Consider the following 121896-nt stretch of genomic DNA (forward strand, 5'->3'; position numbering starts at 1 on the left):
AATAAATAGAATAGGTATAAACAGATGTTTTGCAAGTCGTAAATAAGCGACAAGCGGCATTATAAGTCATTTGGATATTAGTGTGCCTATTATCTTGCAATCCCGCTGTCTTCACACCCACCGCTCAAAAAAAAAAAAAAAAAAAAGAGACCAAATGTTTAGTTTGTTTTAGTGCGTTGCGTCGATTGTTGTGTTCCGTTGCACCGCAAAAAGACAAATTTTGTTTCGTTATTTATGTCATGTTTGTCGAAATACTTTTTATAGTAATTTTTTTTTTTTTTTTGTTTACAAATCGTGAAAATGACGGGTAAACGCAAAAGAGATGCGCTTTCAGTTTAAACAAAAATTTGAAATTATTCAAAAGTTTGAAAACGGTGCATCTCTAATGAACCATTATAATGTTGGTGACCAAAACCATACGCAACATCTTAAAAAATATATAGGAAAAAAGAGAAGCTTCTTACAATTTATTTATGGTATTTTTTTTTTTTTTATATGACAAGATTTCAGTGAAGGGGCAACACATTTCACCATAATAACGTAAAAACACACAGAATTCCAGCTATCGGTATTATCGCAAATACAATAAGTTCGAGTTTACTACCCATTTATAATTAGACGCACGAACAGAAAAGTCCAATAACACGGAAAGTGCAAATTGTTTTTATTGTTTTATGGTAGTGACCTCCAGAAATGTGCTTTAGCAAAATGTGAGCTCTCGCGGGGTGATAATGGTGAGTTTTCGCCTAAATCCTGTGAAGTTCTTTACAGAAAATTTCATTTTGACTATTATCAGACTAAGAGAAAAGTGACAGCGGTACTAGTAAATCTACCAACAAAAGGAAAGCGATCGATTTGGATCAGAAAATTAAACTAATAAGGATGTATGAAAATGGTCAATCATTAACAAGTATCGGGCGGAATTCAGATTTGTCAATAATAATATAGTAAAAAAGTAAAGTGCAGCCATAATCAACCCACTGCAGGATGGAAGCCTCCTCAACAATTCATGTTGAGGGAATATAGTAGCAATATGTTACTAGTCATTCCCGAGTTACATAAATCTCGACGAAGTAAGAAGTCCTGGAACGTATCTCTTACGTATGTCGGGGCCCTTCTGTATTTTTGGATTAACCGGGATTTGTTTTTTGCCATCTATCCATGAAAATCGAGAATCTACTGTGGGTGTGTGTGTGTATATATACAAAGGGTACTAGGAAAGTTTTGCAATACAGCTTTGTTTATTTAATTTTTTCAAAGTAATTTCCTCTACATTCAATACACCTCTCCATCCTCCGAAACCAATCTTTAAACCAGTTCTGCCAAGTTTCACCAGGGAGTAAAGCACACTCGTTGTCCCAAGCCCGTAGAAGGTCCTCATAACTGGAAAACCGCCTCCCTTTTAGCTTCATTTTCACATGCGGAAACAGTTCAAAGTCACAGGGAGCAAGGTCTGAACTGTAGGGAGGGTGCTCGAGAAGTTTCAGTCCTGTCATGGTCAAATATTCGGTGCAGGCTTTGGCGCGGTGAGCTGGAGCATTATCGTGATGGAGGTACCAGGTGTCCATTCTTGACTTTGGCCGCAGGTTCTTCATAGATCCAATGACTTTAGGCAGGCATTGTTCAGTATACCACTTAGCTGTGACTGTCTTCTGCATGTCCAAAACGACACGTTCCACAATTCCACTCGATTTGAAAAATACAGCTATCATTTTCTTCTTTACAGATCGGGATTTTCTGACAATTACGGGTGTGTCGTCATCATCAAAGACCCAAACTTTGTTTTGAGCCTTGGTCGGCAGATCGTAATAGTACAGCCAAGTCTCGTCACCTGTCACAATGTTGTTCACATACCGAGATTGTCCCTTATCAAACTTTTTTAACATCTCCCAGCACCAAGTCACACATCGTGTCATCTGCTCTTCAGTCAGTTGATGCGGTACCCAGAGAGAACAAAGTTTCTTCACGTGCAAATGATCTTGCAGAATCGAACGAATTGCTGGTGCATTTAGGCCCAAAGTATCCTCTATCTGTTGGTAGGTCACTCGCCTGTTTTCGTCAAGCATTTTCCTCACAGCAGTAACGTTTTCCTCTGTAACTGACGTTCGTGGCCTTCCCAGCCTCTCAGAATCCTCCAGAGTGAAATTTCCCCTTTGGAATTCTCTATACCACCTGAATATCATTGTACGATGTGGACAATCATCTTCTAGTGCAAGAGTCATTTCTTCTAAGCACTGGTCTATGGTTAAACCACGCACGAAATTATACCGCAAAACTGTCCTTATCTCATTTTGTGACCACGATGCCATCGCAAGCACTTTACACTCTCACTACTAATGAATAACTGAGCCCATCGACTTGGCGCGGCGGCTACTATGCATGTATGAACATGTCTCAACATGCAGCAACAAGCAGCTTCCTGTGATTCATTGTTGCGTCATATTGCAAAACTTTCCTAGTACCCTTTGTATATATATATATATTTTTTTTTTTTAATGAAAACTTAAATACAAAAGGTATTAGAAACTATGGTAATTAGTACCATTGAAGGCTGAGAAAACCAAAAGCAGTCATTGACTTGCACCTACAATCACTTTACTTTCCAAGAAGTTTTTAAAGGATGGAAATACCAGAAGACCAAGTTATAAATAGAAGCAAATTGATTTTTTGATAACTGAGAAGAAAATGGAAGAGAAATTGTTGTAGCTTAAAGCAAATAAGGCACTTGGGCTGATGGGGTCTATTCAATTATATTAATTAAAAGAAGTTGAAAATGGGGTAAGCAAACCTAGTAGACCTTCCCTGAATCTGAGGATGCACTCATAATTATGAGTGCATCGTCAGATTCAGGGAAGGTCTCTACGAATTCAAGAGATGCAATCATCCCAATTTACAAAGGGGGATCAATGGGTGAAGTGAGTAATTACACTTGACTTCTGTCAAAGGGAAAATAATGGAGTTACTCATTAAATTCAGTAATGGAGGATCATCTAGACAGCAATGCAGTTATATACAGCAGTCACAGAATGGTTTGTTAAGTAGTCTTGTCTGGCAAATCAGATTGGATGCTATAATGCAGTAATAACGGAGATGGATGCAAAAAGTAATTTTGACATCATATATTTTAGAAAAGCTTTTTGATACTGTTCGACGTGAAAGACTGCTATGCAAAATGGAGCAGTGTGCAGTTAGGGGCAAGTTACTGCTATGGATAATGGATGGTTCAATGGGAGAAGGCAGAGTAGTTATCAATGGGTACTGCTCTTCCACTAAATCTTGGACTAATGTTATTAGTGAAGTTTACTGGGGTTCAGTCCTGGACTCATTCTTTTTTCGATATTTATTAATAATATTGATGAAGGTACAATAAGCTTAATATCTAAGTTTCCAGGTACATGAAACTCAATAAAGTTAATGTAGAAAGATTGGCAGAGTTTTAAGTGACAATAATCAGAATATGCTACTACAAGATCTGGAAATATTAGGCAAATAGGGAGAATTGGCAATTGAAGTTTAAAACTGACAAATGCAAGATACTGTATACAAGTGCAGTAAAGATTAATGTATAAACTGTGTGGTACCACACTGAAGGTAGTAGAGAACAAAAAAGACATGGAGTAATTGTGCAGTCAGACATGAAGTTCCCTGAGCAGTGCAGGTAAAGCCATTACAATGGATAGCTCACAGGATTTTGTCAATGACACACTGGAATTATGCAAACAAGGTAATTATTCTGCTGTATAATGAAGGGTGCATCTTGAGAATTGAATACAGGTCTGGGAGCCTCATGATATGAATGATATAGATCTATAGGACTGGGTGCACAGAAGAGCAATGAGATTAATGAGGGTAACAAAAGGGTAATCTTACTAAGAAAGGTTTCAGTTCTACAAACTGCAGCTTCTAGAAACTGTACCTATGAGGAGATCTGTTTGAGGTATTTAATGCTCTGAATCAATTGAATAAGCTAAACATTGATGGTCTCCTTAGCTCAGACAACACCCATACAAGAAATTTTAAACTGAAGAGAGATAGTTGCACGAAATTTACTTTCAGTCAGAGGGTGGTCAACTGTTGGAGCAAATTTCCATCTGGTTTGTTCTCATTTGTGGGAGTGGGAATTTTGAATAGCTTAGAGGCCAAAATTATTAGATGAAATAGACAGGTAATTTTTTTTTTGCTGATACTGTATAAGTTTGCTTCCTTGCATCATTTGCCAATACTAATAGTTTTGGCCTCTAGGCTATTCATATACTGTGTGTATATATATATATATATATATATATATATATATATATATAGGCTTGCTTGCCAATTCCAAAATCTCCCACCCTGTAAAGTTAGGAACAGCCACTAAAGCTTTCCTGTTTGGTTGTCTTTTTAGAATAACATTTATTAATGTTCAATGCTTAAAAACATTTTATCTAAGGTTAATATATAAGAAATTAATTTTTTAATGTTAAATTAATTACAGTATATAGTTTTAATTTTTATATACAAAAATGTACAGTTCCATGTATCATTTAGTAATTTCATTTATTTTGCTTCATACAGAATTTTCTATAAAAAGGAAGGCAATCATAATTTTCCATTTCTAACCATTTGAAGTTCTTTCCTTTAAGTTTGAAAGTAGAAATTCACACAGAATGATTCATAAGACAGTTTACATTGTGGCATCCTCCTCTTCCATTCTTTATGCACTTCTTTGCATTTTCCCCATTTAAAACTAACAATTTAATTTTGGATTCAATTATATCTTAAGCCTGACAGGAATCAAATGAAGTTGATTCCTATCATCAGGTTGTGACTCCTTCAGAATGTCATATCTATCTAAACGTCCCTGGATTGCCCTCTTAATTATTGCCTCTAAGATTTTTCCTACCACTGAAGTCAGGTCCAATCTGTACAGAAATCAAGTTATCAATTTCAGTCTTAGAACTGCTTTTATGTATTGCTTATACATTGGAACTTCTAAAATCCTAAGTAATCTCCCCTGAGTCCAAAGATAATTAACCTCAATTGTACAATTCAACTCCTCATACTCTCCAACAAAACTACAGGTATATGCCATCAACTCCAGGGGCTTTACTTGCCTTTATGCTCAAGAGTTTTTCTAATAAACAATCATCTGCAATTATGATATCACTAATTTCATATGGCTCAGCCACTCACACAGCCAATCCTCACCATGAAGAGTCTTTCATCAATAAGATGGATTCAAAGTGCCTATTCAATTCATCTGCAACATCAGCTGGGTTATCTAAGACTTCCCCCCACCCAGTGCCTGATCTGATCAGCTTTCTTCTTTGTTGTATTCACATACGTGAAAAATTCTTTGTCCCCATTCTTTGCTCTCTTAGCCAGAGCTTTCTCATACACTGCCTTGGCCTCCCTGACCCTATTTGTGGTACTATTACAGATCAACTTGTACCTGTTTGTGGGCTTCAGTACTTTTCACCACTCTGTAACTGTCCTATGCTATCTTTTTTTGTTCTATTTGACCAGCCAACTTCGTCACCCATTTTGACATCCTCCTCCTGCAATATTTTCTTAAAGGTATGTATGCATTCATGGCTTCTGTGATCTTTGCTTTAAAAGTATTCCATAATTCAAATATATTTGCCATCCCTCAGCAATCAACTCAATTCACAGATGCCATATATCACATTAAACTGTCGGCCCCCCCTCTTCTGAAGTTAAACCCATGCCTTTACCTTTAAAATATAATGGAATGAAACAAAGCTTATGCACTGCAGCTGAATTACTCTTTGGCTGAATTCAAATTTCTGCACATATATTCTGCAGCCATCCATTTCCAACTTAAATTTATACATCCCTGCATGTGCCATCTCAGAAAGAGTAAAGATGCCATCATCATTTAGTTTACTTAACCCTTTAAAAGCCTTATAAACTTCAATTAGGTCACGCCACAGAAGCCTAGTTTCCAGAAGCTGTAATTTACAGAACCCCAGTCTTTCTTGGGAAGCATATCATTATTGTGCTCCCAACTAATCTGTTGCTCATTTTTCCACCCTTTCTAACAGATTTGCAGTTCTATTATTATTATTATTATTAGCCATATGGTGCAAGGAAGCCTGAGGCTTAAGCAGCACGAGCCAAAAAAAAATTCCCGAGTTACCCTGAGAGAGAAAGAGAGAGAGAGAGAGAAGTAGAAAGGAATCATCAAGAAAGAGAAGAATGATGATATCCAGCTCAGGACTCTGAGCGTGCCAAACCCATACTCACCAGATGTGAGCCCTTGGGGTTGTATGTCCTTCCTAAAATGAGATTTCAAAACCTTAACTTATACAATGGTAATAATAATCTCTTTGTACCCACTAACAAAGTTTCTATATATCATTGATGGAAGCCCACAAGTTGTTCTTGCAACTTGTTTGCCCTGTAGAGAGCAGACTGACAATTATCCAGAGATTAGATCTTTTTCATATTCCATTACCTTATGGTTGGTACCAAACATAAGGTAATGGAGTCAGACATTTATCCAGACATAAGGTAATGGAGTTTAACATTTATCAATGTTAAACCTCAATTGCCAATTTAAAGCCCATTTTACTTTATCTAAATCCTTTTGAAGTAGCATACCCTGATTAACCACTGTGCCAACCTTTGAATTATTAGAAAACTTAGATATCAACATCATTAATAAATATTAAAAACAGTAATGGGTTGCCACAAATAACCAATGTGGAACTCCACTGATTACATTAGTCCATGAAGAGCAGTGGCCATTTATAACGGCCACAACCATTTTGTCTCCTACCACTAGAACCATCCCTTTATCCACAGTAACTTCCCCCTAATGCCACAGGACTCCAATTTATAAAATCATATGTGGTACAGTTCCAAAGGTGTTATTGAAATCTAAAGAGATGATGAAAAATTCTTTGCATTACTCAGTGACAACCTCATAGTAGCTAATCACATTTGTGAGGCATGATCTCCTTTCTAACAAACCCATGCTGTGACTGCCTTATGACTCCAATCCTTTAATATGGTTTTGCATTACTCCTTTAACTAAATTTTTAGCAATAGCTTATATGTCTACAGTACGCACCTCCAAAACAAAATCTGTATGGGTTAAGTGGAGTGAATAGAATTAAGAATTGTGATTAAGAAATTGTAGTTAAAATAAGGTTAAGTTAAGAGTAGCCCTAAGGAAAGAAGTGCACCACTCTTTTCTCAGGTTGTCATACATGAATAAACAGTGATGCAAGTTAAAATGCAAACCAAACCAAGAGCCTTGATGAGAAACTTTCGAAAACATCAATTGGTTATATCGTGAAGAGAAGAAGTGTGAACTCTTATAGTAAATTCAACTCCCAGGATGCATTGCTGAATCACATAAAATTACTCCTTTAACTAATGCTTCAAACTATCCATTATTATAAAATCATTTGTCCATCTCTGAACCGCTTATACCATTCTGAAACAATATCATATGTTTCTTTTGGAAATTTTATTTTTTTTAAAGTAAACTCCCAATCAGTATTTGAGAAACTAACTTCATCTCTGAAAATCTTTCAGCGTTTTTTTTTTTTTTTTTTTTTGTTAGTTGGTGCATCGGCTTCTGTGGCCATAATGCACCCCCTAAAGTTTTTGCATTTTACTCTGATCCAAGCCCGAGGCAGGATTTGAACCCGCAACTTTTGGGTTGCCAGGCAGGCAGGCACTTTACCCACCTGGCTAGCCCGGTCGGCCTTTCACAGTGTACTGATGTGGTATTTACTTAAAGATGTAATCACCATCAAGAGTAGAGGGAAGGGTTTTTGCTTTTGTCAAAGACACTCCAGTGATCTCAGAGGCATATGATGCTGAATAAGCTTGCTTTCTTGCATCATATGCCTCTACTAATGCTAATGCTAATTTTATAGTGTGACCAACTAATGTTGTTGCCAAAAACAAATCATAAATGGGGCTTTTCATTCCAACTAAAAAATATTGTTCAAGACTTAGACTTAAATGTGGCATAGAAAAAGAAAAATTCAGTAGATGCAAATAAATTATCAGGTGATATAGAAGCCTATGGTAGATAAAAACCAGTCCACAATCAAGTCACAAAGGAGGTTAGGCAAGCCAAGGTAGATTACAAGAAGTCTTGACAAAGAATGTCATGAAAAGCAGCAAAGACTTTTTTACAAGGAAGGGACTAAATCACATTGGTCCACATGATGTTGATGGTTTAACTGTTGATGATCCAGTTCAGGTTTGCTGACAGGCTGAACAGTCATTTTGCATCTACATTCTACATAAAAACATTAAGAATGTCTTTAAGGAAGGCAATGCCAGAAGTTCATCAAACTTTAACAGAAAACTATATGATTTTGTGATAACTGAGTGAAAAGTAGAAGAGAAATTATTAAAGTTAAGCATTAAAAAGGCACCTGGGGTGGATGGGATCTATACAATTATATTAAGGAAAGCAGAAAAGGAAGCAAGCAAACCCTTAGCCATGATTATGAGAGCATCTTTGGATTTAGGGGAGGTCCCTGTGGACTGGAGACGTGCAAACATATCCCAGTTCTCAAAGGAGGGGGGGGGGCCTCAAAGAGTAGAAAACTTACATCTTGTCCAAATGGTAGTCGAGCATTCTGGTCTCTTGCCAAACCTACTGGCCACACCTTTCGCCCATCTCTATTGCTACCTCTATCAAAACTGGATGGTTCCATTGCCATCTCAGCTAAAGATAAAGCTGACCTGCTAACATCCTACTTTTCTTCTAACTTGTGTATTGATGATCTTAGTAAACCACCTCCTACCATTTTCAGTATACTGTACTCCATTCGATGCCTCCTGTGGTCTTCCATCAAAAGGATGTCAGCATTTTGAATGGCCTTAATACCAAGAAAGCAAGAGTGCTGATGGTATTTCTCCACTTATTCTCAAAACCTGTGTTTTGAGAACAAGTGTTTTCTCCTCTGCTTGGAAATCTGCTCATTTCCAACCAATTCCTAAAAAGGGTAATATTATCATCCCACTGTAACTTCTATTCTTTTAAGTAATAGAAAAATAAATTAACCACCAACTCTTTAAACTATCTAGAAAACTTCCATCTGATCAATGATCGCCAGTATGGATTCCTTCAATGTTGATCCACTGGTGATATTCTGGCTTATGTTACCCATCTATAGACAGATTCAATGGAAAAGTTTGGTGAAACTCAAGCAGTTGCCCTTGACATTTCAATGGCTTTTGATCGTGTTTGGCATAAAGGCCTTCTAAATAAGCTTCGATCTTATGGTTGACCAAATGATTTTTGTAATTGGGCCTCCAATTTTCTCTCTGACTGCTCACTGTGGGTGATGGTCCCTGTCCCTGCTAGCAAAATTCCTATTTATCATTGACAAGACTCCATGACCTGCCCTGGCAATCTGTCTGCACTGTTCAGCAAACTTCATATTTGACTGCACAATTATCCCCAGGTCTTTTTCACCTCCCACTTCCCTGAGTGTAGTACCACACAGTTGGTAGGTTTCTCTTCGGTTATTGCTACCCATATGCGATACTTTGCATTTGTCAAGGAAAGGGGTAAATTTCCCCTTTGAAATGTTAAACTTCAGTTGCCACTTCTCAGCCCATTTTCACAACTTATCTAGATCCAGTTGGAGTAGCATACTGTCTTGAACAACCCTGCCAACCTTACTTCCTTTAATATAACTGGATAGATGCCATCCTTATGTTTAACTTCAACAATTTCTACTCCACTTTGCTCTCAGTTATTACAAAATCACTTAGCTCTCTGTTAGCATTTGATAAATTTCTGGCACTCCCCTCATTAAATAACAACTCATGTATGAATGTAGATGCAAAATACTCGTTCAGTTTATCAGCTACCTGAGAATGATCATTAATAGTCAACCAATCTTTGTTAAGTGGTCCAATCTGATTCATCCCTTTCCTTCTAGAGTTTACATAGGTAAATAACTCTTTGTTGTTTTTCTTTGCATCCTTTACCAAAGATTTCTTGTAATCTGCCTTTGCCTGTCTAACCTCCTTTGTGAATTGATTACAGACCAGTTTATATTTGCCATAGACTTCTGTGTCACCTGATACTTTATATGCATCCCATACAGTTTTCTTCTCTGCCAAGAGCTTCATTAATTTATCTGACATCCTTTTAGGCCTAAACTATATTTCTTAGTTGGAATGAAAAGCCTAGTAGCCTCCAAAATTAAGTCCCTGAAGGCTTCCCATTTAGAGTTCAAAGTTGGTAACATCATCAGTTCATCCCACTGTATAGAATTTAAAAACCTTCTGAGACCTCTGTAGTCACCTTTACGAAAGCAAAAGCCCTTCCCTTTAGCCTTGATGGTAGTTACATCTTTAAGTAATTCTCACAGCAGTACATTGCAATCACTGTCACTCAGTGGTTCCTTTAATTGCAAATTCTTAATGCATGAATAATCACTGCTGATAATTAGATCAAGAGTATTACTCCCTCTGGTTGCCTCTCGAACATGTTGCTAAAGAAAACATGTCATCCAATAAATCCACAAAAGTCTTGCTAGTGTGTGAGTGACTAATCCACAAGTTCCAGTCAATATCTGTAAAGTTAAAATCCCCCATTATAAGACATTCTGATTTACTGGCCCACTATTTCTCTGCACAATTGCTCATTATAATCATCAGGCCTATAACAACACCTACTCTCATTTTTCCTTTCCCAGTGCTTATTTCACACCAAACAGACTCAACACTGCCTTGTCCACCAACATCAATTGGATGCACTTCCTTAGATTTTATGTGTTTCTTAACTAACAGCATAACCCCTTCTCCCTTCCTGTCCTGGCTGTCCTTCCTGTACACATTGTACTCCCCAAATTCCAATTCTGCACTGCTTATAACTGTGTGACACCACGTCTGTGATAATCCAATAATATCTGCCTTTGATGCCTTGACTAGCACTTCAAGTTCATCAAATTTATTAACTATATTCAAGCATTGGTGTACATGCACCTGTTCGTACTCTTAGTTACTCTAACCCAGCCCATGTATTTACTTGTTCCACTATGACTCCCAGCAGCCCTGTAAATCTCCAATACCTTGCTTTCCAGGCTGCTGCTCATTCTTATAGAAGTAGTGCAAGAATCACTTTTGCCTCTGCCTGTGGCCACTATTAACCTTTTAGTCTGTGTATCTCCCCCCCCCCAAGCTAGCAGTTTTCCAACCCACCTAACACTGCCTCAATAGCATCAGCAAATATTCTTGCACCCTTTCTATTTAAGTGTACCCCACTTAACTATTGATGTTCATGCTCAGGTAGCTGATAAACTGAATGACTATTTTGCATCTACATTCACACATGAGAAGCTATTCAATGAGGGGAGTGCCAGAACTTTATCAAACTCTAACAGGGAGCTAAGTGATTTTGTAATAACTGAGAGCAAAGTGGAGGAAAAATAGTTGAAGTTAAACGTAAAAAAAGTAACCCCAGGGGCTCATACCTGGTGGGTATGGGCTTGGCACATCCAGGGTACTGAGCTGGATATCATCATTCTTCTCTTCCTTGGTGATTCCCTTTTATCTCTCTCTCTCTCTCTCTCTCTCTCTCTCTCTCTCTCCTCTCTCTCTCTCTCAGGGTAGTTCAGAAATTTTTTTTTGGCTGGTGCAGCATCAGGCTTCCTTGCAAGATAAGGCTAATAATAATAATAAAAGCACCTGGGATGGACTGGATCTATCCAGTTATATTAAAGGAGGCAGCAAAGGAAGTTAAGCAAACCCTTAGCCATAATTATGAGAGCTTCCTTGGACTCAGGGGAGGTCCCCATGGACTGGAGGTGTGCAAATTTATCACCAATTCAACGGGAGTTTAAAAGGCATCACAACTAACTATAGACCTGTTAGTTTAACTTGTATTCCAGGAAAAATAATGGAATCACTGGTTAAAGAAGCAATGCAGAATCGTCTATTCAAAACTGCAGTAATAATTAAGACACAGCATGGGTTTGTTAAAGGGAGGTCTTGTCTGACCAATATGATTGGATACTATGATGTGGTCACAAAGGAACTGAATGTCAAAAAAATTTTGTTATGATATACAGTCGATTCCGGTTATTTGGGACACATTGGGACTAGTGCATCTTGGCCCGATTAAGCGGCTGCTCCAATTTTCAGAAGTGTCATGTAAATAGTTAAAAATATAATGGACCCCAGCTTTACAATTGGTTCACTGTACAATCAAATCCCGTTATGATGGACTCACCACAGTAAAGTACCGTTCACTATACGATGCACAGTAAGCGCTGGTCATTGTGATCACGTTTGTGAATTGAATTTTAATTCTATTAAACAGTGATTCTAATTAGCAAAACTAGGAGGAATATTATCCACAGGCTATAAAAGTAAAGAAATATTATGCACAAATTAACCTTTATTACATTACCAATTAAAAAATTAAATGGTACATGAAAATTGGAAGAATATACATGATAATCAGAATAATTAATACGTACTGTAATATGTACATACTAACTAGTTGACATTTCTGTTCACTGACATTTGTGGGTGGGGGTTTAAATTTAAAACATTAAAAAGATAATCAATCAATAACAAAGAACACGGCACACAAATTGCAAGTAATATGCACGTCAAGTGAGAATGGAGTAACAAGTTACAAAGCTTTAAAAATAGGAATGAAGAGCAGATTCTGAAAATTTATTTTTTTATATGATTGAAGATTTCATGGAAGTGTAAACACACTTCACCATAATAACCCATAGAATTCCAGCTGTCGGTATTATTGCAAATTCAATAAGATTGAGTTTACTATCCGTTTATGATAACAGAAAAGCCCAATAAACAGGTGACTGCTAATTAGTTTTATGGTTGTGACCTCCAGAAATCCGACCGAACCACGTGGTACAGTCGGAGACAATCGTAGGGTAATCTCTGGTGCTGCAGTCTCCTGCCCCGATTAAACGGCATATTGTCCCAATTAAGCGAAGTAAACCCTGGCTATTTTCTCGATTGGGTTCTGTTTTTTAAGATTTGTCTCAAATAAACGGCTTCCCTGATTAACCAGTGGCACAAATAACCGGAATCCACCGTACTTGAATTTCAGGAAGGCTTTTGATACTGTTGCACGTGGAAAACTGCTGTACAAATTGGAGGTATGGCATTAAGGGTAAGTTGCTACAATGGATAAAGGGATGGTTGAGTGGGAGACGACAGAGAATGTTAATCAATGGACACTTTGTGAACAAATGTTATTAGTGGAGTTCCCCAGGGTTTGGTGTTGGGCCCATTGTATCTCATGTGTAATGTCCAAGTTTGCAGATGATACAAAGGTTGGCAGGGTTGTTAACGACAGGAAAGACAGTATGCTACTCCAACTGGATCTAGATAAGTTGGGCAAATGGACTGAGAAGTGGCAACCAAAGTTTAACATTGACAAATGCAAAGTACTGCATATGGGTAGCAATAACCAAAGACAAACCTACCAACTTTGTGGTACTACACTCAGGGAAGTGGAAAATGAAAGAGTCCTGGGGTAATTGTGCAGTTAAATATCAAGTTCACTGAGCAGTGCAGATGGGCTGCCAGGGCAGGTCATGGAGTCTTGTCAATGATATATAGGAATTTTGCTAGCAGAGACAGGGATGTGATTATCCCATTATACAAGGCAATGGTCAGGCCACACCTAGAGTACTGTGTACAGGTCTGGAGGCCTCATTTTAGGAAAGATGTAGGGTTGCTAGAACAAGTACAAAGAAGGGCAACAAGATTGGTGAAGGGAACAATGGGGTGCTCTTACCAAGAAAGGCTTAAGTTCTGCAAATTGCAGCACCTGGAGAGTAGGCATCTGCAAGGTGATCTGATTGAGGCATATAAGGGTTGAGTGAGTTGAGCAAGCTGAATGCTGATGGGATTCTTCCTCTTGCTCAGATTAAGAATCTAAGGGGGCACAGATTCAAATTGAGAAAAGACAGTTGTAGAATAGATTTGCAGAAATCTGCCTTTAGCCAGCAGATAGTTGATTGGTGGAACAGACTTCCATCTTTTGTTGTGGAAGTTGATAGCCTAAATAAATTTAAGGCTGAGCTGGACAGGCATCTGGAACAAATGGAGGGGTGAAATGGGAGGGGGTTTTTTTTTGGCTGATGCTGCATAAGCTTGCTTTCTTGCATTGTATGCCTCTCTCATTCTTCTAGACTCCATTCAAAAGAGGAGAGTTACGTTAATTAATGACCTATCTCTAACAATATCTCTCGCTCTCTGTCTCATAGACCAGTTTTTGTTGCATGCCTTTGCTACAGATACATCCATGGGCACTGTTCTTCTGAGTTGGCCAGTCAGCATCCTTTTATTGTCCAACTTCAAACTCACAGAATCAACTTTTCTTTCCACCTCATTTATTCCCTCAACTTTAGATTTCTGGTGTTCCAGAAAACTAATATTGATTTTGCCTTCATAAGTATTTCCTGAAAATTACAATCTAGAGAAATTCAAGTCAAATGTCAACAAGTATCTTCTCAGCCTTCAACCCATGCTCTAAGTACTGTAGGTTCTATTATCTTTTGTGCTTGGAATTTTCATATAGTAATTATGTGCTTTTGTGCTTGGAATTTTCATGAGTAATTAGCATTAGCAGAGGCATACGATTCAAGAAAGCAAGCTTACACAGTATCAGCCAAAAAAAAACCCCTACCATTTCACTGATCTATTCACTCCAAATGCTTGTCCAGCTCAGCCTTAAATTTATTTAAGCTATCAACTTCCACAACAAAAAGACGAAAGTCTGTTCCAGCAATTACCCACTGACTAAAAGCAAATTTTCACACATCTATTCTACAACTGTCTTTCCTCAGTTGGAATCTATGTCCCCCTCAGGTTCTTAATCTCAACAAGAAGAATCCCATCATCACTGAGCTTGCTCAACCCAATCAAGGCCTTGATCGGGTTGAGCTCTGCAATTTCCAGAAACTTTACATCCTTCTAAAAATGATTCCTCCAGACCTGATTACTCACCTGATAACTTAATTTCTGTTATAGGGAAAATGATAGTCACTGATTAAAGTAATGAAGGACCACCTGTGTTAAGGGAAATCTTGGCTGACCAATTTGATTGGATATTATGATACAGTCAAAGTAACTGGATTCAAAAAAATAATTTTGATATATTACTTGAATTTTGGGAAAGCTTTTGATACTGTTGCACATAAAAGACATATGTACAAATTGGAACAGTTTGGTATTAAAGAAGGATCAATGTACACTGTTCTTTGTGGACTAATGTCATTAGTGGAGTCCCGCAGGGTTTGTTGTTTTCGGTATTAATGATACTGATGAGGTATATCAGGCTTAATGTCTAAGTTTACAAATGATATGAAGGTTGGCAGGGTGATTAGTGAAAGTAATGAAGATATATTGCTGCAAAAATATAGAAAAATTAGGCAGATAGGCTGAGAAATGAAGTTTAACATTAATAAATTTATTGCATATGGGTAGCAGTAATCCCAGAGTAATGTAGCAACTCACGAGACTAAATCCAGAAAAGAACATATGGAATGATTAAAAAGTAGCAAGGCACAAGAAGTCCCTGTCGGAGACTTAGTAATATGGAATCTCCTCTTTTTGAACTTCTGTAGCTTAAAATCTCTCTCTATCTGCCAAATTCATCTTTTGCCTCTATCATTCTCCTAATTCCACTAATCACTTGGAACTCTTTGACTTCCTCTCTTTGAAATTTGACTTTCTCCAATCCAACTTTCCTAACAGTCAGGTAATTTTCCTTGGTGATTTTAATGTTCACAACTCCAGCTTGCATTTCTTTTCTAGTCACACAGACCCAGCTGGTGGAGATGCTGAGGCTTTTGCAATTACTGATGACCTCACACAGACTGTTCGTTTATCTACCAGAATACCAGACAGCCCTAACCTTGCAGCCAACACGCTTAATCTTTAACTCACAAACAACCCTTCTAAGTTGTTGTTGTTTTGGTTTTTAGGAGCATTAACAACTAAGGCCATATTGCTCCGGGGATATGCGGTGGTCATTCCCTGACCTTTCCGCATCCTCCGTATTTGGTGGTCACGGGCTCGAACCCCGGTCTAATCAAGAAGCGTGTGCACTGCTGCTCCTGCCCACCTGGCTACGGAGGCGCCACCCTTCTAAGTACACACACTCGAAATGAGTGGTCCTCTAGGCACCTCAGATCTCAGGTCTCTTCTCCAATGGAGCCTTTCTCTTGTGGCATTCTCAACCTCATGTTGTTTGGCATTACAAGAATGCAAAATGGGATGATCTGCTAGATTTATTTTCTTCTTTTCCTTGGTCAGACTACTGTTTCAAATCTTCTGATGTCAATGTTTGCTCAGATCGGGTCAATGAAATTATTCTTATAGGGATGGAATCCTTTATTCCACACTCCACATTAAAATCTCGTCCTTTATCTAAACCTTGGTTTTCCAATAAAAGTGCTAAGGCTGTTCAAAAGAAGAATATTTCATATCATAATTAGCTTGTTTCCAAATCTGCAAGTTCATTTTCTGCCTACACCAAAGCTCACAACAATTGTAAAGCAATTACTAATCAGTCCAAACTAGATTTCAAACAAGCTAAGAGCAGAAACCTTGCTTCCTTTCCAAATGGTAGTCAAGTATTCTGGTTTTTTGCCAAAGATATTTTGCTTCCAACTCTTATATAGATCATCTTGGTAAACCACCTCCCACCATTCCTAGCACACTCCATTCAATGCCTCCTGTGGTCTTCCATCAAAAGGGTGTCAGAAAGACTTTGATCAATCTTGATGCTAATGGTATATCTCCACTTGTTCTCAAAACCTGTGCTCCTGAACTTACTCCTCTTCTGTGTTGCCTTTTTTTCACTTTTTTATTATTAGTTATATGGTGCAAGGAAGTCTGAAGCTTATGCTGCACCAGCCAAAAAAAAAAAAAAAATTCTGAATTACCGAGAGAGAGGGAGAGTGATGATATCCAGCTCAGGACCCTGGGTGTGCCAAGCCCATACTCACCAGATGCGAGCCCCTGGGGTTAAATATTCTAAAGGTGTTTTTCCTTCTGCTTGCTCATATCCAGCCAGTTCCTAAAAGGGGTGACGAATCCCTCACAACCAATTATCATCCTGTTGCAATTACTTCTATTCTCTCTAAAGTAATAGAAAAATCAATTAACACCAAATCTTAAACTATCTAGAAAACTTCCATGTGATCAACGATCACCAGTATGGATTCCATCCATGTCGATCCACTGGTGATATTCTGGTTTATGTTAACTATTTATGGACAAATTCAATGGAAAAGTTTGGTGAAACTGAAGCAGTTGTTCTTGCATTTCAAAGGCTTTTGATCATGTTTGGCATCAGGTGTCTTCTAAATAAGCTTAGATCTTATGGTTTACCCACTGTATTTTGTAAATGTAATCTTTCTGACCACTCACTGTGGGTGATAGTAGATGGCTCTGTCTTCAAACATCTCTACTAATGCTAATGTTCCCCAAGGTTCAGTTCTTTCTCCCACTCTTTTCCCTTTTGTATATTAATGACCTTCTTCCATTGACTGGAAATCCTATTCATAATTTTGCTGATGATAGCACATTGCATTCCACTTTCCAGTTTGAGAAACCTTGCACTGCTCAATCAGCTTCAACTTCTCGAATATCTGCTACCATTACTTGAATGCCGATTTCCAGATAATTCTCCAGTGGGGCAAAGACAACTTACTTGATTTCAATCCTTCTAAAACTCAGTCTTCTCTTATATCTCGCAAAAAGGATTCTTCTGCTCCTATGCTTATCTTCGATGATGCTCCGATTTCTATGCAAGATCATATATCTCTAATGGGGAAATACTCTGACTTCTAATCTCTCTTGGCATAAGGACATTACAAATATTGCTTTCTTTGCAACCAAAAAACTGGATTTTCTCTTTCGCTCTCAGTGTTACTTTTCTTGCAAACAGCTGTTCACTCCGTACAATTTGCAAATCTGCTGTATTATGGAATATTGTTCCCACATCTGGGGCAGTGCCCCCAAAATCTCTCTGTCTTATAGATTCCATTCAAAAGAGGGCAGTTAGGTTAATTAATGACTCATCTCAGAAACAGAACATAGATGTTCTGTTTCTGCTGCATGCTTTTTCTATATATATATATATATATATATATATATATATAGAAAAAGGGCACTCTGCTTCTGAATTGGCTTTATAATTCCCTCTTTCTCTCTTCCAAAGAAGTCTGAAAAAAAACATTCCACAACCAGTCAAAATCCTTTTACTGTCCAACTTCAAACTCACAGAACCAACGCTTCCTCTTTCTCATTTATTCATTCAATTTCAGTTCTCTGGAATAGCCTTCTTTCATGCGTATTTCTGAAAATTACAATCTACACGTTGAAGTCTAATGTCAACAATTATCTTCTTTAATCTTCTCAACTTTCAACCCATGCATGGTACTAAGTAATACAGGTTCTAATGCCTCTCGTGCTTGTGGTTTGCATATAAAAAAAAAAAAAAAAAAAAAAAAAAACATACAGAAGTATAAACTATTCTCCAATCCATTGATAATTTAGATTACTCCACACCATCAGACATCTCTCATATTGTGGAGTTATACTTCACAACTGGGTTATCATCATTGCAACACCAGGGTACCTGCCCACCCACTGATGAGGAGCCAATAAGCTCCAAAACGGTGCTGTATGGATGATGGTATCCTCTGAGAATAAGTAACAATTGTCTTCTTCTATGGTGAAGTGTTACTTATTTGAGGTAGTGCAATATCATGGCAACTAATTGTGAAGGTATTCACAATATGAGATATACTTAATGATGCCAATTTATAACTACTTAAGTAGTTGGCTACGTACCGAAATAATGAAATTGCACTAACTTTTACATTAGAGCTTTATTAGTTTGATTATCCCACAAAATGTGATAACCAAATTTAAGTTTGAGCTAATTTTAACAAAAAAAGTGTTTACCTCTTATTCCAATAATATTAGAATTACACAGTTAATTTGGCTATCAACTGTTTTTTTTTTTGCTGAAAAATATTTTTAAGCTGCTTATCATAGCAAACAATTTAATAAAATATGGTTCTAAAAATATTACAGATTTTTAAAAATAATAATTTAAAGAAAATTCAAATATCTTACCTCCTTTGTCTTTCTTGAGAAAGGTTACCGTAGCAAAAAGGCATGTTGTGAGGGTTTAAGTTGGAAAAGTTTGGAGGAGGAGATGCAAAAGGATATGAAGGAGCTATAACTAGGCTTTGTGGGTGTGGAATAGGGCTAAACTGGTCTTGATAAGGATTTCCAAGTGAAACTGAAGGTGGAATTTGTATACCTCCGATTTGATTTACCCCTTGGTTAAGAGTAACAGAAGAAAATGGTGTAGAAAATACCTGTGGCTGTGGAGACACATTAATTACTAGTGGTTTTTCAGGATTGGCTGGATCAAAAAGATGTTTATGCACAATTGGCAACTCTTCATAACTTAACTTCCTTTCCTTTACCAGTGGGTGATCTGGTGAGACACAAACCAGCTTCTGATGTTCAGAAATTACAGATTCCGTAGGGATCTTTAAGATGCCAGCACTCTTTGTTTCTAGTTTCTCAGGCTGCTTTTCTAAAACCTGACTCTCTGTTTTCAATTTTTGAAATCGAGGAGGCAAATTTTGCTCAAATTCGATCTTGTCTCTATTGATTTTCTTATCACTTTTCTTTGAAAATTTTTTATCATGATTTCGGCTTTCACTTTTTACAGTGTCACCATTTTTTTTGTTTCTTGCTTTGATCTGGACCCCCTCAAAACATATAATTTTACTAGCCTTATTACCATGCATACTACTACTACTCCTGCTGCTATTATTGCTAGTACTACTGCTACTTCTTCCCGGATCTTGATTATTAATAAATGTATCTACATGATTTTCTGAATCGCCCATTTCAACAGCTTCACTCCAGTCTAAAATTTTTGAAATATTCTTGCTTTTATGTTCCGTCTGACTATCTTTTGAATCAGATATATGTGTCCCAGTGCTGTTTTTAAAGTTCAGAGCTTCTTTTTTAGTTTTCTGATTACCTGAAGGTCTTTTCATTTGTAAATAACTTTTGTCATTTTCTAAACTCTTATATATATATATATTTTTGGCAAAGTTATTTAATTTTTTATTGGCAATATCATTTTTATTATCCACAACATCCCCAAATTCTGGAGTGAAATGTGGATCATCTTGACTAAGTGTCTCTGAAGGGAATATACTTGTTTCTATCACAATAAATTTTCCATCCCAATCTTCAGAATCAGGCGTATATAATTCTGGTGATTTAGAAATCTCAGCAGGACAGTGACTTGTAGACTTGCTGGTTTTCCCTTTATGCAGCTCATTTTTCTGACATGGTTTCCCCCTTTTTTTAGAGTCCCGAAAGTCTATATTTTCACTTGTTTCATCACACCTAATATTTCCTATATCTCTATATGAGTTTTTCTCACTTCCTTGAAGTAGCCCATTATATAAAAGATAATTATCCCTTTCAGCAAAGCTATTAATCACAGAAGTATCAGTGTGTGTTTTATTTCCACTTAAGTTTTCTCCTTCCCATTTCTCTTTATTTTGACTTACGGTATCCTTCTGTGAAAAGTTATTAGCTGGACTTGCATAGCATTTAGTTCTATTGATACGGGACATCTTTTTATCATTTAAAGAAACATTACTACTGAGGGTTCTATTCCTTCTGTGTGTTGATTTTGAATACCTTTTGGATGCAGATAATGAACTTTTTTCTATCTCAACAATACAATCCAATTCTGCACTTTCACTTCTAACAGATTTCTCAATTACTTTTCTTACAGGACTTGAATCCTTAACTTTAAAACTGTCTACAGGAAGAGTATCTAGGACGGCTCTCTTCTTAGGAATGTAAACTTGAAGATCAGGCCTTCGATTTTTACTGTTATTTCTTTTACAGTTAGGGGCATTCTGCATGGAAGTTCCTGATTCACTACTGCTACTACTATGATTCAAAATGTTAATGGTTTTGACTTTTTCAGTTACCTGAAAAATTATGCTTTCTATTTCTTCACAAGCACTTTGATCAGAATTAACTATTCTTGAATCATCTCTATGAGGACTGTGATTCTGATTGTTCCTCTGAAGAAGACCCATACCAGGTCTGTATATCTGCACCTCAGGTCTCTTTCCCTCTCTCTTTGGTTTTCTCTTCTCTTCAGACTTTTGCCTCATTTCTGAATTTGATCTAACACCAAATATCTCTAAAAGAACAATAAAAATAGAAAATAAATGTAAGACTGGCTACATAGTCACAGATTTAAATTTATTCAATTCATATTAAAACTGTTGTCTCAGTTTCTACTAATAAAAAATTCAGAATAATACTAACTACAAACTATTGAGAATAGAACCATAAAATAAACATCAATACAAAAAACAAATTTAAGCGTTAATCATTATAAATTAAATGAAAGTTAATTCTATTTAGCCAAAATTACACATGATCTTATGCTTCATTACTAAGTCCTCACTATCACTTCATTACTAAGTCCTCACTTTAAGTCATTAGTTTAGACATGAACACCAACTAACTTTAGTCCCCTTAAGAACTGACAACTGGTCTATAACAATTATTGTACCTGGAAGATGTTCTGGTTCTATTTCATCTGTCCATCCATCCTTATTAAGAAAATATTCCCAGTTTTCCCAAAAACTGAATTGCCCATTAAAATTATCTCATTTGGAACCAAAACAGCAGTGCTTGATGATCCATCCCTGGGGTAAAAATTAAGTTACAGTAATACCCCAAAGTTACGCGATAGGTGGGTCCGACGAAAATCGCGTAAGTCGAATTCGCGTAAGTCGAGGTACAACTTTGCATATAAATACATATAAATTTTGCTTAATTGGGACCAAGGACTAACAAAAACACTAGTTTAGAAGAAAAATATTAATAAAATTGCAGTTCTTTATACATATTAATACAAAATATGTATTAAAAAAACAAATGACTTACGTAAAAAAGTTATTTCGATGTCGATGGCTTCATAAAATCTAACAAATTCGTCTGACGACACAGCGCGTTCTTTTTTTCACGCAGAATTTCTTCGTAGCAAGCTAATAATTTTTTTATTCCTTGCTTTGTAGCTATAACGCGTTCTTCGTTGGAGTCTGTTTTCTAAAATTTTTAAGCCCTTTACAATTGAGCCCTTTTCAATTTTCAACCTGTCAAGTTTGCAATTGTCATGTGCTTTTCGCCGTTGCTTCATTTAGGCCTGTAGCACGTGCAATATCACATGGTCTTTCATTTCGCTCAAAGCGTTTCACAATTTCATATTTTTTCTCTATCGACAGAGGTGGACTGGCCATAAGCCTTACCGGGGAAACCCCGGTGGGCCAGTGTGATTTTGGCCATAAACCATAGTATGACGCCACTATAAATTTTCCCGGGTAAGAATTTTTGACCCAGTCCGCCTCTGTTTATCGATAATTGCTTTTCTTTTTCTCTCTGAATCTGCAGTGTCTTCACCAGGACGCTTCCTTTTCACACCTTTTAATTAAGTATTTTACTCATTTTTTGGGAATAAAGCACAATTACAAAACGAGGAGGCACGCTTGATACGCATAAACAAAGCTGCGCGCATGTAGCAACTGAATAAACAACACCATAAAGGCTATATGTTAATACACTATTAACACCTCACATTTCTAGGGGTTACTACCATAAAACAATAAAAATCCAGTTGCGTTTCTGCTAGTGAAATCTGTTATAAACTGGTAGTAAACTCGATCTAATTGCATTTGCGATTATACCGATAACTGGAATTGTGTTGCTTTTTACGTTATTATGGTGAAATGTGTTTCCCCTTCACTGATATAAAAAACATAAAAGCAGCAAAGTTGAATTTTGTTCATCTTTCGCTCTCATTCTCCGCCGTCGCACCGTATATCGATAACATATGAAAAACGACCTTGAAGATAGTGGGCGGCAGCGTTGCCAAACGAAAAAAATCAAGAACCGCGTAACTCCGAGTTCGCGTAAGTCGGGGTAGCGTAAGTCGGGGTATTACTGTATTCTATATTCTTTTAAAGTTTTTAGAATGCAGTGAAGTGTCTCTTTCCAGTTTATAATTTGATGCATCACGCAAACTGTAATAATCAAACAGTGAATAGCTGACCATTTTTTTGATGGTTTAATTCCGTATCAGATGATTAATTAAGACATCCCAGAGCATACTTCATCCAGTATGCTTATATTTAATTCTGAAAAAGGATTTATGCCTCCTGAAGAATGTGCTTATGATTGAAAATCTTTCTTAAAAGCTACCTGTATCATTTATAACTTGCCCAATTTTTCCCTACTTAACATAAAATCTACTGGTAGCTCATTGCTAAGACTTGAAATTGATGTCAGCTGCTAGTGTAACAGATCTGCTCCATAGTGAGACCCACTATGGATAGCTAGCATGTTCATGGAATGTTAAACAGCCAACACAATGAGAGATGGGAAAGAGATTATAGAAATGAAATCTTTGAACAGACTAAATTTTACATAAAAAAAGAAAGTTAATAGCATACTATTTGAATTTAATTTACCAGACATATTTGCTAACACTATCTTAGTAGTTTTTGAAAAGTTGTAAAGAATGAATTTTTGCATGATTTAAAAGATTTCACCAATATTCATAAGAATTGCTGATATAAGTTTAAATTAACAATTTGTTATCTAGAAGTTCTATGCTAGTGTCATATGTCAGTCACACCAGAGGTCTATTTGATTATTGGTCCTTAAGGCTTGTCCCATTCATTCTCTCAGACATGACAAGCTAAGGCTTGCTATCTGAGAGTCAAAGTACTGATGAAAATGATATTCAGGCAACACTCATGAGTCAAGTGATTTGGTGAAGATTTGGATTTTGGTGAAGTCCAGTCAGTCTGTAACAACCAAATCCTCTGTTTGCATCTTCACTATGACAGGACTATTAGTAATCCTATACCCCCTGTGTGCAAGTTCTGAAACTGCACCTAGTACACTGGAGGTGATCAATCAGGCATGAACTAACATAAGCAGGGGTCTAGGTGTGGTGTCCACACCATACAGTGAAATGCCACCCCTCTGAGTTGCAAGGCAATACTAGGTAGTCCATGACTCTCATCAAGAAGTGCAATCCACCACTTAGCTTCCATCCTGAAGTACAACCAATGGCTTTTTGAGATTATAATGGGCATCATGGCAAGATCCAATATTCCTTACATTTCAAGGGTAGAGCTCTAAAAAGGTGGCTGCTAGGTAGTCCACCAGACCAAACCTACTAGTAACTCTCTAGGAGGCATCAGCACCAGCTAGTGTGTAAATTCACTGCCTCTACCCTGCCAGATAGCAACAGGTGTGAATTGATATAAGCAGGGGTCATGTGGTACCTGCACCACACAGAGGAATGCTGCCTCTATATGACTAGGCAATACTAGGTGGCAGATGACTCATCAGCTGGTGCAATAACACCACTTTGATTATTGGCAGCTTGAAGCGGTGAAGCCCACATTTAGTCTCAAGAACAAAGCTCCAGTAACCTGCAACTCATCCATCATGCAGTATGATTGATGCCGTTAGAGGTTATAATGGGGATCATGGTGAGATCCAATCTTCCTTATACAGCTATAAAAGCATATTTGCAGCATGGCCACTAGATAGTCCACTGGACCAAATCTATTGGTAACTCTCTAGAAGGCATCCAGATCAGCTATTGGTAACTGTCTAGGAGGCATCCAGATCAGCTATTGGTAACTGTCTAGGGGGCATCCACTATCTGGCAAAGTAAAGGCAGAAAGTCTCTACTCTGCCATGAATGGAGAGTTGTTTGTTGTTGTTGTTTTGGTTTTTAGAAGAATTAGCAACTAAGGCCATATTGCTCCGGGGATATGCAGTGGTCATTCCCTGACCTTTCCATATCCTCCGTATTTGGTGGTCACGGGCTCGAACCCCGGTCTAATCAAGAAGCGTGTGCTGCGCACTGCTGCTCCTGCCCACCTGGCTATGGAGGTGCCGTGAATGGAGAGAGTCCAAGTAGTGTGTTCAGGGGCAATGTTGAGGCCACTTTATGTCAAAGAGCAGGTGTGTATATTCATTCTGTGTGTATACCATATCCAAGATTTCATTATTTCATACATGTTCCCCTCCCAAATTTTTACTTTATTTAATGAACGCATCAGCATTAGTAGTAGAACAACCTTATCTGCAAAAAGATCTAAACCTCCAAATATTTTCATGAAAATTTGTGAAAGTATACACTTGCTGAGTATATTTTCACAAATATACATGGTCTCAGTTACAATCTCCCTTACATTTCGAGGGTACAGCTTTAAAATGGTGTTTGCAGACTGGCCGCTAGCTAGTATACTGGACCGAACCTATTGGTAACTCTTTAGTAGGCTTCCAGATCAGCTAGCGTGTAATCTTGCTGCCAGTACTCTGCCAGATAGTGACTGGAGGGAGTCAGAGTAGTGTGTATGCAGGGGGGTATTATCAAGGCCCTGGGTATATTCTTACCATGTGTATGCCATATCCAATAATTTCATTACTTCACAGAGAATCCCCCCCCAACTTTTTCTTACTACTGAATACACCATGAACCGTCAAACTAATAGAGCTTACTTATCTGCAAAAAGATTTAACCCTCCCAAATATTTCCTCATTCATTTCACAAATATACGTGGTCTCAGTTCTAATCTCATCAATATCCATTTCCACTTACAGGCTGCCAAACCTGATGCACTTTTTCTGACAATCTCAGTTATTGGTTGATTCAACCACTGCTCATCTCAGTTGTCCAAATTATTCACTGTATGATTCCTTTCACTTCAAAGGTGATACATTAGCATTTAGCATTAGCATTAGTAGAGGCATTTGATGCAAGAAAACAAGCTTATGCAGCATCAGCCAAAAAAAAAAAAAAAACCCACTTCCACTTCACCCCTCTGTTCGTTCAAAATACCTGTCCAGCTGAGCCTTAAACTTATTTAGGCTATCAACCTCCACCACAAGGGATGGCAGTCTGTTCCACCAACCAACCACCCGCTGGCTAAAGGCAAATTTCCGCACGTCTATCCTACATCTGTCTTTCCTCAATTTGAATTTATGCCCTCTCAGGTGATTTTTCTGAGCTAGAGGAAGAATCCCATCAGCATTGAGCATGCTTAAACCATTCAAGGCTTTATACACCTCTATCAGATCACCTCGCTGGTGCCTAGTCTCAAGACACTGTAATTTGCAAAACTTAAGCCTTTCCTCGTAAGAGCACCCCTTTGTTCCATTCACTAATCTTGTTGCTCTTCTCTGTACTCGTTCCAGCAGCTCTACATCCTTCTTGAAATGAGGCCTCCAGACCTGTATACAGTACTCTAGGTGTGGCCTGACCATTGCCTTATACAATGGAATAATCACCTCCTTATCCCTGCTGGAAAAATTCCTGTATATCATTGACAATACTCCATGAGCTACTCTTGCAGCCCGTCTGCACTGCTCAGAGAACTTCATATCTGCCTGCACAATCACCCCCAAGTCCCTTTCATTCTCTACCACTGTCAGTGTAGTACCACAGAGTTGATACGTTGCCCTGGGGTTGCTGTTTCCCATGTGTAGTACTTTACATTTGTCAATGTTAAACTTCATTTGCCACCTCTCAGCCCATCTGCTCAACCTTTCCAGATCCTGTTGCAGCAGTGTAGTGTCAGTAGTGTCCTTGACAACCCTGCCAACCTTTGTATCATCTGCAAACTTGGACATTAAGCTTGATATACCATCATCAATATCATTTATAAATACAGAAAACAATAATGGACCCAACACTGAGCCCTGAGGGACTCCACTAATGACATTAGTCCACGATGAGCAGTGTCCATTGATTACCACTCTCTGTCTTCTCCCACTCAACCACCCCTTTATCCATAGCAGCAATTTGCCTCCAATGTCACACTGCTCCAATTTGTGTAGCAGTCTTCCATGTGCAGCAGTATCAAAAGCCTTTCTAAGATCCAAGTATATAATATCAAAGTTATTCCCTGCATCCAGTTCTTTTGTGACTGCATCATAGTATCCAATCAAGTTGGTCAGGCAAGACTTCCCCTTAACAAAACCATGCTGTGTCTGAGCTATAACTGAAGTCTTGTCTAAATGATCCTGCAGTGCTTCTTTAACCAGTGCCTCCATTAATTTTCCTGGAACAGAAGTTAAGCTCACAGGTCTATAGTTACTTGTGTCAGCCTTTGATCCTCCTTTGTGAATTGGGGTCACATTTGCACATTTCCAGTCTATGGGTACCTCCCCTGAGTCCAAGGAAGCTCTCATAATTATGGCTAAGGGTTTGCTTACTTCCTTTGCTGCCTCCTTTAATATAACTGGATAGATCCCATCCACCCCGGGTGCCTTTCTTGTGTTTATCTTCAACAGTTTCTCCTCCACTTTACTCCCAGTTATTTCAAGATTCTGTAGCTTACTGCTAGAGTTGAATACACCTCTGGCATTCCCCTTGCTGAATAACTCCTCATGTGTGAATGTCGATGCAAAATATTCATTTAGTTTGTTAGCTACCTGAGCAGGATCATCAACAGTTGACCCATCAATATCAAGTGGACCAATCTGATTCATCCCCTTCCTTCTAGAGTTTACATAAGTAAAGAACTCTTTGCTGTTTTTCTTTGCATCCCTTGCAAAGGATTTCTCGTAATCTGCCTTCGCCTTCCTAACCTCCTTTGTAACTTGGTTGCATATCAACTTGTATCTATCATAGGCTTCTGTGTCATGTGTTAATTTGTAAGTATCCCATGCATTTTTCTTCTCTGCCATATGCCTCATTAGTTCATCTGACATCCATTTTGGCCTAAACCTTGAACAATATTTCTTAGTTGGTATGTAAAGCCTAGTAGCTTCCAAGATATGTTCTTTGAATGCTTCCCATTTTGAATTTGCTGTTGGTAACATCATCAGTTGGTCCCACTGTATAGAATTTAAATACTGTCTCAGTCCATCGTAGTCGCCTTTACGGAAGCAATAACCCTTCCCTTTACCCCTAATGGTAGTTACCTCTTTCAGTAAATCCCACTTCAGCACACTGTGATCACTGCCACCTAGTGGTTCATTTATCTGCAGATTCTTAATGCATGAAGAATCACTGCTGATAATCAAATCAAGAGTATTACTCCCTCTAGTTGCCTCCTGAACATGCTGATGTAGAAAACAATCATCCAATAAATCCACAAAAGCCCTGCTAGTGTGTGAGTAACCAGCCCCCAAATTCCAGTCAATATCTGGGAAATTAAAATCTCCCATTATAAGACTCTCTGATTTACTGGCCCACTCTATTTCCCTGTACAGTTCCTTATTATACTCATCAGAGTCATTAGGCCTATAGCACACTCCTACTCTCAATTTTGATCTCCCAATGCTTATGTCACACCAAACTGACTCAACACTGCACTGTCCAGCGATGTCGACTGGCTTCACTTCCTTGGTTTTTATGTGTTTCTTAACTAATAGCATAACCCCTCCCCCCTTCCTATCCTGTCTATCCTTTCTGTAGACGTTGTACTCCCCAAATTGCAGTTCTGCATCCCTTATATCTGTGTGACACCACGTCTCTGATATCCCAACAATATCTGCCTTTGATGTTTTGAGCAATACCTCAAATTCATCAAATTTATTTACTAAACTCCTAGCATTGGTGTACACGCAAGTATACCTGCACCTGTTTCTATTCTTAGCTACCCTAACACAACCCATGTGTTTATTTGTACCGCAATGGCTCCCAGCAGTCTCTGAAATACCATGCATCTTGTTTTTCAGGCTTCTGCTCATTCTAATAGAAGCAGTGCAAGAATCTCTTTCACCTCTGCCAGTGGCTACTGTCAATCTATTGGTCTTTGTCTCCCCCCAAGCTAGCAGTTTTCCGACCCACCTAACACTGCCTCGATAGCATCAGCAAATATTCTTGCACCCTTTCTATTTAAGTGTATCCCATCCCTGTAGAAGCAATCTCTCCTGTTAACAAGTACAGTCCAGGCTGAAAAAAATTCTACCCCTTGAGCCTTGCACAATCTTTCCAGGGCCGAATTGATCGACAAGGCTCTCATCATATACTCCCTCCTATCGTGTCTGGGCAGAATTGCAGACACTTTCAAATTCAACCCTAATTCTCGGCTTTTGTTCAACAGTGACCTGTACTTGTTAAGTAATTCTGCCGGTCTCCTACTCTTAATATTATTAGTGCCAACGTGTACAACTATATCACCTTTTGTGCCCTTAAAAGATGATATTCGCTCTACAACGTCATCAACCTTTGCCCCTGGCAGACATACCCTGGTCCTGTTCCACCTATCTTTTTTACAAAGCATGTTCCCCGTTTCCCTGACAATAGAGTCACCAACAACTACTAGTTCCTTCGGGACCAGCGCATTCTGCCTTGGGGGTTGTCTCTGTGTCACGCGATGCCCAAGTGCAAGCTCTGGCGTTGATGTGGGCAGCTGAGAGCTTGATGGGCCCCTCAATTTAGTTACTTCGAGGGCATCCACCCTGTCCTTCAAGCTCTCATATAGGCCCACAAGAACGCTGAGTTGTTGCCTGATATCGATACACTTCTTGCATCGCGCACACACAAAGACATCCCCCTTGGCAGTATCATGTCCCGTACCCGATTGCTCTGCAAACATCAAGCAAACAGTGCATTTTATAAGGCTGTGAGTCAGAGGACAACTGCCCCCCCCTCAGTTCTGCTCTGAGCCACAGCGCTTCCATTAGCTTGAGCCTTTTGCTTTGCTGCTCTGCTCTGAGTCATGATTCTATTAATTTATTAATTAATTATAATTAATTATGTTATGTTATTAATTATGTTAAATATAATTAATTATATTACGTTTGTAATCTAAGTCGTTATATGTATTTATTTAAACGTACTGCTAACGAAGTTCAACTAACGCTATCTAGTGCGGCATACAACTATCGTATCACAATGGCGGGAAAATTACGAACGCTAGCGGAGTTGAAACACGTGGAAACCTTTACCGATACTTTTATGCAATTACAAGGCCGAGTAAAGAATAAATACACCAAGTTAATCAGAAAATCACAAAATAATGTTATACTACTAAATTTAAATCAAAAGTTTTAGAAAAACAATAATTTCAAATCAATAAATAAGAAAAATCCACTTAGCGGCTTGGAACACGACCGTCTCTGATACTTGTGCATATATCCGTTCTAATATTCCCTGTCATAGACTTAATTTTGAATCCCCTCTCTTCAATCTTCTCTGGCTTAAAATCTGTCTACCACATTCTGTCAAATTTGTCTGTTGCCTCTATCATTCTCCCAACTCCACTAATCACTTGGAACTGTGATTTCCTCTCTTTGAAACGTGACTTTCTCCAGGCCAAATTTCCTAACAGTGAGATAATTTTCCTTGGTGAACTTAATGTTTGCAGTTCCAACTGGTTTCTGTTTTCTAGTCATCACACAGAGCCAGATGGTCGAGATGCTGATGAGGCTTTTGGAATTACTAATGACCTCACACAGATTGTTCATTTACCCACCACAATACCAGACAATCATAACCACACAGCCTACATGCTTGATCTTTTTCTCAAAAACAACCCTTCTAAGTACACGGTCGAGAGGTGGGTCCTCTATATACCTCAGAACACAACTTGGTGATGGTCTCTTCTCCAATGGAGCCTTTTCCTGGCAATTCCCAACCTTGTGTTGTTTGGCATTACAAAGATGCAAAATGGGATGATCTGCGAGATTTCGTTTCCTTAGGTGGATTACTGTTTCAAAACTTCTGATGTTAACATCTGCTCAGATCATGTCAGTGAAATTATTCTTGCAGGGATGGAATCCTTTATTCCACACTACACATTAAAATCTTGTCCCTTATCTAAACCATGGTTTTCCAATAAATGTGCTAAGGTTGTTCAAGAGAAGAATGCTGCATATTGTAATTGGCTTATTGCAGAATCTTCAGTTTCATTTTCTGCCTACACCAAAACTCACAACAAATGAAAAGCAATTAATCAGTCCAAACTACATTTTGAACAGGCTAAGAGTTGAAAACTTGTTTCTTGTCCAAATGGTAGTCGAGCATTCTGGTCTCTCACAAAAGTTATTCACCGCAACTTTGCAGTAAATAACTCACATAAGTGATTCAACGACACGTGCATTGTTCTCGTGCGTAACGGAACCAGAATATTGATAATACTGCTAGTAATTTTATTATATAATATTGATAATACTGCTAGTAATTTTATAGTTAATTTAAGCAGTAAATAATTGACTAAAGAACTGGAAGAGGTTTTGAATCTAGGAACTAAGTTCGCAATGATTCCGTCGAAACCGCCCATCGCAGAAGTAGCGATGGGCATTGAGAGAGCGATCAATAGGTTACCTGAGGAAGTGGCTAATGAAATCCGGACAAGGACAGCAGCTATTTTAAGTCAAGCAAAGGAAGTTCCCTCCAATCTTAACATTAGACAAAAATTAGCACTTAAAGGTCTCAGGCAGGAGGATAATATTGTGGTTCTACATATTGTGGTTTTGAATTTTCATAATGGCTTCTCCCCATTTATATACTTTACCTCGGAGGTGGAAGAAGGAGGGATCTTACCATTCTTGGATGTGTTGGTCTACAGAGAAGGCCCGTGTTTAAAGACTAGGGTTTACAGAAAACCTGTGTAAAGGTCAGTATTCACACTATAATTTAGTTCAGGCCAGCCATCACAAGAACAGTGTGATTAGAGCACTAATAGACAGGGCTAAATCACATTGTAGCACCTCCGAGGATAAAAAGAAAGAGTTTGAGCACATCACGGCAGATCTCCTGAGGTGTGGCTACCCCCAGAGGATCATAAATAAGTATATCAATGGAGAACAGAGGAGAGGTGAGGCATTTATGCCGATAGCCACCGGATACATTCCCTATTATCTGGGTCTAACCGAACGAATAGCCCGTGTATTACGGGATCATCAGACACGCTGTGTGCAGCTGCCAGGACGTAAGTTGCACACAGTGTTGTCACAAGTGAAAGATGCCATTCCAAAAGAAAGTGTAAGTGGGGTTGTTTATAGCATTAAGTGCCCGGATTGTGGGGAATTTTATGTGGGGGAAACAAAATGGCGTTTAAAGGATAGTCTGGGAGAGCACACAAAGGTGATAAGGAATGCAGATTATGCAAAATCAGCCGTGGCGGAGCATTATTGGGAGAAGCAACATCAAATCTCCCTGGACGAAGCTACTATCATCGACCGGGCACATAGGTTTTGGGACCGCAAGTGGCTCGAGAGCTTGCGGATTAGTTCCATTGGGAGCAACATTAATAGAGATAGGGGTATGCGGATTCATCCCCTCTTTGAGACAGTGATTCTTGGAGGGATGAACGATTTCACCTGACACGCTCCCGAGCCACTTCCGGTTCTGTTATGCATGAGAACAATGCACGTGTCATTGAATCACATGACATGTGCCGTGAACCTGCAGGTATTTAAGATTGCACTGCAAAAATAAAGCGTACTGTTGAGAAAGAAGGCAGAGCCTTCGAAAGCTTCAGATTTTAGCGCTTTTAATTCTGTATATTTTATTGTATTTTATGGTATTCTTTTTCTTTTTATATGCTTTTTGTAAATAGTAATTTATTGTAAATTAGTAATACCAGTTATTAAACTATTAATTTTGTTTTTTTGTTGTATTATTTCAACGCAAGGTTGGTGTAAACTACTAAAAATTTATATTATGAATATGCCCAACCCCAGAGGCCTATTTCAACAAAAGAGGGCAGTTAGGTTAATTAATGACTCATCTCTAATAGTCTCTCCAGTCCCTGTCTCATAGATATTCTGTTTCTGCTGCATGCATTTCTGTAGACACTTCCATGGGCAGTGTTCTGAATTGGCTTCTACTATTCCTGCTCTCTCTTTCAAAGCAGTCCAAACACGTGTCGCCACCAGTCAATATCCTTTTACTGTTTAACTTCAAATTCACAGAACTAACATTTCTTCTTTCTCATTTATTCATTCAACTTCCATTTTCTGGAACAATCCTCCTTCCTTTATACGTATTTCCCGAAAATTACAATCTACAGAAGTTCAAGTCTAATGTCAACAAATATCTTCTTTCATCTTCTCAACCTCCAACCCACACATAGTACTAAGTACTGTAGGTTCCAATACCTTTTGTGTTTAGGGGTTTCATAAAAAAAAAAAAATCTCAATGATGTTCATTTCCACCAATTTTTTCTGACAGAATCCCAATTATTGGTTGCCTTGAACATCTCAGTAGTCCTAATTATTTGTTGTATGATACCCTTTGCTTCAAAGATGATACTTGTGCATATGTCTGCTCTGATATTCCCAGTTAAGACTTGGTATGGGATCTGCTCTTTTTGAATTTCTTTGCTTAAAATGGTCTCTTTATCTCTTTTTCCTATTTTTCTGGAAATTGTCTTTGATTTCCTTTTTTCTGAAATATTCTTCTCCAGTCCAACTTTCTGTTGTAATTTTCCTAGGTGATTTTAGCATTTAGTTGTACAGACCCAGCTGGAAGAGAAGCCAAGGTTTGCATAAATGACCTCATTCAGCTTTTCCATTTACCTACCAGAATACCAGATAATCCTAATCACATAGCCAACCCACTTGATCTTTTTCTCACAAATAACCCCTCAAAGTAACAATCAAGATGATGGTCCTCAATGCACCTCAGATCACAATTTGGTGATGGTCTCTTCCCCACTGGAGAAGAGACCATCACAACGTGGGAATAGCAACTACCTAGAGGGGTAAAAAAAAATAGATGCTTTTGCTTGGTTATCATCTGTTAAATGCAAAAAAAAAAAAAAACTCATAATTCATACTATATTGAAATTAAAACAGAATATACTATACAACCAGTGAAAAAACTGGTTATACAGTGCATTCCAGCAGTATAACCGGGCAAAGGTACATGGGAGGATTTGATTTCATTTACAAATTAAAAAAAAAAAAAAAAAATTTAAATGGTATCTGTCAGATGCCATATAGCAACAGAAGACTTAAATATATATCCCCCCCACCCCTGATTATAACATTTCTGCTAAAATACAAATGAATTATGTAGTGTTAGCATTAGCTGATGATGTAATATTAGAATTAGCATAGGCACAAGATGCTAGAAAACAAGCTTATACAGGTGACCCCCGCTTAACGCTTATAATTCGTTCCGGAAAAACAGAGAGCTAAGTGAATCCATGCTAAGCGAGCGCCACATTCCCATAAGGTAACATATGTATTTGTGAGTTGCGGTCGGTGCCATAGGATATTTCCTAATCGTTAATAAACAGTAGTGAAAAGATGCCCAAATGTTGGTCAAAATATTCTGCATTACATACATATATAATTATGTGGCTACTTACTTTATCAAAATTAAACTTAAAATTCCAATTAAAATCACGAATTTAATTTATCTAAATTGATTTTAATTGATGAATTTAATTATGAAAAATGTGTCAATTTTGGGTTGTACTTGGGGCCTCTTCCTGGTAAACTAAAAGGGGTTTTAATTTTAAATCCCCCTGCAGCATTACCACCCAATAATAAAGTCAACCGATCCTTCACCGCTTTGAAACCTGGCATGTTTTTTTCTTCTTTAAATATGAAACTTCTTTTAGGCATTCGTTTCCAAAAAAGTCCTGCTTCATCTTTGTTAAAAACTTGTTGAGAAGTATAACACATAATACCCCTCTTCAATAATTTTAAAAAGTTCTTTTTTGAAAGTTTCGGCTCTTTGATCTGCACTTGCGGCTTCTTCCTGGATTTTAAATCTATTCAACCATCCCTTACCAGTTTTAAATGGTTCCACATTTTTTTTTAGGTGAGTTTTCTTCAGATCATCATATAGGCTAATCTCTCTCTCTCTCTCTCTCTCTCTCTCTCTCTCTCTGTCTCTCTCTTTTTTTTTTTATAATATTTAACTTAACTGAATTCTGCACTGGATATTATCTTCAATAAAATTACTTAGTCTCTCCATTTCAATCCTAAAAGCCGGCCTAGCCCTAGTTTCTTGCAGTGGAACAGCTGTCTTTCCGCTGCTAAAATTAATTCTTTGTTTTTTACAATTGTTCTTACAGTTAAACCCGTAAGAACAATTGTAAAAAATTGTTCAATCCACTGGAATCGATGCGCTTCAAAACGTCTAATTTAATTTTCAAATTGTCTTTTTCTCACATTTGTAGTCTTCGCACTGCGTCCAGACTTTGTTGCTTTTTCATTCTTATCCGCCATTCTCTTTGAAAATGTAACTGTGTTGGTTGCATTAATTATGATACAATGTTCGAGTAAACTGTCCGTTACGCATGATGTCTAATACTGTAGTGAGTGATGAGTAGACTTCGGATAAATGCATATAACTAATATTGATCATTTTTTAAAATGTTGATCTCAGAACTACGTAAGTCACTGTACCGCAATTAAATTAGCATGCGAGAAAATTTCACTGATCATGGGAAAATTTCTCAAGTCGGTGTGGGTAACGTTTTAATGCTGTTTTGCTTTTCATTTTAAAGCTATCTACTCCCTCAAATGAAATGATTTTTATAAATATGTTAAATATGCCAAAAATGCAATCCGTAAAAGATCGTTATAGTCAGATACGGGTTATAATATAAGAACAGCATTATGGCGAATTAGCATAAAGCGAACCGCTTTATAAAGAGGGCCTGCTGTATAGCAAAAAAAAAAAACAATCCCATTTCACACATCCACTTCCTGTAAACATTTGTCCAGTTCTTCCTTGAATTTATTTAAGCTACCAACTTCCACAACAAGAGTTGAAAGTCTGTTCCAGCAATCAACTACCCACTGGCTAAAGGCAAATTTCCACACATCTATTTTACAACTGTCTTTCCTCAGTTTGAATCTATGCCCCCTCAGGTTCTTAATCTCAGCAAGAGGAAGAATCCCATCAGCACTGAGCTTGCTCAAACTGTTCAAGGCCTTATACACCACAATCAGATCCCCTCGCATGTGCCTAGTCTCCAGGAACTGAAATTTCCAGAACTTAAGCCTATCTTGGTAAAAGCACCCCTTTGTTCAACTCACCAATCTTGTTGCCTTTCTTTGTACTCGTTCTAGCAACTCTACATCCTTCCTAAAATGAGGCCTCCAGACCTATACGCAGTACTCAAGGCATGGCCTGGCCATTGCCTTATACAAAGGGATCATCATCAGCCAAATTCAATCCACTGCAGGATGAAGGCCTCTCCAGCAACTTTCCAGTTCCTTCTGTTTAGTACAATGGCCATCCATTTACTAACAACAAACTCATGAATTTCATCTCTCCATCTCTGTTGTCTTCCAGGTTTTCTTCTAGCTCCTCTTGGGTGCCAGTCCATTATTTTCTTAGTCCGTCATCATGGATCACAAATTAGTAACACATACAACGTACCTGATATCCTTCCTTCGAGTTCTTTAGTTTTGATAAGAATGTCCTTAACTTGAGTTTGCTACCTAATCCATGTGTTTCTCTTCTTATCTAACAGTCTGATTCCCAATATAATTTGTTCCATTCTTTACTGTGTAGTTCTCAGCTTCTCTTCCGTTCTTTTGGTGAGTGCCCAAGTTTCACTTCCATAAGTCATGGCAGAGAGTATACATTGGTTCATTATTTTACGTTTCAGACAAATTGGGATATTGCTCCTCAGTATGTGACTATATTTCCCGAATGCTATCCATCCAAAACTTATTCTTCCCTAGACTTCCAGCCATTTATCATTATTACAGCTAATGACTTGTTCCAGATAAGTATATGACTCCACCTTTTCAATTACTGCTCCTTCAATCATTATATCCCTTTCTGTGGCATACTTGTTCATCATTACTTTTGTTTTATCCAAAATCGGAGATATTGTGTCTCCTTGTCGAAATCCTTTCTCAATTTTAAATTTACTACTGTCTTTGTCCAGTCTAATAAAGGAGGTAGCATTCTCATATACTTTCTTCAAAATCATAATATATGCGGTATCTATGCCTTGTCTTTTCAGTGCCCGAAACATTGCGTTATGCTGTATGGAGTCAAATGCCTTTTCATAATCCACAAATGCCAGGTATAATGGTGTTTTATATTCATTTGGTTTCTCCATTGGCTGTGACATTACGTGGAGGCAATCCATAGTTGAGAATCCTGTCCTAAAGCCAAGCTTGCTCTTTCAGTTGATTCTCATCAAGTATTCTTTCTAATCTGTTAGTAATGACCCTTGTGAACAACTTGTAGATGTGGGATAACAAGCTAATTGGTCCATAATTTCTAATTTATCTCCTTTCTTATGCAGAAAACTATGATTGCATTATTCCACTCCTTAGGCGTTACACCTTTTCTAATGCATTTTGTGAAGAGTCTTGCCAGTTTTTGTGTCATGTCTCTTCCTCTCAATTTTAACAACTCTACAGTAACTTCATCTTCCCCCGGGGCTTTCTGATTCTTCATTTTCTACAATACATGTTCTACCTAATCAGGACGGATTGTTATTTGTTTGTTATTTGGATTTTAGGAGCATTAGCAACTAAGGCCATATTGCTCCGGGATATGCGGTGGTCATTCCCTGACCTTTCTGCATCCTCCGTATTTGGTGGTGACGGGCTCGAACCCCGGTCTAATCAAGAAGCGTGTACTACGCACTGCTGCTCCTTCCCACCTGGCTACGGAGGCGCTTGTCAGGACGGATATCAGGTTTGTTGTATGTGTTACTAATTTGTAATCTATCTTCCCCACTGCTGGCTTCATTCCCTCTCTCCTTGTATAACTCTTTATAGTAGTAGTCTGCTATTTATATGTACACCATCACTATTCTTCAGTTTCAGTATCATTTGTCTTCTTGTATTACTGTTCATGGCTGCTGATTTAAATCCTTTGTTTTCCCTTAATGCTTGTTCTACTCTTCTTGTGTTAAAATTTTCTTATGTCCTCTCTGAGTCTCTTTCTAATAGCTTTGCATAACTCAGTTTATTCAATTTTCTCCTTGTTCTTCATTTGTTGTCTTCGGTTCATCAAGACAAGTTTTTCTTGACTAATTTTTTCTTCTTTGGATTTCTTTTACCTATAGGTTTCTTGGGCTTTATCACTTTCAGGAAGTTGTAATATTCCTCGTCGATATCTTGGTCCTGAGCAGTCTGCAGAAGCTCAAACCTGTTCTTAAGTTCAATACATACTGCTTTTTCTACTCTTCTGCTATATCAAAGATCTTTGTATTATTTACTTGAGTCAGTTTTTTCCTTTCTTTTCTTACATCTATATCAAGTGTACATCTTACCATTCTGTGATCACTTCCAACATTTACCTTGTTCAGGACAGTAACTTCATTCATGATATATCTTCTGTTAGCGAGGATGAAGTCGATTTCATTAGTTGTTAATCCATTTGGGCTCTTCCATGTCCACTTTCTGTTCACCCTTTTCTTGAAAAAAGTGTTCATTACTGACATTCCTTGAGATTCTGCAAATTTCTTCTTCTTGCTTCAGCCAAACCGATGATATTCCAATTCACATTTTCTAATTCCTTTCTAATTACAAAGGGATAATCACGTCCTTATCCCTGTATATCATTGACAAGATCCCATGACCTGCTCTCTGCAGCCTGCCTACAATGCTCACAAAATTTCATATCTGACTGCACAATTATTCCCAGGTCTTTTTCATTCTCTACCTCCTTGAATGTAGTACCACACAGTTGGTACATTTCTTTGGGGTTACTACTACCAGTATGCACTACTATGCATTTGTCAACGTTGAATTTCAGTTTTTCAGCCCATCTGCCTAACTTTTCTAGATCCTGTTGCAGTAGCATAATAGAGTATGAATACTGCATTGTTCACAATACAGTAATCATTTGTATTCATCATTCATTTGCATTCATCAGTATTCACTCACTGAATGAGAAAATATGTCAATAAAACATATTTAAGTGCCTGATTAAGGTACTTAAAACAAATGTAACTTTACCATAGTTACCCATCGATCCCAAGGATAGTGAGTATGGGCTTGGCACACTCAGGGTCCTGAGCTGGATATCATCATTCTTCTCTTTCTTGGTGATTCCCTTCTAGTTCATTGGCTCTCTCTCTCTCACTGGGTAGTTCAGATTTTTTTTTTTTTTTTTTGCTGGTGCAGCATAAGCCTTAGGCTTCCTTGCACCATATGGCTAATAATAATAATAATAATAAATAATTTTCATTTTGTTGGAAAAAAATCGCGAAAGGTATGTTTACAGCATCCTGTTCATTCATTTTAGAATAGCTTTGAGTGGCCAGTAACAATATATTCAATCGATATTAAAAAATACTTCTCCATAAGCATTTTAAATTATATTTATTAGTAAAATTTAAAGGTCTAAGATAACTTCTCTCATGTGAATATGTTCATCTTCTAAAAAGCACATAGTAACTTTATATTTCACTCAAATCATGTACAGCGTTTAGAATAAAGTGACCAGTAAAATTATTTCTACATAATAAATATAAAGTTAATACATGCTAGCTACACGAAATAATTAGTTACTTCAAAAAAAACATATATGAAATGCATTTCGAAGTATACTTTCTTACCTATTGTTTCTTCTCCTTTCATGAGCTTTTCTGATTAAACGCAGTCATTTAAGTACCTTCTCCTGTACTTATATTATCACATTCTGCATATTTTCTGAGCAAAATATTTAAATTAAATAGTCCACATCATCGCTAGCACATTTTAGCCAAATAGTACTATTATTTGCTTTACTACAAGTTTACGTTTGTTATTCCTTGCAGCGACTCAAGTGACATACCAGATGACTTCCTGTTGAAAATAAATACACGCTAAAGGTGGCGTTGCAAGTATTCTCAGGAGTTGGTCCAGGAAATATAGATGAGAAAAAATATTGGGTTGTAATATACAGTAATTTTATTTTAAATTATTTTTGGTAATTGACACCTGGAGACAAATAACGAAGAGCATCAGCCGAGAAAAGCAGAAATAGAAAATTTAAACAGATGTCGAACAGTAAACAGTAAGTAATGCAAAGTTAATGGTTGATCTCTTATAGAATACGTTGATATATCACTGGGTTATCTTGTACCCAAGTCCATAATATCAATTACGCAAACGAAATGCTTTGATAAATAACTTGCAGCTATTAGTTCCGCTGAATAACAAAGGAAACCAGTGTTTGAGCATTATATTTTGTTTGGTATAAAAGCTGTCAACATAATAAAGGAATATTGATGTGTTTTGTTAACACTAACTAAAATAGAAACACTTTACACCGCATTTGTTTATACAATTAGTTTACTTGGGACTAAATTACAGAAATATACAAAATATTATATATACTGTACTAGTACAACTCAATGAACTAAGTGGGTATCATTCTACGTTTTGGAATTCACTTTTATATTACATCATCAGGTAAGGTTGAGGGGCCAGGTGACCCCCGTTCAGAAAAAAAACTGGATCAGTTTTTCATCATCAGTTTCGGTTATCCGCAATTTTCATATTCACATGAATAACGTCAAAGTAGCTAATGCTTTCTGAATTATTTCTATAAAAATACTGAATATGTGAGGAAAGCATGGCGTTAATATTTAGAATGTAAGGTGCAACTCCATGAACCTTTGCGACTACAAATGATAGACAGGTGTAGCTCTGCCCACCAGTTGTTTATGTAGACTGCTATTTTGCATTACTGAGAATGCCATTTCTCAAATGACTAGAAGCCAGCAGGAATATCATGTACAGGTTGGTAAAGCTGACATATGTTTTTAGTAGACTAATAATTTCAATACCTTTCCCTCCCTTATAACTTTCATATTCAGTTAGTCAAAAGAGGTTAGGTTAGATTATGTCACTAATCTGGGACAGATTCAAGTGAAGAACAGTGTCTGTAATCTTTAGTATACTGTATTGTCTAAGGCCACAGTTTTTTGCTTGAATTTGTTCTTAATTAGTGGCATAACATAACCTTTTTTTGAATAAATGTAAGGCTTATACGGAATCTGTTTAAGAAACTGAAGCTTACACACTTCTGTAACCTTCAGTACTTAGCCTTTCATACATTCAACGAAAAAAGCAGAAAATTACTCACAGGACTAGATCTTCCAATCACAATCAACTGGTGGGCAGAGCTAGACCTGCCCATCATTTGTAGTTGCAAAGATCCATGTGATTGCACCTCATATTCTAAAGATTAACCAAGTTCGGTGTAGTGGCAAAACTACCACACTCCGAATTTTGCAATCTTAGGTTAAGAAAGGGTTGGAGTCTATTCAATGACTGGTTTGCTGTAGTTTTAAATGGCAACAGGGGTTATTCATATATTGTGAGGTGGGGTTGAGGATGGAAGTACATTATGATATTACAATCCATTCCCTTTCCATTATATATTAGAAATGCTTACAAGTTAGCACAATTTCATCATTTCTGTACGTAGCCAAATACTTAAGTAGTTATAAATTGGCATCGTAAGTATATCTCATATTATGAATACCTTCACGATGAGTTGCAATGATATTGCACTACCTCGAATAAGTAACACTTCACCATAGGAGAAGACTATTTTTACTTATTCTCAGTGGATTCCAACATCCATACGACACCGTTTCAGAGCATATTGACTCCTCCTCAGTGGGTATACCCTGCAACTGGGTTGTCATCATTGCAACACCAGGGTACCTACCCACCCACTGATGAGGAGTCAATAAGCTCCGAAATGGTGCCGTCCAGTAAGCTCAGGCAGAAACTAAAATAAATAAAATAAAATAAAAAAATAATAAATAAATAAATATTTTTAAAAAAATTTTAAAATAAAAAAAGGAAAAAATAGTAAAGTTAGAGTGTGGGGAGCAAAGCAGTCTAGAAAGGGAAAGAAAGTAAGAAGTATTGGGGATGTAGAGAAAGGCATCCCAAAGAAGATGGAGAGGACTCCATCAGGCAAGTTGGGTATAGGGATGAGGGAAGCAGAGTGGACCAGGCTAGTTTGCCTGGTCCTGACTGCCTTTTGGCAAGCAGCCTAGTGGCAGAACAAGCCCATACGAGTTCTCCAGGATGCACATCAGGTCTTCTAAGCTTGTATCCTTCCTGGAAGGGTTTAAGAAAATTTCTAATTACATCATTAGGTGGGAAGATTTTGTTGATGGTCTTGAGAAAAGGATCTTCTCCTCTTGAATAGCTCTTGGGGAAAGTGCGTAAAGACATTATATTCTTTGTTGCTATCCAGGAGATGATGTTACTGGCACTTTTGGAAGAAGGTCAGTCTTTTAATCATTTGACTTTGTAGATCTTCATAGAGAGGACAGTCATGCATCAGATGTGACCAGCTCTCCAGAGCCCCACAAAGGCAGTACAGATCCTCAGCGATTCCTAAGGGTGTGAGTTTGGCTTTGATGGAGCCATGTACTGTCAGAAGGAATGTTTTATGCAGGCCAGGGAAAAAACCTTGTTGGAGATTTAGGGTAGACCTTGTCTACATAGGGACCAAATTTCTTTGTTATTTCCCCTTTAGTGGAATTTGTCCATCTTGTCTGCCAGGCCTTCTGCAAGTGGGAAGTGAGTCATCTCTTCTCTGCTTTTGGGTTATTTGCAAGGGCTGTGAAAAAGTTCACGAAGATAACATACTCTTAGATAGATGGTAAAGGATCCCACATCAAACCACCTCCAGGCCCAGCTGGAGGGTGCCAGCCAGCACCTGCAGTGCATGTTTGCCCACCATCACATGGGCTCACCATCACATGGTTTGCTCACCATCACATGGGCCTGCTGTACAGCAGGCCCATGTGATGGTGAGCAGAATTCTTGATTCTGCTCACTATCACGTGGTGAGCCATCTAGATCTCTAGATGGTAGCTTTTTCCTGATGGTTACGATAGCAGCTTGATGGTACCAAATACCCGAGATGTAGGTTATTGCCTGTAGAAGAGTGAGAGCGTGCGACGGTTGAGGCCCCAATCTCTCTTGGCTACCAAGGCGGTGTAGTTTATAATTTTAGATTGCAGGTATTTCAAATGTGATAGGAAGGTGAGACTGGAGTCCAGCACTATGCCATGGTATTTTAGATCTGAGGTGAGCCTGATTGTGGTTCCATCAATCTTGATCAGTGGGGGATCATCTCAGATTGAGTGTTCCTTTTAGGAGAATGGAACTTGTCTTATATGGAGGTTAGCACATTCCTGCTGGAGTAGTAGCACCCTGTTTGCTTGGGTCTTGAGCTGAGCCCTGGAATCCACAGCCATGGCCAGAATCAGATTATCCGCATAGCCCGACTTCTCCAAGATTAATATTAAGGAATTCATCGAGTACAATGCTCTACAGGAGTTGCCCCAGTATAGAGCCTTGGGGACAGCCCCTGTGGACCAGACAGGTGACTCTATGGTATGGGACATTTACAGTGATACTCCTGCTGGTGAGGTAGCATTGGATTGATCTGTAGAGATTGCCAGGTAGATTTTCTTACATTGGTGGCTAAGGACGCTTGGCCACCAAATTGAGTCAAACGCCCCAGCAAAGTCTACGCAAACCACAAGGAAATATTTCCTGGTAGTTTGTAGCAGCTAAGATGAGGTTTTGCAGAGCATCAACCATGGAGCATCCCTATTTGAAGCCATACTGGTTAACTGAACTAAGGTTTGCTGTGTTATAGTGAGCTTTCAGTCTGTTGCAGATGAGGTATTCGAGAAACTTGCTCAGGACGGATAATAGGGCAATGGGTCGGTAGGATCTGGAGATTTTGTAAGGCTTCAAGATTAGGCTCAGGTTTGCTGTCTTCCAATCAGTAGGGAAAACTTCCATTCCAGAGACAGAGTATGAGATCAGGATTGTGCTCCACAGTTTTCTTAACTATTTCTGGTTTGAGCAGATTCAAGCCTGGACATTTTTGTCCCAAAGTCTACAAGCAGTTGCATGTAGTTCTTCAGTGGAGAAGGGAGCTTCTATTTGCTCTGAGTTATAATCATCATTATCTTGGAAAGTTGTAGCTGTTCTTGGGTGTATGGATCTATGGGTTATTACAGAATTGTGGTCAATACATTATCTATGGAGTTTACCCAGGAGGTTGTTGTAGTGCCTTGTGGGATTGTCGTGGCTGTAATGACTTCCTTCCCCTCTGGGGAGTTTGTTAGTTGTGAAGACCAGGTGCTCCCATAACTTCTTTTTGCATCTTCTGATTGCAGATGATATAGGTTTCTTGAGGTTAATTATGAATATGAGGGTACTATTGGACTCAAGAGAGATTCCTTTAGATTGGAGGAGTGCTAATGTATCACCAGTACTTAAAGATGGTTCTTAGAGAGAAAGGTGGTAATTACAGATTGGTTAGTCTGACTTCAATGGTAGGGAAAATCTTGGAGGCAGTGATTAAGAGTGCAATCCAAATTGCATTCTGAGAGACACACAACATGGTTTTGTTAAGGGAAATTGTTTAACTAGCCTGTTTGGCTATTTTGTCGCAGTTACTCATGAGCTGGATGTAGGAGATAATTTCGGCATAGTTTATTTAGATTTTAGCAAGGCATTTGACCTAGTCCCTAATGAGAAGTTACTGTATAAGCTGGAATTTGTGATTATTATTCACAAGATTCTATGTCGGACTGCAGGACAGCTGCAGAGCAAAAGGTGAACCGATTGTGATTAATGGATATTCTTCAGGTTGGTATAACTTCAGAAGTGGGCCCCCAAGGATCTGTTTTTGGCCCACTGTTGTTTCTGATTTTTATAAAAAAACATTGATGAGGGGATAGAAGGTTAACAACTCTCCCAATCCTTACAAGGTAAGGATTGGGAGAGTTGTTAATGATTAGTGTCAAGCAGTTCTCCTTCAGGATGACTTGGACAGACTTTAGGGATGGTCAGAAAAGTTGCAGTTATGTTTTAATCCACAGAATGCAAGGTCTGATACATGGGGAATAGCAACCCTAAATTAACTTATACACTTTTTTGATTGAATTGAAAATAGTAGAGGAAGAAAGGGATCTGGAAGTTGTAATATGAGTGGATATGAAGTTCTCTGAGCAGTGAAAACAGGCAGCTGGTAAAAACCATGACATCCTATAAATGGTTTATTGAACAATAGCCTGTAGAATCTGATAGGGAGGAGTAAAATCCCACTGTATAAGACAAGTGTAAGACCACACTTGGAATACTGTGTCCAACTATAAATATCATCTAAAAAAAGACATTGAGCTTCTTGAAAGGATCCAATGACAAGCAACCTGCATGGTGAGATTTGCAAAGGGTGACCTTACAAGGAAAGACTGATTATGTAGTGTTAGAAAGCTTGGCAACCAGGCACCTTAGAGGAGTAACCTGATTTAGGTCTATAAGGCTCTGCAAGGGAGTTAGTAAAATGAATTAAGGCAAATTTTTCACTGTTATAAAGGATTCCAGAACTAGGGGCCATAAATTCAAATTACAAGGGAAGAATTTTAGACTGGATTATAGGAAGTCTTCTTTTAGCCAGCATGTTATTGAATATCAGAACAAGTAACAGCCATGGGTAGTTGAGGCTAACAGCTTGAAGAAATTCAAAGGTCAACTGGATAGTTACCTACATGAGAAGGAAAGCACAGTCTATTTTCTTGTCTATTTTTTATATATCTTTTATTTTTTTATATTGCTCTTTATATTTTTATTATTTTTGATTTATTTATTATTGTTTTATTCTTTTATTATTGTCGATTATTATTTTCTAGTTTATTTTATTATTTATTTATTTTTTTAGCCTGTGGCTTTCTTGCACTACATGGCTAATACTAATATTGAGAAAACATTATTAACAATAGCTGAAATCTTTCTGCAGCCTGCTGTCATTTTCTGGACAGTTTCAAAGTCTTGAAGCATTTGCTTCATAATTTGGATCTGCAGTCTTAGGAGAGAAGGGAAATATGATGCTTAATGCCATGACAAGTGTGTCAGCATATGGAGCAGACAATACTTCAGTTAACTTTAAGTTTGAAAATTAGTTGGCCAGAGGGAATGAAAATGTTATTACAGCTCACGGCAATAATTACATTCTGCACAACTGTACAAAAATTGCTTTGAAAGTTCTATCTTTTGACATTGAAAATTTAAAAGCATTAGCAAAATTTTACAACTCTGCTAAAAATCAAGCCTTTAATGTTTTTAAATTTTTTGTTGACTTACATAAATGTAACTATCCAGGCACAAAGCATATTTTATCTCAAAATCAGTTTATAAATGTAAGTCAACCCAGATAGTCACTTTTTTCACTTTGTGAACTTCCTTTAATAAAAAAAAAGAAAGAAAGAAAAAGATCTCATCCTCTGGGAAGCAGCAGTTTCCATAGTTTTCGAATGTTTTTGAGAGTCACCATGTTGCCCACTTTAATAACATATATGCTATGATAAAGAGTTTATTGCAGATTTGGCTTTACTTTTGTCACACGATCCATATGCAACCCAATAAAATTAGTTTTCCCAATTTTGAATTGTACTGGTACATTCTTCTCTTTTTTCTGCTGGAGGTGTTGAACTTCTTGAGGATGTCTCGTTAACTTTCTCATCTTCATTTCTCATTATGGATTTATGTATATCCAAAATTAAACAACATATAATTAAATTTTAAATGAACTTATCTCTAATTATTTTACTCAAGGTGTAAAATTTTCATATTAAAAATTATAATTATTTTACATATTTCTTTGGTGGGAACCCCTCTCCAGAAAAAAATGAGTACATATGACTATGATTTTATGAAGCACTTTTTTAATGATATATAAAGTAACGAGATAAAACCATCCCACTATCCAGGTACAAAGCATATTTTATCTCAATCTTTGAGATTAAAGTTATTGACATATATATTAATTTATAAAAATATATATACCCATAGCTAAATTTTATCTCAAAATCAGTTTATTTGCACTTGTTCTGGGTGGTGTTTGTGTGGGGTGGGGTGTAAGATGTACGAAATATTTTAAGGGCAGGGCATGTGAAATTCCGACTGGAAAATAGAACTGAACTAAAAGCGGTATTTCTGAGTGATGCTTCTCTGCAGTGCACAGCTCAAAGCAACTCTCTGTCAAGAAATGACAATTTTTAAAAAAAAGTTTTACATGAACTTCAATCAACTTCGATTAATTAGAACCATTGTGTGGGTTCTCCTTTTCTCATAACAACCTCCCGGCAGGAAAACATATAAATTGTATATTTTTGTAATGTGCAAGAAATGGTACACATGTCTATAGTGTTTTACCACTAGGAACACAGTAAACTTGGGTTAGTACATATAACTACAGAAATACAGAGATTTAAATTACATATCCCTCTATACATTAAAAAAATTTTCCTGCTAGTGATATTTATTCGAGCCAATGGGAGAAACGGGTGGGGCAATTACATCACTACAAATGTGCAGGTAAATAATTGCATAGGTCATTTCCTGATTAGATTTTGATCAGTGCGTTATATTAGTATAATGTTATTATTATACAAATAATAACAAAATTATACAAATGTTTACAAAAAACTAAAATATTTACAAAATACTAAACTATTTACAATCATAATCAGCTTCAGCTGACATTAATATACAAAAAACATTAAATGGAAGGAACACAAATGGATTACTGGGCCGAATCAGGCACTTGCTATTGACAATGTAGAACATGTACGTTGGGTGCATGCCAACATTCATTGCATTGCAAGACAACTGCCTCCATAACATTCACCAACCTTGTGCACGTGCTTGGCTGTCTAATACATGACCACACCCGGCATCATTTGATGTTCCATTGTAGCGTTTTTTGTATATTAATGTACAAATATACAATCTACATCGTCCCAATATAGTTTGTATATTTGTAAATAGTTTAGCATTTTGTAAATATTTTAAATATTTGTATATTTGCAAATAGTTTAGCATTTTGTAAATATTTTAAATATTTGTGTATTTGCAAATAGTTTAGCATTTGTCAGCGATATGTCTAAAGTGACATTCAAAATCACTCTAACGTCAGATCCCAAATTACCGTTCAAGGTTCTGAGTGTTCCAGATAATACTCCTTTTACAGCAGTAATGAAGTTCGCAGCAGAAGAGTTTAAAGTTCCACCTGTAACCAGTGCAATTATTACAGTTGATGGAATTGGTATTAATCCAGCACAAACAGCAAGTGATGTCGTTTTGAAACATGGCTCTGAACTTCGGTTAATTCCCAGGGACAGAGTAGGAAGTTAATGAAAAGTGAAAAATATCTTTTATATATACATATATATTTGGTTGCAGTGTACATGAATGGATATTAAAGTGAATATTTGTAAATATTTTAAATATTTGTATAGTTTGTAAATATTTTAGTCCTGCTCTTTCGGATGCAACAATATTCCTCATACAGTATGGAACCTGAAGCAAAAGGCCTTTTCCTAAGTGACCTATGTAAATGCAGGTAAATAATTACACAGTGATATTTATTTGACCTTGAGAATGATGTGTGGTTGGGTAGCCAGTGGGAGAAGAGGGATACAGTCATGTGGTACAAGTGGGTAGGGCAATTACGTCACTACAAGTGCACGGGTAAATAATTACATAGGTCATTTCCTGATTAGATATCAATCAGTGCATTTCGACAGGTTGTCTTTTATATAGAAAAGATTTGACTTACTCCGTCATACCTTTACATTTTACGTAGAAAAATGTTTAAAATAACTAAATGCACAAGGCATAATACATTAAGAGTTTAATATCTATATAATATCGGTGTGTAGATACACCATAGACAACTCTTAAGAAACTACAAAGTAGTTTTTGTAGGCATCATTTGCTCTTTCTCATATTGTGCTCTGCCTTCACGACGAGTTGCCATGATATTGCACTATCTCGAATAAGTAACGCTTCACTAATAGAGAAGACTATTGTTACTTATTCTCAGTGAGTACCACCACCCAGACATGTTTCAAGGCTATTGGCCTATCATCAGTGGGTGGGCAGGTACCCTGGTATTGCAGACATGACGACCCAGTTGTGAAGATAATCACACAATATGAAAAATGCCAAAAGGTGTATAAGACAATATTTAAAATAACTAAATGTAGAAAAATGTGCATGGGGTTTGGCAAGCAAAGTGAGCAGGGGCAAAGCCCCTAGTCAGTATGAAAATAACTTTTGAGGCTAAAGTTTTCTCATTGATTACAGTATCAGTTAAAAATCAAATTTAAATTAGAGAACATACCTTTGCAGGCTTACACTGTGTATTGTTGCTGTCGACTAGAAATTTAATTGAAAAGTATTAAAAATATTTTTGATGGGACCTCCTGGGCACCCAAACACCTGCTAATTGTAGCTCCTCCCAAAGTGTTTGTAGTGAATGGTGCTGTTCTGGGGGGGGAGGACAGAGCGCAACCCTGGTGAATCAAAAAATACAGTGCTAAAGCCAACAAGTGCTGAGTAAATGACATTGTAGCAGGGGATGACTATATAACAAATTATTCCAAGTCATTCCTGGCATTTTAATAATTCCTCATTGCTGAGTGTGAGAGAATATTTAATCAGGTGAAAAGGAAAAAAATAAGAATAATAAAACTCAATTCAGATTTTCTCTTTCCGGTAAAGCTTTGGAAATTCTCTGGACAACCAAGTCTAAACAGCAGTGCCATTGTTATAAACAAAACTTTAACTCAACATTTCTGAGAACAAAGTCTATAATAGTATCTTTTTTGAAGCAATTATAATCAGTTGATGTCTAATAGACAGTCCAAATATAAATTTGCTCACTGGAAAACCCTAGGTATGCAAATGTTTGAAAGCGTGCTCTACTGGTAAATTTTTAGTGCAGCATAAACTTAAAAAAAAATGTCCTGTGTATTTTTGCAAAAATATTTCCTGTTTTTGTCCTGTTTTTTTTTTTTTTTTGAGAATTTCTCTTTAAAAAAAAAAAAAAAAAAAAGCTGCCTTTTGCCTGTTTCAGAAAAAAAAATTCACTGTTTTTCCCTGCTTACAAGTCCAGCTTTTCAAAAGTCACAAGTTGGCAGTTATATATGCATAGTTGCCAACTAGAGCACTGCCCAGGACAGTTTATAAAATCTTCATCAGACTTTAACATATTTCATAAGAATAAACATTAATATGAGGGGGGGTATCAAAAAGTTTGTACCCTTGCTTAGAAATAATAACCCTAGAAAGGTGAAATTTCACAAGAACTTTAATCCTTTTATATTTACTCTCTATGTATAGTAACATATTTCTTCATCTATGGATCAGTTGTTTAATGCCTTGATCATAGAAGTCTGCACTTTTTGCCTGAAACCACAATTCCACTTCATTGATAACTTCCTGAGACGAATCAAAGTGGTGTCCATGCAATGGTTTCTTAATTTCTTGAAACAAGAAGTCTGAAGGTGCTAGGTCAGGAGAATAGGGTGGGTGCACCCCAAAAAAGTTCTCAACATCCACATTACACAAATCCAACAGTTGGCAAGAAAATTGCATTTGACATTGCTTCTGCAAAGGGGTAAGCAATCTTGGGACCCATCATGAGGTGACCTGAGACATGTGCAGATGGTCATGTAAAATGCTGTGGGCAGACTCATAACTAATTCCCATTGCATTTGTGATGAATTGAACTGTTGCACGTCTGTCACTTAGCACCAATTGCTCAACTTTTGCAACCGTCTCACTGTCTGTGAATGTTGATGGCCTTCTTTCTCTTGGCTTGTCAAAGACACTTTTATGACCTCACTGGAACTCCCATTTACACTTTTTTTACAGTGCCACAGGATGAACAATTCTGCCCATACACAGCTTTCATTTCTTCATCAATTTCCTGAGCTTTCTTGCCCGCCCTGCAAATTCAGGAACTTGATCACTGCTCGATACTCCACTTTGTCAACCATAGTGTCCTTCCTCAGATTCCGGGTTCCACCTTTGGTGTGCAATCACCTATGGCTGCGTTTCCCAAACTTTTTTAGTCACGGAACACTTTTCATCTTACAATATATTTACGGAACACAAGTTTAATGAGTTGTTGTTGTATGTTGGTTATTTTCGTGTTTAGGAGCATTAGCAACTAAGGCCATATTGCTTCGGGGGATATGCGGTGGTCATTCCCTGACCTTTCTGCATCCTCCGTATTTGGTGGGCATGGGCTCGAACCCCGGTCTAATCAAGAAGCATGTGCTACACACTGCTGCTCCTGTCCACCTGGCTACGGAGGCACCCAAGTTTAGTGGGAGCTAAAGAACTGTTTGCTAATATTTTATTACATATGACTCACTGTGCATCTGGGATCATCTTTATTTCCAACACTTGTAAAGCCGAAATTCAAATAACTGTCATTATGCTTTTGTTTTGGTCTTTTATTGGTTCCTAGTTTTCACTTCCGATTTTTGGGAAACAAAAGGCTGCGATTGTTCATCCTCACTTTGAAGTGTGACAATATTGTGTTCGTTTTCATCGACAACAGTTGAACTGCTAGAAGTACTTGCTTCGCATTTTAAAGTTCGTATTTTCAACCACAAATCCATGGTAGTTTATTTTGATAATAATATTTCGAAATACTGATAATTATCAAAAAACTATTTATACAAAGGAGTGAGTTTAGTTATGCTTACTAGTTTTCCACACTACTACAGAAGTAATCTCGTAATAATTGTGAAGACAGTCTGCACCACACCACCAGCAATGTGTAAACATGCAAAAATGAGTCAGTGGAAGGCTACTTTATTTCATCCACCCGAGCGATGCATGATATCAGTTCGCTTCCCCCTCAACCCGTCTATTCCAGGCTAAATCGCATATGAATGACATATTAGATCACTACATTGCTACTTTTTTGTAGATGTCATTACATCTAAGCACACTTCTCCATGCAAAGCCCACCAAAATAAAGTGTTCCACTTTCTATTTTATTAGTCGATGCCAGTACAGCATATTAATAACCAAAAAAAATGTTAAAAATTAGAATAAAAGTGGTGTATGCTACAGATATGCAAAATTTATTTATTTTATTTTATTTTTTAAATTATTAATTAGGATTTTTCACGGAATACAGTTTGGGAAACGCTGACCTATGGGAATGAAATTTCACATGTTAGTTATTGAATATGTAGACAACATATATTAAAAATGGCATCATCCTACAGATGTTTTATCTAGGTCAAGGTACAAACTGTTTGATACCCACTTGTAATTGTTTATCATTTGGGATTCCAACCCTGTGCACCAGTATATGTATAACTTTTCAGGAGCATATCTGCTGTATAACTCATAAAATGGCACATACTATTTATGCATTGTTTTCAAATGATACTGGGCCCCTCTATTGCAGAACTGAAGTCTTTCTTAGTTTGGGTACCCTTTTGTTTTCCCCTTCACTAATCTCATTGCTTTTCTCTGACAGACCCATATCCTCCATAAATCCATATTTACTTTCAATAAAAAAAATTTTAATTTTTAGTTTTCATATTGAAAGTGCTATAACGAATTTACTCAGTAGTTTTTAACCAGGGTGCCATAACAACATTCCAGGGGTGCCACGTAATTTCAGTTTAAGTTACTTAAACTTATATATTTTTTAAATTTATATGTTTATTTCATTATTAAAAAGGTGTGCAGTATCTTTTTAATTTTGTTGTTATTTATTATTCATCTTTATTTAGTACCTCTATATAAAGAATAAAATTATTATATACTGTATATATATAATTTGTATTAAAATGTAATTTTTATAATTATATTATTGTAATAACTATCATATAACATATATATTTTTTAATATTATATATATATACAGTAGACTCTCGATTTTCTGGGATAGATGTTAAAAAACAAATCCCAGATAATCGATTTCCCGGTTAATCCAAAAATACAGAAGTTCCCGACGTACCTAAGAGATACGTTCCAGGACTTCTTACTTCATCGAGTTTACGTAACTCGGGAATGACTAGTAACATATTGCTACTATATTATTATTGACAAATCTGAATTCAGTGCGATACTTATTAATGTTTGACCATTTTAATACATTCTTATTAGTTTTTTTTTTTTTTTTTTTTTTTTTCCAAATCGATCGCTTTCCTTTTGTTGGTAGATTTACTAGTACTGCTGTCACTTATTCTCTTAGTCAGCACCTTGATAACGGTCAAAATGAAATTTTCTGTAAAGAACTTCACAGGGTTAAGGCGAAAACTCACTATTATCATCACATGCAAGTTCACATTTTACTAAAACTGGAGGTCAACAAGAAACAATAAAAACAATTTGCACTTTCCGTTTTATTGGGCATTTCTGTTAGCACAATCTGTTATAAACAGGTAGTAAATTCGATCTTATTGCATTTGCGATAATACCGATAGCTGGAATTCTGTGGGTTTTTACGTTATTATTATGGTGAAGTAGTAGTGGCATGTGATGCAAGGAAGCAAGTGTATGAGCTTATGCAGCATCAGCTAAAAAAAAAAAAATCACACCATTTCCTCCAAATGCCTGTCCAGTTCCTCCTTAAATTTATTTAACCTATCAACTGCCACAATGACAGATGGAAGTTTGTTCCAGCAATTAACCATCCGCTGGCTAAAGGCAAATTTCCGCACATCTATTCTATATCTGTCTTTTCTTAATTTGAATTTATGCTCCCTTAGGTTCGTATTCTGAACAAGTGGAAGGATCTCATCAGAATTCAGCGGGCTCAACCCATTCAAGGCCTTATACACCTCAGTCACATCACTGCACAGGTGCCTAGTCTCCAGCCACTGCAATTTGCAGAACTTCAGCCTCTCTTGGTAAGAGGATCCCTTCATTCCTCTCACCAATCTTGTTGCCCTTCTCTGTACACGTTCAAGCAAATGTACATCCTTCCTAAAATGAGGTCTCCAGACCTGTATACAGTACTCAAAGCGTGGCCTCACCATTGGCTTATACAGAGGGACAATCACCTTCTTTTCCCTGCTAGCAAAATTCCTATATATCATTAACAAAACCCAATGACCTGCCCTGGCACCCTGTCTGCATTGCTCAGAAAACTTCATATCTGACTGCACAATTACCCCTAGGTCTTTTTCATTTTCTACCACCTTAAGTGTAGTACCACACAATTGGTACGTTTCTCTGGGGTTACTTCTACCCATATGCAGTACTTTGCATTTGTCAAGGTTAAACTTCAGTTGCTACTTTTAGCCCATCTGCCCAAATTTTCTAGATCCTGTTGCAGTAGCACACTGCCATTACTGTCATTAACAAACCTGCCAACCTTTGTATCATCTGCAAACTTCGACACTAAGCTTAATATACCTTCATCAATATCATTGATAAATATACAAAACAACTGTGGACCCAACACCGAAACCTGTGGGACTCCACTAATAACATTAGTCCACGAAGAGCAGCACCCATTGATTACCACCCTCTGTCTTCTTACACTCAACCATCCTTTTATTAATTGTAGCAACTTACCCTTAATACCATTCTGCTCTAATTTGTACAATAGTCTTCCATGTGCAACAGTGTCAAAAGCTTTCCTGAAATCCAAATATATGATATCAAAATTATTTTTTGCATCCAGTTCCTTTGTAACGACATCATAATATCCTATCAAATTTTTCAGACAAGACTTTCCCTTAACAAACCCATGCTGTGTCTGAATTATTGCTGCAGTCTTGTCTAGATGATCCTGCAATGCATCTTTAACCAGTGACTCCATTATTTTACCTGGAACAGAAGTTAAACTAACTGTTCTGTAATTACTCATGTCACCTTTCGATCCCCCTTTGTGAATTGGGGATACATTTGCATCTCTAGTCTGTGGGGAACTCCCTGGAGTCCAAGGATGCTCTCATAATTATGGCTAAGGGTTTGCTTAGTTGCTTTGCCACCTCCTTTAATATAACTGGATAGATCCCATCCACCCCAGGTGCCTTTCTTATGTTTAACTTCAACAATTTCTCCTCCACTTTGCTCTCAGTTATTACAAAATCATTAAGCACCCTGCTACAATTTGATAACCTTCTGCCATTTTCAAACCTTAATAACTCCTCATGTGTGAATGTAGATGCAAAATACTCATTCAGTTTGTTTGCTATCTGAGCAGGATCATCAACAGTCAAACCATCGATATCAAGTGAACCAATCAGATTCATCCCCTTTCTTTTAAAGTTTATAAGTAAAGAAATCCTGTTTTTCTTAGCATCCTTTGCCAAAGATTTCTCATAATCTGCCTTCATCTGCCTAACCTCCTGATTACAGACTAGCTTATATCTGCCATAGGCTTCTGAGTCGCTTGATAATTTATATGCATCCCATGTATTTTTCTTCTCTGTCATGAGTCTCATTAGTTCATTTGATAACCATTTAGGCTTAAACCTTGAACAATATTTCTTAATAGGTATGAAACTTTTAGTAGCTTTCACGATTAATTCCTTGAATGCTTCCCACTTAAAATTTACTGTTGGTAACATCGTCAGTTGATCCCACTGTACAGTATTTAAAAACTGTCTGAGACCACTGTACTCACCTTTACGGAAGCAAAAACCCTTCCCTTTACCCCTGATGGTAATTATATCTTTAAGTAAATTCCACATCAGTACACTGTGATCACTGCCAGTATTTGGAGATAAAGGAACCACCTGGTGGTTCCTTTATCTGCAAATTCTTAATACACGAATGATCACTGCTGATAACCAGATCAAGAGTATTACCCTTTCTGGTTGCCTCTCGAACATGCTGCTGCAGAAAACAATCATCCAATAAATCCACAAAAGCCTTACTAGTGTATGAGTGACCAACCCACAAGTTCCAGTCAATATCTGGGAAGTTAAAATCCCCCATTAAAAGACATTCTGATTTACTAGCCCACTCTATTTCTCTGTACAATTGTTCATTGTACTCATTCAAGTCATTAAGCCTATAACACACTCCTACTCCTATTTTTGCTTTCGCAGTGCTTATGTTATACCAAACTGACTCAACAGTGCACTGTTCATCTATATCAACTGGATGCACTACTTTTGATTTTATGTTTTTCTTAATTAACAGCATGACACCTCCTCCCTTCCTATCCTGTCTATCCTTTCTGTACACATTGTACTCCCCAAATTCCAATTCTGCATTCCTAACATCAGTGTGACACCACGTCTCTGATATCCCAACAGTATCCACGCATGTCTTGACCAACACTTCAAATTCATCAAATTTATTTACTATGCTTCTAGCATTGGTATACATGCACCTGCCGACTGGGCTAGCCGGGTGGGTAAAGTGCCTGCCTGGCAACCCAAAGGTCGCGGGTTCGATTCCCGCCTCAGGCTTGGATCAAAGTACTGCAAAAACCTTGGGAGGTGCATTATGGCCACAGAAGCCTATGTGCCAACAACTACCAAAAAAAATACATGCACCTATTCCTATTCCTAGTTACCCTGACATATCTCATATACCCACCTGTTTCACGATGACTGCCATCAGTCTCTGAAACTCCCAGTACCCCTCGCTCCAGGTCGCTACTTATTCTAATAGAAGTTGTGCAAGAATCACCTTCACCTCTTCCTGCAACTACTTTTAATCTTTCAGTCTGTGAATCCCCCCCCAAGCTAGCAGTTTTCTGACCCACCTAACACTGCCTCGATAGCATCAGCAAATATTCTTGCACCCTTTCTATTTAAGTGTATCCCATCCCTGTTGAAGCAGTCTCTCCTGTTAACAAGCATAGACCACGTTGTAAAAAAATTCTACCCCTTGAGCCTTGCACATTCCCTCCAGTGCCAAATTGATTGATAAGGCTCTCAACTTGTACTCCCTCCTATCGTGTCTGGGCAGAATTGCAGACACTTTCAAATTTAACTCTAACTCACGACTTTTTTGCAACATTCACCTGTACTTGTTAAGTAAATCTGCAGATCTTCTACTCTTAATGTCATTGATGCCAGTGTGTGCAAGAATATCCTTTTGTGCCCTTAAAAGATGATATACATGATGATATATAAAGCTTGTGACCCCCTTCACTGAAATCTTTAGTCATATAAAAAAAAAAAAAAAAAACTTAAATAATTGTAAGAATCTTCTCTTTTTTTCCATATTTTTTTGCTTGTTACTCCGATCTCACTTGTGCAATTTGTGCATGCCGTGATTATTTATTGCTTATTATTACAATCCTAAAAATAAAAAAAAATTGATTGAAAACAAATTTACATAAATCCGTAGTTGCTTAAGTTGGGGACTTACTGTATCGAAAAATGTTCAGCAACTTAAACATAATTGTTTAGATTGCTGAACAGTAGGTTGTGTAAAAAATATGGCGATAGATAAAAAACTTGCCACAATGCGATGCTTCCCTTTATATTTTGCAATGTCGATTTTAAATCTAATAGCTTCCCTTTATTTTTTACAGTGTCGCCTATGGTTTGGTCACCAACATTATAATGGTTCATTAGAGATTTAACGGATGCACCATTTTCAAACTTTTGAATAATTTCAAGTCTTTGTTTAACCGAAAGCGCAACTCTTTTACGTTTATCCATCATTTTCGCGATTTCTAAACCAAAAAAAATCTTGACATCCCTGACATAAATAATGAAACAAAATTTGCCCTTTTGCGGTGCAATGCAATACAACAATCGATGTAGTGCACTAAAACAAACTAAACATTTGGTCTCTTTCTCTCTTTTTTTTTTTTTTTTTTTTTTGAGCAGTGGGTGAGAATACAGCAGGGATTGCAAGATAATAGGTACATTAACCAATGACGACTTATAACACCACTTCTTGTCACTTATTTGTGACTTGCAAAATATCTGTTTATACCTATTCTACTTATTACTTGAATTTTATGATTTCTGGTTGATTTTTATTATTTTTTTATTTGGAATCTTGAAGTGTCCCTGTTAATCCGCTTCCAAGTTAATCTGATCCCGGTAAATCGAGAGTCTGCTGTATATATACAGAGAGAGAGAGAGAGAGAGAGAGAGAGAGAGAGAGAGAGAGAGAGAATCGGATCTAACAGGTAGAAAATTGAGTAGGGTTGCCCCAAAATAAAATAAATTACTGAGGGGTGCCATTATTAAAAAAAGGTTGAAAACCACTGAGTTTACTGTATGTGCTTATCTTTCCTTTATATATAGATAGATAAAGATATACAATAAAATTACATTACAATGAACACTATTTTAACAAAAATTTCACTATAACAAAAGTATTTCTATGTTTTGGGCAACTTCCTTTATTACACACAGCGCCTCCGTAGCCAGGTGGGAAGGAGCAGTAGTGCGTAGCACACGCTTCTTGATTAGACCGGGGTTCGAGCCCGTCACCACCAAATACGGAGGATGCGGAAAGGTCAGAGAATGACCACCGCATATCTCGGAGCAATATGGCCTTAGTTGCTAATGCTCCTAAAAACCAAATAACAAACAACAAACAAACCTTTATTACATCAGCCAACAAAAAATATCTTTTTTTTTTTTTTTTGTCATACCTCCACAATATAAATATTCTAGAGGAAATAAATGTGCTGATTCTGAAAATTGCCATAAAAAGTCTCTATTACATCTATAGCAAAAGATTAGCATTAGCATTAGTAGAGGCATATGGAGGATGCGAAAAGGTCAGGAAATGACCACCGCATATCCCCTGAGCAATATGGCCTTAGTTGCTAATGCTCCTAAATAACAAACAAACATAATCTACAAACAGTAGAGGCATATGATGCAAGAAAGCAAGCTTATGCAGCATCAGCCAAAAAAAAAAAAAAAAAACACTTCCATTTCACCCCTCCGTTCATTCGAAATACGTGTCCAGCTGAGCCTTAAATTTATTTAGGCAATCAACTTCCACAACTAGGGATGGAAGTCCGTTCCACCAACCAACTACCCGCTGGCTAAAGGCAAATTTCCGCACATCTGTCTTTCCTCAATCTGAATTTATGCCCTCTCAGGTGATTATTCTGAGCAAGAGGAAGAATCCCATCGGCATTGAGCTTGCTCAAACCATTCAGGCCCTTATACACCTCAATCTGATCACCTCGCCGGTGCCTAGTCTCCAGACACTGTAATTTGCAAAGCTTAAGCCTTTCTTCATAAGAGCAACTCTTTGCTCCATTCACTAATCTTGTTGCCCTTCTCTGTACTCGTTCCAGCAGCTCTACATCCTTCTTGAAATGAGGCCTCCAGACCTGTATCAGTACTCAAGGCGTGGCCTGACCATTGCCTTATACAAGGGAATAATCACCTCCTTATCCCTGCTAGAAAAATTCCTGTATATCATTGACAAGGTACCATGTGCTACTCTTGCACCTGTCTGCACTGCTCAGAGAACTTCATATATGCCTGCACAATAACTCCCAGGTCCTTTTCATTCTCTACCACTGTCAGTGTAGTACCACAGAGTTATACGTTGTTCTGGAGTTGCTGTTTCCCATATGTAGTACTTTACATTTGTCAATGTTAAACTTCATTTGCCACCTCTCAGCCCATCTGCTCAACCTTTCCAGATCTTGTTGCAGCAGCATAGCATCAGTAGTGTCCTTAACAACCCTGCCAACCTTTGTATCATCTGAAAACTTGGACATTAAGCTTGATATATCATCATCAATATCATTTATAAATACAGAAAACAATAATGGACCCAACACTGAACCCTGAGGGACTCCACTAATAACATTAGTCGACGATGAGCAGTGTCCATTGATTACCACTCTCTGTCTTCTCCCACTCAACCATACCTTTATCCATAGCAGCAATTTGCCTCCAATGCCACACTGCTCCAATTTGTGCAGCAGTCTTCCATGTGCAACAGTATCAAAAGCCTTTCTAAGATCCAAATATATAATATCAAAGTTATTCCCTGCATCCAGTTCTTTTGTGACTGCATCATAGTATCTAATCAAATTGGTCAGACAAGACTTTCCCTTAACAAAACCATGCTGTGTCCGAGCTATAACTGAAGTCTTGTCTAGATGATCCTGCAGTGCTTCTTTAGCCAGGGCCTCCATTAATATTCCTGGAACAGAAGTTAAACTCACAGGTCTATAATTACTTGTGTCAGCCTTTGATCCTCCTTTGTGAATTGGGGTCACATTTGCACATCTCCAGTCCATGGGTACCTCCCCTGAGTCTAAGGAAGCTCTTATAATTATGGCTAAATGTTTGCTTACTTCCTTTGCTGCCTCCTTTAACATAACTGGATAGATCCCATCCACCCCAGGTGCTTTTCTTGTGTTTATCTTCAACAATTTGTCCTTCACTTTACTCTCAGTTATTACAAGATTATCTAGCTTACTGCCAGAGTTGAATACACCTCTGTCATTCCCCTCGCTGAGTAACTCCTCACGTGTGAATGTCGATGCAAAATATTCATTTAGTTTGTTAGCTACCTGAGCAGGGTCATCAACAGTTGAACCATCGATATCAAGTGGACCAATCTGATTCGTTCCCTTCCTTCTAGAGTTTACATAAGTAAAGAATTCCTTGCTGTTTTTCTTTGCATCCTTTGCCAAAGATTTCTCGTAATCTGCCTTCGCCTGCCTAACCTCCTTTGTAACTCAGTTACAATCAGCTTATATCTATCCTAGGCTTCTGTGTCACATGTTAATTTATATGTATCCATGCATTTTTCTTTTCTGCCAAATGTCTTATTAGTTCATCTGACATCCATTTAGGCCTAAACCTTGAACAATATTTCTCAGTTGGTATGTACTCATTGCCTAGTAGCTTCCAAGAAAAGTTCTTTGAATGCTTCCCATTTTGAATTTGCTGTTGGTAACATCATCCCACTGTATAGAATTTAAATACTGTCTCAGACCATTGTAGTCGCCTTTATGAACGCAAAAACCCTTCCCTTTACCCCTGATGGTAGTTACCTCTTTGAGTAAATCCTACTTCAGCACACTGTGATCACTGCCACCTCGTGGTTCCGTTATTTGCAGATTCTTAATGTATGAAGGATCACTACTGATGATCAGATCAAGAGTATTACTCCCTCTAGTTGCCTCCCGAACATGCTGATGTAGAAAACAATCATCCAATAAATCCACAAAAGATGTACCAACATTTATTGTTAAAATAAAGGGATATATATACATATAATTCAATTTTGTAATACAAATGTAAAAAAATTATACGTTCTCTATAACTCATTTTACTTCGGAAATAAAATCATAAATCATAGCGAAATAGTTATATTTCAATAATATATAATCAGCATATCTGTGATTTCCCTTAAAAATGCTTGCTGCTAAAGGATTTTCTCTTGTATTTCTACTTATTCACTCTCACAAGGAACCAACAGTAGTCCCCATCATTACAGGATCCCAGTGACGTACCACTTTTCCATTGTGGAAATACTTTGATGAAACTGCTCTCCTTGTTCATCACTCACATCTCCCAGATTTTCGGGGGAAAATTCAAGATGGGAATGAAGAAAATGAATTTTTAACGACATTCGACTGCCCACGTTTTTGTAGCAGTCGAGTAAATTAGACACCAACATTTCATAGTTTTCTTCTTTTCTATTACCCAAAAAACCATGTACTGCCTTAAATGATCATCAAGCTGCCAATTCAACTTTCTTTAACTGGGTTTCAAACACATTGTCTTTCAGGAGTTTCCTAATTTGGGGTCCTACGAAAATTACTTCCTTAAGTTTGACATATGTTAAATTAGGAAACACACTTCTCAAGTATGTAAATCCATTACCTTCTTTATCTAATCCCTTCACGAAATTTTTCATCAATCCGAGTTTGATGTGTAGGGTTGGAAGAAGAACCTTGTTTGATTGCACTAAAAGAATATATTTTTCATTACATTGTCTTGGAATGAACTTGTCCCACTGTCGCACAACATAATGTTCTTCTGTCTCATGGCTGTCTCACAAACAAAAAACAACAATATTTTGTGAAAATCCCCTGAAAACCAATAACCTTGCAAATCAAGATCACTGCATATGTTCCAACCATAATCCTGGTATTTTATAGCATGTAGAACCTTAGATATTCTTTCATGACGGCGCCTCCGTAGCCAGGTGGGCAGGAGTGGCAGTGCGTAGCACACGCTTCTTGATTAGACTGGGGTTCGAGCCCGTGACCACCAAATACGGAGGAGGCGGGTAGGTCAGGGAATGACCAACGCATATTCCCAGAGCAATATGGCCTTAGTTGCTAATGCTCCTAAAAACCAAATAACAACAACAACAGCTTTCATGACGTTCTTTAAGTCCAACTGAATGAAACATAGGAACTAATAGGAATTCATTGCCATTATGAAGCAAAACTGCTTTTAAGCTTAGGTTGGAGGATAGATTTACAATAAAAACTTGGAAAACTTGGATCGATTTACATTAAAAACTTGGAAACAGCCTGCAAATATCCTCGCCAAAAATGCTAAGTGTGCTTTCTTCATATTGTAAATCGTTGCATCGGAATTTGAACCTAAGAACCATAGGTAGATTTTGCTTATCACAAGAAAACCGAGGCCAGAATCGATTGATAAAATTAAGAGAATTTGCTTATATCTGTTAAAATAAATCAGTATATCATACGTTACTGGCTATATTATACAAAATTGGCATATTTGGTAAAATGTGATGTGAAACTATCATGGTGATTTTCAAAATCTATGCATAAAAATTGGTTAAAAACAGCATTTAAGTTCACGGATGTAAACATTTTGTTGGCTAGGAGCCTAAAAGACCAAACCAATATATAACAGAGCTGTGATGCTCGATATATTCTACATTGATATCAATATTTGTAGAAAAACAATAGAAATATACCTCAATATGATACGTAGAACCCTTCTGTATAATACTCTACAGAAATTAAAACAAATAAAAGATTAACGCAAAATGATTACCAAAAATTGAAAACAATTAAAAATTCAAAAAGCAATTAACAAATTTTGAAAAATTAATTCTTTAATTGTTTTCAATTTTTTGTAATCATTTTGCGTTAATCTTTTATTCATTTTAATTTCTGGAGAGCATCATATGGAAGGGTTCTACATATATTGAAGTAAATTTCTCTTATTTTTCTGCAAATACATACAAAAACCACTTAAAAGCCTGTCAGGGTTACTAACATTTGAGAACGATTTTTTACTTACACAATAGAAAACACTTAAAGACATATTTTTTGTGATATTTTGCTATATTTCATGTTTTTATATAATATCCAAATTAAAAAAAATACAGTAGAACCTGGATAAGAAATTCCTGCATAAGACGTTTTCCCCTGTACTAGGTTTGGTTTCTTAAGTCTCAGTTTCAACTCTATATATTGTAACGTATTATTTTCCTGCGTAAGAAGTTTCCCAGGTAAAATGTTTTCCCACATAAAAAGTTCACAATAAAGAATACACAGTGTATTATTATAATGATGTTTTCCCACTTAATACATTTTTTAAATATATAAATTCTTTATTTTTAATATTAAAAAATATTAAACAATATAAACATTTGGTAATCGAACAAGTTATTGCCAAGCATAATTTTAGTTCGTAGTAAACCACTGAAGTAGATGAAATGGCATCGTTTCTGTTATATCTCATATTGTGAATGCCTTCACAACAAGTTACCCTGATATTGCACTACCTCCAATAAGCAGTGCTTTTCCACTGAGAAGACTAATGTTACTTATTCGTGGCGGATACCACTACCCCTGTGTAGTGGTATCCACCGAGAATCCACTGGCAAAGTGTTGACTATTCGAGAATCTAGTGTCCAAGCATTGCTTACTTGCTTATTCTAGGTAGTTCCAATATTAGGGCAACTCATTGTGAAGGCATTCACAATATATCACAAAAATGATGCCACCTACTTCGGTGATTTACCATGAACTAAAATTATGCTATGCACTAACTTGTTTGATAATCAATTTTCCATAATCTGATGCTTTTGGCCTTAAAACCTTTTTGGTATAAAAATTTTGATATAATGGAAGTGATATATTGCAATTGTTTTCATCGATATCCATAATTGGATAGCTTCAACCATGTGAAGCACAGTGAAGCATTTGCCGTTAAGTTCTAATTTTTCTGAACAGTTCTGAATTACCTAGTGGATTATTCTCTGTCTTATTCTAATTATAACCTTTTAGGGTATGTTGAAACTCCAAAGGAGCTCATCCTTCCAATTTGGTAATGAGTTTAATGAACAGAACGTTAAGCAATTAGAAATCCTCAGTTTAAAAATGTTTCCCATAGATAGAGTAAAATGTTTATAAATTCTGAAATAGTACTTGAAAATGATCCTTACCTTATATATCTTTTCATTATCATTTGTGTAGTTAATATTTCATACCCTTAGGTCATTTTCCCTTCTAAGAAGTTTCCTGCGTAAGATGTTCTATACCTCCAGTCCCTTGGAAAACTTCTTATCTGGATTCTACTGTAATAATAAAAAAAATAATATATATGTGTATATAATGTAATAAAATTGAAATAAGGCAGTCAGATGGTGACCTCTGAAAATTTTGCTAACCTCTGGAAATGATTTTTAACTTATGTTATAGAAAACACTTAAAGACATTTTTTGTAATATTTTGCTATATTTCATGTAGAGCATTAATAGAGGCATACGATGCAAGCAAGAAAGCTTATGCAGCATCAGCCAAAAAAAAAAAAAAAAAACCCTCCCATTTTGCCTCCCCATTTGTTCCAAATGCCAGTCCAGCTCAGCCTTAAATTTATTTAGGCTATCAACTTCCACAACAAAAGATGGAAGTCTGTTCCACCAATCAACTGCCCGCTGGCTAAAGGCAAATTTCCACACGTCTATTCTACAACTGTCTTTACTCAATTTAAATCTATGCCCTCCTCATGTTCTTAATCTGAGCAAGAGAAAGGATCCCATCAGCATTCAGCTTGCTCAACCTGTTAAGGCCTTATACATCTCGGTCAGATCACCTCGAAGGCGCCTACTCTCCAGATGCTGCAATTTGCAGAACTCAAGCCTTTCTTGGTAAGAGCACCCCTTTGTTCCCCTCACCAATCTTGTTGCTCTTCTTTGTACTCATTCTAATAACTCTACATCCTTCCTAAAATGAGGCCTCCAGACCTGTACACAGTACTCTAGGTGTGGTATAACCATTGCCTTGTACAACGAGGTAATCACCTCCCTGTCCCTGCAAGCAAAATTCCTATATATCATTGACAAGACTCCATGACTACTCTGGCAGCCTGTCTGCACTGCTCAGCAAACTTCATATTTGACTCCACAATTACCCCCAGTTCTTTTTCATTCTTCACCTTGCTGAGTGTAGTACCACACAGTTTGCACATTTCTCTTTGGTTATTGCTACCCAAAGAGAAAAATGATGACAAATGCAAAGTATACAGTACTTTGCATTTGTCAATGTTAAACTTCAGTTGCCACTTCTCAGCTCATTTGCCCAACTTATCTAGATTCAGTTGAAGTAGCATACTATCTTTACTGTTATTTACATTCCTGCCATTCCTATCATCTGCAAACTTGGACATTAATCCTGATATACCTTCATCGATATCATTGATAAATATACAAAACAATAATGGGCCCAACACTGAACCCTGAGGAACTCCACTAATACAAAGGGTACTAGGAAAGTTTTGCAATACAGCTTTGTTTATTTAATTTTTTCAAAGTAATTTCCTCTACATTCAATACACCTCTCCATCCTCCGAAACCAATCTTTAAACCAGTTCTGCCAAGTTTCACTAGGGAGTAAAGCACACTCGTTGTCCCAAGCCCGTAGAAGGTCCTCATCACTGGAAAACCGCCTCCCTTTTAGCTTCATTTTCACATGCGGGAACAGTGCAAAGTCGCAGGGAGCAAGGTCTGGGCTGTAGGGAGGGTGCTCGAGAAGTTTCAGTCCTGTCGTGGTCAAATATTCGGTGCAGGCTTTGGCGCGGTGAGCTCTAGCATTATCGTGATGGAGGTACCAGGTGTCCATTCTTGACTTTGGCCGCAGGTTCTTCATAGATCCAATGACTTTAGGCAGGCATTGTTCAGTATACCACTTAGCTGTGACTGTCTTCTGCGTGTCCAAAACGACACGTTCCACAATTCCACTCGATTTGAAAAATACAGCTATCATTTTCTTCTTTACAGATCGGGATTTTCTGACAATTACGGGTGTGTCGTCATCATCAAAGACCCAAACTTTGTTTTGAGCCTTGGTCGGCAGATCGTAATAGTACAGCCAAGTCTCGTCACCTGTCACGATGTTGTTCACATACCGAGATTGTCCCTTATCAAACTTTTTTAACATCTCCCGGCACCAAGTCACACGTCGTGTCATCTGCTCTTCAGTCAGTTGATGCGGCACCCAGAGAGAACAAAGTTTCTTCACGTGCAAATGATCTTGCAGAATCGAACGAATTGCTGGTGCATTTAGGCCCAAAGTATCCTCTATCTGTTGGTAGGTCACTCGCCTGTTTTCGTCAAGCATTTTCCTCACAGCAGTAACGTTTTCCTCCGTAACTGACGTTCGTGGCCTTCCCGGCCTCTCAGAATCCTCCAGAGTGAAATTTCCCCTTTGGAATTCTCTATACCACCTGAATATCGTTGTACGATGTGGACAATCATCATCTAGTGCAAGAGTCATTTCTTCTAAGCACTGGTCTATGGTTAAACCACGCACGAAATTATACCGCAAAACTGTCCTTATCTCATTTCGTGACCACGATGCCATCGCAAGCACTTTACACTCTCACTACTAATGAATAACTGAGCCCATCGACTTGGCGCGGCGGCTACTATGCACGTATGAACATGTCTCAACATGCAGCAACAAGCAGCTTCCTGTGATTCATTGTTGCATCATATTGCAAAACTTTCCTAGTAACCTTTGTAACATTAGTCCACGAAGAGCAGTGTCCATTGATTACCACTCTTTGTCTTCTCCCACTCAATCATCCTTTTATCTATTGTAGCAACTTGCCCTTAATACCATACTGCCCCAATTTGTACAGTAGCCTTCCATGCGCAACAGTATCAAAAGCTTTCCTGAAATCCAAGTATATGATATCAAAATTATTTTTGACATTCAGTTCCTTTGTGACTACATCATAGTATCCAATCAAATTGGTCAGACAAGACCTCCCTTTGACAAACCCATGCTGTGCCTTAACTATTACTGCAGTCTTGTCTAGATGATCCTGCAATGCTTCTTTAACCAGTGACTCTATTTTCCCCGGAACACAAATTAAACTAACAGATCTATAGTTACTTGTGTCACCTTTTGAACCCCCTTTGTGAATTGGTGATACATTTGCATACCTCCAATCCATGGGGACCACCCCTGAGTCCAAGGAAGCTTTCATAATTATTGGTAAGGGTTTGCTTACTTCTATAATTCTTCTTCTTCTTTGCTTGGCACCTCCATGTGGGCAGGAGCAGCAGTGCGTAGCACACGCTTCTTAATTAGACCGTGGTTCGAACCATTGACCACCTAATACGGAGGATGCACAAAGGTCAGGGAATGACCACTGCATATCCCCGGAGCAATATGGCCTTAGTTTCTAATGCTCCTGAAAACCAAATAACAATCTTCTTTGCTTACTTTTATATAATATCCAAAATAAATAAATAATTTTTTTTTTTTTTTGATGCAAACCCCAAGAGGAGTTTTCATAAAAAAACATATGAGATATTAGAACCTAATTTAGTACAATGAATGGGTTAAAGGTTGAGAAGATATTCCTTGACATTAGACTTGAACTTCTGTAGATTGTAATTTTTAGGAAATATGTATGAAGGAAGGTTGTTCCAGAAAACAGAAGTTAAATGAATAAATGAGGAAGAAGAAAAGTTGGTTCTGTGAGTTTTAAGTTGGACAGTAAAAGGATGTTGACTGGTTGTGGCACATGTTCAGACTGCTTTGGAAGATAGAGCAGGAATTATAGCAGCCAAATCATAGAAAAACAGTACCCATGGAAATATCTATAGAAAGACATGCAGCAGAAACAATGTCAATGAGACGGAGATTGGAGTGACTCTTTTAGAGATGGCTCTTTAATTAACCTAACTGCCCTCTTTTGAATGGAATCTAAAAGCCTGAGAGAGGTTTTGGGGGCACTGCCCCAGATGTGAGAACAATATTCCATGGTAGAGTGGGCTTGTGATTTGTGCAGAGTGAACAACTGTTTAGAAGAAAAATAATGTCAAGAGTGAAAGAGAAAACCCAGTTTTTTAGATGGAAAGGAAGCAATATTTGTAATGTGCTTATGCCAAGAGAGGGTAGAAGTCAGGGTAATCCCCAATAGAGATATACACTGAGTGATCACTGAATTATGACCACCCCTATGAAAACTGAATGCAATCTGTTGACCACGTGAGGTATGAGAGTGCGGAGTTAGTCAACTTACGTAGCATAGATAAGGTCTCAGTGGTTCAGTAGGTAGTAAAATTCCAAGCGTGATAGGTAAAAGGAAGGATTTATCGGACTTTGATAAAAGACAGATTGTGAGTGTTCGACAAGCTGGTGCCTCAATTTCCCAAATGGCTGAACTGGTGGGGTGTTCAAGAGCCACCGTAGTTAAAGTGTACCAGGACTGGCATCAAAATGTTCAAACAACGACCCGACGGCAAATGCGAAAGGTTGATGTTAGAGGTGAGTGCTGGGTCCGATGACTTGTACAGGCGAACAGATGCAGCACTGTTGAAGAGTTGACTACCCAATACAACATGGGCCAACCCAAAACAATATCTGGCATGACCATGCATTGCACGTATGGACTATACCAGACAACCCCTACGGCATCCTCTCGTAACCAAGGTTCATTGGCGTAAAAGACTCACCTGGTGCAATGAGCATGCAAGTTGAACATTAGAAGACTGGAAGAAGATGTTCTGGTCGAATGAGGTATCAACAACATGAGGTTCTTGATCCATCATGCATGGTATCAAAAGTGCAGGCCAGTGGAGGCGGTTGTATGGTGTGGGGCATGTTTCGCTGGCAGGAACTTGGACCCCTCGTGCATGTGGAACAATGTATCAGTGGTGTTCGCTATTGTCAACTGCTTGCTGACTGTGTACACCCCGCTACATTGCACTTTTTCCCAAATGACGATGGTGTCTTCCAAGATGTCACGGGCACTCGTTGTGCAGGAATGGTTTGATGAACACAGTTCTGCCTTCCAGCATATCGATTGGCCTCCGAACTCCCCCGATATCAATCCCCTTGTGGGACACTATGGAAAGACATATCAGGTGTCTGGGTACACCAATCACCTCCATACCTGCATTGCTGACCGCATTACACACAGCTTGGTTGGCCATTCCTCCCGAATGTTTCCGATATCTTGTTGAATCAATGCTATGTTGGATAGCTGCTGTGCTGAGGGCAAAAGGAGGACCTATGAAGTATTAGGTAGGTAGTCATAATTCAGTGATCACTCAGTGTATAATCTTGCCTAAAAATTGGAGTGTCATTGAAGATAAGCACAGGAGCACAAGGATTCATTTTGCAAGATAATGATTAAAATTAAAATAAGACAGTAATATGGAAAAGCTCTGTAAAAAGTGAATACTCCAAAAACCAAAGAGAAAAGACAAAATGGGTAAGAGAGAGAGAGGGGGGGGGAATTGTAAAAAAAAAAGAATATTGTGTAAAGAATATGAACGTGAATTTAGAATATTTTAAATAAAAGACATATATATGCCATAAGTTTAAAAACCAGTAAATGTAGACTTCTGACACTTTGATAACGCCGAGGTCAAATAATGTGAAATATCATGAGAAAGGGATCGTAAACTATTCATGAAAAACCAAATCTAAGAAAAACAACAAAAATAGAGAATAGGTGACCAATGTGTCCTTTATTGTCAGAAGGCCATGAGACAACAGTAGGCCTGGAAATTACTGCCTTTCAAATACAGAGCTATGTAACAGGAAGAAACAGGCAAACCGATGCCATCCTGCCAATACAATATACCTGCAGAACAGTAGCCTTTATGCAGTAAAGAAATAAAGACAATAAAGCTTAAGTACTTAAACATACACAAATCCAAACTACCAATAAGAGAGAAGCCCAAAATAGGAAACCAGAAGTAAAATGTAAATAGATAGCAGTATGAGCTGTGTGTGCATCAGCCAATTAGCTCAAAACAACCAAAAGAAATAAAAAAATAAAAAAAAAAAAAACAGTGGAAAACACAAGAGATAACTTTAGCAGTGCTGAAGTGCCACTTATGCTTGCCATTCTCCCATTTTTTTCACTTTTCTTAATTTTACTTTTAATTTAACTTGCATTATATATATAGTATTACAAGCACTGATTAAGTCATAAAATACAGACATTGTAAGGATAGTGGAGACATAGTTTCACTCAGACATAAGTAATGCTGAATTTGAATATGGGGAGTACAATGTATCCAGGAAGGATATACAGGACAGGAGGGGTGGAGGAGAGCATAGGCTCTTAGTTAAGATTCATATTAAATCTAAGGCAGTGCATCTAGTCTGTATGACCAGTTCATTGTTGAATGAGTCGGGTGTGATGTAAGCACTGGGAAAACAGAATTGAGAGTAAGAGTGTATTACAGGCCTAATGACTGTGATGAGTATACCAAACAGCTATACAGAGAAATAGATTGGACCAGTAAATCAGAATGTCATATAATAGGGAATTTTAACTTTCCAGATGTTGACTGGAATTTCTTGAATGACTATTTTCTACAGTAGCATGTTAGAGAGGAAGCAGTACTCTTTCTCTAGTTATCAGCAGTAATTCTACATGCATTAAGAATCTGCAGCTAAAAGACCCACTGAGTGGTAGTGATCACAGTATACTGATGTGGAATTTAATTAACGATATAACTACTGTCAAGGGTAAACGGAAAGCCTTTTGCTTTCATAAGGGTGACTACAGTGGACTCAGACAGTTTTTAAATTCTATGCAGTGGGACCAACTGATGATGTTACCAACAGCAAATTCTAAATGGAAAGCATTTAGAATTTGCTGGGAAGTAATCAGAGAAGCTACTAGGATTTTCGTACCAACAAAGAAATGCTGTTCAAGGCTTACACCTAAATAGATGTCAGATGAACTTGTTGTTGATTGTTATTTGGTTTTTAGGAGCATTAGCAACTAAGGCCATATTGCTCCGGGGATATGCGGTGGTCATTCCCTGACCTTTCCACATCCTCCGTATTTGGTGGTCACGGGCTCGAACCCCGGTCTAATCAAGAAGCATGTGCTACGCACTGCCGCTCCTGCCCACCTGGCTACGGAGGCGCTCCCTGTCAGATGAACTATTGAGACGTGTAGCAGAGAAGAAAAGTGCATGAGATGCATATAAACTATACTAGTTAGCATCAATTTCCTCCCTAAATAATTTCGACAGATTCTTGTGGGAAACATTTTAAAAACTCAGATATATGCTTAAAAAGTTCTCGTCAATTTCAGTTTTCAAATATTATAGGTTAATGAAAATCGACTGAAAATCAAGATCTGTAGTAAGTTTAATCATCTCCATCTATTTTATCTATCTATTTATTTATTATTTTTTTTTCTAGAACAATTGGGAGATTTCCATAGGTTTCTACAACATTTGAGAATGATCCAGAACATTCTAAAATATTTCTACATATAGAAGAAAGGTTGAGGTGTTTCTGGAAGCTTCTAGACTTTCAACGGAGTTCTCTAGAAACATTGTGAGCCTTCTAGAAACTTCTCTACTGGTATATATATATGAGTGGGTTCCACACCAAGCAAGCATTTTCTTATTTCAAAAAGTGTATGTGTTTCAGAGAGAGATTGGTGAACAAGTATTTTAGGGAATTAGTGTTTGTAAAAAAGTGGTTCATAAGCATAAATCATGAACTGTGTTTAAATTAGAAATAGAATCTACAATTTCTTAATTGTGTTCTTATGAGCACGTCTCAACCGTACATGAAATATACCACATTCTAGCCGAAAAAAGCTTGATTGCTTTTGCTAAATTTGTGGAGAAGTGGTTTTAAAATCACAGCAAAAGCTACTATCACAACTTGTGAAAAGCCTACGACCTCTATTTTGGATACAAGGTTGAAGTTCAAGATAAAGTATGGGCTCCAAAGATTTACTGTAGCTCATGTTCAAGGACATTAACAGGCTGGCTTAGAGGTAGTCATAAATCTATGCCTTTTGCTGTTCCAGTTTTGTGGCAGGAACCTTGAGACCACATAAACAGTTGTTACTTTTGCATGACCAATATTTCAAGTTTTTCTGGGAAATCCAAGCATAAATTAGAGTATCCCAGCATACCTTCTGCTCTAAGGCCGGTTTCTCGTGATGATACAATACCAGTGCCAAAGTCATCAGAAACTCATGGACCTGACTCTGATTCAGGATTGGAAAAGGAGTCTCCAGAAAATGCAGAACCCAGAACAAGTAAGATTCAGACTTTTCAACTCTTGATACTGCAAAGCCGCATCTAATCACTCAGGCAGAATTGAACGATTTGGTCAGCGATTTGGACCTCTCCAAAACCAAGGCTCAATTACTAGGATCATGGCTTCAGCAGTGGAATCTTCTTGAAAAGGGTGTTAAGGTATCTTTTTATAGGAAGAGGCAGCCTATTACTCCATGGATGGTGCTTTGGAATATTTGAAAGAGTTATGTCTGGAGCACATCCCTGAGCAGTGGAGGCTTTTCATTGATTTCTCCAAGGTCAGTTTGAAAGCAGTTTTCCTCCATAATGGAAATAAGTATTCATCTATATCATTGGCCTATGCAGTTCACATGAGGAAATGTATGAGAACCTACAGGTTCTTTTGCAAAAAAATATGCTGTCAAGAATACAAATGGGATATCTGTGCCGACCTAAAAGCGATAGCTTTTTTTGCGAGTTTTATGCGAGTGGGACAGCTAAGCAAAGGATCGCCATTACAGGGTAAAAAAATGGCTAGACTGTTCAGAAACTGCACCAGGCCAGAAAAGTGTAGCACATCCTTCTTTGGTAGAAAAGTCAAAAATCTATTTACCTCCATCAAGCTAGGTCTGATAAAAATATTTGTGAAAACAATGGACAAAAAAGGATTTGTCCTTTTTTTGTCCATCATTTTCAAGAAATTTTCCTGTTTTAGGCAAGGAAAAAAACAAGAAATTTCCCTGTTTGAGGCAAAAGTTTCCTCAAATCAGTGAGGCCACAATAAAAGAGAGAATTTTTTTGGCTTCTCAAATCAAACTGCTATTCCAAGATGTGCAATTCACAAAAAAATTAAATGCTACTGAAATAAGAGGCTGAAGGCATTCAAAAACTCCTGCTGGAACTTTTTAGACAATGGATGAGCTAATTTTAGTATACAGAGAGTTGGGATGATTTTATGTCATTAAAGCTTTGTTTCCTACATTTCCATTTTGGACTTTTTTCCTGAAAACTTGGGTGCAGTAAATGGGTATATTTTGAGGTTCATCATTATCATCCATTTTCAATCCACTGCAGGATGAAGGCCCCTCCAACAACTTTCCAGTTCCTTCTGTTTTCTGCAATCGCCATCCATTTACTACCCACAAACTCATGAATTTTATCTGACCATCTCCATCATTGTCTTCCAGGTTTTCTTCTAGCTCCTCTTGGGTACCATTCTGTTATTTTCGTAGTCCATCTGTTATCATGTCTTCGAGCTGTGTCCTGCCCAAGACCATTTTAGTTCTTTAGTTTTGATAAGAATGTGACTATGTTTCCTGAATGCCATCCATCCAAAATTTATTCTTCTCTTGACTTCCAGCCATTTATCATTATTACAGCTGGTGACTTGTCCCAGATAAGTATGACTCCACCTTTTCAATTACTGCTCCTTCAATCATTATATCCCTTTCTGTGGCATACTTGTTCATCATTACTTTTGTTTTAGCCAAATTCATCTTTAGTCCAAAATCCTTACTAACTTTGCATAACTGATTAAGATTTTCCTCTAATTCTTTGGGATCGTGGCTTATAACCACAATGTCATCTGCAAATCATAAATGGTTTAGGTACTTTCCATTCACATTGACTCCTTTCTGCGACCAGTCTAATCTTCTGAAAGCTTCCTCAAGGGCAGCAGTAAACAACTTTGGAGATATTGTGTATCTTTGTCAAACTCCATTCTCAATTTTAAATTTGCTACTGTCTTTGTCTAGTCTAATAAAGTAGATAGCGTTCTCATATATTTTCTTCAAAATCATAATATACGGGGTATCTATGCCTTGTCTTTCCAGTGCCCGAAACTTTGCCTTATGCTATATGGAGTCAAATGCCTTTTCATTATCCACAAATGCCAGCCATAATGGTGTTTTATATTCATTTGCTTTCTCCATTAGCTCTGATATTAAGTGAAGGTGATCCATAGTTGAGAATCCTGTCCTAAAACTAGCTTGCTCTTTCGGTTGATTCTCATCAAATATTCTTTCTAATCTGTTAGTAATGATGACACTTGTGAACTACTTGTATATCACCAATTAACTTGTAACAAGCTAATATGCTATATGGAGTAACTTGTAATTAACTTGTAACAAGCTAATTGGTGATATTCCGATTCAAATTTTCTAATTCCTTTTCCAGTTCTAATATCTTGTCTTCACCGATGAGCAATCTTACTTTGTAATAGGCCAAGTTCAGTTTCCATGCATGGCAGCTTGGTCGTACCCAGAGATTCTTAGCGCCCTCTGCTTCCCCTCTAATCCTCTCACTACCGTCAGAGGGGGAGTGAAAGCTGCTGGGGACTGAGAGCCATTTGTTTTGTCATGCTGTCATGTGCTGGAGGGTTAGTCTTTTCCTCTTCGCGCTGACCAGGTGTCTTGAAGAGAACCACTCTACACGTTCGTTGCTACCTAAGTGACTTAACAGGGCTTACCATCGAGAAAGTGTGCATGAGTGGATTTTAGGGAGGTGGGCCAACCGGACTTCTCCTAAATCTTCTGAAATAGAAAGATATTGGATCCATCAGTGTTTTAGACTGAGTGGCTGATAACACACAGAATGCTTGTTCCCCTCTAAGCCCCTTTTGAGGTTAGACAGGCAAATTTCCCCGTGCCTTTCAACCTCAATATATATACTAATGCGTTACGTTGTTAAACCACATGCCGTGTTAAGCAGCTCCATATGCATGAAATACCGTGTTATAAAGGCAGAATAATTCCTGCCTTCGCTTCAGTGTGCCATCGGTCTTTGCAGAGTGATGAGTGTACACGTGTGTGTTGTTGCATCGTTTGCCTCTAGTGATAGAGCTGATACTTTATTACTTTACAAATACTTTATTTCAAAATTTATCCCTGTTCAAATATGGACAATGAATCTCTTAAAAATGTTTCTAATCTGTCTTATGAAGAAAAAGCCTAATGTGATTAAAAGTGGAAGAGCAACACTGGAACTGAAACAGCTTCAACAGCATAAAGGGACAAAAATAATAAGAACATTTCAAACCGTGGTCACTACTCTACTACACTATCAATGGGCACTACGTGGACTAATGTTATCTGTGGAGTTCCCCCTAGGGTTCAATGCTGGACCTTTTGTTGTTTTCAGTATTTATTAATGATTTTAATGAAGGCATATCAGGCTTAATGTCAAATTTTGCAGATGACAGAAACATTGGCATCATGGATAACAACAGTAATAACGGTATGCTACTGCAACAAGATTCTGAAAAATTAGGATGATGGGCTTAGAAATGGCAGTTGAAGTTTAACATTGACAAATGCTAGGTACTGCATATGGGTAGCAGTAATCTCAGAGTAATTTTCAACTGTGTGGAACTACACTCAAGGTAGAAGAAAATGAAAAAGACCTGGGGGTGATTGTGCAATCGGATATGAAATTCTCTGATCAGTGAAGACATGCTGCCAGGAGAACTCATGGGATTTTGTCAAGATATACAGAAATTTTGCTAGTAGGGTATAAGGAGGTGATTATCCCTTTGTAATAAAAGCCATGGTTAGGCCACATCTAGAGTATTGTATACAGGTCTGGAGACCTCACTTTAGGAAGGAAGTAGATCTGCTGAAACATGTGCAGAGAATTGCAACCAGATTGATGGCAGGAACATACAGGGTGCTCTCACCCCATAAATTGCAGTGTGTGAAGATTAGGCACCTGCAGGGTGATCTGATTTGAGGTGTTTAAGGCCTTGAATGGATTGAGTAAGTTGAATGTGAATGGCATTCTTCCTCTTGCTGGGATTCTGATAGAGGTGTACAAAGGTGATCTGATAGAGGTGTACAAAGCCTTGAATGGTTTGAGCATGCTCAATGCTGATGGGATTCTTCCTCTTGCTCAGCATAATCACCTGAGAGGGCATAAATTCAAATTGAGGAAAGACAGATGTAGGATAGATGTACGGAAATTTGCCTTTAGCCAGCGGGTGGTTGGTAGGTGGAACAGACTTGGTGGAACAGATTTGAGGTGTTTAAGGCCTTGAATGGATTGAGTAAGTTGAATGTGAATGGCATTCTTCCTCTTGCTGGGATTCTGATAGAGGTGTACAAAGGTGATCTGATAGAGGTGTACAAAGCCTTGAATGGTTTGAGCATGCTCAATGCTGATGGGATTCTTCCTCTTGCTCAGAATAATCACCTGAGAGGGCATAAATTCAAATTGAGGAAAGACAGATGTAGGATAGATGTACGAAAATTTGCCTTTAGCCAGCGGGCGGTTGGTAGGTGGAACAGACTTCCATCCCTTGTCGTGGAAGTTGATAGCCTAAATAAGTTTAAGGCTCAGCTGGACAGGTATTTCGAACGAACAGAGGGGTGAAGTGGAAGCGGTTATTTTTTATTTATTTATTTTACTTTTTTTTTTTTTTTTTTTTTGGTTGATGCTGCATAAGCTTGCTTTCTTGCATCAAATGCCTCTACTAATGCTAATATGAGGAGTATTCATTTAAGTTGAGGAAGGGTAGTTGCAGGATAGATGTGTGGAAGTTTGCCTTCAGCCAGCGAGTGGTTGATTGTTGAAATAGGCTTCCATCTGTTGTTGTGTAAGGTGATAGTTTAAATAAATTCAAAGAAGAACTAGACAAATTCTTGGAGGATAAGAATGGTTGAAGTGTGTTTTTTTTTTTTGGCCGATGCCTGTATAAGCTTGCTTTCTTGCATCATCTTTCACTACTAGTACTATTAGTAGTAATAAATGATACAAGAAAGCAGGCTTACACAGCATCAGCCAAAAAAAAAAAAAACATCCCATTTCATCTGTCCATACTATAACAATTTGTCTTAGTTCTTCCTTGAATTTATTTAGGCTATCTACTTCCACAACATCAGGTGGAAGTTTGTTCCAGTAGTTGGCTAAAGGCAAAATTCTGCAACCATCCTTTCTCAGTTTTAATTTATGCCACCTCATGTGCATAGTCTGAACAAGAGAAAGAATCCCATCATATTGCACCTGCCCAATCCATTCAAAGCCTTAAACACCTGAATCAGATTGCCTCGCAAGTGTGTAGTTTCCAGATGCTACAATTTGCAGAACTGAAGCCTTTCTTGGTAAGAGCACTCCTTTGTTCCTCCTAACCAATCTCATGCCCTTCTGTGTACACACTCCAGTAGCTCTACATCCTTACCTAAATGAGGCCTCCAGACTTATATGCAGTTCTCAAGATGTGGTCTGACCATTGCCTTATACAATGGACTAATCACGTCCTTATCTCTGCTAGCAGAATTCCTGTTTATCATAGATAAAATCCCATGTGCTGTCTTGGCAGCCTGTGTTCACTACTCGGGAACTTCTTATCTGGCTGCAAAATTACTCCCAGGTCTTTTTCATTTTCTGATATCTTGAGTGTACTACCACATAGTTGGTATGTTAATCTGGGATTAGTGCTGCCCATATGCAGACTTAGCATTTATCAATGTTAAACTTCAGTTGCCATTTCTCATCCCAACTGCCTAATTTTTCTAGATCTTGTTGCAATAGCACATTGTCATTACCATCATTACACTGTAACCTTCATATCATCTGCAAACTTAGACATTAAGCCAGGTATACCTTCATCAATATCATTAATAAATACAGAAAAGAACAGTAGGCCCAGCACTGATAACATTAGTCCAAGAAGCACAGTGCCCATTGATAACCATCTCTGTCTTCTCCCACTCAACCATCCCTTTACCCACTGCAATGCGCATTGTGCTTCCAATTTGTACAGTAGTCTGTTATGGGCAACAGTATCAAAAGCTTTCCTGAAATCAAAGTATACGATATCAGAATTATTTTTTGCCTCCAGTTCCTTTGTTACTGTGTGTGTGTGTGTGTGTACATATATATATATATATATATATATATATATATATATATATATATATATATATATATATATATATATACAGGCTGTCCGGGTTAGAAGTATCCAAAAATACGACATATATCTCAGCATCTATAAGGTGTATTAAAATAATTTTTTTGTTATTATACAGAGTAACTCACCAAGTTTTTATGAATGTTAGTAAAGTTCAATGTGGGCACCTTTTGTACTCAACAGATGTCAAAACGATACTCGAGCCCTTGCCAAGTGTTTTCCAGCATCTGAGGCATTATTAGAGCAACTGCTTCAACAATACGCTGTTTCATGACTCCATTGGACTTTTTTGCACGGGGTTTTAGACTGTGTGTACCAAAGAAAAGTTTGGGATTTAGATGATTTGAAACAGCGTATCATTGAAGCAGTTGTTCTAATAATGCCTCAGATGCTGGAAAACACTTGGCAAGAGCTCAAGTATCATTTTGACGTCTGTTGAGCTACAAAAGGTGCCCACATTGAACTTTACTAACCTTCATAAAAATTTGGTGAGTTACTCTATATAATAACAAAAAAATTATTTTAATACACCTTATAGATGCTGAGACGTGTGTATTTTTGGATACCTCTAGCCCGGACATCCTGTATATATATATATATATTAAATGAGTAGTTTGGTAGTTACTCAATAATACACTGACTTTAATGTACTGAATTAATATACCGAATTTATGGACTAGTGCTATTACGGTGGCAGTGGATACATTACGTCCACAATGTGTTGTATATCGTATTAATATATTGTGAGGAAGGTTATAGTATGATAATCATATTACGATATATACCTAGATGGATCTATGGAAAATGCATAGCATATATACAAAAGGAAAATATACATATCTTATTGTTGTATACCCACAATTCAGGTGACTCCGTCTGGGGTCAACCAACCAATTGAAAGTAAAACAGCGATAAGGGGTTCTCTGTTTCTGTGATCAATATGCACTATATCAAAATCAATTTTGAGATAGAATAACCAATGTTGAAGTAGAATAATATGATATATAATGGAATTTAGAAATTTTATAATTTTGAATACTAAATTAAATTATAATTTTGAATTATAAAAACTAACATATATTTTAAGAATGTTATTTTAAAATACTACATAGTGCTCATTGATCATTGTTGACCCTACAGAGAACATAGAATGTTAGTTTAGAAATTAGAATAAGAATAAAGCATATTAACTGTATCCAAGCAGATGAACCACATGTAGCCCATACTGTGTTCAAAAATGAAACCTAAGATAAATAAAAAACAGAGCTATGATGCTTAGTGAATTCTACATTTGTACACTAATATATAGAAATAAAGATAAATTTACCTCAATGCTTTTTTGTAGAATACTTCAACGTGACGCACTCCTGAATTCAACCAAACCTAAAACTATTTTTAATGGCTTCCTTACCTCAAAGACATATGAATGGTCCAATGTATCAATAGCTAAGGTCCCCCAACCCAACCACCAATGTACAACTTTAAGTGCCAGAAGACATTATGTCTGATAATAAAATAATTAAAATTATTGCGGTGTATGAAAGTTAAAATAATTAATTAGTTAAAATAATTTAAAACAATTTTAAACAACTTCCCTCTTAAAGCAGACCAAGGCTTTTCGATATTGTCTTGGTCACAGGATAGTATTGGCACTTCCGTAGCCAGGTGGGAAGGAGTAGCAGTGTGTAGCACACGCTTCTTGATTAGACCAGAGTTCGAGCCCGTCACCACCAAATACGGAGGATGCGGAAAGGTCAGAGAATGACCACCGCATATCCCGGAGCAATATGGCCTTAGTTGCTAATGCTCCTAAAAACCAAACAACAAACAAACAAACAATAGGATAGTATTTTTTTTATACACTGACCAACAATAGTAATATCAAAAAATACTTTATTTCTGTTCCATATGTTTGAACAGTGACACAAACAACTTAACAGATTCTTTAAAGGACTGAATTTAAAATTGTAGCCAGGCCAATACGGAAATTACACATTATACTGAACAATCGCTCAGTCCTTTCCTCATTCGCAACACAAATAAATGATCTAGTATACATTTCTTGGTGATTGCGACTCATCTTATCAGGGTTCTACGCGGTTTCCTCTGAATTTTTGTTTTAATCAACATGCAGCCTCAGTTCATGCGTATCGTTCAGCAGTGTCAGAATTAGCCTTTCATGCTGTTAATGAAAAACATACTCTTTTATTTAACGAGGCCAAAATACTTAGCGTCCAACGTAATTATATGAAACTATTAATTACAGAAATCATTGAAATTAAATTACATGAGAATTCTGTTAATGTTCGCCAGCCATATCTAATCTCTGACTCGTGGTCCTTTACGCGCATGCGCAAAGACAAATCTCTATTTACGTTCCATGCTCACCCCTATTTGGTAATTTTCATTCCTGTGATCACGAATGTTAGTTTAGAATGACAATGCTTTTCAGCATTGTCAGCTTCAGGAAGGAAAATCGCTTTGATTTTTTTTTGTTAAATTAATTTTTTATTGCGTTAAATTAATTTTTTATTGCGTTAAATTGATTTCTAATTGTGTTCATTTGATTTTTAATTATTGTTAATTATTTCTTACTGTAATGTAAGATTTTCGATTTTTTAATTGTTTTCGTTTTAATTTCTGGAGAGTATCATACAGTAGTGTTCTACATATCATATTGAGGTAAACTTTTCTTATTCTTTTCCAAATATTGATATCAACGTAGTACGTATTGAGCATTATAGCTCTGGTTCATACTATAAGATAAATATGCATATACATTCTGTAACCCTCTGAAATTTCTTAGTACTGTATTTCATTGACACTTCAAGATTTTTAGGGGCTTCATGAACACAATCAGTGGTATGATTATGAGTTTAGGGGCTTATTATAATCACAACTCTGCATGTAATTAAACTGATTTTCTCTGATGCAGTAGATGAAATAACTGCCCAAAAAAAAAAAAAACTTATAAAGTTTTAAAGAGACTTAGCAAAATTTTTAAATAAAGGAAATATACATTTTACCTTCCTCTACAGAAAAAAAAACTTACATAGCTTCTGCCTGTTTCAGCCTTATGAGTCCATGAGTATCTGATATTTGAATGTGTTAAAAGTTTACCATTTCTAAAAATCCAAGAGTTTTGTCACAGGGAAATGCCATAAAAGCTTGACCAAAATGTATACCTGCAATTTCTGTTTTCCCTCTCCCCTTCATAATCTAAATTCATGTATCCACACGTTACTTCTTTGAAACTTTTTAAGCAGTTACACCGTAATAAATTGGTTTAATCCCATGTAGGATAGTGTTGTTTATTATTTCAAATGTGCAGTTTCAGCTAGTTTTTTTTAGATGGTTAGCGACTCTTGCTTTGGTATTTTCTGGCTCATCTAAGCCCACAACTCCAGTATCTTTTCTGTTTTGTTAAGGAATAATTAACCTTTCAATGTATATAGCCAGTAGTTATATTTTTAGTTTATCTCTGTAACTCAGTATCATAAGTGAAGATTTCACCTGATATGAAAGCATTATTTTCTTTTAGATACGGTCTGATTCTACCAAAGAAGCTGCAGAAACCAGTTGCTTCAAAACTGTCAGCATTTAATGAAAGTGATGATGATGATGTAAGTATAGTATAAGTAAGTCTTAAAAAGGTGTTTCATAAAGTGAATCCTTAAATTTCTTGTACAGGAACACCCGACTTATGTAATACTCGACTTACGCAAATTCGACTTGACACAAGCTTTTGCCTGCCAGTGCAAACTGAAAAAAATATGGAAACTTATTTTGCATATGTAGGGATAAATGGAGGTATTGTGAAAATCTTGTAATGTGAACCCAATAACGTTGTTTTTTTTTTTTTTTTTTTTTTTGGTAATTCGTTCCAAGTCCTTGAAAGTTAAATTTTGCTATATTACTAAGCTATTTATCTCTCTAAAAGGTCATATTTATAATGGAAATTGCACTACCCTTTCATAGTTATCATATGTTCCGGTTATAAGAATAAATTTTGAACGCCTTTGTGATATTTATATCTAAAGCATGTTTCTGGAAGTCACAACCATAAAACAATAAAATATGTACTTTCTGGTTTATTGGGATTTTCTGTTAGCGCAATCTATTATAAATACAATAATACCGATAACATGTAATGTGGGTTTACATTACGGTATTATAGTGAAATGAGTTCCCCTTCACTGAAATATATTTTTATTTTGATATAAAAATAAATTTTATTTTTTGATACATCAATGATATAAAAAACAAATTTTCAGAAACGTTTCTTCTTTCCTATTTACGTATTGATGAAGGGAAAGTGACCAACAGAAAGTGAAAGTGGTGGTAGTGCCAGGAAATGAAACAAAATTGATTTAGAAATGAAGATGAAAATTATTAAGAAGTACGAAGCAGGGCAAAGTTTGTTATCTATTGCAAGGTCTCTCTCGCTGCTTCAACAGTGAATACTATTTAAAGGACAGTGCACTTATAAAAGAACATGTCAAAGGATCAATGCACTTAAGATCAACAGTGATCACAAAACAGCATTGAGGTGCTATATTGAAGATGAAACAGATATTAATAATATAGATGGAAATCAGATTCAGAAGCGAGTGCCCCTGAGTCTAATGACCATTCGAGCAAAAGCAACAAGTATTTATGAAGATATGAAGGATAAGTATGGCAACCCCCAAGCCAAGTTCGTGGCAAGCAGTGGGTAGTTTACGAGGTTCAAGCATCGAGCTGGTTTCCACAACGTTAAAGTATGCAGTGAAATTGCCACTGGTGATGCTGCAACTGGAGAGAAATTTTGTGATTTGTTGGAAAAATCATTGATGAAGGCGGCTACTCAACGCAGCAAATTTTTAGGCAAAGGTAAAGAAAGCCAACACAAGAATGATGAGAAACATTGGATAACTTACGCGGAAAATTAGTTTCCCGATACAGCACTCTAGCGCTGCTTGCTCGGTAAACAGACAGTAGGTGTTATTGGTCCAGAGCAAAGTCAAGAACGATATATTGATTGACAGGTAGACATGGCAAACAATGTGCAGATTGGTGTGCGAAGACGACACACGATAACGTTGGGTTAGTATCATTTTAGTAGCACTCAGAAGCACTAATGGTAACTTGCCCTAATGAATGCTTTCCATAATGGCAAAAAAAGGTCAGGTTACCTCCACTTGAATCCCATGAGAGCTTGAACCCCTCCCAAAGTGGAGGGGTAACTTAACCTTTTTTTTCTTTAGAATCACAGTCATATTTAGAAATACATTCATAAAAAAATAAATTTTTTATGACTGTATTTTTATTTTCTTGTTCAATAATATGCTCTAATGGTGAAAAAAAGGTCAGGTTACCTCCACTTAAATCCCATGGGAGCTTGAACACCTCCCGAAATGGAGGGGGTAACCTAACGTTTTTCCTTTAGAATCACATGGACTAGCTCATAAATTGTTTATTAACAAAATATTATTTTTTTATTACTGTACTTTTATTTTTAAAGACACTTGTGCGGATACTAGGGCATACAATACCGGGATCCAGGTCATTTTTTTCTGGTATTGAAATACCGGTATTGATACAAAAAATATCAGTTTTTCAGTAATAATTTAAAAAAAATAATTGTCTATAATTTAATCACATAAAAGTTATAAAATGACCTTTATGTGGTTATGACGTCATTATCTCTATTAGCAAATGTTCGATAAATCATCGATAGGACACCATGCAACATTGCAACCTGTCCACAATTCTCAGACAACTTCATGTCTGACTGTATCATAACTTCCAAGTCCCGTTCCTCCACTACTGACTTTAGTTCAACTCCACTAAGTGTATAAGTTATTTTGGGGTTGCTGTTCCCCAGTGTAAGACCTTGCATTTTGCTGAATTAAAGCATAGCTGCCATTTTTCAAACCATCCCAGAAGTCTATCTAGGTCACTCTGAAGAAGCTCTGCTTGGCAGCGATCATTAACTGCTCTACTGATCTTTACCTCATCTGCAAATTTAGACCTCACGCCCTCCATCCCTTCATAGATGTCATTTAAGATAATCAAAAACAACAGTGGTCCCAATACTGATCCTTGGGGAACCTCACTTCTTACATTAACCCAATCTGAGGAATAACCATTTATCACAACCCTCTGCCTGGTGCCCTCAAGCCATCATGCTTTGCATTTTGGGAAAATGCAAAGCATTTTCCCAAAATGCAAAGCATGATGCTCCAACTTATAAAGTAACCACCCTGCAGTAATTTCCCTGCTCCAACTTATAAAGTAACCACTCATGTGGTACTGAGTCAAATGCTTTGCTGAAATCCAAATAAATAATGCCAAAATTATTCCCTAAATCCAGCTCATGAGTGACCTGTCAAAATGGCTAACCAGATTTGTTAAACATGATTTTCCCTTTACAAAACCATGCTGTGTATCCTACAGAATTCCATTTCCATCTAAATGATCCTGAATTCCACCCTTGATCATTGCCTCCATGATTTTCCCTACGACTGAAGTTAGACTGACCGGTTGATAATTTCCCGTTACACTCCTAGAACCACCTTTATGTTCCAATTTACATCAATCCAATCTCTCTCCTGAGTCCAGTGATGCTCTCATAACTAGCCTTAATAATGGTTCAATGCACTCGCTTGCCGCCTCCTTTAAGATTATAGGGTATATGCCATCAACCACAGGAGCCTTACTCGCCCATAGGCACGAATTTTCTCATTAAATAATCATTTGAAATTTTATTTCTATTTTATTAATTTTATTAATCAAGATGCGTGTGATACGCACTGCTGCTCCTTCCCACCTGGCTACGGAGACGCCCACGCTAGAAGGAGAGAATGTACATTCCATTTTGAGAATGTACAGTTCTGAATGGATTAATATTAATAAACAAGCTAATAGTTGTGCACAAGCAACTTTCGATTTACGTCCTCAGTTAGCATTGTGTAAAGAGAAAATGCGAATGGTTTACAAAGAAGAAAAGTCGATTCCTGAAATGCAATTCAGTGCACGTGGAAACTTATGCATGTTAAATTCCAAATAGAGGAAAGGTTGATTGGGAGTTTTGTGTTTAGTATGTTAAATGACGTATGTCACCCAAACCATTCAATAACTGGTGCTTAATTTTGGAGAATTTTGTAATTAGACTCTAATTTAATTATTGTGATAGCTGAATCTATTAGAGGGTTATGATTGTAGGAATGGACATGTTGTGTTAACTCTGTATTAGATAAGTTAGATTTAAAACTATTAAAATGGTAATATGCGCATGTATTAGAGATTTTAGAAGTATCAAATTTTGTCATAGTGTTCCCAGTGTAACAGGTTTTACAGTTCGATTGGCATGGAATTAAATATATGATATTATTATTTTAATCCTGCATGGTGTATTTGTGTATTGTTCTATATGAATTAAATTTGGAGCCTAATTTATTCTATGATGAAAAAATTATGGTTATGTTTGTGTTTGTAAAAATCTGTCGGAGTTTCACCTATTGTCTGTGATAAGGGAGAACAATTTTGGTTCCTTGTTCTTTATCATGATGACTGTTGCAATGATGTGGGTTATTAATTCTGTTTTTAACTCTGGAAATGGTCTCTTTTATTAGCTGTAATGGATATTTCCTAGCTATGAATTTTTCCGTGAGGTATTTTAGTTCTACAGATAAATCGTCTTGTGTATAGCTATATTTAATGGCATTGTAAATTTGGTTAAAAAAAACTGCTCTTTAATGTATAAAGGAGATGTGAATAAAAATGTAAAAATTTGACCATATGTGTTTTCTTCCTATAAATCTTGTACCAACTTTATAAATAGTAATGTTCAAAAAAATTAATTGTGTTATCCATTTCCGTTTCAAGGATGAATTTAAGTTATTCGTCTATTGTGTTAAATGTATTGAGTAGTGTATCGATGGAATTCTTAATACCTATTAAAAGTATGTCATCCGCATATCTCATATATAGGTTGAAGTACTTTCTGTTCGATAGAAGCTAAATAAATCTCAGACCCATATTTTATACCCAGACCCATGAGGAGGCCTATGGGTCTGGGTATAAAGATTTATCGAGAAATATCGCCTTTTACAAAAAATACACCACCTTAAATTTGAACTCAAAAAAGAGATGGTACCCACAGCTTGGTCTTAATTCATGAACCACAATAACACACAAATTAAATTAACAGTTAATTATATTACACATAGACATTCCAAGAAATGGGATTCACTTTCTAAGAAGGAAATCAGAACACAGAAAACATCTGTTGTAAACATCTCCACCCAATCATTTTCAACCACAGAATTATCCAGTTTAGAATATGGCTTTAATTTTGCTATAAGTTGTAATAACTACCCTATTAAAGATGCAATAATTGAGAATAGGAAAGAGGTGCTGCTAGATTGTGTGAGCAGGATTGATGGTTGAAACGTTATGATGCTATGTTTCATCAAATGTTTTTGCAACAAGGATGCTTGCACTTGTTGCAAAGTTTCTGAAAAGTTTCTTTCATGGAGGTGTTTAAAGAGATGTTTGGTTTGGCAGTTACATTTTTCTTTGTGTCCTCAACATCCCAAAATCTCTTCTTTGAGGGCAAACCAAACTTGATAACCATCCAGACAGAAATCAGATTATTCATAAAACTAATGCCATTTTCAACTCTCAATTAACTAAATATAATATTAGTCAACAACAACTAGTCGATATATGGACATTAATAAAGAATCCCAACATAATACAGAAAGCAGATAAAGGGGACACCATTGTAATTATTGCACATATATAGATAATAAAAGCACATATATAGATAAAATTATGATGCATATTCTTTCAGATGCAACAACATATAGAATAAATGACATGTTTAATATTAATAAACTTAAGAATAAATTAGATGTGACATTAAGGAGACTTAGAAATGATAAGCAAATTTGTTTATGCACCCTTCAACAGATAGGCATATGCAGCAATGTTCTTCCTCACATTTTCGGTATTGTTAAATTGCATAAACAGGATTATCCTTTACGTCCCATTGTATCATTCAAACATTCCGCATATTTTTTTTTTTTTTTTTTTTTTTATGAAAACCCCAAACACGAAAGGTATCAAAACCTATAGTACTTAGTACCGTGCATGGGTTGAAGGAGAAGTATGGAGGGAGGGGGGTGCCGGAAACTTTGCTCTAGAGACTAAACATGGGTTTCACCACTTCAAGCCTCCAATAAGCAAAGTGGTGGTATTTCACCGGTTGATGAAAGTCATCTACCACCTCTGCAAATTTATCAACATTTCTTGTAAAAATTATCTCACCTCTTATGAGTTTTTTCAAGTTTCGGGTATATAACACCAAACAAGCACATGAACACATCACCTCCGTCATCACTTCAGATAGTGATATTCTTGCATCCTTTGATGTTGTTTCCTTATACACGAACATACATATAGAAGCTACATTACAAGCTTAAAAGAATTATTAACAGCAGACGACACATTAGTATTAGTATTAGTAATGGCCGCATGATGAGAAAGCCTATGGCTAATGCTGCACCGGCCAAAAAAAAAAAAACGAATAAAACAATGATAAAAAAAAAAAAGTAAATAAATAAATAATAATAATTAATAAAAGAAAAGGAAATTAAACCTATCATCCTATGTGCTTCCCTGACCCGAAGGTACTATCCAGATGACCTTTGAATTCCCCAAACTGTCAGCCTCTACCACCCATGTAGGCAACTTATTCCAGTAATTTATAACTTCCTGCAGTCCAATCTAAACATTTCCCCCCTCCCGTAACTTGAATTTATGTCCCCTAGTTCTAGCATCATTTATAATCTTGAAAATTTCGTCCTCATTCATTTTACTGATGCCTCTCAGAACCTTAAATACCTCAATCAAATCTCTAAAGTGTCTAGTTTCAAAACTCTGCAACCCACATATTCGAAGTCTTTCTTCATAAGGATGCCCTTTTGCCGATCTCACCAGGTGAGTTACCCGTTTTTGCACCCTTTCAAGAAGCTCGATGTCTTTCTTTAGGTGCGGTCTCCATACTTGAACACAGTATTCCAAGTGTGGTCTAACAAAAGCCTTATATAATGGGATTATCACGTCCCTATCTCTACTTGCAAAAGTTCGATAGATAATCGATAGGGCCCCATGGGCCTTCCTTTCATGTCTGACCGTATCGTAACACCCAAGTCCCTTTCCTCCAGTACTGGATTTAGTTGAATTCCACCAAGTGAATAAGTTATTCTGGGATTACTGTTTCCCAGTGTAATACCTTACACTTTGTTGGATTAAAATATAGCTGCCATTTTTCTGACCATTCCTGAAGTCTATCTAGGTCTCTCCGAAGAAGCTCAGCTTTACGGTGATCATTAACTACTCTACCAATTTTAACATCATCTGCAAATTTAGACATCACGCCTTCTATCCCTTCATCGATGTCGTTTATGAAAATTAAAAACAACAGTGGTCCTAATACTGATCCTTGGGGAACCCCACTTCTTACATCAACCCAATCTGAGGAATAGCCATTTATCACAACCCTCTGCCTCCTGCCCTGAAGCCATCCTGCTATCCATCTAAGGATTTTCCCAGTGATTCCAACCTGTTCTAAGTTATAAAGCAACCGCTCATGTGGGACTGAGTCAAAAGCTTTGCTGAAATCTAAATAAACAATGTCGAAATTATTCCCTAAATCCAGCTCGTGAGTGACCCTTTCAAAATAGCGAACCAGATTTGTTAAACATGATTTTCCCTTTACAAAACCATGCTGAGTATCCTTAAGAATTTCAATTCAGTCCAAATGATCCTGAATTCCACCCTTGATCATTGCCTCCATGATTTTCCCTTGCATTGATAAAATGCACTAACCTAAGTATTAATAGTATTTTAGAACTTGTCATTCTTACTTAAAGCAAAGCAATTCAGTTTCAAGACAATGTTTACAAATAGATATATGGCCTCCCTATGGATCTGGGTATATCAGTCCCGTTTTCCGAGATTTATTTAGCTTCTATTGAACAGAAAGTACATCAACCTTTTCCTTCTGACATCAAATTATATATGAGATATGAGGACGAAATACTTTTAATAGATAATAAGAATTCCATCGATACACTACTCAGTACATTTAACCATTACATGAACGACTTAAATTCACTCTTGAAACAGAAATAGATAACACAATTAATTTTTTAAACCTTACTATTTATAAAGTTGGTACAAGGTTAGGTACCAAGATTTATAGGAAGAAAATACATACAGGTAAATTTTTACGTTTTTATTCACATCATCCTTTATACATTAAAGAAGCAGTTCTTTTTAACCAAACTCACATTGCCATTAAATATAGCTATACACAAGATGATTTAGCTGTAGAACTAAAAATACCTTACGGAAAAATTCATAGCTAGAAAATATCCATTACAGCTAATAAAAGAGACCATTTCCAGAGTTGAAAACAGAATTAATAACTCACATCATTGCAACAATCATCATGATAAAGAATAAGGAACCCAAATTGTTCTCCCTTATCACAGACAATATGCGAAACAACTCCGACAGATTTTTACAAACACAAACATAACCATAATTTTTTCACCATGCAATAAATTAGGCTCCAAATTTAATTCATATATAACAACACACACAAATATACCATGCAGGATTATAATAAAATCATATATTTAATTCGATGCCAATTGGACTGTAAAGCCTGTTACATTGGGAGCACTACGACAAAATTTAGTACTTCTAAAATCTCTAATACGCGCACATATTACCATTTTAATAATTTTAAATCTAACCTATCTAATAGAGTTAACACAACATGTCCATTCTTACAATCAAAACCCACTAATAGATTCAGCTATCACAATAATTAAATTAGAGTCTAATTTCACAATTCTCCAAAATGAAGCACTAGTTATTGAATGGTTTGGACGACATACATCATTTAACGGATTAAACATAAAACTCCCAATCAACCTTTCCCCTATTTGGAATTTAACATGCATAAGTTTCCACGTGCACTGAATTGCATTTCAAGAATCGACTTTTCTTCTTTGTAAACCATTTGCATTTTCTCTTTACACAATGCTAACTGAGGACATAAATCGAAAGTTGCTCGTGCACAACTATTAGCTTGTTTATTAATATTAATCCATTCAGAACTATTCCAATCTTAATGATTTTAATTGACAACTGTAAAATGGAATGTACATTCCCTCCTTCTCGTACATATTTTAATGGTTTTAATTAATTATTTTAAATCATTAATGAAATTCCAAATCGTAATTGTGTTTATAGCTATGATTATGTACAAATAAGATTATGTTCTTATTCACATTAACCACGTGTCGTCTATAATCATATCACATCCAAGCGAATCATTCAAGAGGTGAATGTTGAAAATTAAGCTATGCTATCTTAATACATTAGCCATTTTTTTTTATAATTAAAACATTTCTAAAGTAACCAGATAATGCAGTAATAACAGTAATAATGATTAAGTTCAAATTTACAGGAAGAATCATCAAGTACTATGGAGAAAACACCTTCAAAAATACCTTGGAAAAATCAACAAAAAATTCAGGTTTGTTTGTTTGCTTCTTTTCTTAATCCTGCTGATTTGTGTAAATCAGTTTATAACAGTTATATGTAGGTTATTGTTATACAGCTAATAAAGTTAATAAATATTGCTTAATATCATTATTTTAAGGTGTCAGTGTATTTTTGAAAACAGATATACTAATATAATTTAATGTATGAAAAATTTATAACATTAGTATTAATAACATGATACTAGAAAGCAAAGCTTACACTGTACCAGCCAGAAAAAAAAAAAAGCTTGTGTGTGCGTGTGCGCACGCATGCATGCGTGTGGCCAGCACAAGAAGCAGAATGCAATCAGCATTCAGCTTCCTCCATCCATTCAAAGTCTTAAATGCCTAAATCAGATCTCTATGCAGATGCCTAGTTTCCAGATGTTGCAATTTGCAGAACTAATGACTTTTCTGTTAATAGTGCCCATGCAAGTATCTGTAGAAAAGGCATGCAGCAGAAACAGAACACATCTTTGAGACTTTCTACAAGTGGGTCATTAATTAACCTAACTGCCCTCTTTTGAATGGAGTCAAGAAGCCTGAGAGAGGTTATGGGAGCATAGCCCAGCCTCAGATGTAGGAACAGAATTCCACGGTAGGCAGGATTTGAAATTTGTACAGGGTGAGTAGCGGTTAGAAACACCAAGAGCGAAAGAGAAAACCCAGTTTTTCAGATGCAGAGAAAATATTTGTGATGCGTTTATTCCAAGAATCAGGGTAACTCTAATAGAGATATGTAATCTTGTCTAGAAATTTGAGTGTCATCAAAGATGAGCATAGGAGCAGAAAAATCCTTTTTGCGAGATATAGGACAGGATTGAGTTTTAGGTGGATTTAAATTATCTAAATTATCTTTGCCCCACTGGAGCTTGTTTAGGGCAAGATTTATCAAACTGGAATGCAATATGCTGTCATCAGCAAAACTGTGGATAGGATTTCTAGCTCAAGAAAAAATGAAGCAAGTCAATAATATACAAAAGGAAAAGAGTGGGAGAAAGAACTGAACCTTGAGGAATACCAGCATTAGTGGAGAAGTTAGAAGACAGAAAGCCATCTACCATCATCCACAGTGATCAGTCAGAGAGAAAACTGGATATACCTAATTACAAAAAACATTTGTCAATTCATGAGGTTGAACCTTATTTAGAAGAGCTCATTGCCAAATACGATCAAAAGCCTTTGAAATGTCAATATCAACATTTCAAAGATCTTGACATTTCAAAGGCGTGAGTTTCACCAAACTTTTCCATTGAATTTTTCTATAAATGGGTAGCATAAGCCAATATATCACCAGTGAATTGACACTGATGGAATCTGTATTGACATTTCAAAGGCGTGAGTTTCACCAAACTTTTCCATTGAATTTTTCTATAAATGGGTAGCATAAGCCAATATATCACCAGTGAATTGACACTGATGGAATCTGTATTGGCAATCATTAATCAGATGAAAGGTTTCAAGATAGTTTAGGAGTTACCAGTTAATGGAGTTTTCTATTGCTTTAGAAAGAGTAGAAGTGTAATGGGATGTTAATTGAATGCGAAGGATGTCACAATTTTTAGGAACTGATAGGATATGTGCAAATTTCCAAGCAGGAAAAATACCAGTGGGAAAAAAAAAAGCATAAAAACACAACACAAAACAGGAGTAAGCTCAGGAGCACTGATTTTGAGAACAAGTGAAGAAATACCATCAGTACATGGAACTTTCTCAGCATCGTTTAAAATTCTTCTGACGTCTTTTTGATGGAAGACCAAAGGAGACATTGAGTGGGTGTACTGGTGGTAGGAGGTGGTTTACCAAGGTCAGCAATACAAGAATTAGAAGACACGTAGGATGTTAGCATGTCAGCTTTATCTTTAGCTGAAGTGGCAATAGAACCATCAGGTTTTAACAGATGGGCAAAAGTTTTGGCCAATAGTTTTAGCAAGAGATAAGAATGCTCTACTGTCTGGACAAGAAGCTTGTTTTCTTCTCTCAACCTGTTCAAAATCTAGTTTGGGCTGATTAATAACTGCTTTACAATTGTTACATGCTTTGGTGTAGGCAGAAAATGAACCTGAATGCAAACCAATTGCGATATGCAATATTCTTATCTTAGCACATTCATTGGAAAACAGAGGTTTTAAGGTGGAATGTAGAATAAAGGATTTTCTCTACAAGAATAATTTCACCGTTCAAATAAATTCTGCTGCACTTTTATAATTTTTGTTTTATTTTACTTGAATATCGACTTTAAAAAACAATAAATAAATAAAATGACAAACAATAAAATAAATAAATAAAATGACAAACAATAAAATAAATAAATAAATAATATTAAATTAAAAATACCACTCTCATTCAGAAATATACTGTAGAAAGAACTTTTTATTACTTTTCATATATTAATACATGAAATTTTGCTGTTAAAGCTTAAAAATGGATATTCAACTTTAGTGCAATTAGAAGTATGGTGGTTGAACTTGCACCATATTGAATTTTATTGGATTTTTTTTTTTTTTTTTTGGTAACGAAGTGAATGCTTACATTAAATGATAATAGCTGCTCTGTGTCATAAACTTTTACCCCCATTATTATTGGTGAAACATATTGTCAAGATTTCTCAAAGAAAAATGTGTATATTGTTTAAATAATATTGGTTCCTCTGTGTTTTTATATTAATAGGCTCAACTTGAAATAAAAAAAGCACTTAATGAAGATCCAACAGTTTATGAATATGATAGTATTTATGATGACATTAAAAAAAAAAATGAGATGAGGAAGACAACAGAAACTAAGGATCGTCAGGTAAATTGTCTCCTTGTTATCAAGAATATTTATACCATGTTCTAGTTTCTGTCCTTCTCCCTCTCCCCATCATTTGCTTAGACTAGTTAACCTTGCAATTTCCTAGAATTATTTTTGGTTTGTCATTCTAAGGTATTGTGTCCATTTCATTCTGTAGTTATACATTCCGCTAATTGAAATTATATTTAAACCCTTTGATGCCATTGCTGCCATTTATAATAGTTGCTATGTACTGCTATTACTACACTGTTTTTAAGAAAAAGTTTTATCATATTTTAATTTATAAGTAATGGCATATATATTTAACCGATACTGACATAACAGACACACTGAAAATTAGGATTTTTAGTGCAGCATTAAACCCAATACTTAGAAAGATAAAAATATAAATAAATTACAAGGTCTGCTGTGAGTAATCATGAAACAAGTAAATACATGTGCTGTGTTAGGGTAACTAAGAGTAAGAAAAAGGTGCATGTATATTTGCATGTACATCAGTACTAGGAGCATAATAAATAAATTTGATGAATTTGAAGTGCTAGTCAAGTCATCAAATGCAGAAATTGTGAGGATATCAGACACATGTATAAGGGATGGAGAATTTGAATATGGGGATTACGATGTGTACAGAAAGGACATAGTGTATAGTGTTTCTTGTCAAGTGTCACTGGGGATTCCCCTCCAATTCCACATAGTATATTCTGTGTTACAATAGAAACTCTGTGAAGTCCAGAGATAGTGTCACTATTGGCGTAGCATAGTGTAGTGTGGGTTGTGTTGGTATGTTATTCCAGCAGCCATTTGTCCATACAGCCCCTAGTGGTAACAAGATTTCCGAGTTTCATTTTTATAGCTGTAACAGTCATGCGAGTATCGATATTTTGCGATATTAATTGCTTGTAATCTAAGTATTGTGTTATAAGTATTGTAATACAATTCTTGGAATCCAAGAAAAAAAGGTTATATTTTACTCTTTTTTTTTTTTTTTTTTTTTTGCATTATTGTATTGTTTCAGTAAACATTGTAACCGAGCATCAAGTACTCTTACTATGTAAGTCAGTGACCAGTATGACATCACTTTAGGACAGCTGAGAGTAGTAGACAGAAAACTGTCTAGTATCTGAGTACAGCTGGAAAACAATTTTTTATTACAGTTGCAAAATTTACCTTGAAATTATCATATAGTAATTCAAAGGTAAAATTGTAGACTTAAACGTTTTTTTTTTTTTTTTTTTTTTTTTTTCAATCTGTGGAGCTAAATAATCTTCATTTATGGAAAAGATTAAGTATGGAAGGAAACAGCATGAAAGGAAAATATTGCACAAAACTGTTTTGTACACTAAAACAAATAATGCATAATTTAAAAAAAAAAAAAAAAAAAAATTCAGAATGTTAGACTTGTTCAAATCGAGGTTTTAATAACCATCTTTTAACTTGGCTCTACAAATTTAGTATCAAAACTATAATCAAATGCATATTTTTAAAACTACCCATACATTGGTCTCTCTCTCTCTCTCTCAGCTGCTCCAAAGTTCACACAAGCGTTCTGTGACCAGATTATGTAGCTGTAATTAGCAAGAGTAATTTTACACTCATTTATGAAGTTTATTGAATGAGTGCACTGTCTAGAAAAACGTTATCCTTTTTTATTCAATACACTCTTTAGGAGGTAAGTACAATTATGAATAAATAATACAGTGGTTATTGTTAATGCTCTGCTTACATGCAAGCAGAGCTGCATGTATTACGGAGGTAAAAATGAAACTCAATGATCTTTGTTATTTTGTGTGTGGAAAATCATTTCACATGCCTTGTTGCAAACTCTTTTTTTTTTATATCCTCTAATACATAAGTGTTTTTTTTTTTATCTCTCTCTCTCTCTCTCTCTCTCTCTCTCTCTCTCTCTCTCTCTCTCTCTCTCTCTCTCAAATTGAGCATATAGGCAGGGGGGGGACACTTGAAAATGCACAACAACTATGTTGGGAAATTGGGCATTTTGTATCATTAATTAAAAATGAGCAGTGGTTCCCTCCCCACAGTATAGACAAAGTTGGAATACATGTGCACCTGTAATGTGAGTTACATTACATGAATTTGCAATGATTCTGCACACAGTTCTTGGGGAATTGAATAGAAATGAAAAATTTAAAGATGCCATATCACTGTATAACAATATTTGACAGTGAGGTTTCAGACTTCTTTTCAAAATTGGACTATTCACAAGTTCACATGACCAATTCAAAAGGTACGCTACATGTAGCCCGACTGCATTTGAAAAATTCACTGCTGCAGGCCCACATGTTCTGTGAACTCCCACGTGAAAAGAGTTAAATGCAAAACAATACTGATCCAAATTCTTGAATAGAAATTGCTGTTATTGATCAGTAACACAAGACAAGCATGTTTTGGCATGATGATGCACATTACCAAACAGCCAAAATCAGTATGAAAAATCTGAGACCATAGTTTATGTAAACCATATAAAACCATAATATATATATATATATATATATATATATACTCATGTGACCAAATAGTGTGTCAAGGCCTAAATCTGATTGAAAATATGTGGTTGAGGCTGAAAATTATTTCCTCTCGAAATCCCAGCAGTTAAAAGGAACTAATTTATGCTATCGTTCAGGGCATTGTGCCTGAAGAACTATGTTTATGTCAAGGTAAAAGGCAAAATGCTTCCCAACAAATTTTATATAATGCTGAGAATAATCTGTAATGCTTTAAAGAATTAAAGGCAGAATACACTCCATGCAGGTTGGAGTGCTCGTTGTGTCACCAATTTTCGTTTCCTGTCGCTAAAAGAATATTTTAAATTATTTTCACTGTTTTCCCCATATATTTAGTTCTAATGATCAAACAAATGACTAGTTGAAATGTGATGTTCAAATATTATTTATTTTTTGGTTTATATGAGCTGATATACAAAACAACATGGTAAAACATTTTAATAGCTCTAATGTAGTATTTCTTCCTAGAAAAAATATTACATTATATTACATAGTATGAACCAGAGCTGTAATGCTCAATACATTCTACGTTAATATCAATATTTGTAAAATGATAAGAGAAGTTTACCTCAATATAGTACGTAGAACACTTCCGTATGATACTCTCCAGAAATTAAAACGAAAAAATCGAAAAACTTACATTAGGTAACAAATAATTTAAAAATAATTAAAAATCAATTTAACACAATAAAACTCAATTTAACACAATTAAAAATCAATTTAACACAATTAAAAATAAGAAAATTAATTAAAATAATTTAATGAAAAAAATTATGAAACGATTTTCCTTCCTAGGAAAGGAGGAAGGAAAATCGTTTCGTAATTTTTTAAATTAAATTATTTAAATAAATTTTCTTATTTTTAATTGTGTTAAATTGATTTTTAATTATTTTTAAATTATTTGTTACTCTAATGTAAGTTTTTTGATTTTTTGCGTTTTAATTTCTGGAAAGTATCGTACGGAAGTGTTTTACGTACTATATTGAGGTAAACTTCTCTTATTATTTTACGAATACATTATATTACAGAAAATTTTCCATTCTGATAATCAATAATATTTTTTATTTACCTTGAATTATTATTTTTTTCTTTTGTCCTATTGTTGGTAAGCAGAAATGCAACATCCAAAATAACAGCAGAAATCTCTTCGTGCTAAATACCTTCTTGAAAAATGGAATTCTGTCTGTTCATTCTTCAGACCATTATTCCTTTGTATCAGTTTTTTCATTTAGTCCCATGTTGATAACACCGAAAAATGCCTTTAGTTCATTTAGAGTGAAACTGAAAACCCAGTCATACTATGTGGAACAGATGGAAGCTACTTTATTTGAAAGTTTCCTTTTTTTTCTGAATTTCTTCATCGGACAGATCTAATAGTTTCTCAATTTTGTCATCAGAAAGTCTTTATAAGATCTTGATGGAATCTCCAAATAATTCACCCCAACACAGAGCATAACTTACTCTGTGCCTTGTGTTAACAATTCAATATAAATATCAGTGTAGTTTTTCAGATTGTTCATATGAAGTATAAATGGATGGAAAATTGTGCCAGCCCAGTAAGAAAGCAAATTTCACGATCAGAACTGCCAGCATCTGTAATAGTGCATCAGACTGGAAGAGAACTAAAAAAAAAAACACTGCCTACCTGTCAATAACAATTGAATATAAACAAATCACATCAAATTAGTTTTTCAGATTGTTTATATGAAGTATAAGTAAATGGAAGTACAATAATTGAACCAGGAAAATAAATTTTGTATCAGAAATGCTGACAGGTGTGGCCTCTGTAACATCAGGCTGGAAGAGGACTGAGGGGAAAAAAAAAAAAACTGCTTGTTGTTAACAGTTGAATAATATAGACATCAATTTAGGTTTTTTTTTTTTTTTTTTTTTCAGATAGTTTATACGAAGTATAGCTGACAGTCATGGTGGTCAAAACATTGGACCAAAGGGTTAATATAATAAAGTTTTACACTTAATTGCTTATTTTATTCTGAAGGAAAAATATTTTAGTCGTAACTTGGAAAAAAAAATTATAAAATAACTGAAAAAAACAAAACTACAGTACATTTAACAACAAAAAAATAAATATGGAAATCATAAAAATCTCTTGAGTTAGGAATTAAGTCTAAAACATTATAATATATTAACCCTTTGGTCCAATTGTAAAAGGCTATACCTGCTTTAATATTTCAAAATTTTAACTTTTCTGACTGCATGGTGGCTCACAGACCTTCATTACCATCGTTTTGCCGGGGAATTTTCACTAAAGATCAGCTTATCTGATGAGGGACCAGTAAGTTCTGAAAGTGGCTCTTATAGCAGTGTTTTGCCTTTTAAATGAATGGCAGATTAACTTTTTGGTGATACCAAAAGTAGTTCAGTTGTGAAAGTTGTGTTTGTTCAGAGCATTAAGGCTGTTTAAATCATGTCAGCTAGGACAGAAACAACCTCCTGCTTTTCATAACATTCATCACTTGTTCAAAAACATACCCTTTACCTTATGAAACAACACCATTAATGCACAGATGCCCATGAAGATTTCTTCCCAGCTGAGAAAAAAAGTTGCATAAAGAATGTTACAGTAGGACTATAAGTAAAACAACAAACCTACAAATGGTATTAATATTAATGGATGAAGATGATAGGGCTGGCCATCCTTCAAGAAACACAAGTTTAATTGCCAATGTGATTTATCTATGAAAATCATTGCCTAACTTTCAATACTGATTGAGTGGTATGGTGTGTAGGTAATGTAGAACTTTTAAAGAGGAATAAAGCACTTCAGCCTACACTAGACTATCTGTTTATTTCCATTTGGAAATTACACATAAATGAGAATCAGGTATATCATGTGTTATATTCTTACAACTTCATCAATGATGTGATTGATATCATTGCTACTTCACCATTACATAGATAAGAAAGGCCAAAGGTTCGACTTTTTTTTTGCATTTCTGATCTAATGTTGAAGTAGCGATAACAGCAATTGCTGACGAAGTGATAAAAATATACAAAATGTCTGATTCCCATCTGTGTGTGTAATTTTCATCTGGAAGTAGACAACAATTATTCCTCCATTGACTGTATTGACTGTCTGAAAAGTGATAAAAGAGACTGGAATATCCATTGGTTCCCATCATGCAATTTAACACATTTAGAAATCCATAAGGCAAAGTTTGTGTCTGGGCCCTTGGCTGCAGATCAGAAAATTTGGCATATTTCGGTTTGCTTTCCCCTCCACAAAATTATCATGAATTCAATCCACGAAGCCATACATTTAGACTGAAATTTGTGAGACATGAGAAATGCAGTATTAAGGAAATGACTGGAAATCCAGAATGCAGGAACATCCCTCCTCCATCATAACAATGCACCCAGCTCACATAGATTTGTCAGTTCAAGAATTCTTGTCAAAACATTCAATTCCTGGTGTTCTACAACCTCCCCCCACTCCTCCACATTTTCCTCCAGACATTTTATTATATTCCAAAATAAAAATGAACCTAAAAGGAAGAAGACTTCAAATGGTAGTAGACATCATCAAGAATACAATAAATTAACTGAGAGATATAAATAAATATTCTTGAAACAGTGCTTCAAAAAGTGGAAAATGCAGTGGGAGCATTGCATTGCTACCCAAGAAAACAGTGGCAGGATAATTGTAACTAAGCTGTAAGTCAGGTGGTAGATGACTCTCATCAACCGGTGCAATACCACCACTTTGCTTATGGGAGGTTTGAAGTGGTTAAACCCATGTTTAGTCCCCAGAGCTAAGTTCCGGTCAACCCTTCCCTATCTCTTCCATCATGCAGTATGACTGATGACTTTTCAGTTTATGATGAATATCATGGCGAGATCCAATCTTCCTTACATTTCGAGGGTACAGTTCTAAAACAGTGTTTGCAGACCGGGCACTAGTTAGTACACTGGACCAAACCTATTGGTAACTCTTTAGGAGGCTTCTGGATAAGCTAGTGTATAATCTTGCTACTTTTACTCTGCCAAATAGTGACTGGAGGGAGTCCAAGTAGTGTGTATGTGGGGGGGGGGGGACATTGTCGAGGTCACGTATATGTCAAGGATCTGGGTATATTCTTACCATGTATACGCCATATCCAAAAATTTCACCCCCCAACCACTTCTTCTTACTATTGATTACACCATGAATTGTCAAATCAATAGAGTAAGCTTATCTGCAAAAAGATCTAAACCTCCCAACCACTTCCTAGTTCGTTTCACAAATATACGTGGTCTCAATTCTAATCTCAATGATGTCCATTTCCACTTGTAGTCTGCCAAATCCCATGTACTTTTTCTGAGAGAATCTCAGTTATTGGTTGATTCAACTACTGCTCATCTCAGTTGCCCAAATTATTCGCTGTATGATTCCTTTTGCCTGAAAGGTCATACTTGTGCTTATGTCTGTTCCGATATTCCCTGTCAGAGACTTGGTAATTTGGAATCTCCTCTTTTCGATCTTCTCTGGCTTAAAATCTCTCTACTTCATTGTGTCAAATTCATCTGTTGTCTCTACCATTCTCCCAACTCCGCTAATCACTTGGAGCTCTTTGACTTCCTCTCTTTGCAACTTGACTTTCTCCAGTCCAACTTTCCTAACAATGAGATAATTTTCCTTGGTGATTTTAATGTTCACAACTCCAGCTGGCTTCCGTTTTCTAGTCACACTGACCCAGCTGGTCGAGATGCTGAGGCTTTTGCAATTACAAATGACCTTGCACAGATTGTTCATTTACCTATAAGAATGCCGGACAATCTTAACCATACAGCCAACATGCTTGATCTTTTTCTCACAAATAACCCTTCTAAGTAACCCGTCAAAGTGAGTGGTCCTTTAGACGCCTAAGATCACAACTTGGTGATTGTCTCTTCTCCAATGGTCTTATGGCTATTCTCATGGCTATTCCCAATCTCGTATTGTTTAGTTTTACAAGAATACAAAATGGGATGACCTACGAGATTTATTTTCTTCTTTTGCTTGGTCGGATTACTGTTTCAAAACTTCTGATGTCAACATTTTGTCAGATCGTGTTAGTGAAATTATTCTTGTAGGAATGGAATCCTTGATTCCACATCACTTTAAAATCTTGTCCTTTTTCAAAACCTTGGTTTTCCAATAAATGTGCTAAGGCTGTTCAAGAGAGGAACATTGTATATCGTAATTGGCTTGTTTCCAATTCTTCAGTTTCATTTTCTGCCTACACCAAAGCTTGCAACAATTGTAAAGCAGTTATAAATCAGTCCAAACTAGATTTTGAACAGGCTAAGAGTAGAAAACTTGCTTCTTGCCCTAATGGTAGCCGGGCATTCTGGGCTCTTGCCAAAGCTATTGGCTGCAACTTTTGCCCATCTCTGCTCCCACCTTTGTCAAAATCAGATGGTTCTGTTGTCACTTCAGCCAAGGATAAAGCTGACCTGCTAGCATCACATTTTTCTTCCAACTCACGTATTAATGATCTTGGTAAAACACCTCTGACCATTCCCAGCACACTCCATTCAGTGCCTCCTGTGGTCTTCCATAAACAGGATGTCAGAAGGATTTTGACAAATCTTGATGCTAAGCATTAGCATTAGCATTAGTAGAGGCATATGATGCAAGAAAGCAAGCTTATTCAGCATCAGCCAAAAAAAAAAAAAAAAACACAACCCTACTCCCATTTCACCCCTCCGTTCGTTCGAAATACCTGTCCAGCTGAGCCTTAAATTTGTATAGGCTATCAACTTCAACAACAAGTGATGGAAGTCTATTCCACAAACCAACTGCCCGCTGGCTAAAGGCAAATTTCCGCACATCTATCCGGACATCCATCCTTCCTCAATTTGAATTTATGCCCTCTCAGGTGATTATTCTGAGCAAGAGGAAGAATCCCATCGGCATTGAGCATGCTCAAGCCATTCAAAGCCTTATACACCTCTATCAGATCACCTCGCCGATGCCTAGTCTCCAGACTCTGTAATTTGCAAAACTTAAGCCTTTCTTCTTAAGAGCAACCCTTTGTTCCATTCACTAATCTTGTTGCCCTTCTCTGTACTCGTTCCAGCAGCTCGACATCCTTCTTGAAATGAGGCCTCCAGACCTGTATACAGTACACAAGGTGTGGCCTGACTAATGCCTTATACAAGGGAATAATCACATCCCTATCCCTGCTAGAAAAATTCCTGTATATCATTGAAAAGACACCATGAGCTACTCTTGCAGTTCGTCTGCACTGCTCAGAGAACTTCATATCTGCCTGCACAATTACCCCCATGTCCTTTTCATTCTCTACCACTGTCAGCGTAGTACCACAGAGTTGATACGTTGATCTGGGGTTACTGTTTCCCATATGTAGTACTTTACATTTGTCAATGTTAAACTTCATTTGCCATCTCTCAGCCCATCTGCTCAACCTTTCCAGATCCTGTTGCAGCAGCATAGCATCAGTAGTGTCCTTAACAACCCTGCCAACCTTTGTATCGTCTGCAAACTTGGACATTAAGCTTGATATACCATCATCTATATCATTTATAAATACAGAAAACAACAATGGACCCAACACTGAACCCTGAGGAACTCCACTAATAACATTAGTCGACGATGAGCAGTGTCCATTGATTACCACTCTCTGTCTTCTGCCACTCAACCATCCCTTTATCCATAGCAGCAATTTGCCTCCAATGCCACACTGCTCCAATTTGTGCAGCAGTCTTCCATGCGCAACAGTATCAAAAGCCTTTCTAAGATCCAAATATATAATATCAAAGTTATTCCCTGCATCCAGTTCTTTTGTGACTACATCATAGTATCCAATCAAATTGGTCAGACAAGACCTGCCCTTAACAAAACCATGCTGTGTCTGAGCTATAACTGAATTCTTGTCCAGATGATCCTGCAGTGCTTCTTTAACCAGTGCCTCCATTAATTTTCCTGGAACCGAAGTTAAACTAACAGGTCTATAATTACTTGTGTCAGCCTTTGATCCTCCTTTGTGAATTGGGGTTACATTTGCGCATCTCCAGTCTATGGGTACCTCCCCTGAGTCCAAAGAAGCTCTCATAATTATGGCCTCTAGGGGTTTGCTTACTTCCTTTGCTGCCTCCTTTAATATAACTGGATAGATCCCATCCACCCCGGGTGCCTTTTTTATGTTTATCCTCAACAATTTCTCCTCCACTTTCCTCTCAGTTATTAGAAAATCATCTAGCTCACTGCCAATGTTTACTTCACCTACGACATTCCCCTTCCTGAATAACTCCTCATGTGTGAATGTAGATGCAAAATACTTGTTTAGATTGTTAGCCACCTGAGCAGGATCCTTAACTATTGAACCATCAACATCCAGTGGACCAATCTGATTCATCCCTTTCCTTCTTGAGTTTAAATAGGTAAAGAACTCTTTTCTGTTTTTCTTTGCATCCTTTGCCAAGGATTTCTCATAATCTGCCTTTGCCTGCCTAATCTTCTTTGTGACTTGGTTACAGACCAACTTATATTTATCATAGGCTTCCATGTCACCCATTAATTTGTATGTATCCCATGCATTTTTCTTCTCTGCCATATATCTCATTAGTTCATCTGACAACCATTTAGGCCTGAATCTTGAACAATATTTCTTGGTTGGTATGTAAAGCCTGGTAGCTTCCAAGATTAGTTCCTTGAATGCTTCCCATTTTGAATTTGCTGTTGGTAACATCATCAGTTGGTCCCACTGTATAGAATTTATATACTGTCTCAGCCCATCATAGTCGCCTTTACGAAAGCAAAAACCCTTCCCTTTACCTCTGGTGGTTACCTCCTTGAGTAAATCCCACTTCAGCACACTGTGATCACTGCCACCTAGTGGTTCCTGTATCTACAGATTCTTAATGCATGAAGAATCACTACTGATAATGAGATCAAGAGTATTACTCCCTCTAGTTGCCTCCCGAACATGCTGGTGTAGAAAACAATCATCCAATAAATCCACAAAAGTCTTGCTAGTGTGTGAGTGACCAACCCACAAATTCCAGTCAATATCTGGGAAATTAAAATCCCCCATTATAAGACTCTCTGATTTACTGGCCCATTCTATTTCCCTGTACAGTATCTTATTATACTCATCAGAGTCATTAGGCCTATAGCACACTCCTACTCTCAATTTTGATTTACCCATGCTTATGTCACACCAAACTGACTCGACACTGCCCTGTCCATCGATGTCGACTGGCTTCACTTCCTTGGATTTTATGTGTTTTTTAACTAATAGCATAACCCCTCCTCCCTTCCTATCCTGTCTGTCCTTTCTGTAGACATTGTACTCCCCAAATTCCAGTTCTGCATTCCTTATATCTGTGTGACACCATGTCTCTGATATCCCAACAATATCTGCCTTTGATGTTTTGAGCAAAACCTCAAATTCATCAAATTTATTTACTAAACTCCTAGCATTGGTGTACACTCAAATATACATGCACCTGTTTCTATTCTTAGCTACCCTAACACAACCCATGTGTTTACTTGTACCGCAATGACTCCCAGCAGTCTCTGAAATATCCTGCATATTGTTTTTCAGGCTTCTGCTCATTCCAATAGAAGCAGTGCAAGAATCTCTTTCATCTCTGCCAGTGGCTACTGTTAATCTATTTGTCTTTGTCTCCCCCCAAGCTAGCAGTTTTCTGACCCACCTAACGCTGCTAACACTAAGACAGCTAGAAGTCCTGATGGTATTTCTCCACTTGTTCTCAAAACCTGTGCTTCTGAACTTACTGCTGTTCTTTTGCTGCCTTTCTTCACTTTATTATTCCAAAGGTGTTTTTCCTTCTGCTTGGAAATTTGCTCATATCCAGCCAGTTCGGTTGACAAATCCCTCCCATCCAATTATCATCCCATTGCAATTACTTCTACTCTTTCTAAAGTAATGGAGAAATCAATTAACCGCCAACGCTTAAACTACCTAGAAACCTTCTGTCTGATCAACGATCGCCAGTATGGATTCCATCAGTGTCGATCCACTGGTGATATTCTTGCTTATGTTCCAATTTATGGACAAATTCAATGGAAAAGTGGAAAAGTTCGGTGAAACACAAGCAGTTGCTCTTGACATCTCAGAGGCTTTCGTTCATGTTTGGCATAAAGGTTTTCTAAACAAGCTTCCATCTTATGGTTTGCCAACTATTTTTGTAATTGGTTATCCAGTTTTCTCTCTGATCACTCACTCAGGGTGATGGTAGATGCTCTCTGTCTTCTAACTTCTCCACTAATGCTGATGTCCTCCAAGATTCAGTCCTTTCCCCCGCTCTTTTCCTCTTGTATATTAATGACCTTCTTCCATTGACTGGAAATCCTATCCATAGTTTTGCCGATGATAGCACATTGCATTCCACTTTCTATTTTGAGATACCTTGCCCTGCTCGATTAGCTTCAACTTCTCGAATATCCGCTACCAATTCTTTAAATGCCGATCTCCAAGTAATTCTCCAGTGGGGCAAAGACAGCTTAGTTGATTTCAATCCTTCTAAAACTCAATCTTGTCTAGTTGATTTCAATCCTTCTAAAACTCAGTCTTGTCTTATATCTCACAAAAAGAATTCTTCTGCTCCTATGCTTATCTTTGGTGACACTCCAATTTCTAGACAAAATGAATCCTAGACAATCTAAAATATCCTCTGCGTCTAAAATACTTGGTTTTCTCTTTTGCTCTTGGCGTTACTTTTCTTTCAAACAGCTGTTCACTCTACAAATCGCAAATCCACCCTACCATGGAATGTTGTTCCCACATCTGGAGCGGTGCCCCCCAAAACATCTCTCAGGCTTCTAGATTCCATTCCGAAGAGTGCAGTTAGGTTAATTAATGACTCCTCTCTAACAGAGTTTCTCCACTCGCTGTCTCACAGACATACTGTTTCTGCTGAATGTGTTTTCTACAAATACTTCCATGGGCACTGTTCTTCTGAATTGGCTTCTATAATTCCTGTTCTCTCTTTCAAAATAGTCCGAACACGTGCCACCACCAGCCAACATCCATTTACTGTCGAACTTCAAACTCACAGTACCGACTTTTCATCTTCCTCATATATTCATTCAACTGCCGTTTTCTGGAACAACCTTCCTTCATACGTATTTCCTGAAAATTACAATCTACAGAAGTTCAAGTCCAATGTCAACAAATATCTTCTTTCGTCTTCTCAACCTCCAACCCAAGCATGGTACTAAGTACTATAGGTTCTAATACCTCTCGTGTTTGGGGATTTCATAAAAAAAAGTCAGTTTACTTTTTTTTTGAACAAATCCTATTCACACAGTTTTAACAAACTGCGTCAACTATATGATTTAAAAGTCTGGATGGGTTTTGTGAGTTCTCTCAAAAATTCTCATTTTTTAATGACTGATAGATTTTAGAAATAATAAAAATTATTTAAAAATATAAATTTTCAAATGTAGTATTCATTTTGTGATAAGTGCATTGCAACTTTACTTTCTGCCCTTTTTAATTTTATTTTTACTGTAGCCAAAATACATTGCAGCACTTCTGAAATCAGCAGAAATACGAAAACGAGAAAATGAACGAAGAATTGAAAGAAAAATTCAGAAGGAACGAATAGAGGAAGGGGATAAATATAAGGATAAAGCATCATTTGTGACATCAGCTTATCGGCAAAAGATGCAAGAGATGCAAGAAGAAGAGGAAAGAGAGGAAAGAGAAAAGGAACTTGAAGGTGAAAACTAAAAAACACAGTTATAAATTTATTTATATTTTTTGTTCTCTCTCTCTCTCTCTCTCTGTGTTCGTGTGTGCATGCGCACGCGTCTAAATGAATGAATGGGCATTAATATGTTCACTGCCTCTGATTCATATTAGCATTCAAAAGTCACCCAAGCAATGTGCTGTAATGCATATGAGTAATTATTAAGTGCTCAGTAAATGAGTGCTGTAAAAGTTAAGGCACATGATATTAACTACTGAATATTGGCATTTGCATTTTGCGCTGTCTATTGTTAAGATATTTGCTATATGAAACTTTATAATCATTTTTAGAATTTTATATAATCTCTCGGACCTCTATTTAATGAACATAGCTAATCCTTTATAGCTAATTTTTCTATTTAGCGAATTTTTTTGAATTCTCCCTTGGTAATTACATTTAAAATAGTTTCCATTGAGCAAAGAAAATTTTTATATAACGAACGGATTAGAAGAGACTTAAGGGTACACACTGTTCATACTTCTGGCCTTCAGGCAATTTAGGCAATGAGTGCTGCTGCTAAGCATGGATTAAGAGAGCTAAAGGGATTACCATTCCTTCAATCTTATTTTCACACAAACCATCTCTTGATAGCGTTTCACACAAATGGTCTACTTGTGACTAATTCTGTTTGTATCTCGCATACTAGATTGACTGGATCGCAGGCCATCAATGGGCCTGAATTGGTCCCCTCCGTGACAGATGCACTTGTAATTAGAAAGTGTCCCACAGCTTTCAGGGGAAGCGCTAAATGATGTCTGGGCAGAGAGGAGTGTACTGCAGCCACTATTTCAATTGTCGGCAGTTTTGCTTTATGGTTTTCAAATTCCCTTTATTTGTTGTTTTTAAGTTCAAGTTTTTTAATTTTTTTTTGTTCAAGACAGTTTTTTTTAATTTAATACTAATGCACTCCCAATCTGGTTACCACTGTCGCATGGACAGTTTAATAAAACTATTGCATCTAAGTTGAAAATGCACAAATACAAAGTTATTGATGTTAAACAAACTTTTACATTGTAAGAAAAGTTGCAGAAAAACTAGTAGGGAACCAATATGAGCCCTTAGGAAATGGTATTTCCAAAGGGGAAGGAGTAAAAAAAAAAAAGGTGGTGCCTCCGTAGCCAGATGGGAAGGAGCAGTAGTGCATAGCACACACTTCTTGATTAGACCGGGGTTCGAGCCCATCACCACCAAATACGGAGGATGCGGAAAGGTCAGGGAATGACCACCGCCTATCCCGGAGCAATATGGCCTTAGTTGCTAATGCTCCTAAAACTTATGTATTATTAGTAGATAACAAATAACAACAACAATAACATTATTTCCAGATGGAATATTGACAAGTACTTTCCGTCCATTTGAGGCAGAAAACATTCTCCACTACCCACACTGTAATTGATTACTTTTCGTGCAGTAAAGGATTACTACTGTTCAGTGGCATAGCCAGGGTAGGGTCAGCAGTCAGCAGGTGCATTGTACCCTCCTGATACCGAAATCTGTTATTGTGGCACATTTTTAGAAAAATAATACCACAATATACATTGTACAACATAAATATTTATTCAATGTTTTTAAAAATATTAACTTTTACATCTATAATTCATTGTTTATATATTATTTTTGCAGTTCGTTTTGTTTCACATGTTTATTTTCATAATTGTATAGGTACCACTTATATTTTATACAACATATATATATATATATATATATATATATGTTCGTAAAAAAAAAAACATACTAAATATATTAATAAAATAATAATTTATAAAATAGTTTGCTATTATTTACACATTTAATATAATATTTTTGTAATACATATATATACAGATATTCATGCACCTCTTAATTAAAACCAAAAATAACAGGTAGATTAGCATCAGGCGCTTTTTTTGAGAATCTCTGACAAAAAATCCTGGTTACGCCAATGTTTGATTTTACGAACATTCATGCGAAGTTCTTTGACACCAGTTTTGACGTTTTTAACACAGCTATCAAAAGAAATATTTTCTGGAAATTTTGTTAGAATAAGAAATATATGTCCAGAATATGTGCTGCAATTGTTCCCTAAAAACAATTGCTATAATGCAAACTTTTCTTTTATTAAATGCGCATTGCAGTATTATGGTTTTACACCAGTTTTTTCTGTTTCTGTTGTGGCTTCTGATAGATGAATTTCCTTGATTTTCTGTTAGTAGATACAATACACATTGAAGAAAAGAAGTACGATCTATTCATCTTTCAAAAACAATTCGCTGCAATTCTTTCGGTTATGTTTCTTATACCAAGAAACAGTTGCGTGGTTTTTTTTTTTTTTTTCCCCTGTATCTCATTCGTGAGTGATGGTACCTTCGCATCACTCACTGCTCCGTGTCTGTGCAATTTATAATTGCCTTTAGCCAGCAGCGGAAAATTTAAACAAATTCAGTGATGCCATCTATAATGCTCGATTGGTATTCTCGTGAATAATTAGAAATGCATACTTGAACATACATTTTTGCTGTTTGCACGTTAATTAATAGATTTTTCTGAATTTTAAATTTGGGATATCAAAGACAACACTTCTGTTTATGTATATTGATAGTTTCAATTTTGTAGATAGAATATAAATTATAGAAATAATTAGTTAATTTTACTATGGTAATTTTCACCCCAACGGACTAACAACACTTGAAAACAGGACGGGACTGAAGCAGGCTGTTCATTGTAAATAATAATTCTGTAAAATTGCTAGCTGAGATAATCCCTACACAGTAGCCTGTGTAGGGAAAGATTAGGGGAAAGGAAGCAGAAAGATGCCGAAATAAGTGCTCTCTGGCTGGATTTTCTGTGTCACCCTATACAAGCGCCCAAATGCCACTAGCCATTGTGGATTGAAGTGCGTGCTGCTCTACAGTTTGTAGCCATTGTCGGTTTAACAAGCAGCTCACAAAATTCTTAAAAATTTAACAACCTGCTTGCAAGAGCCAGCTCCAGCACACCACTGCATATTAGCTTAGCATTAGTAGAGGCATATGATGCAAGAAAGCAAGCTTATGCATCATCAGACAAAAAAAAAAAAAAAAACTGCTCCCACTTCACCCCTCCATTCGTTCCAAATACCTGTCTAATTCAGCCTTAAATTTATTGAGGCTATCAACTTCCACAACAAAGGATGGAAGTCTGTTCCACCAATCAACTACCCACTAGCTAAAGGCAAACTTCTGCACATCTATCCTACATGTGTCTTTCCTCAGTTTGAATTTATGCCCTCTCAGGTGATTATTCTGAGCAAGAGGAAGAATCCCATTAGCATTGAGCGTGCTCAAACCATTCAAGGCTTTATACACCTCAATCAGATCACCTCGCACGTGCCTAGTCTACAGACACTGTAATTTGCAAAATTTAAGCCTTTCTTCGTAAGAGCAACCCTTTCTTTCATTTACTAATCTTGTTGCCCTTCTCTGTACTTGTTCCAACAGTTCTACATCCTTCTTAAAATGAGGCCTCCAGAACTGTATACAGTTCAAAGTGTGGCCTGACCATTGCCTTACACAAGGGGATAATCACCTCCTTATCCCTGCTAGAAAAATTCCTGTATATCATTGACAAGACACTATGAGCTACTCTTGCAGACCATCTGCCCTGCTCAGAAAACTTCATATCTGCCTGCACAATTACCACCAGGTCTTTTTCGTTCTCTACACCTATCAGTGTAGTACCACAGAGTTGATATGTCACTCTGGGGTTACTGCTTCCCATATGTAGTACTTTACATTTGTCAATGATAAACATCATTTGCCACCTCTCAGCCCATCTGCTCAACTTTTATAGATCCTGTTGCAGCAGCAGCGTACTGTCATTAGTGTCCTTAACAACCCTGCCAACCTTCATATCGTCTGCAAACTTGGACATTAATTTATATACCATCATTAATATCATTTATAAATACAGAAAACAACAATGGACCCAACACTGAACCCTGAGGGACTAAACTAATAACATTAGTCCACGATGAACAGTGTCCATTGATTACCACTCTCTGTCTTCTCCCACTCAACCATACCTTTATCCATACGCGCCTCCATAGCCAGGTGGGCAGGAGCAGCAGCAGTGCTTAGCACACGCTTCTTGATTAGACCGGGGTTCGAGCCCATCACCACCAAATACAGAGGATGCAGAAAGGTCAGGGAATGACCACCGCATATTCCTGGAGCAATATGGCCTTAGTTGCTAATTCTCCTAAAAAACCAAATAACAAACAACGAACCTTTATCCATAGCAGCAATTTGCCTCCAATGCCACACTGCTCCAATTTGTGCAGCAGTCTTCCATGTGGAACAGTATCAAAAGCCTTTCTAAGATCCAAATATCAAAGTTATTCCCTGCATCCAGTTCCTTTGTCACCACATCATAGTATCCAATCAAATTAGTCAGGCAAGACTTTCCCTTAACAAAACCATGCTGTGTCCGAGCTATAACTGAAGTCTTGTCTAGATGATCCTGCAGTGCTTCTTTAACCAGTGCTTCCATTAATTTTCTTGGAAGAGAAGTTAAACGAACAGGTCTATAATTATTTGTGTCGCCCTTTGATACTCCTTTGTGAATTGGGGTCGCATTTGCACATCTCTAATCCATGGGTACTTCCCCTGAGTCCAAAGAAGCTCTCATAATTATGGCTATGGGTTTGCTTACTTCCTTTGCTGCCTCCGTTAATATAATTGGATAGATCCCATCCACCCCGAGTGCCTTTTTGATGTTTATCTTCAACAATTTCTCCTCCACTTTTCTCTCAGTTATTACAAAATCATCTAGCTCACTGCCAGAGTTTAACTCACCTCTTCTATGCCAGGATCATCAACAGTTCAATCATCAATATCCCGTGGACCAGTCTGATTCATCCCTTTCCTTCTAGAGTTTACATAGGTAAAGAACTCTTTGTGGTTTTTCTTTGCATCCTTTGCCAAGGATTTCTCATAATCTGCCTTTGCCTGCCTAATCTGTTTTGTGACTTGGTTACAGACCAGCTTATATCTGTCATAGGCTTCGATTTCACTCATTAATTTATATGTATCCCACGCATTTGTCTTCTCTGCCTTATGTCTCATTAGTTCATCTGCATCCGTTTAGGCCTAAACCTTGAACAATATTTCTTGGTATGTAAAGCCTAGTAGCTTCCAAGATAAATTCTTTGAATGCTTCCCATTTTGAATTTGCTGTTGGTAACATCATCAGTTGGTCCCACCGTATAGAATTTAAATACTATCTCAGACCACCATAGTCACCTTTACGAAAGCAAAAACCCTTCCCTTTACCCTTGATGGTAGTTACCTCTTTGAGTAAATCCCACTTCAGCACATTGTGCTCATTGCCACCTAATGGTTCCTTTATCTGCAGATTCTTAATGCATGAAGGATCACTACTGATAATCAGATCAAGAGTATTATTCCCTCTAGTTGCCTCCCGAACATGCTGATGTAGAAAACAATCATCCAATAAATCCACAAAAGCCTTGCTAGTGTGTGAGTGACCAACCCACAAATTCCAGTCAATATCTGGAAAATTAAAATCCCCCATTATAAGACTTTCTGATTTACTGGCCCACTCATTTCCCTGTGCAGTTTCCTATTATACTCATCAGAGTCATTAGGCCTATAACACACTCCTACTCTCAATTTTGATCTCCCAATTTGTATGTTACACCAAACTGACTCGACACTGCACTATCCAGCGATGTCGACTGGCTTCACTTCCTTGGATTTTATATATTTTTTTTAACTAATAGCATAACCCCTCCTCCCCTCCTATTCTGTGTATTCTTCTTTTACACATTGTACTCTCCAAATTGCAGTTCTACATTCCTTATATCTGTGTGACACCACGTCTCTAATATCCCAACAATATCTGCCTTTGATGTTTTGAGCAATACCTCAAATTCATCAAATTTATTTACCAAACTCCTTGCATTGGTGTACAAGCAAGTATATATGCACCTGTTCCTATTCTTAGCTACCCTAACACAACCCATGTGTTTACTTGTGCCACAATGACTTCCAGCAGTCTCTGAAATACCCTGCATCTTGTTTTCCAGGCTGCTGCTCATTCCAATAGAAGCAGTGCAAGAATCCCTTTCACCTCTGCCAATGGCTACTGTTAATCTATTAGTCCTTGTATCCCCACAAGCTAGCAATTTTTCGACCCACCTAACATAGCATCAGCAAATATTCTTGCACCCTTTCTATTTAAGTGTATCCCATTCCTGTAGAAGCAGTCTCTCCTGTTAACAAGTACAGACCAGGCTGAAAAAAATTCGACCCCTTGAGCCTTGCACAATCTTTCCAGTGCTGAATTGATCGACAAGGCTGTCATCATATACTCCCTCGTATCGTGTCTGGGCAGAATTGTAGGCACTTTCAAATTAAACCCTAATTCACGCCTTTTTTTCAACAGTGACATGTACTTGTTAAGTAATTCTGCCGGTCTCCTACTCTTAATATCATTAGTGGCAACGTGTACAACAATATCACCTTTTGTGCCCTTAAAAGATGATATCTGCTCTACAATGTCATCAACCTTTGCCCCTAGCAGATATACCTTGGTCCTGTTCCACCTATCCTTTATACATAGCATGTTCCCCATTTCCCTGACAATAGAGTCATCAACAACTACTAGTTCCTGTGGAACCAGCACATTCTGCCTTGGGGTTTCCGCTGTGTTGTGTGATGATCAAGTGCAAGCTCTAGCGTTGATGTGGGCAGCTGAGAGCTTGATGGGCCCCTCAATTTAGATCCTTCGAGGGAATCCACCCTGTCCTTCAAGCTCTCATATAGGCCCATAACACTGTTTGTCGCCTCATTTCCTCACATTTTCATGCACAAAGACATCCCCCTCCCCTTGGCAATATCATGTCCTACTTGATTGCTCCACAAACACCAAGCAAGCAATGCATTTTAAAAGACTGTGATTCAGAGGGCAACTGGAGCCTTTTGCTTTGCTGCTCTGATCTGAGACATGATTTCAATTTCAGGACAAAAATTATAACCCTAAACTTGTATCCCAATGCAGTTGTAACACTATATATCTATATTTTTTTTTTCGAAATCAGGTATTATCTTCGAATTTCTTTATATAACTTCCGTATCAGTTATGTATTAATTAATTTTGTTACGTTTGTAAAATCTAAGTCGTTATATGTATTTAGTTAAAAAAGTACAATTTATTTGACAATGAAGTTCAACAAGATTAATAAATTTTACTGATTAATCGATAATATTATATACTATACTATACTAAGCTAACGCTATCTAGTTTGGGATATGACGTTGTATCGTATAACAATGGCGGCAAGTTACGAACAGTAAATCTACTGACACTTTAAGTATTAATTAACTTATAAAATCTCGCTGTCTCAATTCAGAATAAACCAAGGATCTTGACTAGGTGTATAAGCTACTTATAGAAAATAATTTAATATAACAATTAGTCAATAAAGCAGTTAAATATAGCTAAAAAACTTCCCATTTTCCAGCTCTGTAAAATTTGTAAAACACTTGGATTGGATACCCTTACCGATACTAAGTAATAACCTACAAACTCTCTATCTAAGTTAAAATTTAAGCTGTCATAACTAGGAATATAAAGCTACTCTAGAAAATAAGTTATGCCAATTTAAGTTAATAAAACAGAAAAAACTTCTCAATTTTTCTGAGCCATAAAAACTTCGCCTGAACAAGGCTACTCTCGTTCCCACTTGCCATATACTACATGTATATGGCAAGTGGGATCTTATACTACATGTACCCCCTGAAGTTTACGTTCTTCCCCTCGGTGCATGTGTACCTCCAAAGTTTACATTCCCCCCCCCCGGTGCAAACACTCTGGATTCAACATGGTTCCCAAATTCTTTAACAGGGCTCTAATGTAAGCACCACATTAGAGAATTAGGAGAGAGAAAGTATCTGTTGAAAAGCGGTCGTAGGCGTTACTAGAGGAGGTGTCCATCTTTAATGACATCACAATTAGTTTGGTGCCATGAGGCGGAATTTGAAAATTTTTCCATACTGCAAACAAGTGATGAACATTTTCTCAAACAATACTTGAAGGCTTCATACGTGAAATAAAAAAAAGAATGGACTATCCTCATAATGGTATGTTATCTGAATTGAGAACTTTATTATTAGTAAAGATCTGTGTGCATTGATTTGTCTCTTTAGTATTAGTATTCAAATAAAAGACTTTTGTTCGTTAAAACTGTCTTTTAATGAAGATATTTAAATTTTAACCAGAATAATTACATTTACCTTATAATTTTCAGATATGGGTATTTATTTTCAAACTTTAACCACAGTCAGCAAATTTCATTTAACTTTTAATTTCTCCTCAGAATTTAAAAATTCATCTCATTGAAATTAATTTCAAAACTTTATAATTTTTCATAGTATTCCCATTTAGGGTACCTACCCATAAAGCTCATAGACCTCAGTTCAAATCCCAGCAAATGAAATTATTTTTATGAAAAAAAACGTAGCATCATCCAGCAGCAAAATTTTAAAAAATAAAATAAAATAAAATAATGAAGTTCGGCCTTCGCAAAGGATTATGGGAAGCAGCAGTCGGAAAAAATATCGGAGTGGAGAGTCATGTGGTTGTGCAAAGGATCATGGAAGGCAGCCAGTGCCACTGGCGGTGAAAACATACCAGAGTCCGGGAGAGGCGAGTCACTTGATCGATGACGTTATCTGCGCAAAATGATCGCTGGAGATAGTTGGGCCACCTAGCGGCAGCCACAATTAAAATCAGTTCAAATCACCACTACTTCTACTTTCTTTTAGAGGTGGTTAAAAATTTACCAGCACACCCCTGCACTAGGGTCTCTTGGGACTTAACTAATGATAAAAAAGAATGCAGCAGAATAGATTAACTAGAGCTGCAGACTGAGGTAAAATTGACTTGCATTGCTTCTATTGGAATATGCAACAGCCTAGAAAGCAATGTGTCACGGATTTCAAACCCTGTTGTAGGTCATCATGGAACAAGTACATACATCAGCTTTATTAAGATAACTAAGATTTAGAGCAGGTGGATGTACACTAATGCTAGGAGCATACTAAATAAATTTGATGAATTTCAAGTACTAAATTAAGTAATCAAATGCAGACATTGTAGGGATATCAGTGACATGGAGTGACTTAGACATATGGGTTACAGAATGTGAATATTGGAAGTACAATGTGTTCAGAAAGGACCGGAAAGGGTAATGTTCATAGTTAAGACACCCATTTGCTAAAGCTAAGGCAGTTCAACTAGTCAGCATGGTGGCCAATGCAGTGTTAAGTCAGTTTGTGACATAAGCACTGGGAAAGTGAAAATGACAGTAGCAGTGTGTTATTATAATCTCTGTTCTCTCAATAACAAACAGTCATAGAGAGAAATAGGGTGAGCCAGTGAATCAGAATGCTTTTTAATAGAGGATTTTAACTCTCCAGCTATTGACTGGAACTTGTGGGTTGGTTGTTTGTTGTTGTTGTTTGTTATTTGGTTTTTAGGAGCATTAGCAACTAAGGCCATATTGCTCTGGGGTATGCGGTGGTCATTCCTTGACCTTTCTGCATCCTCTGTATTTGGTGGTGACGGGCTTGAACCCCGGTCTAATCAAGAAGCGTGTACTACGCACTGCTGCTCCTTCCCACCTGGCTAAATAGGCGCCTGTGGGTTGGTCACTCAAACACTAAAACTTTTGCAAATTTATTGGATGAAAGTTTTGCACAGCAGCATGTTAGAGAGGCAACAAGAGAAAGTAATACTCATGAAGTGATAATGAGCAGTGATTCTTCATACACAAATAATCTGCAAATAAAAGAACCACTGGGTGGCAATGAACACATTGTATTGTGATTTACTTAAAGATGTAACTACCATCAAGAGTAAAGGAAAACGCCTTTGCTTTCGTAAAAGAGACTTCAGCAGGACCAGCTGATGTTTCCAACAACAAAGTCTAAATGGGAAGCATTCAAAGAAATAAATGGGAAGCATTCCAGGTATAGACCTAAATGAATATGAGATGAACTAATAAGGCTTGTAGCAGAGAAGAAAAATGCATGGGAGGCATATAAATTATCAAGTGATACAAAAGCCTATGCTAGATATAAACTAATCTGTAATCAAGTCACAAAGGAGGTTATGGAAGCTAAGGCAAATTAGGCAAATTCTTTAGCACCGGATGCAAAGACAAACAGTAAAGGACTCTACTTGTGAACACTAGAAGGAAGTGGTTGAATGAGATTGGTCCACTTGATATTGACAGTCTTGCTGTTGATTATCCTGCTGACCAACTGAATAAGTATTTTGAATCTACATTCACACATGATGAATTCTTTAGGGAATGGGATGCCAGAAGTTTATCAAATTCTAACAGGGAACAAAATGATTTTATGATCACTGAGCAGAAATCAGAAGAAAATTATTGAAGTTAAACATAAAAAGGAACCTGGGATGGATGAAGATATATCTAATTATATTAAGAGAGGCAGAAAAGTAGTCAGACCTTCAGCCATAATTATAAGCACATTCTTAGATTTAAGTGAGATCTGTATGAACAGATGATGTGCGAATGTGGCCCCAATTCATAAAGGGGGGGGGATCAAAGGGTGACCTGAGTAATTACAGACCTGTTAGCTTAACTTCTGTTCCAGGGAAAATAATGGAGTTACTAGTTAAGTGACTCCATTATTTCATATGGGACCATCTAGACAGGAGTTCAGTTATACGCTGAAAGGACAGAATTCATGGGATACCTGGTTCCTGGGCAGTGCGATGCTGTCACCCCTCTCGTTAGCGGACGAACCCACCGCTTGGCAGGTATATAGGTACACTGCATTCGTGTAGACAGTAATTCGATGTCAGTATGGATAAATGTCATGAGTTAACCGACTTTGAAAGAGGGATGATGGTGGGTGCTTGACGCATGGGTCACTCTATTGTGGAGGTGGTACAGAAATTGCACTATTCCCGTTCGACAGTATCAAGAGTGTATCGGGAATATGTAATTTTCTGAATAACATCTCATCATGGGCAGCACTCTGGGTGGAGAAAGGTGGTGGATGAACGTAGCTATCGATGTCTGTCTCACATTGCTTCAGCCAACCAGAGAGCAACAGTGGCACAAATCACCGCCGATTTTAACAAGGGAAGTGCCAGAAATATCTCCACCAAGACTATCAGGTGATTATTTACCACAATAGGTTATGGGAGCTGCCGACCCACCAGAGTCCCATTGCTAACACCACAATACGATTCCCATTTCTCTACACCTCAACTGGGCGAAAGAACATTGGCACTGGACCTTGGAGACAGGTTTCCCTGTCCAATGAGTCCTGTTTCCAGTTATTTTGAGTGGACAGGATGGTGCGTATCTGGCAGAAACCGCACAAAGCTATGCACCTGTCATGTCAACAGCGAACTGCTTGGGCAGGTGGACGGTCGGTAATGGTCTGGGGCATGCTCAACAGGCACATGTTGGGACCTCTGGTACATCTAGATGCATCTCTAAACAGTGTAGGTGACATGTCCATCCTTGCAGACCATCTGCATCCCTTCATGGTCATCGTGCACTCACAGGGCAATGTTCTCTTCTAGCAGGATAATGCACCTCCCCACAGAGCTGTGGTGACTAGAACATGGTTTGAAGAGTATTCTGCAGATTTTACCACCATGGAATGGCCTCCCTGTTCTCCGAACATGAACCCTCTGGAGCATTTTTCGGATGCTGTGGAAAGGTCCATTCGAGCTGTTTTGTCCACCCAGGGATGCAATGGAATTATGCACAGCGGTGCAGCAAGCATGGATGGAAATACCTGTGTAATGCTTTCATGAACTAGTGGACGCAATGCCTCGCCATGTGACTGCCCTTATCCAGGTGAAAGTTGGGCCTACCTGTTACTAGGTAGGTATCCCATGATTTCTGTCTACTCAGTGTACTTTAGTCACAGCATGTATTTGTTAAGGGACGATCTTGTCTGACCAATTTGATTGAATACTATGATGCAATAACAGATGTACTGTAGGTTCTTCTGGAGAAAAATGGAATTATACGAGAAACGGCTGTTTTATTAAAGGGATATCATGCCTAACTAATTCAATACCCTATTATGAGTTGTCACAAAATAACTGAATGCAAAAAGAGTAATTTTGATATAGTGTATTTCAACTTTGATAAGGCTTCTGATACCATCCCACACACACACACCGTACCTTTTCTATAAATTGAACAGTGTGGGAAGATACTATGATAGATAAAAGGTTGGTTAAATGATATAAGACAGTGTGGCTTATATCATTTAGCAACTGGCTAAATGATATAAGCTAAATGTGGAACTCAAGAGCAACTGGCTATTGCTCTTGAGTTCCACAAGGTTCAGTGTTGTATCTCATGGTTTATAATTTTTTTTTACAAACATTGATAAGAGCTTAATAAGTTTGACAATGTTGCACTGTCATTATTTTTAATTAGAAAGCTATAGCTTTAAAAAAAAAATTCTTTAGAACATTATTTTCTTACAAAAAGTATGCCACACTTTTCCATATTAATTTTCTGTGGAATTTTTGGTTTCTCTTCAACTTCACCCACTTTGCTACAAAGATATGGTCGTAAGGTAATTCAGGCTTTTTTTTTTTTTTCTTTGATGCAAGACTGTTGTAACTCTTAATATTGTCTCAAAATTAAGAATAAGTTTTTTGTCCCCAACACCTTAGATTTCTTTATTATGGGAATTTTTACCAGTTTTATTAACAAACAGTGTGATGTAATGTTCTACAAGTAATTTCAGAATTGTTAGGTTTGTCTGATGAATACTTATTTTTTTTATTTTAGAGATGATGAATGTGACAAAGCAGAAAGACTTGAGTGGATTTTATAGACATCTTCTGAAACAGACCACAGGAGAAGAAAAAATACCAGAAGTAGGAGAACGAGAGGAATTGTTTAAGGCTATTATAAAAGAAAAAGAATCTCTTAAAAGACTCGAGAGTGATGGTGGTGGTGGCAGCAACAAAAAATGTCAGTTGAAAGAAATGGAGAATGCAGGAAGTGATTCATCTTCACAACACTACAGAACAAATCCAGAAAACTTACCACAATCATGTAAGGTATCTTCAACAAAAAGCAGTAAAATAAAGGAAACTCTTGGTGAAATTAGTGAAAATTTTGGTCTAAAACATCAGTCCTCACATAGCATGAAAGATAATGATAGCGATATTTCTTCTAGTTCTGATAATTCAGATGATGAAATTATTCATCCTCAGTATAAAACTACCTCTTTAGTTACAGCTTACAAAGTGAAAAAATCTACACTGAATAGTGACTCTTGTGAATCAGAAGACAAAAATGTCTCGCCTTGTAATCGTTCAAAAAATACGACTTCTGATAAGCAACCAAAAACTGTATTAAAAAGGCACACACGTGGAAAAGCTGGTTTACCAGATAAATGCATAATTTCTTCTAAAAAATCTAGAAGTTGTTCCTCCAGTCCCATTGATAGTCATGAAAATTTACATGACACACCATTACAGATACCAGTAAAAGGTGACGAAACAAAATATTCAAATAAAAACAATGACAAAAAAGACTCAGACAATAAAAAAGAAAATGTGGCAGCACAGCTTCATTCTAAGAAAGACAAAAAGGCAAACTCCAGTGAAAATATGGACAAGGTCAGAAATTCCAGGTTTGCAAAAAGAAATGTTGGCAATGTGTTCCAAGAAGCTCGAGCACGATATTTATCAAGAAAGCAAGCTCGATTACAAACTGAAGTAACATTTAATACATCTCTAGCATGACATTTTGGGAAGAGTTGTCATTCTGTTTAGTTTAAATAATCTCATATATGAAATGAATGACTATAATTGTTAAATATTTGTATAATTTTTTTTTTTTTATCTAATACTCAAGGTATATTGATTTACCTGAGTATTAGATTAATTTACTCTTTATGCCAACACTACCCAGAATGATATAAATGCATATAAAAGTCCATTAGTCTCTCATCTGATGGTCCAGAAAATTTGACATCTAAGTGAACAAAGTAGTCCACTCAGATATGCCTGATTACTGGATTTAACCTTTAAGAAATTTAAGGAATTTTTAACCTATTTGTATGGTCATCTCACTTTAAATTTTTGCCCCACCACCTCACCTCCCTCTAGTTTAAAAATTTAAGTCAAATTCATAGTCAGAAAAATTAATTTTGGAAGGCCTCACCTCCCTGGTTAAAAATCCCTGATTTAAACTCAAGAGCAATAAAATTTTTGGCCATGCTTAGGGATGTTTTTTTTAGAAAATTATATGATTATCTGCTACCATTTATGAATAAAATTAGCAACTCACTGATGATGATGATACGGGCCTGTAATGGTTTTATTGTCTTAAATATTTTAACTGTTGTACAGCAATTCTTGCATGCTGATACTATATTCATATCTTTAATAGCAGGATTTTGGAACAAATAAAAATAATAATAGAGTGACAATGTTAATAATCCACTTAACATGGGTTGCCACTGTAATTTTAAGTGCATAGATGTTTCTGATGTTTCAAATGGGGCAATATAATAGCCCCATTTGGTGACAACTGCTACTTCAAATTCATCAAATTTATTTAGTTTCTAGCATTAGTGTATAAGCAAATAAATATGTACCTGTTTGTGCTGTTATTAAACCATTGACACAGTCCATATATTTTCTTGTCTCGTTAAGACTTTCAGTAGGCCGTGGTATATCCTGACCTTTCTTTCCATGGTGTTATATGACTTGTTCCAACAGAGCACTGCAGGAATCAATTTTGCTTCCATTTAACTAAACTGTTAACCCTCCTTCACTTTGTGCCCTATGTTTTAGTGTGTTAAGCTGACAGTATTCAGGAACAAACATGCTTGTGAGACATCTGTAAGACGCTTTTTTTTTCCGTTTTAAATTATTAAAAAATTACTATTTTTCATAGTATAATAATAATGTTTTTGTCATATTTCTTAGAATTTTCAGTCACCCAGTCCTTGAATTGAAACACAGATGCTTATATGGCATCTACCAAATTCTGTGTGAATGG

General features: G+C 36.9%; 2 protein-coding genes and 1 pseudogene across 2 annotated transcripts in view; 2 read left to right on the forward strand and 1 right to left on the reverse strand.

Annotated features, from left to right (window-relative positions):
* Nucleotides 1-21143, reverse strand: part of LOC150085823 (telomerase-binding protein EST1A-like) — a 228408-nt gene extending 207265 nt beyond the window's left edge. The window contains 2 exon segments of the mRNA XM_090374707.1: nucleotides 19132-20059; nucleotides 20240-21143. Coding sequence (XP_090230833.1) covers nucleotides 19132-20059; nucleotides 20240-21143 — 1832 coding nt within the window.
* Nucleotides 21144-39874: 18731 nt separating this feature from the next.
* LOC150085824 (uncharacterized) lies at nucleotides 39875-121238 on the forward strand. Its single transcript, XM_090373506.1, has 6 exons — nucleotides 39875-40036; nucleotides 81720-81801; nucleotides 90711-90779; nucleotides 93457-93579; nucleotides 106589-106796; nucleotides 119668-121238. Exons 1-6 carry the CDS (start codon nucleotides 40020-40022, stop codon nucleotides 120630-120632), a joined length of 1464 nt encoding a protein of 487 aa, XP_090229632.1. The 5' UTR covers nucleotides 39875-40019; the 3' UTR covers nucleotides 120633-121238.
* Nucleotides 47955-48210, forward strand: LOC150085825 (ubiquitin-fold modifier 1 pseudogene; annotated as a pseudogene).
* Nucleotides 121239-121896: the final 658 nt, after the last annotated feature.

The sequence above is a fragment of the Mastigoproctus giganteus genome, chromosome 5 (assembly GCF_048544385.1).
Source record: "Mastigoproctus giganteus isolate SK-2022 chromosome 5, ASM4854438v1, whole genome shotgun sequence".
Classification (NCBI taxonomy): domain Eukaryota; kingdom Metazoa; phylum Arthropoda; class Arachnida; order Uropygi; family Thelyphonidae; genus Mastigoproctus; species Mastigoproctus giganteus.

Coding starts and splice junctions, on each gene's coding strand:
- LOC150085824 (XM_090373506.1), top strand. Junction 93,580..106,588: donor CAGAAACTAAGGATCGTCAG/GTAAATTGTCTC, acceptor TTTTTACTGTAG/CCAAAATACATTGCAGCACT. Junction 106,797..119,667: donor AAGAGAAAAGGAACTTGAAG/GTGAAAACTAAA, acceptor TTTTTATTTTAG/AGATGATGAATGTGACAAAG.